At 39.4% G+C, this 130,482-nt stretch overlaps 3 protein-coding genes across 3 annotated transcripts; 2 read left to right on the top strand and 1 right to left on the bottom strand.

Moving 5' to 3' along the window:
* Positions 1–52,300: 52,300 nt before the first annotated feature.
* On the top strand, positions 52,301–73,379 carry APELA (apelin receptor early endogenous ligand). The gene is made up of 3 exons (XM_008542942.2): positions 52,301–52,746; positions 54,133–54,222; positions 71,691–73,379. Exons 1-2 carry the CDS (start codon positions 52,674–52,676, stop codon positions 54,219–54,221), a joined length of 162 nt encoding a protein of 53 aa, XP_008541164.1. The 5' UTR covers positions 52,301–52,673; the 3' UTR covers position 54,222; positions 71,691–73,379.
* A 5,390-nt stretch (positions 73,380–78,769) lies between these two features.
* Positions 78,770–90,219, top strand: TRIM61 (tripartite motif containing 61). The gene is made up of 2 exons (XM_008543181.2): positions 78,770–79,126; positions 86,315–90,219. The coding sequence occupies exon 2, from the start codon at positions 86,656–86,658 to the stop codon at positions 88,072–88,074; it is 1,419 nt and encodes a 472-aa protein (XP_008541403.1). The 5' UTR covers positions 78,770–79,126; positions 86,315–86,655; the 3' UTR covers positions 88,075–90,219.
* A 17,629-nt stretch (positions 90,220–107,848) lies between these two features.
* On the bottom strand, positions 107,849–125,454 carry LOC103567869 (tripartite motif-containing protein 75-like). Its single transcript, XM_070590926.1, has 2 exons — positions 125,353–125,454; positions 107,849–110,029 (listed from the first exon to the last, which is right to left on the bottom strand). The coding sequence occupies exon 2, from the start codon at positions 109,771–109,773 to the stop codon at positions 108,361–108,363; it is 1,413 nt and encodes a 470-aa protein (XP_070447027.1). The 5' UTR covers positions 109,774–110,029; positions 125,353–125,454; the 3' UTR covers positions 107,849–108,360.
* Between the last annotated feature and the right edge of the window lie 5,028 nt (positions 125,455–130,482).

Raw genomic sequence — 130,482 nt, 5'->3', positions numbered from 1 at the left:
AATAGATGAATAAATCTGTTACAGTTAGGTTTGAAGGCAGGGGATATATTAAACACACATAAAATACCTAAAAGGGTAAGGTAAAATTTCCCAATTTAAATTTAAATTAGGTTGAATATTTTCAAAAGAGGAAATGCTGCTTTCAGAAGAATCAGCTCCAGCGTACAGTTAAAACTGATTCCAGGGGCCGGCACCATGGAAGAGTGGTTAAATTTGCTTGCTCCACTTCGGCGGCCCAGGGTTTACCCAGTTCGGATCCTGGGTGGGGACATGGCACCATTCGTCAAACCATGCTGAGGCAGCATCCCACATAGCAGAGCCAAAGGACCTACAACTACAATATACAACCATGTACTGGGGGGCTTTTGGGAGAAGAAAAAAAGAAGATTGGCAACAGATGTTAGCTCAGGTGCCAACCTTTAAAAAAAAAACTGATTCCAGAATGTTATTCACTGATTAATGTACATAAAACCTCAAATTGCTCCCTCAGAACCTAAGAAAACAGGAAAGAACCTGACGCATTTAAAGGCCTAATTTCTGCCCAGAGAAAAACATTACATGGTCTGTGAACTAAAGACACAAAACACTTGTGGGGGCCTGGAATTGGCCACCCCAAGATATGTCTCTTTGGCATGAGGATTGTTTGGGGCTGGTTACTTTTAATAAAAGCAACTCTGAGGAACAGAGTTTGCTTGCCCTTTGTTAGGAGACATTTACCTTGTAAAGGAAATCTCCATCTGTAAAGGTGCCTCCCTCTCTGTACCAGGAAGAAGAGGGGGATGACCTTATCTCTAGAAACTCTTAATCAATGTCAAAGGCAAGGACTTAAATCTGCATTTGTTTACTGTACTTGTGTAGTAATCTCCCTTGTGTGGTAATCTCCCAAGATCGACTCCCCCTCCACCCCCAACATCCTCCTTTGTCTTTAGCTGGATATGATATTTAAGGTGGTGGCTTCAGCCATTTTGGCTAGTCGCTCAGCTTGCCTGAGCCTCTCCCATGTAGACATGTTAGAAAGCTCTGTTTAATTTTCTCCTGCTATTCTGTCTCATGTGAATTTAATTCGTTCTCCAGCGAGACAAACCCAGAGAGGGTAGAGGAAATGTTTTCCTCCCCTACACACTTCTTATAGAAAAGTGTCCATTTCCCTAAATGTGAGGCTGCACAGGAGGCATCAAAGACTGCTTTCTTCTTCTGTGAAATCACCTTCCTTTCCAGAATGTTAATACACTCAAAACTATCTTTTTAATAATATTTTATTATTTAAAATAATTTTTATTATTTTTATAATTTTATATTTTATGCTTATAAATTCATTAACTATTAAAACTTGTATCAGGGCCGGCCCCATGGCCGAGTGGTTAAGTTCACAAGCTCTGCTTTGGTGGCCCAGGGTTTCGCCAGTTCAGATCCTGGGTGCAGACATGGCACTGCTCATCAGGCCATGCTGAGGCGGCGTCCCACATAGAACAACCAGAGGCACTCACAACTAGAATCTACAGCTATGTACTGGGGGTCTTTGGAGAGAAGAATAAAAACAAAAAACAAAAAAAAAACCTTTACTGTCCTTAAGACCATAGACAAGTTATTGAATGTCTCCTAGCCTATCTTTGCTTCATCTTGGGAAAGATGGAGATCTTAATTTGTAGCTAGCTCCTACTAGTGTTCAGACCTGCCATGTATGTAAAAGCTACAACGTATATAAAAGTTTCAGTATTTGTAAAACCCAGCGACTGGCCCATAGGAAAAGATCAGTAAAGGGTAGCTCTTATCAGCATCCATCCTATAAAATATCTTGATCGTTTTTCTATGCCTAATGGTTTAAATTCAGTCTCCACAGCAGTTTCGTGTTATTTAAATTCTTTTTTACTTCTATACAGCAAAAACCAGAAGCATAAAATTCTTTTTTAAAACTATTTCTTCATTCCACTATTGTTCCAATAAAATCCTATAGCCATTTTTGTACATAGTAGACACACAGAGAGACCTCTAGGGTCACTCAGTTGCCAGAGAATTTAAACTCCTTTTCCCATTCCCATACATTGTGAGTAGTGAGGAAAGCTTTTATTTCATTTTTTGTTAAGTAATATTACTTCTAAGACCTGGGAAATGTGAAAGCAGCTGAAAAGCACAATGGAAATAAACCATGCAGGCAACAGCCCTGACCGTCAACATCGTTCAATCAATATCAACAGCGTTCAATCCTGTTTAGTTGGCATAAAAACCAGGCAGAACAGCTGACGAGATGCTTCGACTTATTCGGAATAACTGAGTACTATTCAAAAGACTAAGGTGCTCAAGAAAGCTGTATCATAGATTATATGGCAGGAAGAGAAAGGAGCAATGTGCCTTTTTAACTGGTTTGCAAACCTCCCAGCCCAAACTATAAGATGGTGATTTTATCAGAGCTGTGATCATTCTACTGGAGATAGCCATGGCTGTTTACTTTGACTGTTTTCATGCCTTCCCTGCAGCATTTTTATCATCACGGATGCTCTTATTCACATTAAAAATAACCACCCCTCAAAGTTGAACAAAATTATGCCAAAGGGGTTTAGAAAAAAAGGAAACCAAAAAAAGAACCTACGATACACATTAGCCAGAAAACAGATGAAGCACTCCCTGCTTAAAAGAATCTTACTAATTACATGATGTAACTATTCAATTTCGGTAATCATACTGGACTATGTATACATTCCATATATACAGGAGAAACATTCAGGAATTGTCACAGTCACAAACTGATGAAGAAAACTTCTGGTGATACCCTACAATTATTTTTGGCATCATTCTTTGTTTCTGCAGTCTTTGGTTTGGTAAGAATTGCCCTAACCCCAACATCTCTCTAGGAAGTGATTAGTATGCCTTACCAGCTATGGCCAATGGTTGGGTTGATGGGCCAAAGCATCCTTTTATACTTATTTATACGAGAAATAGATAGTATTAACTTCATCCAGAAAACTACAGCCCTATGAATGTTCTCCTGCTTAATTAAACATCACTCATGGGTGAGTTTTATTGGAAGTCACTCAGCTTGCTAAAGGGTCCTGGGGATGAGACTTCATGGACTGGAACCAAAAGAAAAATCTAAAAAGTTACAAGTGCAAACAAAGAGTGCTTTGGTTATATTCAAGTTTTTTTCAAGTTGTAACTAGCATTTCAGGCCCATATTCCCCCCTCACCCCCAATTTCCCGCCCCGCCCCAATCTATGTACAGCCAAGTCCTAGCATTGCCTGGAAAGGAATACAATTTTAGTGTCAACAAATTTTCTAATTTCTTCAACCTTTCTAGCAATTTCCTGTTATCCACGTTCAACTCAGCCCAGACTTTTTGCTCCCCAAACAATTCAAAGGAGAGAACATAAACTTCTAGCAAAATCTGTTGTTTAGCTTTATGAGATGAAAAATCACATTAATTTCAATATAAAAATAGGAGGAAAATAGGGAGGTCTTAACTTATTGGAACATCTGAGAGATCCTTGTAACACTCCATGAAATTAAGAAATAGTCAATGAAACAATCCTTTTTTCTTCTTCTTTCTACTTCTCTCTTCTTAAAAGAAGACTTTTTATAGTCATAGTCACTTTCATATTTTTGTTCTCTAAAATTTGAGGATTTTTTGGGAAATTTTGCTATAAGCTAAATGTATAACCATGTTCTTTTAAAATAGTCGCCGTGTGCTTCAGGTTGTAACTAAATCAGCTGTGCTCTGCAGCTCTGATATGCAAATGAGGCTCCAATGTATTCCATTCTGTCCCGGTCCCCTTTTCTTTCAGGCCTCTCAGCCAGGCTTACCTCAGATCCTAGATTCTGGCTTTCTTCTTCCTTCTTTTTCACCCCTAAGTGACAGCCCTATCTAAAACTGTCAAATAAATTATCTGAGTTTTTCAAAATAGGCAGAGCAAGTATGAATAGCACAGAACCATTCAGAGCGGGCTAGCCATTTGTTTCTCATTCTGTTCTCTGCTGGTGTTACAATACCTTCCCGGACGTGGGTGGAAGATGGGAGGCGGTGACAACAACCGATCTCAGGGGATTAGCTTACTTTCTTCTATGTCCATCTTTTATTAGCCCTCCTGATGGTTCCTTGATAGATCCTCTCTATTGTACATCTCCACGTACCTTTAAGAACTAATCTGCGTTTTACAAGCCCACTTTGTGTTCAGAGAATAAGTTAAAAGAAGTTTGTTTTTGTGATGTGATTAGCAACTTTTTCATTATAATGAGAAGAGGAATGGAATTTAGTAAGGGTTCAAATTTACATCTCCTTTCACCTTCCCCTCTGTGATCCATTCACTTAAAGAAGGAAAGAACTGAAGTGAGGTATGTCTGAAAAAGCATCTTTTCTCCCCCCAGGAAACATCTAATACTTACTTCTAAAGCTAAAAGATTTCAATCAAGTCTTTCTGTGAACACACGCCCCTACATTAATTGAAAGTAATGACAATATTAATGCCAAATTGCCATAATTCCTTGAAACTAGGACCAGTATTAGAGGGACCCAGCAGGGGAGAGGCTGGATGCCCTATACAGAGGCCAAACCATTTTCCCTCTATTTCTGATTCATTACCAGGTTGGAGAAAAAAAGTAACTACAGTAAGGAACAAATGAAAAGGCTCTTTGTGGGGTTTTTATTGTTGTCTTGGTTTGGGGTGGGTTTGTTTCTTATTCTTTTAAGGATATTGCTTTGGAAATATTCTCACCAATGTGGAAATATATATGTTCCAGAATGTTAACTATATGTTATAACAAAAAATTGGGGGGCCGGCCCAGTGGCGTAGTGGTTAAGTTCTCATGTTCCACTTCAGCGGCCCAGGGTGTGCTGGTTCAGATCCTGGGTGCAGACATGGCATCGCTTGGCAAGCACTGCTGTGGTAGGCATCCCACATACAAAGTAGAGGAAGATGGGCATGGATGTTAGCTCAGGGCCAGTCTTCCTCAGCAAAAAGAGGAGGACTGGTGGGCAGATGTTAGCTCAGGGCTAATCTTCCTCAAAAAAAATGTAAAAAACAAAAATTGGGAACTACACAGTGGTGTACTGGTAAATGGTATGTGTGGGATGGGAGTGCAAAGGGGAGTCCGTGTAGCATTTGTCAAGTTCCATGGTGTAATACTCCTACCATAGCTGATTTTAAGCTACCAACATGATGTCAGTTGTGCACAGAGTTAGGAAGAAATGTGGCAATCAGCTCTTACAAGCTGGTATAAACAACCGCCAGCACATGACTGAGACTACAAGTAATGTCCACTAGACAACCACTGTTTAAATAAACTAAGATACATTTACACAATATTATGCCATGTTATCCACAACATAGCCATGTGTCACTTAACTCAAGATACATTCTGAAAAATGTGTCATTAGGCAATTTTGTCATTGTGGGAACATCATAGAGCATACTTGATGAGGATTTTTAGGCTGCTTAATTTTAAAACGGTTTATGACGAGGATTTTAGGCTGGTTACTTTTAAAACTACAGATGAGAAGCAGACTCCGAGGACTGGAATTTTGCTTGCCCTTTTGAGAGACATTTGCATTTGTGAAGGGAGGAGGGGATGAGCTTGTAGGGACCTGAAATCGGCCACCCCAAGATATGACTCTTTGGCATCCGGATTGTTTTGGGCTGATTGCTTTTGATAAACTGGGACAGGGAAGGAGGCTCTGGGGAATGGAACTTGCCCTTGTTGGGACACATTTACATTTGTAAGGTAAATCTCTATCTGTAAAAGGTGCCTCCCTCTCTGTACCAGGAAGAAGAAGAGAGATGACCTTACCCCTAGAAACTCTTAATGGGGAAGGCAAGAACTTAAGTTGGTTGCTGTCTGGCAATCTCATGTAACTGATTTAGGGTGGTGGCTTCTGACCTTTACTTAATCCGATTTGATTCTTGTCTAAAAGTCATGGGATCACCCAATGACCAGACCCCACCTGCACTGATACCATTTTAACTTTTTTCATGTTCTTTCCTTTGTCTTCGTAAAGAGATGACTCACATACCTATGCCTTAAATTTAGCCCTAACCCTCAACTCGGGGCAGCAGCAGGAGCTCTGACTGCCCATGGGTCCTGTCCCCATGCTATTCTATTCTCTAAATAAAAGAGCACTACTGCCAGATCTTAAGGGTCTAAGAAATCTTTCTTTCAACTCCTCGGCTCACCGACCCCACATCGTACTGAAGGGGAAAAAAATTTGCCATCCCAAAATGTATCTCTTTAACATGAGGATTATTTCAGGCTGATTATTTGTAAGCAACAAAAGACTCAAAGTTTTTCTTGTTACTTCCCCTTTAACTGCCTAAAAGAATTCAGATTAAAAAACCTGTCTCAGGAAGCCAGCTGTCACCTTAGCAAAACATGAACTAAGAGTTAGACAGGGAGGAGCGTAGAAAAGCCTGTTTGTTGGGCTCCTTTCTGTGTTCTTCTGTTTCTGTTTGGCCAAACACTTCTTTCCAAATGTTTGCTCCTTTTCACTTACCGGTAAATTACCTTCCTTGTCTTTGAAATCCAACTCTCCCCACCCCCACCATCTTCTTTTGTCTCTAGCTGAAGTGAGGGTTTCAGCCATTTTGGTGATGGACTTGGTTTTCCTGGATTTCTCCCAGGTTTATATGTTACTAAACTCTTGGTTGTTTTTCTCCTTTTAATCTGTCTTATGTCAGTTTAATTCTTAGACCAGCCAGATGAACCTAGAAGAGTAGAGGAAAATTTCTTCCTCCCCTACAGTACTTATACAAACCTCAATTTGTGTATAGCCCACTACACACCTAGGTATAGCCTACTGCACACCTAGACTATATAGTACTAATCTTATGGGATCAGCATATATGTGGTTTGTTATTGAACAAAATGTTGTTATGCAGTGCATGACTGTATCACAACATCTTGATAATGTAGCCATATTATTATTACTTTAGAAATGAGGAAACAGAGCATCAATTAGTAGTGGTAGAGTCAAAATTTAAGATCGTCAGACTTCAAAGCCCCAGCTCTTAATAAGTCCTCTCTACATGTGCTACTAAATACAAATACTTAGGAGAAAGAAAACTGTAATATGTTTACCGATTGTTTACATTGGTTTGTGAGGAGGAGAGAGAGATTATGGACTAGTTCATGTTCTAAACCAACATTTCTGTAATATTTGAACATTTACTGCATGTGTTATTTATTTAATCAGAAAAAAAGCAGGGGCCAGCCCGGTGGTGTATTGGTTAACTTCATGCACTCCGCTTCGGCGGCCTGGGGTGCACAGGTTTGAATCCCAGGTGCACACCTAGCTCTTCTCATCAAGCCATGCTGTGGAGGCATCCCACATAAAACAGAGGAAGACTGGCAAAGATGTTAGCTCAGCAACAATCTTCCTCAAGTAAAAAGTGGAAGATTGGCAACAGATGTTAGCTCAGGGCCAATCTTCATCACACACACACAAAAAAGTGAACTTGTTAAAATCAGCCATATATTTGCCTCTTGCCAAACAGGAAAAACAGAGACATTTACTTAGTGAAATTAGTGAGATAAAACCAGTACTTGGCTCTATTAGAAGACCAACTACTAATAAATATATTTGTAGCATACACAGACACATACAAATATGAAAGTAACAAATATTCAATATTATTAAAGACAGCAGGCCCAAAGTGGAGTCATTTATGCTAGATTCATGAACCACATTGAGTCTTAATTATAGCTTTGGACCTTCCAGAAATGGAATCTTAGACCAATCAGGAATTGCCTGATCAGCATTACTTATGTAATCTGCCTCATAGACTCCTGCCATTCCAATAAGGAAAGTAACCTTACAATAAACAATACACTTTTTTGTGTACATAACTTCTTTGTTCCTGCTCCCTTCCACCTATAAAATCTCTTGCCTTGGATAGCTTCTCAGAACTCCTTTCTACCACTAAATCAGATGCTGCCTGATACATGAATCACTGAATAAAGCCAAAAGATCTTTAAATTTTACTTGGTTGAATTTTGTTTTTTAACAACATGGTCCTGAAAGAGTTCCTATCTATTGTAAAAGTCTTGTCTTCTGGTTGTGCATTGCATATGAAAAGGTACTGGAATAAACTAAGGCCCCTCAGAATGGCAAAGGAAAAAAACATACAGATCACATCATATAAAGGTTTCCTGAGGAAACTAAAGATGCCTACACTGGAGAAGGGTAGGCTCAGGGAGAGGCATACAGTTTTCCACCAAATATTGAAAGATACTTTTCATAAAATATTATTTTAAAAGAGGAACGAGGGATACCACAGAAATACAAAGGATTATAAGAGAATACAATGGAAAACTATATGGCAACAAATTGGACAATCGAGAAGAAACAGATAAATTCTTAGACTCATACAACCTCCCAAAACTGAATCAAGAAGAAATGGAGAATCTGAATAGACCAATTACAAGTAAAGAGATTGAAACAGTAATCAACAATCCCCCAAAAAATAAAAGTCCAGGACCAGATGGCTTTTCTGGAGAATTCTACCAAACATTCAAGGAAGATTAATACCTACCTTCTCAAACTATTTCAAAAAGTTGAAGAAGATGGAACACTTCCTAACACATTTTATGAGGCCAACGTCACCCTGATCCCAAAGGCAGACAAGGACAACACAAAGAAAGAAAATTACAGGCCAATACTGATGATGGACATAGATGCAAAAATCCTCAACAAAATATTGGCAAACCTAATATAGCAATACACTAAAAGGATCACACACCATGATCAAGTTGGATTTATATCAGGGATGCAAAGATGGTTCAACATCCACAAATCAATCAATATGATACACCACATTAAAAAAATGAGGAATGAAAACCACATGATCATCTCAATAGACACAGAGAAAGCATTTTACAAGATCCAACATCCATTTATGATAAAAAAAAAAGTCTCAATAAACGGGCAAAAAGGAAAGTATCTTAACATAATAAAGGCCATATATGATAAACCCACAGCCAACATCATTCTTAACACGGAAAAACTGAAAGCCATTCCTCTGAGAGCAGAAACAAGACAAGGGTGCCCAATCTCACCACTCTTGTTCAACATATTAGTGGAGGTTTTGGCCAGAGCAATTAGGAAAGAAAAAGAAATGAAAGGAATCCAAACTTGAACAGAAGAAGTGAAACTCTCGCTGTTTACAAATGACATGATCTTACATAGAAAACCCTAAAGAATCCATTGGAAAACTATTAGAAATAATCAACAACTACAACAAAGTCACAGGGTATAAAATCAGCTTACAAAAATCAGTTGCAGGGCTGGCCCCGTGGCCGAGTGGTTAAGTTTATGTGCTCTGCTTGGGTGGCCCAGGGTTTCACCTGTTCGGATCCTGGGTGCAGACATGGCACCCCTCATCAGGCCGTGCTGAGGCGGCATCCCACATGCCACAACTAGAAGGACCCACAACTAAAAATATACAACTATGTACCAGGGGGCTTTGGGAGAAAAAGGAAAAATAAAAAATCTGTAAAAACAAACAAACAAACAAAAATCTTTAAAAAAAATCAGTTGCATCTTTATACTCTAAAAATGAACTAACAGAAAGAGAACTCAAGAATACAATCCCATTTACAATCACAACAAAAATAATGAAATATCTAGGAATAAATTTAACCAAGGAAGTGAAAGACTTATCCAATGAAAACTATAAGACAGTATTGAAAGAAATTAATGATGACATAAAGAAATGGAAAGATATTCCATGCACATAGATTGGAAGGATAAATATAGTTAAAATGTTCATACTACCCGAAGCAATCTACAGATTCAATGCAATCCCAATCAGAATCCAATGACATTCTTCACGGAAACAGAACAAAGAATCTTCAAATTCATATGGGGCAACAAAAGACCCCAAATGGCTAAAGCAATCCTAAGAAAAAAGTGCAAAGCTGAAGGCATCATAATCTCCAGCTTCAAAATATACTACAAAGCTATAGTAATCAAAATAGTACAGTACAGGTACAAAAACAGACACACAGGTTAATGAAACAGAACTGAAAGCCCAGAAATAAAACCACACATCTACAGATGGTTAATCTTCAACAAAGGAGCTAAGAATGTACAATGGAGAAAGCAAAGTCTCTTCAATAAATGGTGTTGAGAAAACTGGACAGCAGCATGCAAAAGAATGAAAGTAGACCATTATCTTTTACCATATACAACAATTAACTCAAATTGGATCAAAGACATGAAGGTAAGAAGTGAAACAATTAAACTCCTAGAATAAAATATAGGCAGTACACTCCTTGACATCAGTCTTAGAAGGATCTTTTCAAAAACCTTGTCTACTGAGGCAAAGGGAACAAAAGAAAAAATAAACAAGTAGGACTTCATCAGACTAAAGAGCTTCTGCAAGGCAAAGGAAACCAGGAACAAAATGAAAAGACAACCACCGACTGGGAGAAAATATTTGCAAATCATATATCCAACAAGGGATTAACCTCCAAAATATATAAAGAACTTACACAACTCAACAACAAACAAACAAACAGCGTGATGAAAAAATGGAAAGAGGATCTTAACAGACATTTTTCCAATGAAGACATACGTATGGCCAATAGGCACATGAAAAGATGTTCAACATCACTAATTATTAGGGAAATATTATTAGGGAAATGCAAATCAAAACTACACTGAGATATCACCTTACACCCATTGGAATGGCTATAACTACCAAGACAAAAAATAATAAATGTTGGAAAGGATGTGGAGAAAAGGGAACCCTCATACACTGCTGGTGAGAGTGCAAACTGGTACAGCCACAATGGAAAATAGTACGGAGATTTCTCAAAAAATTAAAATAGAAATACCATACGACCCACCTATCCCACTAATGGGTATTTATCCAAAGAACTTGAAATCAACAATTCCAAGAGACTTATGCACCCCTATGTTCATTGCAGCATTATTCACCATAACCAAGAAGTGGAGGCAACCCAAGCGCCCATCAACAGATGAATGGATAAAGATGTGGTATATACATACAATGGAATATTTCTCAGCCATAAAAAAAAGACAAAATTGTCCCATTTGCAGCAACATGGGTGGACTTGAGGGTATTATGTTAAGTGAAATAAGACAGACAGAGAAAGACAAACACCTTATGATTTCACTTACTTGTGGAAGGTAAACTAACACATGGACGAAGAGAACAGATTGGTGATTACCAGAGGGGAAGGGGGTTGGGGAGTGGGCATAGGGGTAAAGGGGCACATTTATCTGCTGACTGACAAATAATAATGTACAACTGAAATTTCACGATGTTATAAACTATTATGACCTCAATAAAATAAAAAATAGAGGAACTAGATTTATTCTAGAATGTCACAAAGTTCAGAACTAGAAACAATGGCTAGATATTTCAGAAAGATATAATTCATTATTATCTTAGAAAATAAGTTTATTATAAATTTTAAATTTTTGAAATTAAAAATACGTCTTAAAAATGTAAATCTGTTCAATGGACTTCTTCATGATAAAAATAAATAACAAAAGATAGATAGATAGATAGGTAAATTTCTCATTGGAAGAGTTGAGGGTGACCATCTCTGTAGGATATTGCAAAAGAAATTCTTCCACTGGTGGAAAAGAGACTAATAACTCTAAAGTACCTATAAGCTCTATAATTCTATGAAAAAAAAAGTTGTGGCTTAGATCACATTAGACGTATCATAAAGTTTCAATGACAAGAGAACAGATCCACTGTGACCCGCTACATACCACCACAGCCATTCATTTTCCCATCCAGTCATGAAGTTTATATAATGACTGGGAGAGTCTTAAGGTTGGTTAGGTCCTGATGATACCTAATCTAGGAAACACCTCACCACTCCTGACAAAAAGTATTTTCTAGGATTTCAAACCGACTCCTCAGCTCATGTTAAAATGAACACTCAAGACTTTACTGAGCATCTTACCTAAACCCCAGACTGAACCCAGAATCCATCTATCCCAAGGAACTGAAACTCACACTATATCCTGAATTAAAGGAATTAATTCAAAACCAAAGCAATTTAATGAACACAGAGTCCAGACCCACCGATTTTTACCTCCCTTACAATAAAACTTCAACGTAAGCAAATAGGCTGTCCCATTGTTAAACTGTTACTTAGGCATTGGAAATTGCAGTGATGAAAGTGAAACAATCAGATCTACTATTTACTGATTTTTTTTTTAAGTTTCTATGATCATTCATCCTACACCAATCATTGCCTAGGCCTAGTTTGACAGTCTACATTTCAAGAGTTTTCTCTGAAAACAGATGGAAATCACTATGTAAACCCCGGGCAAAATTTTAGTGACTAGGCTCTTCTCTTCCTCTTGAAAAGATTGTGTCGAGGGCAGATACAGGCAGTATCAAGGTTCTTTTCCACAATTTCAGAATTGAGGGTCATTTGAGAAGTTAAGTTAGAGAAGTGAACAGACTCCATGATGACTGTTTATTTCCTCAGAACCGTAAGTGTGTGTCTTTCTTTTAGTATTTTTTATGTGTAAAACATACTCCATTTAGATCATTCCACTGAGATCCAGATTCTTCTGCCTGAGTAAAATTAGTTTTTCCTTCCCCAAAGAAAATTTCCTGAAAAGACTTCAATAGGAAACTGGTCACCTTCCACAGGCTCTTTGGAGGGTATCTTGTGGTGACAAATCCTTTTGTCTTCCTTTTTATTTTATTTTTGCCATATTAAAGTCTAGGGGTTTTATTTAAAGGTACTGTTGATATTTTCTCAAATCTTCTTTAGCTATTTTTTGGATTAGACTATATATTTAAGGCTTCACAAATAAATTATGACTAATGAGATTTGTTTGAAGATGGAAAATGGAACTGAAAATTTGTTTCCCAAACTAGGTCATTCCATAAGAGTGGTAGGTTTTTGTTTCTGATAATCTATTCCCATCAAAGTCAAGATCAGACAGGTTTCAGGACCACAGTTCTTAGAAGGAACGTCTGAGGCTACTTATAGAGGAAACTTATTCTACTCTATTAGACTTGTATGGGTTTATGGAAAATCTCTAACTCAGGCTCATCACCTACTCACCACAGAATCTTCTTGGCACAGGCATAAGATTTGGAGAAGCACTGCATTCTCATACTCTTTCTTTGTATGGCCCCCCATGACCACCTGTTACCAGTATGAACACTTCTTTTGCCAGCTAGCTAGCTCCCTATAGATTAAACGCTTATAGTTTTGAAAAAACATTGCTTTGTAGCTTTAAAAATATGCAATATTCAAAACTCCACTTCTAGGAATTTATCCTGAAGAAATACAGCACATGAACACAAAGATGCTTTGTAAGGATGATCATTACAGTAATGTTTGTGAGAGTTAAAATTGGAAACATAAAATGTACAAATGTAGAAGATTGTATGAATAAATCACAAGACCTAAACATGATGGCATGCTATAGAGCTTAATAAATGATTATCTGGGGCCGACCCCATGGTGTAGTGGTTAAGTTTGGCACACTCCACTTCAGCAGCCTGTGTTCACAAGTGTGGATCCTGGGCACAGACCTAGACCACTCATCAGCCATGCTGTGGCAGTGACCCACATATAAAGTGGAGGAAGATTGGCACAGATTTTAACTCAGGGCTAATCTTCCCTAACAAAAAAAAAATTATCTAGACCTATAATTTATTTAACAAAAATAGGCACATTCATAAGTTATTAAATAAATAATAGTTCTAAAATAGCATAACCTTATTTTTATAATACATGTTAACCTGTATATCATAAAATCTGGGATAAAATTCACTAAAATGTTAATAGAGATTACACTAAGTAGTAGAATTTCTGTTGATTTTTCTGTTTCCTGTTTTTAACAAATATGCATATTTTTCAATCCAAACGATTGCTTTGCAGAAGAATATATATGTGTGTATTTTACAGAAAGAGAAGAGAAAATGAGAGGAGAGAAATTGGACACAGATCATCAAAAAATATATAAGCAATTCTTTCAAAACGTTTGTTTTAAAGAAAAGGATTGAAATAGGAAGGTAGCTGGAGGCATCTGAGATCTGGAGAGAAATGTTTGGTTTTTTTGTTTTTGAGGAAGATTAGCCCTGAGCTAACATCTGCTGCCAATCCTTCTCTTTTTGCTGAGGAAGCCTGGCCCTGAGCTAACATCCATGCCCATCTTCCTCTACTGTATATGTGGGACGCCTACCACAGCATGGCGTGCCAATCGGTGCCATGTCACACCCAGGATCCAAACTGGTGAACCCTGGGCCACCAAAGCGGAACGTGTGGACTTAACGGCTGTACCACCGGGCCGCCCCTGAGAAATGCTTTTAAGATAGGAGAAAGTGTAGCATTTGCAAATGTTCCAGGAAAGAGGGAAAAAATTAATGACACGGAAGAGATTGTGGGCCAATAGCTGGAGGGATGAGTTTAAGCGACTGAGGGAGGGAGAGGAGTTAGACGCAGGTAGAATAGCAGGAAGTAAGAAGGGGAAAGTCCAGGCCAAGATGGCAGAGACTTTAATGCCTCTAGAGAGTCTGGATTTTACTCAGCAGATTATTAGGGAACTTCAAAGGATTTTAAGAAGAGGAGTGCATTGTTAGATTTGTGCTTTAGATAATATTGGTATGCAAGATGGGATTTAATTTAGAATGTGAATTGTCCTTTACTGTCCAATGTTTGGTATTTCTTATAGTGCACCAAAACCTGCAATGTTCAACTAAGTCCTTTTGGATGGCATTTTACATCTTTTTGGAAATCCTTTGAGCGTCAAGAAGTTTATCTCATGAAAAAATATTAACATTCATGATGTCACTACACAATGGCCAAGATTAAAAAGTGTAACCTTTTTGCTTTGTAATTTAATATATGAAAAACGGTATTTCAGGGCCGGCCCCATAGCCAAGTGGTTAAGTTCAGGCGATCCGATTCGGTGGCCCATGGTTTCGCCAGTTCCAATCCTGGGTGCGGACACAGCATTGCTCACCAAGCCACACTGAGGTGGTGGCCCACATGCCACAACTAGAAGGACCCACAACTAAAAAGATACAACTATGTACCTGGGGGCTTTGAGGAGAAAAAGGAAAAGTAAAATCTTTAAAAAGAATGGTATTTCCTCACTGTTTTCAGTTGCATTTTTTAGCTTCTAATGAGGATAAACACTTCCACACGTATATTCATTTTGCATATTTCTTTTTCACTGCATTGTTAGTAAATTTTATTGGGGTTGAAGGTGAAGCTGCTGTACAATGTGTTTTAATAACTCAAGAAGTCTCCTCAAGGAAAACAAGAACTTATTTCTTGACTGCTTCGATTATCAGCCCATAATTTCCTTCTCAAACAAACCTAAGCTTTCAAATCCATGTGAAATGTTTAGTTTTAACTATCCAGGCCTAGAGTATAAGCTTGAGACACAGTAATCATTAAAAAATACCTCCCCACTTGTGGACAATGTACTCACATCCTATGGGCACATTGTTCCTTGCTGTCCCATTACAAATTACCTCAATACATACCTTCTGTTGGTAGGCTGAAGACAACTTTTTGTGGCTGCCAGATGTAAACATCATTTGTAAGCTTTAATTTTTTGAAGAAAGGAATATACAGACATTAGGCACAGTATTGAGCAAGAAGAGAAAGTAAGAAAAAAATCTATATTTTGGGTTATTTGCAATTTAGGACTAAAGCTTTGGTATAGTCCTCAAAAATATTGAAATCACTGGTTCATATTAAATGGCTACCTAAATGTCTCACACGTCTTGAGAGTGAGAGGGGTGTACAGTGTCATATTGGTGGATGTAATGTGAGGGTGAGCAAACTTTCCATAAAAGGCCAGAGAGTAAATACTTTAAGCTTTGTGAACCGTATGGCTTCTGTTGAACGTATTCAATTCTGCTGTTGTATTGAGAAAGTAGCCATAGATATTACTTAAACGAATGAGCATGGCTGTGTTCTGATAAAACAGTACTAAGAAACACTAAAATTTGAGTTTCCTATCATTTTCACATATCACGAAATACTTTCTTCTCTTAATTTTTTCCAATTAATTAAAAAGATAAAAGCTATTCTTTACTCATAGATTGCACAAAAATAGGCATCAGGCCAGATTTGGACAATGGTCCGCAGTTTGCCTACCTCTGCTGTAAGAGATTAATCATCTATTTTTTAAATGAATCAGGATTTCTGAAAGGCTCTGAAGATAAATAGCCCTTCTGTTCCCCAAATAAAGATATTATCATAAACACTACATAATGACCAACTGCAAAGTACAGATGACCACGTGTGCCTCAAAGTTGAAGGTAGTATTAAATTGGGCCATACAAACAATTCACAATTCATAAGAATCCATTTATTTAAAAGAAAAAAAAAGCTTGCCCACACATTCAAATGCTTGTCTTTAATTACATTAATGTATCTACTTGGCAGCAAGACTGATGGTAATGGACAAAACCCTGGGAAAGGAGTTCACAGCTATGATATGAGCTGGCTGTGTGATTTGGGGCAAATCACATAAACTTTCTTGACGTCAGTTACTTCATCTGTAAAATAAAGCCATTGACTAGATTATATCTCAACTCCCTTCTAGCTCTGAGTTTTTATCAAGTCTATCGAGTTACAGCATAAAATACTCAACCTCTATTCTTGGAATTTACAGGCCTTGAATAGATAGAGCATTTCTAAACCGTGTTTGTCTTTGTTCACCATTGACTCTCACCCAGAATCTACACGAGTGTCTACAAAATAGGAGAAACTTAACAAATGTGTTAAATAAATAAAAAATAAGTTATCTCTTTATAAAACAATATGTAAGAAGAAATTAAAATAATTTACTCATTTAGCAAATATTTTCTGAACAATGACTATGTGTCAGGCACTGAAATTAGACAGACATCAAGAGTAATAAGACAACATACCTGTCCAGGAAATTTCAGTCTGGCGGACCTAAAGGCACAATGAGGCTGGGGCACAAGGGATGGTGGTAAACCTTATTTACTTACCCAATCCCCTCTTCCATCTTCTTTTATGAAATATAAACATTTTTATATTTCTAATATAAACATTTAGTAGAAAGAGTGAAGTCAGAGTAAAAGACTATCTCTTTGTCCCTGACTCCTATCTTTAGAAATGAATAAATATTATTTGTTATCATTTGCTATCTCTCTAGCATAGTCTCTTTTTCACATGTACACACACACAAACACACACACACACACTCACAGATCATCCAATTCATGACCTGTTATTTGTTGCCTCTGAAAAATGTTGATTAGCTTGTCAATAAATGAGATTACTACATAAATGAGAATTCCAGGAGTTGAAAAGAGGTATAAATAGACAAACACAGAAGGTGTCAGCTCTAGATTATGAAGGCTACCATTACGGGCACACAATAATAAGCATCGACAGACTAACTGGCCAGAGTGGAGCAGCAGTGCTGGAGGGTCAGAAAAGCAGAGCACAGGGGGACTGCTGACGGTGTGGGAGGAGACACAGCAGAAATTCTCATCTGATTGCTCCTACTTTAATCAGTGAAATAGTAAATAAACAAGGTCAAAACTAAGAACGACTAGGAGGAAGGCAGAAAGGTGTGGAACGTTGAAGGGGAAAGAAGTGATGAAATAATCACCCAGAACTTTTCTTCCCCGGATACCTTCTACGATAATTTTTTTTTTAAGATTTTTTATTTCTCCTTTTTCTCTCCAAAGCCCCCCGGTGCATAGTTGTATATTTTTAGTTGTGGGTCCTTCTAGTTGTGGCATGTGGGATGCCACCTCAGCATGGCCTGATAAGCGGTGCCATGTCTGCACCCAGGATCTGAACCGGTGAAACCCTGGGTCACCAAAGTGGAGTGGGTGAACTTAACCACTGGGCCACGGGGCTGGCCCCTAAGATAATTTTTTTAAACTATGTCCTTACGCATTTTTAAGTTATTTAAAATTCTTCATTATGAGTTAAAAAAGTTGCTAAGGATGTAATGTCTGGTATATTGTAAATATAGGGATTTTAAATAAAACCTTTATAGTACTTCTAAAAAATATAGACACTGGAATCAGTCAAAATATAATTTACAAAAATTAAAAACATGATTTATAAAAATGTGAAGTGAGCATGTGTCAAAGATTTATTTAAGTCATTAATAAGGAAACCAGCAGGATGGTAAAGTGGGTTCAAACGACTATAGGAAAGAAAGAGTGTTCATAGTCTCTGAAAGGAAATATGATGAAATAAGATTGCTAATTCAGATATGAAACTGGTTAACGTCCTACAGGTCAAGGAAAACGCAACCTTGGGGCTGGCCCAGTGGTGTAGTGGTGAAGTTCGTGCACTCTGCTTTGGCAGCCCGGCATTTGCTTGCCCGGATCCCCGGTGTGGACCTACACACTGCTCATCAAGCCATGCTGTGACAGCATCCCATATACAAAATAAAGGAAGATTGGCATGGATGTTAGCTCAGGGACAATCTTCCCCAAGCAGAAAGAGGAAGATTGGCAACAGATGTTAGCTTAGGGCTAGTCTTCTTCATTTAAAAAAAAAAAAGCAACATTTGAGCTATCTTTCCTACAGAAATCATTCACATCTCTACTGGGCAAAATTCACTTGCAATGCTGTTAGACAAGAATCTTTGCATTGCTATTAGTTTTCTACAATTTAGCATCTACCCTTTAAAAATTATAAAATATTTTGATCAAGAGCAAAGTCAAAAAAGGTATATACCTTAGAAAATTAGGCAATTCATGTTTCAGCCTGTTAAACAATGCTCGAATATGACATTAAAAAGCCATGTGATCATCCTTTTCCTTGTTTACAACTTTCATATATTTTATTTCTTGTCAAAATAACATACTAATCTGATATCCAGGATCATTTATTATAAAAATACATTTTAAGACTCTTCTGTAACAGAATAATTTACATTTTTCTTTTTTCTCCTTGAAATACTATTTCTATTTACCCTCCCCTTAGAATTTATTCTAATTTAATATAATTTTTATATTGAACTATTTGTTATTAATCAATTAATCACTCCATCATTCGCTGCAATGGTAACTAGCATTTAAATCAAATTTTTTCTTGTCATAAGGTTCATAAATGTTAAACAATTATTATTCTGTATTTGGTAACCATTATCACCGATACACAATTTATAAAAACAACTAAGGATTCTGGTCACCAATTACAATGTGTGGAGGAGTTTTTTCCCCATACCAAGCACTTCTCAGACATCTCCTGGGTGTCCTCCAATTCAACTCAATTCTGACACTATGTACCTGGAGATAGCATCAGATCCCACAGGTTAAGGGCTTAGTCCTACAGGACTGCCCCTCCTCTGCACTGTCCTCTTTAGACACCAGTCACAAGTCCAGGTTGTCACTTGTGCCTCTGACCCACCAGCTACAGATTGGAATTTCCAGTGACCCCTCCTCGAGTTTGATTAATTTGCTAAAGTGGCTCACATAACTCAGATAAACATTTTATTTACTAGACCATCAGTTTATTATAAAAGGTTATAACTCAAGAACAGCCAGATGGAAGAGATGCACAGGGCAAGGTATGCAAAGGGAAAAGCTATGTCTGGGGAAAGGGTACTGAGCTTTCATGCTCTCTCTGAGTGCAACACTCCCCAAATCTCCTGGTGTTCACCAACTTGGTAGCTCTCTGAACCCCCTCCTTTTGGGTTTTTATGGAGGCTTCATCATAGAGGCAGGATGGATTAAATCACTGGCCATAGGTGATTGAGTCAACCTCCAGCCCCTCCTGCCTCCTCCGAAATGGGACTGAAAGTTCCACCTTTCTGTTCGTGGTCGCTTCCCCTGACAACCAGCCCCCATCCTTAGGTGCTTTCCAAAAGTCACCTTATTAACATAAACCCAGTTGCGGGGCTTGTTACAAATAACGAGATACACATTTCATCTTTACGGTTCTGAAATGAATTCAGGGACTGAGGACAAGTGACCAAATATTATCTCCCCTTGCTCTTATTGCTCAGGAAATTACAAGAGTTTTGGAAGCTGTGAGCCAAGAACAGTGGATGAAGACCAAATATATATGAGAAATATATGTTGGTCATTTGAATGACTAAATATATATTTCTCATAAATCACAATATCACACAACATAAATATAATTTTAATCAAAATTATGAAAAGTAAAATGTAAAATTTTATTGGAAATTCCTCTCTTAATTAGGAGCTTAATTAGCATTAAAGGATCTTCCCTGACATCACAATTTTAAATTGTCATTTTTGGGGCAGTATAGCAAAGTAAGATTCTAAAAAGGAAAGAGAGATGCCCTTCCTTAGTAAGTGGAAGAAAGATCTTTTTGAAAAAGGAGTAGGGAAAGGAAATTCTCATTCCTCTTGCACAGGAACATTTTGAAGCAGATGAATTTTAGGAAATGCGTATATGGAAATTTAGGATATGGAAATTGATTCCTTTAAAATTACTTGAGCTTTCAAGTCTTAATGGACTGCAGTCCCCTGGTTTGCAGAGTGAGAGAGTCAATGGACTAGAGCCGTGTAACCACGGGCCCCCCAAGATAAGTTCAACTAACCCTGTCTTATCAACAGAGTAATTAAGAAATTGTCTCTCAGGAAATTTGCAAGGTCATGTAGCCAGAGCATGTGCAAAAGAAGAAATCTAGACCTGAAATGACCACAAAACCAAAGCTTCTCCTCCCCATGGAACCAAAGGACCAGGACATGACCAGAACTTAAAAGTTAGACTCTTATCTGAAACAAGGGGGGCTGGCCCAGTGGCGCAGTGGTTAAGTTCGCGTCTCCACTTTGCCAGCCTGGGGTTCGCCGGTTCGGATCCCAGGCATGGACCTAGGCACCACTGTTCAAGCCATGCTGCAGCAGGCATCCCATATATAAAGTAGAGGAAGATGGGCACAGATGTTAGCTCACGGCAAATCTTCCTCAAAAAAAAAAAGGAGGCAAGTGTTCTGTCGTTCAGGAAGATCCAATGTTAAAATTCCTTCCCCGCCTTATCATAAGTGTTTAGAAACTCACCATAAATGTTTAAAACCTTACCATAAATGTTTAGAAGCTCATCATAAATGTTTAGAACCTTACCAGAAAGGTTTAGAAACTTGCCAGAAATGCTTGAAGCCCATCAATCAAAACCTATCCTCCCAGCATTTCCACATACAAGCCTGTCCTCCCTAACCTCTTAAATTTCACCCCAAATCCTGAATTGGGGAGACAGATCTGAGAGCATGCACCCCCTGTCTCCATGCAAGTCGATCTCAGAATAAAGCTGATTTCTCTCCCAAAAGCTCATGCCATAATTAATTGGCTTGTTTAACAAGCCAATGAACTGATAATGGCCATAGTTCTCAAAGTGATCCCTGGACCAGCAGCATCAGCAACACCTGGAAACTTGCTAAAAATGCAAATTCTTAGGCCACACCCTAGACTACTATGGTAGCCAGCCTCCAAGATGGTCCTCAACGATCCCTGCCTCCTGAGAGTCACACCCCTCTGCAGTTCCCTCTCATGTTGTACCAGGATACAATTGTGCTGATTGGTCTATGTGACCAATAGGATAAGACAGAGATAAAAATAAATAGAAATAAAAAGATTGTTGTCTCTGTCTGTCTCTCTATCCCACAACTTGCTCTGTAAGAAACCAGGTGCCATGGAGAGGCTCATATGACAAGGAACTATAGCCCTTTGCTAACAGCCACTTGTATGAGCCAAGGAGTGGGTCCTCCAACCCTTCAGATGACTGCAGCCCCAGCCAACAACTTGACTGCAACTTCACTAGAGATCCTAAGCCAGAACCACAAAGGGAAGCTTCTCCCGGATTCTTGACCCTCAGAAACAATGAGGTTAAAAAAAAAAAGTCTGTTGTAAGGTGCTAAGTTTTGAGGTGATCTGTTCTACAGCAATGAATAGCTAATATGCCTACTGAATCAGAAACTCCAGGCAGGGCCCAGCAATCTGTGTAAAACACAGGTGATTCTGACGCATGTTAAAGTTTGACCGCCACTGGTCTAGGGAAATGTAGGATCGCAGAGCAGCACTAAGAGCAAGTGAGATCACGCGACAAGTTTGTGTTAGTTCCAAAGACATGTAGCTTCCCGAGATAGAGTATACTACAGAGCTGACATTAACCAGAGTTATTGTTTTGCCAGGATTATTTGTCAAAGCAAAAAAGACAAAATACTGAGTGTATGCAAAAGAGTGATTATAATGACTATGGAACTTAAGCTGCATATGAAGGGAAGTAAAATGACAGAGTGACAGACTCTGAAAACTGCCATGGAGCTGGTGGATTGAGAGCAAAGCCATAGAGAATGATTCCATTCACAATCCTAGAGTGATTTGGGAAAATAAGAGAAATAATTTCGAGAGGATTGTAATTTCTTCCTAATGGAAAAAGACTCATTATACCTCAACAAAACAAACTGTGGCTGTCTCTCCCAGTTCTTTGTGAACTTTATGAGAGACTCACATTGAGAAATACATTTCAGAGGAGTGACGTCAGCATCATGACGGAGTCATGGACCTCTTTGGAGAGTCTGTCAAAAGCTACAGAACCTCTCCCCAGAAAACACTCTGGTCCTCACAGTGTCAGGGTTAAGGCTTTACGAAGAGACAGTTTCCGTGTTGGTGCTTCACACCCAATAATCCTATCTTAATTCTGTTGTCAGGCAACTTTTGGGAACTATGGTGGCTGCAGATGTAGCAGGAAAAACGCTGAAGTAGCAGTCAGCACATTTGGGGGACTATTGTGGCTCAGCTGCTAATGAGTCATGGAGACTTAGGAAAGAGAAAAACGAACTTCAGTTTTCTCGCTTGTAAAAGTTGGATGATATTATCTCCTTCATGAGGTTGCTGTGAGGATGAGATGAAATAGATAAGCAAAATGTACCAAAAAAGGAGAAAAGAAACACATTTCACATTGTGGCTATTACAAACACGTATCTATAACTGAAAAAAGTTTCAGCAAACAATACTTACCTTTACTAAACATCATACGCTCTATTTGCTGTTCTAGTCCATTCTGTTCTGCTCTAATTCACCCTATTTAAAAAATAAAAAACAGTTTTTAAAAACCTCACTAAATTGATTTCGGGTTCCCTAGTACGTTCCAACCCACCGTTTAAAAAAGATCTGCCTCCATCAACGCTGTCTAATAGAAATATAATGTGAACCACATGTGCATTTTTAAGTGTTCTAAGTGTTCTAGTAGCCACATTAAAAAATCAAAAAGAAGTAGGTAAAATTAATTTTAATAATATATTTCATATTGTGTAATATATTTCAAATATCACTTCAACATGTAACCAATATGAAAAATATTAATGAGAAAAGAGATATTTTACATTCTTTTTTTCATACGCAATCTTTAAAATCTGGTTTGTATTTTACATTTATGGCACATCTTGACTTGGACTAGTCACGTTTCAAGTGCTCAATAGCCATATGGCGAGCAGCTGCTGTATAAGACAGCACAGGTTTACATAATATTATATCATAGTAGTTAAGAACAAAAGTCAGAAAGATCTGGTTTCCAAACTCAGCTTCACAGTGACTTGACCTTGGTTAATTTGCCTAAGCTTCCCGAGTCATTTTTTCTTCAACTTTATTTATTTATTTATTTATTTTGAGGAAGATTAGCCCTGAGCTAACATCTGCTGCCAATCCTCCTCTTTTTGCTGAGGAAGCCTGGTCCTGAGCTAACATCCATGCCCATCTTCCTCTACTTTATATGTGGGACACCTACCACAGCATGGCATGCCAAGCGGTGCCATGTCTGCACCCGAGATCGGAACCGGTGAACCCCAGGCCACCAAAGCAAAACATGCTCAGTTAACCACTGTGCCACTGGGCCAGCCCCTTTCTTCAACTTTAAAATGTAGATGAAACAGCATCTATCCTTACAGGGTTGAGGATTATGAGATCATGTACATAAAGTGTTTACAGTAGCATTAGCCCATATACAGAGTATAGACAGTAGTGTTCGCTTCTGTTATTACATGCTCTCCAATTCAAATTAATCAAGTCTCTTGATTAAACAAAGCCAAATTAAACTTGCAGTCTGGGGCATTCACTTCGCAAGTATTTATGGAATTCCTAATACTAAAACACCTTCTTTCTATAATGGAACCCTCAACCTAGGGAGAAAAATTTTAAAACTACAAATTGTATTGTAATTCAACTACAATAAGTGTAAAAAACAGGAGTATCAATAAAATGTCATAGACTCATGTTCCCTGAGGGTACACAGGAACTCCTAGGAAAGCAACTGACACTGGAGCTAAAAATTAAACTTTGAGGCAGAGCTGGAGAAAAGAAGTGGGAGAGCCTTATAGGCTATCGGCAAAGCTAGTGCTCAAGCACAAACAGTGAAATAACAGCACAGTGAACATGCATTGTGGGCCTACTGTGTGCTCTATACCAGCATTCACTAGAATTCTTTTAGTGCATGACCCCCTCCAGAGAAGAGAAAGGATTCTGTTTTTTCTAGACTCTCAAAAGCTCACCCTGATGCCAGCCCCAAGGCTAGATGTGAGAAGGTTTTACCATCAGAGGGGAAGTTCAAGGATAAGAAAAATGTAGGGATTTTTTTATGAAGTTACTTTGACTTAATTTTTTAAATGTCCTTTATTCTGCAATCATGATCTTCCTAATTTTGTGGCATTATAATATCATTTCTTGTATTAAATGAATGTGATAGTGATGGTGTTACAGATTTTTTGTTTGAGGAAGATTAGCCCTGAGCTAACATCTTTTGCCAATTCTCCTCTTTTTTTTTTTTTTTTTTTTTTTTGCTGAGGAAGACTGGCCCTGAGCTAACATCCATGCCCATCTTCCTCTACTTTATACGTGGGACACCTACCACAGCATGGCTTGCCAAGCAGTGCCACGTCCGCACCGGGGATCTGAACCGGCAAACCCCAGGCCACCGAAGCAGAACATGCGAAGTCAACCACTGTGCCACTGGGCCGACCCCAGTTTGTTTGTTTTTAATAGCCTAGCTTAGCTCTTTCCTTCAGCAAATATTCAGTGAGTATCTCAGTCAGTTTGGGCTGCTATAACGAAAATGCCTTAGATGGAGTAGAGTAAACAGCAAACATTTATTTCTTGCAGTTCTGGAGGCTGAAAGTCCAAGATCAAGATAGAGGCATGGTTGGGTCCTGGTGAGAACCCTCTTTCTGGTTTGCAGATGGCTACCTTCTTGCTATATCCTCACATGCCACACAGAGAGAGAGAGAGATCATCTTCCTATAAGGGCTCTAATCCCATTCATGAGGTCCCCATCCTCATGACCTAATTACCTCCCAAACACCCTACTTCTAAATACCATCACATGGGGGATTAGGGCTTCAACACAGGAATTTGGGGGGATGTAAATATTCAGTCCATAACAGTGAGATTTTGTTTTTGTGCCAGGTGCAATGACACACACTGGAGATACATCAGTAAACAAGAGTTAAAAAAAAAATGTCCCTCTCCTCTAAGAGCCACATTCTAGTTGGGAGAGACAGATAATAAATAAATAAACTAACAAACCAACCATCAAGATAATTATAGATTGAGATATGAATTATGAATAAATATCATAATGACATGATAGTATTGGTTGACAGCATCAGGAAAAGCTTTTTCAGGAGGAATAAAATTAAACCTGAGAAAGTACATTCTGGGTGAAACACAATACCTGGTGCAGGAGCACTAATAGTCAGTGATTGTTATGCTTGTTGGTTCCCTACTATCTAGAGGCTCAACAGTCAGTTATATTGAACCCACATCTCGAAAGCACTAAGCTGTAGAGGTGTGGTTACATTTCAGCTTTATGAAGATGTATTTGTCAGCGACCAAGAGATTGCACTGGATGGAGTAGTTTAGCACAGAAACAGATGAGGCAACTATCATAATAAACCAAGAAATAGTGAAGACTTGAATAAAGTTAGAGATTGTGATGATTAGGTATTGTGAGACAGAATTAAGGCAAAGCTTTACCTGGAAAGGCAAAGCCAACAGGACTCTCTGATTTGGATATGGGAATTGGATATGGGAAGAGGATAGGTGAGTATCAAGGATAATTCTAAGATCTCTGGCTTTTGTAGGGCAAGATTGTGATGCCATTAACCAAGATGAAGCATCTGAGGATAACATCGCTACGACTTGTTGACCACCTGCTGCATGTAGGGTTAACTACTTCATAAACATAAGCAATTGTATAAGCTGTAGGACACACAAATGCTGGGTTGCATGGAACTATGAAGTAAAACGCAATGTGCTGCCTGCTATAGATTGAACATCTGTGTCCCCCCAGAATTCACACGTTGAAACCTACTCTCCAATGTAGTGATATTTAGAGGTTGGGCCTTTGGGAGGTTATGATGTTATGGGGGTGGAGCCCTCATAAATGGGATTAGTCCTCTTACAAAAGAGACCCCAGAGACCTCCTTCACCCCTCACACCATATGAGGACACAGTGAGAAGATGGCTATCTATGAACCAGGAAGTGAGCCCTCACCAGACACCAAATCTGCCAGAGTCTTGATCTTAGACTTCTCAGCCTCCAGAACTGTGAGAAATAAACATTTGCTGTTTAAGCCACCCAGTCTATGGTATTTTTGTTATAGCAGCCAGAAACACTAAGGTACTCCCTTTATGACCAAGGGCAATTTTATTAAGAAAAATAGTATACAGGGGCTGGCCCGGCGGCATAGTGGTTAAGTTGGCATGTTCCACTTCGGCGTCCTGGGGTTTGCCAGTTTGGATCCCAGGTGTGGACATGGCACTGCTTGGCAAGCCATGCTGTGGCAGGTGTCCCACATATAAAGCAGAGGAAGACGGGCACAGATGTTAGCTCAGGGCCAGTCTTCCTCAGCAAAAAGAGGAGGATTGGCAAAAGATGTTAGCTCAGGGCTAATCTTCCTCAAAAAATAACGATAATAATAATATAAAATTACAAATACAAATTTTTAGGAACCTCCCACAGTCTTGGAAGAGACTTGTGCAAGTGAAGAAACCTGAAGCTTAAGCTTTATTAGCTTTCTAGTAAATCCTCCTTCGCATAGCCCCTAAGATATTAAGTTTGAGATGCTTGCAAGACACCAAGTGATAATGTAATGTGGAGAGTTGAAATTGTGGGTCTGTAGGTTGAGAGAGATGGTCTTGGAGTCATTGGTCATGGTTGAAACGTTGAGAGAAAGTGAAACCTCCAAGCGAGAAAATGTAGAGCAAGTCGCAGAGAGGACTATGTGTGGAGCTCGGGGGTAACCCAGGGGTTTGGGAAAGGATTAATACAGACACAGTCTATTAGCTTCCTATTGCTGCTGTAACAAATTGCCACAGATTTAGCAGCTGAAAATAACACATATTTATTCCTTATAATTCTGCAGGTCAGAAGTCCAAAGTCAGTTTCACTGGACTAAAGTCAAGGTAATGGCTGGGCTAGTTTCTTTTTTTTTTTTTAATAAGATTTTTTTTTCCTTTTTCTCCCCAAAGCCCCCCGGTACATAGTTGTGTACTTTTAGTTGTGGGTCCTTCCTGTTGTGGCATGTGGGACACCAGTTCAGCGTGGCCTGACAAGCAGTGCCATGTCCGTGCCCAGGATCCGAACCAGCAAAACCCTGGGCTGCCAAAGCGGAGCTCAAGAACTTAACCACTGGGCCATGGGGCCGGCCCCAGGGCTAGTTTCTTCTAGAGGTTCTGAAGGAATAGTTTGTTTCCTTGCCTTTCCAGATTCTAGTGGCCACCTATATGCCTCAGCTAGTGGCCCCTTCCTCCATCTTTCGAGCACATCACTCCAATTTCTGCTAGCGTCAGCACGTTGCCTTCTCTTGCCCTAACTCTGCTGCTGCATCCCTGTTATGAGGAACATTGTGACTACATCTGGCCTATGGGTTAATCCAGGATAATCTCCTCATCTCAAGACCTTTGCCTTAATCACATCTGCAAACTCTCTATTGTCATATTCGGTAACATTCACAGGTTCTGGGGATTAGGACATGGATATATTTTGGGGACCATCACCCAACCCATCACACACAGCAACAAAGAAAACTAAAACAAAAGGGCAATAAAAGAGAACCAGAAAAAAATGGGAAATGCAAGGAAAGAGGAAGCTCAGGGGCGTCGTAGTCAACATTCAATTAACTGAATTAAATAGAGGTATAAGTGGAAAAGTACGGGAAAAAGGCATTCACTTTGATGATAAAGAGCATTGCCAGGTTGATTTCAAGTACAAACTAGATCTCAGCAGATTGAAGAACAAATGGAAGAGGAAGACCAAGAGCCAGTACTGATTGACTTAATTATTTCAAGAAGGGAAGGTGAAAGCTTTGTTAAAGGAGACAACGGAATCCAGAGGGGGAAAAAAAATTTTTTAATGGAAGAAAGAGACTTAAGTGTGTTTATACCCTTAAGAGAAAAGCCAGTGGAGAAAAATGGAAGAGAGAAAGAGAGGCATAGCGAGAGGGCTCAGAGCAAGCAATGGGAGCGTAACTACAGCACACCTAGCTGATCTCAGTTTTTCTCTCAGTACCCTGCTTTATGAGTGAGAAAACAGAGCAATGAATGGCCAAGTTGAGGAAAGAATGAAACATCAAGTATGATCACTCATACTGAAGTAAATAACTTCTGGACCACACAGTCTTTAGTTTCCAAGATTACAAGTTTAAATAATTTCCTTAAAAAAAAATTCATCATGAAGAGATATTTGCATTTCCATGTTCATTGTAGCACTTTTCATAACAGCCAAGATATGGGAACCTAGATGTCCATCGACAGATGAATGAATAAATAAATTGTGATATATACACACAATGAAATATTTTCACCCTTAAAAATGAAGGAGGGGCCGGCCCCATGGCAGAGTGGTTAAGTTTGCGCTCTCTGCTTCGCCAGCCCAGGGTTTGGCTGGTTTGGATCCTGGGCGCGGACATGGCACCACTCGTCAGGCCACATTGGGGCGGCGTCCCACATGCCACAACTAGAAGGACCCACAACTAAAATATACAACTATGTACTGGGGGGATTTGGGGAATTGAAAACAAAAAGAAGAAAAAAAAAGAAAGGAAATTCTGCCATATGTGACAAGATGGATGAAATATTTTCAGCCTTAAAAAAGAAGGAAATTCTGCCATGTGTGACAAAATGGATGAACCTTGAGGACATTGTGCTAAGTGAATTAAGTCAGTCACAGAAGGACAAATACTGCATGATTCAACGTATGTAAGGTAACTAACATATTCCAAGAGTCTTGGCTCATGGAAGCAAAGAAGAGAATGGTGATTGCCAGGTGTTCAAAGGAGGTGGAAATAGGGAGCTGCTAATCAGCAGGTATAAAATTTCAGTTATGCAAGATGAGTAAGTTCTAGAGATCTGCTGTACAACATTGTGCCTAGAGATAATAACACTACATTGTACACTTAAAAATCTGTTATGAAGGTAGATCTCATGTTAAGTATTCTTATCACAATAAAAATTTTAAAATTCATCATGACACATATTCACTGTTTTACTGCATATGCTGCATTCAAATTATCTTTATTGTGGGGCTGGCCCCATGGTGTTGTAGTAGAGTTCTGCATGCCCCACTTGGGCAGCCCAGGTTCATGGGTTCAGATCCCCGGCATGGACCTAGTGCTCACTCATCAGCCATGCTGAGGCAGTGACCCACATACAAAATAGAGGAAGACTGGCACAGATGTTAGCTCAGTGACAATCTTCCTCAAGCAAAAAAAGAGGAAGCTTGGCAATAGATGTTAGCTCAGAGTGAATCTTCCTCACCAAAAAGAAAAATACATATCTTTATTGCATAACTAAAATTATGTTTTCATGGGGAAATTTTTAAAGTCACATAAAAACGAGGAGAAAAATCTGTACTCTTACCATTTAAAGATCAAGTATTGCTAAAATTTTGGTATATATTCTTCCAAATATATGCATGTTATATATCTTCTATGTAGTTTCGTTTTTTTCAACAACATGGGATTACACTTTACAGCATGTTTTGCGCCTGCTTTTTTTTCCCCATTTGCAATGTTTTATAAAGATTTTTCTTTTAATAAATATAGACCTATTAATGGCTGCCTAACATCCCATTGCTGATTCATAACTTATTTAGCAGTCCTCTATGGGGCATTTAGCTTTGATTTCTTAATACCTAACCAGTGCTGGATTAATATCTTTGTATAAACATTGTGGCACGTTGTCCTGTTTCCTTAGAAGAATTCCTAGAATTAGAATCACCGGATCAAAGGCTATGCACATTTTTAAGGCATCTGATCCAAACATATTGCCAAATTAGTCCCCAGAAAGATGGTCAAAGTGGTTTCTATTAACACACCAGCTGTGAATGTCTACCCTTATCAGTACCAGATACCATACAGCATATTATGAAGACAGCATGTTCTAGAAAGGGATGGTCTTCGTACGAATCTTAACTCCAATGCTTACTAATGTTTCCCCACTGTAGTCCAGGGCAAGGAATTTAACCTCTGTGGTTTTAGTTCCCACTTCTGTAAAATGGAAACAATAATAGTTTCCACATCATAGGACTCTTGCCAGAGTTAAATGTGAAAGGACAGAGAAAACACTTGAATAATGCCTGAATTAGAGTAACCGTCTGATAGTTATTATAATTCTTTTAGATAATTATTTTATATATATTTATATAATTCTTTTGGTAATGCTTTAAATTGCATTTTTATTGATAGTGAGATCAATATATAATTGTATAAATACCCAGTTTTCTGTTTATTTATTGCCCATTTCTGTGTTTCCATTTGTGACTTGATTGTTCATTTTCTTTGCCTTTTTTTTATATTGGAGTGTTCAATTTTGTTCTTATTGATTCATAGGTGATTTTTATTTTAAGGATAATAATCCTATATATGACATATATTTTGCAAATATTTTTCAAGTTTGTCGGTTGAGTCTTAACAGCATTTTGTGATTATCAACAGAAGATTGTTTTTCAACTTTTTATTATAAAAATTTACAAATACAAAAAAGTTGGAAGAACAGTATATGAAAAACATTTATGAAACAATTAGATTCAACATTTTAACAATTTGCCACATTTCTTTTATCTATCTCTCTTTTTTTTTGCTGAAACATTTCAGCAAATACATTGCAGACATCATAACACTCACCTCTACATGCTTTAGCATGCATCTCCTAAGAATTGAGACACTCTCATATATATCCACAAACATCACCACCATTTCAAATATCATATATTCCTCCTTTAGAGAAGCCTTTAGTTGTCTCATTAAAATTTTAGAAATAAATTAATAAGTAAATAAGCCTGTTAGTCCTCAAAATCAAAGGAGATCTTTCAGTGACAAAGTTCTTCATTTCTGTAAAATTTCTGGGGAGCCTATAAGAATCTGTAGAAATCACAAGTGAAAATCACAAAATTTCACTTTTTTTTTTTTAAAGATTTTATTTTTTCTTTTTCTCCCCAAAGCCCCCCAGTACATAGTTGTATATTTTTAGTTGTGGGTCCTTCTAGCTGTGGCATGTGGGACGCTGCCTCAGCGTGGCCTGATAAGTGGCGCTCAGGATCCGAACCGGCAAAACCCTGGGCCGCCGCAGCAGAGCCCGCAAACTTAACCACTCGGCCACGGGGCCAGCCCCACAAGATTTCACTTTTGCCTCCAGCGATCTTCACACCACAGCTACAGTGAGGAACAGTAGAATCCAGAATCCTCCTTAGGTTGTGAAAAGCGCAAGCTACCCTTGATCACCGCACTCTCTCTCTTTTCTAAATATTCCTCATAAAGTAATTCAAATGAGCCCGACAACTAAACAGAAGACACCTGGGAACTACTGCCTGAAAGGCAGTTGTGGAAGTTGTTAGCCTCATATAAACATGAGTAAACAGACCAAACAGCTTGAATATTTAGTTTAACCCTCCTTGAGTCCACCGGATGTGCGAGTCATTTGTCTGGTGATTACCTCCCATCTCCTCAGCACAAATTTACCTGCTCCAAACGTTCCCTAGCAGAGCAGCCTTCCTTTCAATACATCTTGGTGCAGGCAGGGTGTTCCCAGAATTTTTATGCAACACAGATGCAATAAAGGCAAATTTGTATTTTTTTCCAACCATTTATCTCTACTCAATATTCCACCAGAAAGGGAGAATTTTGTCATTGAAATCTAAAACAAATGATGCAGAATAGGGATTATAAAATGTGCACTCATTTGAACTCTCTCTCTAACATGACTATTGAACTTTGGGAGGAATTCAAATGTTTTACTTTTTTTTTTTTTTTTGAGGAAGGTTAGCCCTGAGCTAACGTCTGCCACCAATCCTCCTCTTTTTGCTGAGGAAGACTGGCCCTGAGCTCACATCTGTGCCCATCTTCCTCCACTTTATATGTGGCAGGCCTACCAAGGCATGGCTTGTCAAGCGGTGCCATGTCTGCACCTGGGATCGGAACCAGCGAATCCCAGGCCGCCGAAGCAGAAAGTGCGAACTTAACTGCTGTGCTACCAGGCTTGCCCCACAAATATTTTACTTTTACATATGACTTAGCAGAGGCTGGAAGGCATTAAAGACTGCAGAGCTCAGCACCTGTTCAGTGACATTTAATGAAAAGCAGAAGCATCTCTCTTTAGCCATGAATTCAAACAATTTTAAATTATTACCGGTAATGGGCATGAAACCCATTATGAAAAATATGGTTTTCTGTGCCCTGGAATTTATAACATCAGCAACTCCTTGGAACCAGGAACTTTGGCTGTGTCAGCAGAGAGGGAAGCAGGCGTCTGCAATTACCTTGCATGCAACTAGGCACTCATAAGAGCCCCGGCCCGCCCACCCTGCACGCTTAAAGCACAATAGGAGGTGTAGGTGGGCGTTTCCTCCTATTCTCAGCCACACTCCTTCCTTGCATCAAAGACTCAAATTCTATTCCAACATACAGATGTTGCTTCTCCACATCTTACTGATTCGTCAAAACAAAAGCACCCAATAATAAAAGCACTAGCTAATATTTGTGTTTACTTACAGCTTTGAGATCTTTTTGTATAGACGGTCTTAATACATGACATGTAATAGACATGCAACAGAGGTCTGTTAAAGCAATTTTCTCATTTTTCAGTATTTCACAGTGATCCTTCAAAAGACTGTGAATAAGTAATATATCCATTTAACAGGTAATAAAGTGGGGCTTAAAGACATTTCACAACTTTCTCAAGGTCGTACATGAAAACGATGCTGGGTCTGTCTCCACGAGTAAGTGACAGAATTGAGACTATTACCAAAATTTTCTGTTAATCTGGTGTGTGTGCCACCATGCTTCCTCAGGTGCCTGAGCATTTTAATTCTTGCTTTTCACAATCGGCAAGAATCTGGGTATTTCTACCCTGGGCACCATCCACCTCTAGGGAAGACAATCTGAAAGAGAGGGGCTGACACAAGTGTAGAAACTGACATGCTGTTTGCTGTGGTTGACTAAAATCCCTGCTAAATAGAGAAGGCAGACATCAACATCCATCACTATGGGAAGGCGCGGGAGAGCCTGTGTGTTTCAGGGAGCAGAGGATTGAGGAAACGAAAGTCACACTGCTGGGTTTCAAAGAGACATCACTACGCTCCCATACACTGCATTTCTGAGAGAGGGCTGAAGTCATTTCTCTGGAAAGGGAATCATTGGATATTTGCAATCAAAACACTAAGATGCCTCAGGAATCACGAACAGCTTAATGTTATCCAATTCAGCGTGAGATGCCAAGTCTCCCTAGCTTCCACCACCAGATAAAAATGCCTCTGTTTTGTTCCTTCCTCTTGCTGTCAAATCTTCTGTTCCTCCTCACACACCCTATACACCAGAACAGGTGAAGCAGGCAGCAGGAAATGGGATTAATGGGTCATGTTATCAAGAACAAAGGAATTGAGCGTCCTGCAAGATTGCGCTCCAATGAATATGTCATTCACCCGCCATTGTTGTCTCAACCTGAATGTAATTTAAAATGTAGTGGGACTGCCATTCACGATGAAAGCTAGCATTTAACTCACTCAGCCCTGCCCTGAGTGCTCTGTCTGAGCCCTCATTTATTCCTCATCCCTCTCCTATTAGACTTTATTCTTCTTTGCAGGGAAAAAACTCGAGAACACACTGTTAACACGTGGTGGGGCTAAAATTTGCACCCAATCATTCTGATTCCGGATTATAGGGCTCTTAATGACTGAATTATACTGGCTCTATCAAAATAAAGTAGGATAATTAAAAATAAATGAAGAGATAGGGGAATAAAAAAGAAAGAAATACATGAGGCAATGTTATCCACATTCTTTTAAAAAGGAAAATTTCATTCCCATGTGGAATGTGCTGATGATGTTTCCCGTCACACACACAAGATGCTGCCGTAAATGACCGCAATGAAACATTTTCTACACTACATGCATACACACCCCAGCAGCTGGGTGAATGTGGTGTCCAACTGGGACCACTGCCGCAGATGCTTGGGAGGACATGAAGACTCTTTTGTGCTCTCCTCTGACTTGATTCCCACTGGAAAACAAATATCTGCTTTCTCACTGTGAATTGCAATGTTTTCATCTTCCTGATTTAGTAGCAAGAGTCAAAATATGTAACACATTCCCAAGCTGAAAAGTGCTGCTTTTTGAAGAACATTTATGGGGCATGCAAATCTTCCTTGACCAGGATAGTTTGATTTGATGGTAGAGATGGTCAGAAGACTTTATTGTCTGCCAAAGCAAAGATTGCTTTGTTTCTATTCTTTAGTTTAACCACGACTGTTGGGTAAGTAGGTACTTCTAAACTGATAGCTAAAGCTCGTTTGATCAACTGGAAAAGTGTTGGAAATAAAACCACAGATGGCTAAATTTGTTTGGATAATTCTAAATCATGAAATGCTAATGGCTTTAAGAGTTGAGCTTCTTGAACGTACCTGATGCCAAAATAGTAGAGGTAGCCTTAATAAGCATTTTAGGTGGTTAAGAGAGATACAAAGTTATTTGCTGTGTCGTTTTGTTTTGTTTTTGGTGAGGAAGATTGGCCCTGAGCTAACATCTGTGCCACTCTTCCTCTGTTTTGTATGTGGGATGCTACTACAGCATGGCTTGACGAGTGGTGAGTAGGTCCATACCCAGGATCCGAACCTGCAAACCCTGGGCCACCGAAGCAGAGCATGTGAACCCAACCACTATACCACTGGGTCAGCCCATGTTGTGTTGTTTTTTAAATTTAATGTTTGTTGACTATTTTCGGACAATACTCAAGCCTATTTCAAAATGCTTTACTTCGTTACATTTACTGGAAGAGCCTTTTTTTTTTTTTTAGGAAGATCAGCCCTGAGCTAACCTCTGCTGCCAATCCTCCTCTTTTTGCTGAGGAAGACCGGCCCTGAGCTAACATCGGTGCCCGTCTTCCTCTACTTTATATGTGGGACTCCCGCCACAGCATGTTTGATGAGTGGTGCCATGTCCGCACCCAGGATCCGAACCAGCGGAGCCCAGGCCGCCAAAGCAGAACGTGTGAAGTTAACCACTGTGCCACTGGGCTGGTCCCTGGAACAGCCTTTTAAAAGATAAATTATAGATCTATATGTTTAAGTACAACCCATGAAAACACTGAAAAAGTAATAAAGGCATCAATATGAAAACACTTTGTAAGCTGGATCTTGGGCTGATATGAAACTTCAACATTCCCCAGGGTAACGAGTTGCCAGGGGAGGTTAAAAAAAAAAACCTCCGGGGCCAGCCAGTGGCCCAGCAGTTAACTTGGCACATTCCACTTCGGCGGCCATGGGTTCGCCAGTTCAGATCCCAGGTGCAGACATGGCACTGCTTGGCAAGCACTGCTGTGGTGGCCTCCCACATATAAAGTAGAGGAAGATGGGCATGGATGTTAGCTCAGGGCTGATCTTCCTCAAAAAAAAAAAAACTTCCCTTCTGCATAAAGGTCTTGAATACGCCTCCTCTCTGTCCCCTAAGATAATAGAAATAATATTGGCTCTTTTTCTTCTTGCATCTCTAGAGATCTATATTATTCTTAAAAAATGATAAGCACTCTATAATTTTAAAATTCTCTAAGTTACAAATTAACTTTTCACATGTAAATTCCAAAGAGGGAAATGGTTGGGAAGAGTGATGGTCAAAGAAGGAGTCCTGCCATTCAGTTAAGTCTGAATTTGTCCCTCCCGTACTCATCCACACACACACACACACATCCACACACACACATCCACACACACTCATCCACACACACACACTGCCTAAGTGCTCTTGACTTATCCATCATCGCCACATAGTCAACATATTCTGATAAGATAAAGGTAAAAGTTTTTCTTTTAATTAGGATGAAACTAACACCAACTATACTGAAAGGCACTTACATTTATTTAGAGTATGCTAGGACAAAGGAAAACAGAAACAGCTTTGCAATTGAGCAATGTCTATGGAGTTAAATAAAACCAGTCTGGTAGACTTCTGTTCTGTGATTTAAGGTTTGATTCACAACTTTATTTTTTATCCACAAATGAAAACTAGTGAGAAGTTGAAAGCTGGTCTTCTATGAGTCTGAGCATGAATTTTAATTAGCTGGAAGTTATTGACAGTCTTTTCCTAATTCCTTCACTGTATATTTTACTCAAAACCTGGATTCCTTCCCAAAGAACTCCATCAATTGGGGGGGAATCTTTCCTAAGTTTGTGTTTCTCTCTCTAGAAATGAATATCACATATTCCCCTAATTTGGAATAATGCAGTTTATAGCTGAATATTTATTTTCTCTACAAATTCTTTTTTATTTATTTATAAATTATTCTGAGCTATCATTTTTAAAAAAGGAAAACATGTAAAAACTAGATGCAATATTTTTTAAGGCTATTCATTACAGGACAAAATTTAGCCAGGCTAGCACTTTCGTGCTGAAGGACAAAATGATAGAACAAGTCCATCATCGAATGTGTACAGTGACATTTTCATTAGAGTTTAGGGCAACATGAGAATGAGAGAATAAGGGGGAAATATTTTTAAAGAAAGGAAGGAATACTCCAAAATATTAATAGCAACTGCCTCTAAGTGGCAGGATTATGAGTCATTTTCTCTTCTTCCTCACACTTTTTTTTACACCCTACAAGCCTCGTTAAATTTGGAGTGACTGCAGAAAGATTTATGGTTCAAAATTCCAAAATCGAAAAGAAGGCTCAGATGTCATTGGTAGGGAGTCGTAGTGCCAAACTAGTAAGGTAAGTCCTGTCGTACATCCCATATTCGACTCTTCTGTTGGTGCAGGCAACTTTCATGCAGAAGAAGACAGTTTTGCCAACACGATTTAAAAAAAATTGAATTAAAATACTTCTTCGTGCTTAAACCTTAAGATTTCAGAGGACGTAAAAGTAATATGTAAGCGTCTTTTGAATACCCCTTATGTAGTTTATTATCTGAAAATCTGGACACAATTTTTAAGCCAATGTAATTGATTTCTTCAGTCCAAAGTGTTTCAGTTTCTCAGTGTTTACAAAATCCCTGAAATGGGTACTATTAATCTAATTTGTAAAGCATAGAGATTAAAGCTTTATACTTTTGCATAAATTAAACCTACCAGTTATTATTCCAGAGGTGACCTTTGTCAGTTGACAGTTGTTTTCCAATTCTCAGGACATAAAGGCAGTAGACCAGTATATTTGAATGGCTCCCTCTGTGTGGCATTTTGTGACTCATCAGACAGGTCTTGAACATACATGAGTCAGCCCTGGGTTGTGTGGACAGTGACAGAGTACTCTTGTGGGGTTTAACCCTTACCTTTGTCTGGAGGCCGTGCAAATCAGATGCTTTCACAAAGTAAGAAAAATAACTTCCCAACTACCTTACAATATAAACATTTTCCCCTGAACTTAATGTGGTTGAGTCATAAATGTGGTTTGTAGCATGGGTGGTCAGAATACAGAAGCATACACAAGGAAGATGGAATTCATTCTGGAAAATATCATTGCCCGGTATGGTAAAAGCCCTCAAAAGTTAGCTGTTTATTGCAGAAATGTTAAGTTATATTCTGTTTATTCTTTGCCCTTTAATCTTTTTTTTTTTTTGCCTTTGATACTTGAAATAAATTAGTTCCCTCATTTGTCTATATAACTTTTTTATATTTTGTTACTTGGAGGTAGGCTTTTGGGACTAACAAGGGTTAGTATTTATGAACACAAGTTAAGGTATTATTATAGCAAAAGTTGAGGGGTTTCCTGCAGTGACAACACAGTCTTCAAATCCCTCTTCCCCATACCCAGGATGCCCTCTGGAGTTCTTGAGGCAAAGCTTGGGTGTTCAAGGCTGAGTGAAAGTGTGACTAAAGAGCAGCAGATGGCAGAGCTCATGCAGAGACTGTCTTTGCATTCATTCATCAAGGATTTACTGAGCGCCTGCTATGTATCAGGCACTGTTCTAGGGTCCCTGGGTAGAATGAGGAGCACAAGAGACGAGACTCCCACTTTCAAAGAGTTTATATCCTGGTGGGGAGAGACTCACTAAACAAATATATTTAAAAAATTGGGGGCTAGCCCCGTGGCAGAGTGGTTAAGTTCGAGCGCTCTACTTCGGCGGCCCAGGGATCGCTGGTTCAGATCCTGGGCGCAGACATGGCACCTCTCATCAGGCCATGCTGAGGTGGCATCCCACATGCCACAACTAGAGGGACCCACAACTAAAACTATACAACTATGTACCAGTGGGCTTTGGGAAGAAAAAGGAAAAAATAAAATCTTTAAAAAAAAAAAATTTAAGATTGCATTAAATGACACAAAGATAAGAAAACAGGACAATGTGGGAGAATATAACTGGATGGAGTGGCTGAGACCAGGAGGAAAAGGTATTGTAGGAAAGGAAAAATTTTTCCTCAACTCTATTAGGACCCCTGGCTGGGTATGAAAATTATACTGACAGAGTAACTGGAGAAAAGCACAGAAATTTATTTAATATAAGTTGAACATGACATGGAGCCTTCTGAAAGAAATGCAGACACATGGAGCTGGCCCGGTGGCGCAGCAGTTAAGTTCGCATGTTCTGCTTCTTGGAGGCCCCAGGTTCACAAGTTCGGATCCCGGGTCCAGACATGGCACTGCTTAGCAATAAGCCATGCTGTGGCAGGCGTCCCACGTATAAAGTAGAGGAAGATGGGCATAGATGTTAGCTCAGGGCCAGTCTTCCTCAGCAAAAAGAGGATGATTGGCAGTAGTTAGCTCAGGGCTAATCTTCCTCCAAAAAAAAAAAAAGAAAGAAAGAAAGAAAGAAAGACACAAACAGGCCTGAGCACTTTTATGCTAGGTTTGATGAAGAGTTGGCAGTCGTGTAGGAATATGAGAGGTTAGAGAGTGTGAGCTAAGTGTAGTAAACTGGGAGAAACTTAGCAAGGGTTGTTTGTTAGACATCTTCTTGGTGTCCCTTTGTCTTTGGAGATAAGGATGCTCTTGTCCCCCTGGTATAGGGAGGTCACCTCTCACATGAAGACACTATGACCTGTTTCATGGGAGAAGGAAGGAAGGAAGGTCGGAGTGAACTTCCTGCTTCCACCATTTTCTCAAACTCCTTTAGCTTAAAATGTTCAATAACCAAGGTGCTCTATTTTGGGGTAGCATGTCCTGAACCTCATGGCTATCCATGTGAAGTTTTCAGGAAAAGAATTCCATGGAGGGGTAACAGAAGGTGCAAAGACCCTGTGGCAGGAAACTGTGAGGGTTTTATAAGCAATGGAACACAGTAAAGGAAGAGGAGTAAGGAAGTGAGGTGAGGTAAGTATAAGGACAGTGAGGAAGAGGTAAGGACAGACAGGCCACTCTACAAAGGACTTGGAAGTAATTGGTTCCATATTTTCCATATTTTATTTTCTTGGGAAATCTACCCAAAATTCCTCTTAACCATTTATGACTTTTCTTCTGAGACTAATGTAATCTTTGCTCAAGAAGAACATCTTTTTTAAAGCATATTACAGGCTATTCCTTTGGTCACACTTATTCTCAACAAGCCCCAGCAGCCATTTGGAGTTTTAGTCTGTGTTTCAAGTTATTTTTATTTTCTAAAATTATTTCTAAACTCTCTATTACAGAAATTTTAGACATAAACAAAAGAAAGAGTAGTATAACAAACCCCAAGTTTCAACAATGATTAACTAATTATTTTTAATTGTACGAGCAATACATGCCTTCAGTAAATAATACAAAAAAACTCAAAGAAGAAAAGGCACTTACAATCCCACTGTGTATAGATAACCAGTGGCAAGTATAATAAAGTGCTACATCTCCTTCCATTTTATTTTTTTTTTATGTAACCATACATAGAGTGGGGGGTTTTTGGTATTTTGTTTCTTGTTTTTGTTGTCAAGATGAGCTCATGCTGTAAATGCTACTTTGGAAGCTTAGGCAACATTTAAGCCATTTCTTCTACTCTCTCCTCATCTTTTCCACGGAATTCTTCATTTTACTAGAGCTCATGACACATTTATTTTGACATTCCTAATGTTAATTCATCCTTTGTACACGTCCAGCATCGCAGGAGCATGTCACATTGAGAATAATTTCCGTACAGGTGAACAATCTGCATGGTTGGACACTGCAGGTTAGCGCAGTGGTTAGGAATACAGGCTCCGGATTCTAATCCTAACTCTGCCTCTCAGCCATCCGGAGACAGGCAAGTTATTAACCTCTGTGCTCAATTTCACTGCTAGCAAAATGGAGAAATAATTGTTTCTACTGCTTAGTGTTGTTACAGATAATGTAGAATAGCATATGCATTCGCGGTGCTTGTCACATGACATGAGCTCAGTAAATGGTTGCTATTTTTATTACTGAAACATTTGTTACTGGCAAACTAAACATCTCACCAAATGATAAAATATCAAAGATATTGATTTAACTTCCCAAACAGCTGTATGTAGTACCTGTGGTAAGTCACTGTCTTATAACTATGCATCTCAGAAAACACACTTGCTTGTTAAGTCGTTAGTTGAAGTTAAATCGTGATATGTTGTCATTCTTTTCTTTCTTTTTTTTGGTGAGGAAGATTGGCCCTGAGCTAACATCTGTTGCTAATCTTCCTCTTTTTGCCTGAGGAAGATGGTCCCTGAGCCAACATCCATGCCAATCTTCCTCTACTTTTTATAAGGGATGCCACCACAGCATGGCTTGATGAGCAGTGTGTAGGTCTGCACTCAGGATCTGAACCTACGAACCCCAGGCCGCCAAAGCAGAGCACACGAACTTAACTGATACACCACCAGGCCAGCCCCAACATTCTTATTTATCCATCAGTATTTCCTATGTAAAATGTATGCTACTTGAATAGCGGTGTTTAATAATGCTATATTTATGTTGAAAATATTAGGTCTTACTCTCTGTTCAAGAGGGGCTGGCTTGTATTTGGTCAACTCTCACTCCCAGGTGGGAGAAGGAAAAACCATTGTTGAGGGAATAAAAAACATACTACCATTCATTAATCAACAGTAGTGGGCATATGAAAGCAAGGTGAATCTTGCTAACACTGACCTTTGTGACAATTTGAGGGATAGTTGATCTGGGCTACACCTCACAATTATCTGTGCTTCATTCCTAACCTGTAGGTAGAATTGAAAAATCATTATAAGTAAAGCAATATGGTCTCCAAAAGGCTAGAGGAGAAAGCCATCACCTCAGTAATTCTGCCTTGAGACTTTCCTTCCACCCCAAATAGCAAAATAGCTGGTTAAATCCTCCTGCATTAGATGTGAAAAAAAAGAAAGAGACTGAAAAGGAATCAGAACAACAGAGCAGAGATTCAGAAGAAAACTTAAAGTGAAGAGGTCGATCGCCTTTGTCAATTTTATTTTTAAGGTGAGATTTTAAGGAAAATAGCATTCCGTTGTCCTCTGCTACAATCACGAGGAAACATTGATATGTTAACTACTCTCTTTGCCTCTCAGGCTGAGGTGTGATTAGACAACTAGCAAAGTAGTTTCAAAATTTAAAGTTGCTTCCGTGAGATTGTAATTCCAGCTCTGGAACTTCTTTAAATTCACTTAACTTGCCATGGCTTTAATGTTACATTTTACCAGGAGCAATCATGTTGTGTGGTAATTAAATTTGCAAGACAGATTTTCCTAAAAGTAAACAAAGAAAGATTCCATTGAAATTCCTTAACACCCAAGCTCTCTTTTTTTAGCTTTCCCTTTGTCTTGCTCCCTCCACTTCTTTCTCTCATCTGCCTATTTTCTCCTTTTACTTTGCACTTTATTCTTTTCCTTCTCAAATGATTAGATTACCATAAACATGTTTTCCTTCAAATACAGTCCGTGCATCACTCACCCAACTGCATCTGCTACTGATTCGCTTCTTCCAAAAAGGACAAAGGGTCAGACAGACAAGCCACCCTTCAGTTTGCATGCAGATATCTGGCAGACTGGCTGAAATTGGTAGAAGTTAACTGTCATTGCAACTCTGCAGACAATTAAGTAATTGGATCCATATGTGCTGTAGGATTTTAAAAAGAAGTTAACTTCAATGTGGAATTCCGATTTTCGTGAGAAAGCGTGCAGAAAGGACACACCCATAATTATTCATCTAGCTTACTTCTTGACAAGTTAGTATACCAATCTTTTATGGAGACTTTTGGGCTTGTGTTATAGAGTAATTGGGTGTTTTAAAGCTATTCACAAGAAAGTAGCAGCCTAACCTAAATAAGCAAGTTTCTTTAAGTACATATGTATACACCTACATATTCTATAACTCTATAACCATTGTATTTCTGAAAAATAACATTCGACCAGGAGTCCAGCAGAGTCAGAAATCCAACACAATTTGTTCATTTGAAGACAAGAGCATGAATAAAACTTAAAATTCAAATAAAGCTTCATTAAAAATACAAATCATTTTCCTTGTAAGTATTAAAGGGAGACTTCGGAGAGCTTGCCATACGGTAAGCACTGTTTTATTCCTGCAGCTGTGGAGACGTGGCTAGCAACTCAGAATAGGAACTCTGGGGTCTCACTGGGTTCACGTGCCAGATCTGTTGTTTCCTAGCTATGTAACCTGGGAAACTATTTCTCTATACTACCTAAATTGCCTAATTTGTAAAGCAGGCATAAGAGGGTTGTTATGAGGATTAAATTAGTCAATTCAGGGGCCAGCCTCGTGGCGCAGCAGTTAAGTGCGCACATTCCACTTTGGTGGCCTGGGCTTCGCCGGTTCCTCTTTTTGCTTGAGGAAGACTGTCACTGAGCTAACATCTGTGCCGATCCTCCTCCACTGTATGTGGGATGCCGCCACAGCGAGGCTTGATGAGTGGTGCTAGATCCACGCCCCGGATCCCAGCCTGCGATCAGGCGGCTGAAGCAGAGTGCATGAACTTAACCACTAAGCCACCAGACTGGCCCCTGGATTTTATTTCTAACATTCCTCCTAGATATGTGTATTTCTAGGACCTTTACTGGAATTCAAAAGCACACAAACTACTTTAAATATTGTTCTGTGTGATATGGGCTCAGTAAATTTTAAAAGGTCATAGTAATTGAATAATTGATCACAAACATTTCTAGTTCAGGTGCCAATTTGGGGGAATGCACAGGTAGCAATATAATAATAAATAATAATAAAATACCCCTTCCAGCCAGGTCAAAAGATGTGACAGAGAACTGTATCCAACATTCTTATCAAATAGCCCGTGTGGGCACTCCCTGTAGAAGGGAGAAAGTTGGAAATTGTTCTTGACTAGTCATCAGGAAGAAAATCAGGCAAAGTGTGGCAGTGGTAGGCAACTGGGCAGAGCATCCTGGGATAACATTAATTGGACTGGATTCTCTGGGAAAGAGAAATGATATTTTGCAGGATATTACTAGGGAGTGAGATAAGGGTCAGGGTTGAAAGGATAAAACGCTTCGAAATTGAAAGTTTTCTGTGCTTTGTCAACTGCACTCATCAATTAGTATGTTACCACCCTAATGTTCTACTTGAGACCTGGATGCTTTGGGCTTATACTTTTTTTTCTCATAAAATGCAACAAAGTCCTCGCATATACTAAGTGCTCATTTTGTGTTTATTAAATGAGTTAATGAACCCTCTTAAATTTTCAGCCAAAGAAAATTAAAGTAGAGCCAAAATTTTGGCTTTCAGAGAACTTAAGAATCTATACATTTAAAGACTAAATACCTCACATTTTAAATGAAAGATCTGATACAATAACTTGACTAAAGCTATATGACTTAGTGGCAAGAGTCAGGACTAAAAATTCAAGTTGCCTGACTCCTAATGTCATGCCATTTCCATTCCACCAAACTGCCTTCACTTTTGGTAATGAACAAAATAATCACAAACCAAAATTCTGTTCTAATAAGTTTAACGTTAAACTCTAAATGATTCAACCTCTGTGGTTCAAAAAAGATGCAACATTTCATGAATCTCGAAGTCTTAAATATGCCCTTAAAGAATTCCAACACGAGGTTTATTAGCAGTTTTATATCATATATAATCCATCCAATAAACAATAATTGTTGCTTAGAAGTCACTTGGATTTATTATGAAAATTCCTGAGACTGTTTTTGAAAAAAAATAAGCATATAAACAAGGTTAAAAGTAGAGGAAGAGAAGATAAACTCAAAATGTCTCGCTTCTTTTTTTTTTAAAGAGAGAAATATTAAGTGAGATCTCTTCTATGTCAATTGAATGATTTTTACCCAATGAGTTCTTCGATAGAAGAATATATAAAGATTACCAATATCCCTTTTAATATATTACAATAACAAAAGTCTTCCTGATGCTGTTTAGTCAATCACTTTAACGCAGTAGCTTGAATAAGAATTGCCATAACACAGGGGGCGTCTGAATGTTCCACGTATGTTGCCACCCCTATTATTTTTGCGCGTGATATAATTGAGTTTACTACCCCCATGACCAAGTTACTTTTTTTCAGGTTTGCCAGGCATATGAGGGCTTAGAAGATATCCATACTCTCAAAAGTGTGTGCCTTTTTTAGAGTTATGGTTTCTTGTGAAAATATATATTTTGGCTCAGGTATTAGCTTGATGCAGCATTTATGATCAGTAATGTTTTTTCAACCAGCACATGTGCCCAAGAAGATCCTGGGAAAATTTTGAAGTGAGCATTATACTGAATAAATATTTACCACACTCGGTATTCTAATTTTATACATTTGATATCTCCAACATGTCTAATTCACCATTTCCTCAAAGCAAGGAAAATGCCAATTTTGGTCACACATGTTTTCAAAACCAATGATTTTTTTATTTACTGTGATCCTATTTTCTATAACTTTGGTTTTTAGTCTCCTCTTGAGTGTTAACTTGGGACCCAAGAATGACAGTAGATAATTAAGGGAGGCCTACGAGAGCTAATGTGGGTAATAAAAACTAAAATACACGGGATTGCTCTCGAGCCAGAAGTGGTCTAAATGGAACAAAGGATCAAAAGAAAATGTATACCATAACCAGAGGTCAATTAACATATTGGCATAAGATCCAGAGAGAGTCAAGAAGCAAAGAAATGGAAGAAAGGAAAGTCAGAGGAAATAAGTCCTCAGGCAGACAACTGAAGCCAAAGCAAGGTATTGGGAAGAGGTACTCCACACCACCCAAGGATCAGGTATCAAATAGGAAACACTCTTGGGAAGATAGACTCTAAGTAAAGGCACGGTCTGTCTCCACCAGGATTAGTTTTAAATGTTTCCATCTGTGGGCAGGAGCTAATCCCACTACAAAGAGAGACAGGTGGTTAACCAAGGCTCAAGAGCAGATCCTGATAACATTAAGATCTACTTTACCATACTAGGATACTTCGAGTGGGATTTTACTAATTTATTTATTCAACAGTGAGACAATGAGTCTAATAGCAATGACGAAAACAGATCATATTCCTACCCTCATGGAGTTTACATGCTATAGAGGCAGTTATATCACAGATTACAGAACATAGCTTTTCAGCCTTTAAAGGCAACAGTTTCTATCCTTATCTAGATCCAGCTCCACAAACTGCCCACCTAGTATTTGCTCTAATTAATTCCTAAACTTGTGTCATTTTTTTTCTTTTTCAACTTTTCTAGGTAAATATTTTTCACATATTGCCTTTCTTTAAGATTTAAGCTCTCAATACTCACTTTTTAATATTTTATGATTTCCATATTCAATTCAGTTGAACATGAATTCAATATTTCTAGGCTCTGGAGAATACATCAAAAGGTGAAAGAACAAGCCTCTCCATTCAAGGCGTTTTTCTTTCTCCAGGAGTCCGTATGTCCTCAAGAATCTGTCAGACCAGAATGAATGAACTATGGCCCCCAAGGGAGGCATGAAGTGCTGCAGTGGGGGAAAGGCTATGATAACAGGAAATTTTCCAGATCCCCAGAACAGAATTAAAATCACTTTCAGTTGGCAGGAATCAGGAAATGCCTATGGAGGATACCTAATGAATTTATTCTACAAACTAATTAAATTACATAAAATTTATTTAAATTAGATAAAATTTAATGAGTCAACATTAATTCAAGAATAGGGACTATGTCTGATTCCTCATTTCATCCCTAGCACCTAGAATCAGAGCCTGGAACATAGTAGTAATTTAAGCACTCAACAAATATTTGCTGACCTGACCTTAAATAATTGAATTAGACCCTAAGAACTAGAAAGACTTCAATGAAGTAAAATTGGGATAAACAGAGGAGATCGTTCCGAAGAAAAGAAACAGACGGTATGAGCAAAGACAAGAAAAGAGGAAAATGTGAGCAAAGAGTAGCCTAACTGGATGGATTGAAGATTTCACAGAAAAGGCCCTATTTGGAAGTTTACTGATTGTATGTGAGACGCACCATTATCAGTAACATGGTAAAAGCTGCAGTCCAAAATCAAGGAGATGTACCCTAAGAAGGCGGTGAGCGAGTAGAACAATCAAGGTGGACCCTATTTCAGACTTCTGGCTGAACGGAGGCTGAATGAAAATGGGCAAAGGGTGAGAATTTTTACATCAGAGAAAGTACATTCACAGGGAGAGAGAGAGAGAAGGAAAGATAAATATATGAGTGGCACTTGGGGCCAGCCGGGTGAAACAGAGGTTAAGGTCACACGTTCTACTTCTGGGCGGCCCAGTGTTCAACAGTTTGGATCCCGGGTGCGGACATGGCACCACTTGGCAAAAGCCATGCTGTGGTAGGCATCCTACGTATAAAGTAGAGGAAGATGGGCATGGATGTTAGCTCAGGGCCTGTCTTCCTCAGCATAAACAGGAGGATTGGCAGCAGTTAGCTCAGGGCTAATCTTCCTCAAAAAAAAAAAAAAAAGATATGAGTAGGACAGAAGCCAAGGATGGGACAGGATCTCTTGGGACAAATGATGGCATAGGATCAAAATCAAAGGCGTAAGAGGTCCAAAATAGACACAGGCCACAACTTGGCTTTACTATTAACGATTTAGTTTAATTTTGGGCAAATGCCTTAATTCTCTGAGTTTGTTCTCTCCTCTGTAAAATTGAGATGAAATTTACATCATAAGATTATGATGTCTAAATGAAATAACTTTTATTATTAAATACCTGGCATATACAGTGTACCACTTTAAAAATAAGTATATCTTTATAAAATTATATAGAGACTATATCTCCATATGGAATATATGAATACATAGAAGTGTATTGGTTTCCTACAGCTGCTGTAACGAAGGACCACAAACCAGACTGCTTAAAACAACAGGAATTGATTCTTTCCCCGTTCAGGAGGCTGGAAGTCTGAAACCAAAGTGTTAGCACGTTTGATTCCTGCATGCGGGCTCAGAGGAAGAATATGTTCTATGCCTCTCTCCTAACTTCTGGTGGTTGCTGGCAATCTTTGCCATTTCTTGACTTGTAGGAGCATAAATCCAATCTCTGCCTCTGTTGCAACACAGCACTTTCCCTATGTGTCCTGTATGTCTCTGTGTCTCTTCTCTTTTTTCTTATGAGGACATCCATCAAATTGGAGTTCGAGCTCACCCTACTTCAGTATGACCTCGATCTTTAATTACATCTGCAAAGACCCTGTTTCTAAACAAGGTCACATTCTGAGTTTCCGGGTTGACGTGAGTTTTCGGGGGACACTACACAAGCCAGTACAAGAAGTCTATTCCTAACTTATCCTTATTTTTATAAAAGCTTCGATAGGCTATTATTATAAGAACTAAGATTTGGAGCTTCGAGGGGAGGACAGCAAAATGGTTGGGAGCTTAGTTCATGGAATTTGAATTCCATCTACTCCCCTTCCCAGTTGTGTAGCCTTTGAGGCTACACTCTCTTTAGCTGTGTTTCTCTCAGCTGATAAACAAGGAGGGTTTTGCGGAAGATTGAGCGAAGTAATGTACTTAGCATGGTACCTAGCCCAAAGGGACAGTGCTTGACTCACTCAAAGGAGGCTGGCCCGTGCCGTAGGTAGGGCAGAAGTGGGGTTTCTGTTCATATAAACAAAGACAATTCATCATTTTCATCTAGTTGCAGGCTAAAAGCACTGTTTGCAGAGTCACTTGCAGAGCCATCATTTTGACTCACTATTTTCCTACCAAGATTTCTCCATGCCTGACTGTTCAATACTAACATGAATGATTTACCACCATTGCTGGCCCACATTCCTTAGAAACGCTGGATTATTTGTCACTGTCCTTCAACGTCTAGCATTTCAGTTTGCCTATCAACTTTTTTTTTTTTAGTTTAAATGCATTTTATTTTTAGACAACCTACATGACATGTTTTTTCCTTAAAAATAACGCTTCGACTCCAAATAAATCAAGGTCAAAATAGGTGAAGAGCTCAAGATGATAGCAGTCCCATTTGTCTAAGTCCTGGTGTTGTGTGGATGAAAAGCAGCAGCCAGTTATGACAGGTGTAGATCCAAATTAAAAGCCAAATTTGTTAACATTTTTCCACTTCTAAACCATCCTTAAAGAAAATCATCTATGGGGTCACCTATCCTCACAGTAGTCCAGCAGAACAACCATGCCATCTGGATTCATGTTTTCACCAATAAAGAATTGGTTGTTTTTGAAATTAGAAAGGATGTGCTTAATTTGTTCTGCAGCCCCTGTCATAAAAGGTTTTACTCTTTCTGGTCTCTGTTCTTCAAGTTTGGCTTTGATTGATTTCATGTAATCTTTGACGTACTTTTTTTTTTTTTTTTTTGAGGAAGATTAGCCCTGAGCTAACATCTGCTGCCAATCCTCCTCTTTTTGCTGAGGAAGACTGGCCCTGAGCTAACATCTGTGCCCATCTTCCTTTGCTTTATATGTGGGACCCCTAGCACAGCATGGCTTGCCAAGCTGTGCCACGTCTGTACCCGGGATCAGAGCCGGCGAAACCCAGGCCGCGGAAGCAGAACGTGCACGCTTAACCGCTGCGCCAGCAGGCTGGGCCCCTGATAGATTTCTTGTAGGCTTCTTTTGTGAAGCTGGTTTCCTGCAATTGATGGCTCAGACAATATCAACACCAGTGATTACTGTGCTTTCCAGACCTTCGCCCTCGGGGCCTTCAGTGGCGGCATTTCCACCAAGGAGCGAGTCATCAATGTTACCCTGTGTCCTACTGATCATCTTCCCCTCCACCTCCAGGCACAGCCCGTCCTGGATCTCCTGGATCTTGTAGATGTCAGAGAACATCTCATCATGGCTGATGAGGTCCGGGTAGATGATCTCAGTGATGGCTGGAGCGAGACGACGATGATGCCTGTGTCACTTAACAGGAGCCTGGAGCTCTGAGCGAGCAAGGTGCTGCTGGAGCCTCCCTAGGGAAGGGCGGGGGCAGGGGGGAGCCGGCGGAAAAGGCCCACCTATCAACTTTGTGACACTCTATTACTGTACTCCAAAAAGCATCTGCTTAAATATAATCATCTTTCTTAAGTTGTTTTTGAAAAGAATAATTTAAAAACATATAAATAAGTAATGTCTTGTTTCATAAGTGTAATATATTATCTTGATAAACCTTTATAACTCAGATGGAAAGCCAGGTATTTTATCTCAGTTTTTAAAAATGAGAAAATTGGGGGCTGGCCCCGTGGCGGAGTGGTTAAGTTCGCGCGCTCCGCTGCAGGCGGCCCAGTGTTTCGTTGGTTCGAATCCTGGGCGCGGACATGGCACTACTCATCAGACCACGCTGAGGCGGCATCCCACATGCCACAACTAGAAGGACCCACAACGAAGAATATACAACTATGTACCAGGGGGCTTTAGGGAGAAAAAAAAGGAAAAAAATAAAATCTTTAAAAAAAAAAAAAGAGAAAATTGATATTGAGTGGTTACGTGACAAATACAGCACTTTGTTGTCTCCTGATCCGTGGAGATGTCATTTGACTACAGTAGTCCCCCCTTATCTGAGGTTTCACTTTCACAGTTTCAGTTACCTGCAGTTAACTGGGGTCTGAAAATATTTAATGGAAAATTCCAGAAACAAACAATTCATAAGTTTTAAATTGCAAGCTGTTCTGAGTAGCATGATGAAATCTCTTGCTGTCCCACTCCATCTGCCCAGGAAGTGAATCACCCCTTTGTCCAGTGTAACCCCACTGTATCCCCTACCTGCCTTAGTCACTTAGCAGCCATCTCCGTTATCAGATTGACTGTCCTGGTATTAGAGTACTTGTGTCCACTAACTCTTGTTTTGCTTGCTAATGGCCTCAAAGTGATGCTGGCAGTTTGGATATGCCAAAGAGAAGCCACGAAGTGCTTCCTTTAAGTGAAAAGGTGAAAGTTCCAGACTTAATAAGGAAAGAAAAAGATCATTTGCTGAGAACTATGGTAACTTTATTACACTATGTTGTTATAATAGTTCTATTTTATTATTAGTTATTGTTGTTAAAATCTCTTACTGTGCCTAATTTATAAGTTGAACTTTATCATAGGTACGTATGTATAGGAAAAAACATAGTGTATGTAGGGTTTGGTTCTCTCCGAGGTTTCAGGCATCCTCTGGGGATCTTGGAACACATGCCCGGAGGACAAGGGGGAGCCACTGTATACCTTCCACAGTACTTGCTTATATTGGCCGTATTCTAGGAGTTCATTATTGATCATCTGGTAATAAAATATAAAAATTGTAATCAATACATGCAGTCCATGGTAGTTATCTTTTTATCCATAAAGAAAACTCACTAATATACTTTTGAATAAACTTAAAACTTGGGCTGAGGTTATAGTGTCAAAGTCTATATTGGTTTCCTCTTGGTTTGCTCGATTTAACACTCAACTTTGTCAGCTTGCTGTTTTGCAGTGTGCTACACTCAGAAGCATGCAGGGGAAGTAACAATCTGAACAAACCCTTTGCCATTCATGAAGCACTTTTATATCGTGAGTCCGAACTCTTGCATTCAGTTGATTTTATGGAGCGATATACAAAGAGCGCAGTAAGGTATTACTCTTTAACACTATGCTTTCAGTCTCTAAATGAGCAAATCGTCTTTGGATCTTAAGAAAGTGATCTTAGGAATTTCAGTATGCTATTGTCTGCTATAAAGTGCATGCGTAACTAGGCAAGCAGGGAATTTTACAGACTGACTTGTAAACTATGCATTAATTTCAGACCTCAGGAAGCCCAATGTCGTGCACTTACTACCTGAATTTAGAGAAGCCAAATGCAACAAAATTCCCGGCAGTTCAGAGTAAGTTGTGCATGTTTTAGATTTGGTATTTTGGCTGTGCTTGTATTTCAGAGTGTATCTACGCTATCCTTTTGGTTAACTTTATGGTAAGTATAGTAGTTTCCATTTAGAGCAGCTACATACGACAAACAAACAAGGAAGCACTTAAAAAGAGATCTTAGTGTATGTGTGCAAAAGACAACGCTAGATGGTTTTTGCATCTTCTGCGTTCACTGGGTGATGAACTGGGAAGTTCTTTCTCCATCTCTAATTTGTGTGTCTGCAATATGTTAGCCTGATATTCCACCACACATACATTTTTTTTTAACAGAACACAGATTTCATGAGTTTGTGGCTTGCCTGAACTTCCCTTTTTAAACTCCTGGAAGTATTGCAAATGAAATTGATCTCCATTACTTTTTAAATTGCAATTTTCAAAATAAAAATATAAACATTTTTCAGATTTATTTCAGAACGTTCTAAACCCCAGGAACGTTTATTGACATAAACCCACATAGATTAAGCAATTTAGAGATTTAGGGTAAATACACACTATTTGGTAGTAGGTTTGGTAAAGAAAAAGCATTTCAGCACATGTTCTGCCACAAAGCATTTGGGAGTCTTAAGTTAGAGTTTCAGAATTCCTTCTGAAAAGGACAAAAGAGAGACTTCCTGTCATTTCCATTGGTTTCTGCATGTGGGACCAATATGGGCAATGCAAAGTTTAAACAGATGCAAATTGCGAGGGGAGGAGGCAATGCCTTGCCTTGTTTTACATATTTCTCCAAATCCAGATTGAATTTAAGTGAGCCTCTCATCGGAGCTTCCAGAGTAGACTTCCACTGAAGTTACGGCATGCTTGAATGGTTTATTTCACCAATATTTGCTTATGGAAATAAAGGGGAGTAACGGGGGGGGGGGAGGAGAGGAGTGGAGGAGGGGTTTGAGGCCGGGGGAGGCTCTGACCACAGCACAGCGCACCAGTAACCTTGTCTGATGTGATCATTAACCTTTCTGGAAAACGCAGCTGGCAGTTCTCTGAGGTTTGTCATTAGAATGTGAGGAGAGCCACACAGATACCGCATAGACCATTCAAAGATTGTTTGGTTTCCTTTCAGAGCTACTGCTCCACCTTAGTGCGGCAGAAAAATGAGATTTCAACAATTCTTTTACGTATTTTTAATTTTTGTGATGAGCCTTCTTATCAACGGTCAGAGACCAGGTAGGACTTTGATTCATTTGTACCAAGTAACTTGTTTTTACGCCTCTTTGTGTCCATAGGCCTCTGAGTGTGATTGTGTTTTTGTGTTGAAAATCACTTAGGTGTGCTTAGGGGTATTCGGAGTAAGTGTGTAGGATTTTGGAAGTATGCTATCTATCTTGTTAGGTCTATTTTTTGGATATTTTAAAAAATAGCTGGATTTTTAAATGATGATAAATATCTTACCACTATTTTTCTAAGTTCAAAGAAAATTGATCCCTAGGCTATTGTAGATATGTTGTCCCCATAAGTAAAAAGAAATGGAAATGTTTGGTCTGTTCATTACAGAGCTAAACAAACTTACAGATTTTTAGATAAAATGCAAAATCTAAAGCAGTTTATTAAAAGAACATGTTGCTTACTGAAGTAGGGCAATGTTAACTGAATTAACAACATAAAAATCATAATGTGACAAATGCAGATGAAAACTTAAAACAGGTCAATAGCTGTTACTTCTAGTTATATAATTAGATGTGTCACTTAAAACAAAGAAAGTGCCAATTTTAGTATTATTGTGCTTACAGAGCGAAAATAATGTCAAAAATACATATGGTCAAGATAATTAATATTAATTCACTTGACACATTTTTCAAGGATGATATCAGTTGTGTTGTTCTTAACTAACAAAAATTTAGTAAGCAGACTTATTCTAACGTGCTTTTACTTCAAAACCTAATATTTAAGATTTCAAAGCACTGGCAAGTAAAAATTTAGAAAGTTTTCTGACTCAGGAAAAAGCACACCCAAATTGAAGTAGAAAGGTGATAATATTATATCTAAATATGTTTAATTATTCACTTGGTAATATACTTCTTCATTTAGAACAGAAAGTGGTGCATAACTGGTTAAAAATTCACTCTCTGCTTATTAGTTAATCAGAAGTTTGATCACCAAGGTTATCGCAAATGATGTCCCCTGGTCTGCCCTGTCGCATAAATAAGGAAAAAGTTTTGAATCAGTGACACAGAAAGCAGCTGATCCCTTCTTATCGCTTATAGCAATTGCTGTTTGAATCATTTCTACTTTTCTGAAATACAGAACACTTTGGACAATGTTCTTGTAAAATATTTGTGATTAATTCACTACATAAAATTAAAGGTCTAGGAGCATTTAAAAAGGAATCATGTAGAAGGAGGAGGATTTTACTATTAGATCCTGCTAATAACGTGAACTGTTAGGAATACATCTCGTGGATTTGCATCACGTTAATTTTTTATGTCACCATCACATCTGAACAAGTAGCAAATAATCACCGTATAATTTGTATCCAAAATATTCCCTTACATTCTCCAGATTAAACAATTAATTTTCTGAAAAATGCTCCTAATATTTCCCTTTTTTCCTCAGCTAATTTGGCAATGAGAAGAAAATTGCACAGACACAACTGCCTTCAGAGGAGATGTATGCCTCTCCACTCACGAGTGCCCTTCCCCTGAGGTATTTTTGATAGAAAGTAGTTTTCCTACATTTAGCCAGCATTCCAGATTAGATCTACCAAAGAATGTTTGTTCATATTTTGTAATACGTGATAAGGGCTGTACTGTGATGTCAGTTTCGGGATGCTATTTGCAAAACAGAACCATGAAATGACATGATGTTTGGGAATTGCTTTAATAGTTTAATGGGATAGATGAGTAAAATGTAGGAGAATCTTGATAAATGATGAATCTGAGTGATAGTTATATGGGGATTAATACTATTGTGTGTTTGACAATTATCATAATTAAAAAAATCAGCAGGAGAGTATCATTATGAAAGTATCTTTAAACATGTATCTTGAAAAACACTGAGTAGCTCCCCACGTTATTCAGAACAAGCACATTTCCCATTAAGACCACTGTGTCCTTGAAAGCATTTGGACATATTTGCCCAACAAGGCCAAATGAATGATGTCCTAGCCTCAATACTTCATAGTTTATTTTCCCTAAAAATATTTCTCAATATATAAAATTATCTTAATATTAATGGCACAACAGCTTTGCAGCCTCACTCTTAGAACTGGTCTTGATGGTTGAATCTTTTAAGGATAAATTCTGAATAGAATTTTGCTCTTTCCTTTTTTTTTTTACTATCACTGAAAGGCCAATGATTTACACCACTGCTGTCACCAGTAATACTGCGTGTATCAGTTAACTTCAAACACTGCCCAAGTTTAAGTTCCTTCATACTGAAAAATAGCTTGGCATTCTATTGTAATTATTTTAAGCTCTTTAATTCAGATAAAATACATCTCCCTAAAAAAAATGCCATAGAAATATCCCTCAGCTGGTTAACATATACAGGCAATTGCTAAATTAGCTTATTCAGTCGGCCTATAGATTGTAGCATTTATGGCACTATTCATTCAGAAGAAAGAATGGTTGCTATGCCTATTGTTTAGTGCATGCTTTTCAAAGTCGGTGAAAGCCCTGTTTGTAGTAAGACACTAAATGAAGGAAGAGCAATTCAGTATAATAAGCATTTATCAAGAGGGGTAAGACAAAAAAAAACAAGTTCTCCACTCCTGTATCTGTAACAAATTACTCTTTGCTATCAAAATATGAAAAATAAATTTGGTGGAGGAATCCAGAAAGATACAATAAGAAGTTCTTGAGAAGCCAATTAATAGGTACTAACTCATGCTTTAAAAGGATTTTATGTGTTAAAAAGTCCTTTGGTGTGTGTTGATCATTCATTTCAGCCTCACATACAAATAATGATAAAATCTGAGCTTAGGAGGAGTGAAGAAGTTCCAGATTTTCCCAGCACTCCTCCACAAATAACAAAGGAGAGGAGGCATTTCACGCTAGCAGGGGAATGCCTACATATACAGAGAAAGATACCTTGCATAACATGAATAAAAGCCCTTAGTTAGCCACAAATTATATCGACTTTTTCCACAAACCACCTGCCATAAAAACCAGGTTCCAAGTAAACAAGATAGAGTAGTGAAATCCGAATTGTCTAAGTTAAGGGAAATTTTGACCCATAAACCAAATTGTAAACCAAAGGAAAATTTAAATAAAAGCCAAATAGGGGCTGGCCAGGTTGTATAGTGGTTAGGTCCAGGCTCCACTTTGGCAGCCCAGGGTTCATGGGTTCAGATTCCAGGCACAGACCTCTGGCCACTCATCAAGCCATGCTGTGATGGTGTCCCACATAGAAAATAGAGGAAGATTGGCACACATGTTAGCTCAGGGGCAATCTTGCTCACCAAAAAAAAAAACGCCATATAAACGATTGAATGATAGCAGTCCTTTACAAAATTTGGCTGATCAACTTTAAAAAACTGCTCAGGTTACAGTATCCACTTTCTCAGTGTTTAGACTAGTCCTACATTCCAGCCTCAGTTCTTTGAAGAACGTGTAAAAGTTACATTCTGGAATCTAGCAATATTATAAAAGCCAATGCAAGATAAACGTTAAGATAATTTCCTCGGGCCGGCCCTGTGGCCAAGTGGTTAAGTTTGCCCACTCCGTTTCCGTGGCCCAGGGTTTCACCGGTTTGGATCCTGGGTGCGGACATGGCACCACTCATCAAGCCACACTGAGGCGGCATCCCACATGCCACAACTAGAAGGACCCACAACTAAAAAATATGCAACTATGTACCAGGGGGCTTTGGGGAGAAAAAGGAAAAATAAAATCTTTAAAAAAAAAAAGATAATTTCCTAAGATCTTGCTCAACCAGTGTTATAACAAGTGCTACCTTCAAATTTGATAGCATAATTCTCATTGTCCTAAATACTTGGACATTTTTTATATGTCTTGCACCAGGGGTACTTTGACAACTGGTTAAAGGCACTACAGACCTAGGGAGTGGAGCTTTAAAGCAGAAGCTCCCTTTCATTTATCCCTCACTTTTCTACATGCTTTAGATAAAATCACAAGTCTCTATTTGATTCAGTTAGGGTCAAATAAGACTGTAAGCAGATAGGTAAGGTAAACAGTTGACTTTGGAAGTTTTCCAGGTTAAGCCCTTGGAGTGTTTAGACTTGGCTCACTTACTAGGAATGCCCTCTTATCTTTCCTCTGTCCATTTTTCTCACTCCTCGAGTCCTCATCAGTCATGCTCAGTGAGATTTCCTAACCTGTCAATTGAGTTAAACAGAAAATCTACGCTGTATAAAATTCATTTTCTTGACTTTTTTTTTTTCTCACAAATATTTTGGCATCACCTTCAGCATTAGGTGAGTTAGAGTGGAGGAAAGCAAGAGAAAGGCATGTCAGGAAATCCAAGCCTACAGGTTAATGTGAGAGCGGTCAAGTGGAAAATGAGGTAGGACTTTAGATTCTAATGATCTCCCCTTCCAATAGTAAAATCTCACTACGTTAATGATTTTATTTATAAATAGGTTCTCCAGATAACTACATACCCTATTAATACATACTCATCTAGCTTTTTAATAATAATTAAGACGTGATACATGTTCGTGGCATAAAATTTTTTTTCTAACGGTATGGAACAATGTAAAGTGAAAAGTGAGAGTCTTCCACCCTGCCCAGTTGCCCATTTTCACTTCCCAGAGGTAATGGCTATGGAAAGATTTTTGGCGAAGGTACCTTTTAATACTTTATTTTAAGCTGAGACCAGCTAATTTCCTCGTCACCCTTGATTACCATTCAAAATGCAAGTGCTTCTAGTTCTGTATTTTCTGCCTTATTCTTACCCCTTCAAAGTCAAGTCTTCTGACCCCCCTGACCAAACCTCTGCCATGCCTCCCAGGTTTTTGCACATCTCCTGTTTTCTTGGCCCTTCTCACTCCATTCTGCCTCTTTGGCTAAATGAAAGCCAACTGTCTTCAGCACGGAATCTGCACTTTAGTGGAGCGCTCCATCTCCAACTTCAGCACGGTTTTCTAGGAACAACTCTTCTTACTTTTAGGCACCTCTGACTCCCATTCAGCTACATTTCAAACGTTTAATGACCTCTAGTTTCTTTAAACTTCTTAACCTCCTTTTCCAACTCATAGCAAGGGTTCACTCCTCAGAGAACAACAAACCACAACTGCCCTCAAACTACAAACATCTGTAGCTGCAGCACTTCTGTTTCCTCTTCCTAGTCTTTCACGAAGAGAGAGTCCTGTCTTGGATATGGCTAATCTCTCTACGTCTCAGGAACCTTGATCCAGCAATTTCTCCCTTTCTTCCCCAGAATGTCAAATACGTCAAAACTGATCTATTTCATCCTTATCAAAGAAAAAATTGTGCACCATTGACTCCACAGTGCTCTCTAGTGACCAGCCCATCTTCTCTACACAGCCAAATTTCCTGAAAAGGTGGCAGTTTCCTTTTCTCCCATCTGTTTTCAACACACTGCACCCCAATGCATTCTGGGAAAGGTCTCTAATGCCTTTCTTTTTCTTCATCCAGTGATTACATTTTGGTCCTGATCTCAGTTATCCTACTGTAGGTCAAATGGTAGAATGGATTTTCCTTGGTTTCAGTGACACCGTGCTCCCTTCTGACTATTTACCTCTGGAACAATTCACTCTTCCTTTCAGGACCTGTACGGGGTGTCTAATTGTCTACTTGGAATCACCTTAGCTACAGACTTCCAGCTCATGTCTATGTTGCATATACAGATCTCCACCATGGCTTCTACATAGCTTAGACTTGTAACTCAGTTCTTTGTTCTAATATCATAGATGTCATTAGGAAGAACTTCCCTGATGATCCTCTATATCAAAAAGCAATACCAAAATAAAGTCTTTAAAAAAGAAAGCAGTACCTCTGTCTACCCTAGATCCTCCTATTTCCCTTTTCCTGGTTTGTTTTTCTCCATAACACCTAATGCCATCTGACATGACATATATGTACTTTGTTATTCGTTTAGCATTCGCCTCTTTTCCTTAGAATGTAAGTTCCATGAGAACAGGGACTTTGCTTTGATCACAGCTGTGTGCCCAGTGACTATACTATGCTCCCCAGAAATATTTGATGAATGAATACCTAAAAGTAAACTCTTCAAGTCCTCCCACTCAGATCTTTCTCCTGTGTTTTCAAAATGTAGAGAATAATTATAAAGCTACCATATATTAGACGTTTACTATGCATCATGCACTCTCCTATGAAGTATGCATGTTACTGTTTCAATATCAATTTCTGAGCACAGTGCCCTAATATTCAGTTCTAGTTCATTTCCCCACCTGTCATTTCTACCTTGAAATATTTTTTTAAATCAGCTCCCTCCTTTTCATCTCTACTACCACCATCTCAGTGCCTCTTATATCTCTCCACCATGGCTTAACACCTTAACTGATCACTCCTGTCTTCAGTTCTGGATGTGGAAAGTTCATTTTTTGTTTTATCATCTAATCTTTCTAAACTGTAAATCCAATCATGCCACACCTTGATTAAAGCTCTCAGCTGTCCCTGTAGCCTTCAGGACAGTGAAAGCACCCATAATTTAACAAACAACACCTTATAAAATGTCCCTCTCCAGCATCGCCTGCCACCTCTTCTCCCCTTACCTCTCCCAGAGGCGATAAGAAAGAATTAAGACTGTCTGGACTGCATGGATGGAGCTCTGGCCACATAACTCACTCACTGGTGATCATTGGTAAGTCACTTACCCTCTTGAACCCTCCCTCTACTTCCGACCTATAAAATGGAGCTAGTAATGGTATGTACCTTATCATAATCATACCAAGCACATACTAAGTGCTAAATAGATAGTAGCTAGAGTTATTATTACTCTTACTTTTTTTTTTTCCTTTTTCTCCCCAAAGCCCCCCAGTACATAGTTGTATATTCTTAGTTGTGGGTCCTTCTAGTTGTGGCATGTGGGGTGCTGCCTCAGCGTGGCTTGATGAGCGGTGCCATGCCCGCACCCAGGATTCGAACCGATGAAACACTGGGCTGCCTGCAGCGGATCGCGCACGAACTTAACCACTGGGCCCCAGGCCCCTATTACTCTTACTTTAAAGTCAGTCCATTCTTCACCTCTTGCTGTTCCACAGCTACATTTCTGCCTGCATTGTCCTTTCTTGACCAAAGCCTGTATCATGTGTCAGCCACATGGGAGCCAGTCCTGTGGCACGCCTGCATCACGTGTGAGCCATGGCTGAGCTATGCCTGAACCACGTGTGAAAGTGTCCTCAACCATATGTGACCCAGACGAGTCGTGTGAGATCCACGCTTGAATTACACCCGAACCATGTGTGAGCCATGCAGGAACCACATGTGAGACACCCTTGAACCACATCTGAACCACCTGTGAAACACACATGTTTGATGCTTGAACCACACATGAACCACAGGGGAGCCACACATGAAACATACAGGCTTTGGTCAAGCATGGCTCACACATGGTTCAGGTGTGGCTCATGCATGTCTGTGGTGTTACTCAGGCGTGGTTCACATTTGTTTGTGGCATGGGTGGCACATACTCTTTCCCTGTCAGTTCATCCTTTGAGAAACCATTCCTCATTTTGATACCCCTACCAGTTGTATTAGATGCCCACTTTTTGCTCTCAGAGCGTTTGCATACTTCTGCAAAAGTACTTCACTCACCACATTGTAATAATGTGTTAAGCAACACAACCAGAAGGACCCACAACTAGAATATACCATTATGTACTGGGGGCTCTGGAGAGAAGAAGAAAAAAAAAAGACTAGCAACAGATGTTAGCTCAGGTGCCAATCTTTTTAAAAAAATAAATAATAACAATAATGTGTTAACTGACTATACTCCTCCCCTCCTCCCTCAGCATGCTGTAAATTCCCCATAGGCAGAGCGAGGGTGTTCTGACTCTGTTAAATTAACATTTGTTAAGTGGAGCTCAGAGTACGGAATGGTGAGCCAAGGTGAGCCTTAGTTCCACAGCTGACTACAAGGTAAATTGAAATAGAGAAGTTTATCACTCATGAGTCCTGGAAGAAGTACACTGCATGCCTGGAGGGGCCACATGGGGAGTTCAAGGCAGAATGAAGGCAGAGGCACTGGGGCACATGCCTTTATTAGGGTCTGTAGGTGGAATGCTTTGGGGTCCAGCGCTAGGGTCAGATCAATCAATTCAAACCAAGAGAGTGGGGTTTTGATAAGCCCCACGAGGAGTCGTTTCTAAGGGGCCCATAAGGATACAGGCCCAGGGAGACTACTGGTCATAGGGCTGTTGGGGAAGTCACATCAGGATCTTAATTGTTTGTGACTCTACAGCTGGTATCCAGGACAGGAACTTGCATGAGGAGCTAGTGTCAGTTTAAAGTCCTTGCAGGACAGTTGGCCAAGCAAAATGGATGCGGAGGCAACAATCCCATGGAATAGCTTAGCTAAACTCTCAACAGTGGGTTGTACTTATCTTTGTATCTTCAGCGAAAAAGAGTGCCCAGAATACAGAAGGCACTCCATTCATGTTTCTAAAAGAAATGAACCAAACTTTTATGTATTATCTTAGAATTTAGGACTTACTATCATTAGACTCTAACACACATTTTCAGCTTTATTTCCTAATATTAACTGCCAAATTGAACTCTGATTGCTCTCTCTTTGCTAGAAGTGTTTTCTCTTCCAGGAATTGCTTCCCTTATCTCAAGTTCAAACCTTTCCCATCCCCCCAGGATTCTCTTTAAATTCCATTTTTTTATGAGGCCCACCCTGATCCAATTAACTTAAAATAATATTCCACTCTGTCAACAATCACGGTATTTTTATCAGGAGGTTTTTAAAGCCATTTAGCACATTCTACTTTATTTCATCAGTTTTTTATCAGTATTGGAATGTGAATTCCTTGAAGGCAAGATTTGGCTTGGAAAGCTTAGAGTGTAAACGTTTATAGTGTGTGAATGGCCTGGGTATAGGAGATTCCTGCGTGGACTGTAATATCTATAAAACGCGAAAATGTAGAAAATTATTGTTTTCTCAATTAATCATAGTCCAACGTCCAGAGAGCATGCTCAGAAAATTCCTAATGCTCCTAATTTACTGATGAAATAAAACTTATATAAAGATCACAATGCCTTAATATTATATATATTACATATTAAATATATAAATATATATAGTTATGTTATATATTATGTGTTATTATAATGAAATCTACATTCCTCTATGCAAAATATGTATATGATGCACTAAAGCCTAATTTCAGAGTTTTCCTCACTTTGGAAACTGATTCCTCATATGAAGTATATAATTTCTCTGTAGATATTTACTTAAAGTGGCTACTCTTTATCAGGTTCAGGAATCTAAAATTTCTTTGTAGCATAAATCTTTTATCTTTAGTTCTCGGTTTTGTGTTCAATTAATGACCTAGTGATATTAATTAAGGTTATTATTACATAGCTGTAAGGTATTTGAAAAATATATTATTCTGGGGGCTGGTCCAGTGGCGCAGCTGTTAAGTTCGCATGTTCTGCTTCTCGGTGGCCCGGGGTTCGCCAGTTTGGATCCCGGGTGCGGACATGGCACTGCTTGGCAAAAGCCATGCTGTGGTAGGCGTCCCACGTATAAAGTAGAGGAAGATGGGCATGGATGTTAACTCAGTGCCAGTCTTCCTCAGCAAAAAGAGGAAGATTGGCAGTAGTTAGCTCAGGGCTAATCTTCCTCAAAAAAAAAAAGAAAAGAAAAATATATTATTCTTAGATAATCGAAAGAAAATATTTATTGGTTTTTAGGGTGACTTGAGAAAAATGAAATGACTTATTAACTATTTCAATACATTTCACTCTTGGATGTCCTTTTAAAAAATGGTGGTGTATGTAAGGGGCTGACCCCATGGCCGAGTGGTAAAGTTTGCGCGCTCCGCTGCAGGCGGCCCAGTGTTTCGTCGGTTCGAATCCTGGGCACGGACATGGCACTGCTCATCAAACCACGCTGAGGCAGCGGCCCACATGCCACAACTAGAAGGACCCACAACAAAGAATATACAACTATGTACTGGGGGGCTTTGGGGAGCAAAAGGAAAAAAATAAAATCTTAAAAAAAAAAATGGTGGTGTATGGTACTGAACGCCACAATTCTTTCAACACTGTCAGTAATATCAAATGTATAGATGAATTCTAAACTTCCTGATCTTAATAAAATGATAAGCAGTTATCACCAGAGACCTTCAAATTCTTGTCAGATTATCTATAATCGCTCAGAATATTGCAAATTTATAATTAAATCCTTGATAGTTTATCTGTTACCACTGAGAATATTTATAAATGTTTATAAATAAAATAATTAATAATGCGATGGTCTAGAGGTTAAGATCTGATGCTCTCACCACCAAGGCCCGTGTCCTTTCTTGGCAAGGGCACCATACCACCAGTCTGTTGGTTGTCGTACTAGAGCAGTTGCATGTTGCTGTGATGCTGAGAGCTATGCCACTGGTATCTAAATACCAGCAAGGTCACCCGTAGTGAACAGGTTTCAGCGGAGCTTCCAGACTGAGACACTAGGAAGAAGGAGCTGGCCACCCACTTCTGAAAAAACTGGCCTTGAAAACCCTGTGAATAGCAGCAGGGCATTGTCTGATACAGTGCCAGATGGTGAGAGGATGGCACAAAAAGACCAGGCAGAGTTCCACTCCACTGTACACAGGGTTATTAGGACTTGGAATCAACTTGACGGAACTAACAAATTAACAATGCAAACCACATGTCTTCTGCTTTGTTAAAATTTTATTAGAGAGGAAAAATAGGCATAATACACAGGCTTTCCCAAGACCTCATTCACTAGGTCTCAGCCATGCACACCCATTTGTGCCAGGAGCTTGGTCAACCCTGCCACTATTCCAACCACATCAGGCCTTCCAGAGTATTGGCCATCCTTCTCCAGGCCCATTGGCCCCCTCTAGTCTTCCTTTTCTCTAGCTAAGATTCTCTAATTCTTTTCTTTCTTTTTTTTTTGTTTTAGGATGATTAGCCCTAAACTAACTGCTGCCAATCTTCCTCTTTTTGCTGAGGAAGACTGGCCCTGAGCTAACATCCGTGCCCATCTTCCTCTACTTTATATGTCGGACACCTACCACAGCATGGCGTGCCAAGCGGTGCTACGTCCCAACCCGGGATCCAAACCGGCGAACCCCAGGCCACTGATGCGGAACATGCGCACATAACCGCTGCACCACCCGGCTGGCCCCAGATTCTCTAATTCTTTATTTCCATAATTGCTGTCAACATTACAGATTTCCTTGCTTCTCTGTCTTCATCTCATTGTTCTGGAAGAATCCTGAAGTCTTCATCCAGGCACATTATTGTTCCTGGCCAACACGCAAGAAGTCAGATTGGAACCACTTTTAAATTTATTACCTCCAATCTCAGTTAGCCCTTCACTGTCCAGCAAACCTGCTACATTTCCGTGGTCAGCTTGCTGCACTGCATTCCACAATAACTGTTTCTAACATTTTCTACTCACCTTAAATTTCAGACCCTTATCTTCATTTTTGGCAGATGGCTTGTCTCTTGCATCACAGAGAAAAGAGAAGTCATCAGATGGTCCATCACTCACCTCCAGGACCAAATTAGAATCCCTTCTAATCTTCCTCCCACCTTGCCTACCTCCATCCTCCTCGTCCTTCTTGGTGCCATGGAAGGCATGACCCTTTCTCCATCTGTGTTGTGGATCCCTTCCCTACCCACTTTCTCAGGAATCTGAAACCACCACTTAACACATTTTCTTCATTCTCTTTGCCCTCTGAATCATCTTGTCAACATCTCAATCCACTCTATTCTGTCTTACACCTATTTTAAAATTGACATCAATCATCTTCATGTTTCTAAACTGACATTTTTTAGTCTTCTTCCTGATTTCTCAGCAGAATTTCTCAGTTAGTAGCAACTGACTAGTTGGTCTGCCAAAATCTCTTCCCTTAAATTCTGGAACCATGCTTATACTTTTCTGTTAAATTCTCAGCTGATCCTCTGGCTCCTAGGCAGGCTTAATCTTACCTACCAAGACTTGCAAGGTGAAGTTCTCTCTACTCTCTCCTGCTCTGCTTCAGCCATTCCTTTGGCTTCAATTACCTCTTTACAATGCCTGATAATACTCTGGGGGTGATGGCAGGAGCAGGGGGATGCGGGGAAGAAGACTATCCAAATGAGCAGAAGCAAAGCCTATTTATTCAGAGCTTGCTATAGCAAGGGAGTCAGCCACCATCACTTGTGTTTGGCAGAGGACCAAATATAGGCAGGGGAGTGAGAAAGCTTTATAGTGAAAAAAGGGGAAGGCTTCAGGTATGCTCTGATGGCGGTTGTTGCTATGGGAAAGTTGGAGGCAGGCTGCCTAGAAGTGGGGCTTCCTATGTGATTGGTTTGGGGAGCGTTTATGGCTTTCTCTGGTTAGTCCTGAATTGGAATTGGAGGAAGGAGGGGCACATATTAGGGAAACTAGCAATTATGACAAAATCACCACTTGGGGCCAATTGCTGCAGAGGTTGTGGTTTGGTTTCCTGGACTGGTTGTTGCACAGTTTGTTGGTCAGAGTTCTGGTTTTTTTGTTTTTTGGGTTGTTTTTTTTTTCTCATAAAAGGACAAAAGTGTTTTATTTAAAGCAACTGCACCACATAATATCTTCATTTCTCCCTTTTGTTGCCATTTAAAATTGTAATAGCTCCACAGATATTACAGTGAAACATATAATATGGTATGCAATGTAGAGGAACTTATGCCTGAATTATCCCAAACAACTCAAGCTCCTTACATAACAAAGATTAAGGTGACTTTTTTTGTGTGTGTGAGATGTAGGTTTTTGTGTGTGTGTGTGTGAAATTACAGTTGTACATCATTATTAGTCATGTTGTAGGTACACCACTTCACCCCTAGTGCCCTCCCCCCACCCCCCTGTGTTTTGGGTTTTTTTTGAGGAAGATTAGCCCTGAGCTAACATCTGCTGCCAATCCTCCTCTTTTGTTTTTTTTTTGCTGAGGAAGACTAGCCCTGAGCTAACATCTTCCTCTGTGCCCATCTTCCTCTACTTTATATATGGGACGCCTACCACAGCATGGCTTTCCAAGCGGTGCCATGTCCGCACCCGGGATCCGAACAGGTGAACCCCTGGCTGCCAGAGTGGAACGTGGGCACTTAACTGCTGGGCCACCGGGCTGGCCCCATCCAACTCTCTAATCTTAAGACTGCTACTAACCTGCTTTCTGTTTCTATAGACTTACCTATTCTAGACATTTCATATAAATAGATTCTCCTAATTTTTTTTTTTTTGTGATTGGCTTCTTTAACTCAGCTTAATGTTTTCATGGCTCAGCTATGTAGTAGCATGAATCAGTACTTCATTCTTTTTTAATGGCTGAATAAAAGTCCATTGTATAGAAAAATCACATTTTGTTTATCCAGTCATCTGTTGTTTTCACTATTGGGCCATTGGGAATGATTCTGCCCTAAACAAGTTTTTGCTTGAACATATTTTTTCAGTTCTCTTGGGTATATACCTAAGAGTGAAATTGCTGGGTTATATGGTTAGTGTATGTTTAATTCATTGAGGAACTGCCAAACTGCTTTCCATGGTGGTTGCAGCATTTTACGTTCCTACCAGCAGTATATAAGGATTCCAGTTTCTCCACATTCTCATCAATGCTTGCTATTATAGCCCTCCCAGTAGGTGTGAAGCGGTATCTCATGATTTTGATTTGCATTTACTTAGTGACTAAGGATGTTGAGCATCCTTTTATGTACCTATTGGCCATTTGTCTATCTTATTTGGAGAAATATCTATTAAATCCTTTGACTATTTTTCAGTGGGCTTATTTGTCTTTTTGTTGTTGAGTTGTAGGAGTTCTTTACATATTTTGAATACAGGACCCTTATCAGATGTGTGATTTGTAAATACTTTCTTCCATTCTAGGGGTTGTCTTTTCACTTTCTTGGTGGTGTCCTTTGAGCACAAAAGGTTTTGTTTTGTTTGTTTTTCTGAGGAAGACTCACCCTGAGCTAATATCTGTGCCAATGTTCCTCTATTTTGTATGTGGGTTACTGCCACAGCATGGCTTGACAAGGTCTACACCTGGGATCCAAACCCATGAACCTGGGCTGCCAGCTGCCCAAGAGGAGTGAGAGGAACTTTAATCACTCAGCCACGGGGCCAGCCCTGAGCACAAAAGATTTTAGTTGTGTTAAAGTCCAATTTGTCTATGTTTTCTTTGGTTGCTTGTGTTTTAGGTGTCATATTAGGAAACCATTGACTAATTCAGGGTCAAAAATATTTACACCTATGTTTTCTTCTAAGAGTTTTGTAGTTTTATCACTTAGGTTTATTCTATGATCCATTTTGAGGTAAATTTCATATATGTTGTGAGGAAGGGCCCCAACTCCTTTTGCATTTGAATATCCAGTTGTTCTAGCACCATTTGTTGAAGATACTGTTCTTTTTCCCATTGAACTATGTTGGCACTGTTGTTGAAAATCAATTGACCATAAATGTAAGGGTTTATTTCTGGACTCTCAGTTCTATTTCATTGATCTATATGTCAACCCTTGTGCTAATACTATATGGTCTTGATTATTGTAATATTGTAGCAAGTTTCTAAATTGGGACATGTGAGTCCTCCAACTTTGTAGTTCTTCAAGATTGTTTTGGTAATTCTGGTTTCCTTGAATTTCCATATGAATTTTAAGATCAGCTTGTCAATTTCTGTCAAGATCCAGCTGGAATTTGCCTAGAGATTGTGTTGAATCTGTAGATCAACGTATGAAGTACTGCCTTTTTTACAATTAAATTTTCCAATCCATTTGATGTATTTCCATTTACTCAGATTTATTTTAACTTCTTTCAACAATGTTTTAGTTTTTAGAATAAAAGTTTTATACTTCTTTTGTTTAACTTATTCCTAAGTATTTTATTCTTTTGATGCTATTAAAAATGGAATTTTCTTAATTTCATTTTTTGAATTGTTCATTGCTAATGTTTACAAATAGAACTGCTTTTTGTTTATTGATCTTGTATCCTGTAACTTTAGTGAAATTGTTGATTTGTTCTCATAGTTTTAGTAGGTTCCTTAGGATTTGCTATGTAAAAGCTCATGACATCTTAAAATAGAGATAGTTTTACTTCTTTATTTCTAGTCTGGGTGTTTTTTATTTCCTTTTCTTGTCTAATTGTCCTAACTAGAACCTCCAGTACAGTGTTGAATAGAAGTGGTGAGAAGAGACATCCTTGTCTTATTCCTAATCTTAGATGGAAAGCATTCTGTCTTTCACCAAGAAGTATGATGTTAGCTGTGGGTCTTTGTGGATGTTCTTTATCAGGTTGAAGAAGATTCCCTCTATTCCTAGTTTGCTGAAAGCTTTTATCATGAAAGAAGTGTTGGGTTTTGACAAAACCAAACAAAAACAAAACTGTTTTTTCTGTTTCTATTGAAATCATTGTGCATTTTTGTCCTTTATTCTATTGAAATCATGTATTACACTAAGTGATTTCTGGATGTTAAACAAATCTTGCGTTCCTGGGATAAATCCCATTAGGTATGAAGTAGTATCATTTTTATATATGGGTGGATTCAGTGTGCTGGTATGTTGTTAAAGATTTTTCTATCTACATTTACAAGAGATTTTAGTCTGTAGTTTTCTTTTCTTGTGATAGCTTTTTCTGGTTTTGGTATCAGGGTAACACTGATCTTATAGAATGAGTTGGGAAGTGTTTCTTCCTCTTCTATATGTGGGAAGTGTTTGTGAAGGACTGAGACTGATTATTTAAATTTTTGGTGGAATTCACCAGTGAATTTATCTGGCTTAGGGCGTTTCTTTGTGGGAAGTTTTTAAAATTGGTAGCTCAATTTTTTTTTATTTGTTATACACCCATTCAGATTTTCTATTTCTTCTCAAGTCAGTTTTGGTAGTTTGTGTCTTTCCAGGAATTTGTTCATTACATCTAAGTTATCTAATTTTTTCGCATACAGTTGTTTAGAATATTTCCATATAATCCTTTTTTTTTTTACTTTTCTAAGATCAGTAGTGATATTTTCTCTTTCATTCCTCCGTTTAGTTATTTTAGTTTTTTCTTTTTATTCTTGATCAGCCTAGGTAAGCTTCACCAATTTTGTTAATCTTTTCAAAGGACCAACTTTCAGTTTGGTTGATTTTCTCTATAGTTTTTCCATTCTCTATTTCATTCACTTCTGCTCTAATCCTTATTGTTTTCTTCCTTCGGCTTGCGTTAGGTTTTGTTTGCTCTTCTGTTTCTAGTATCTAAAGGTGGAATGTTAGTTTATTGAATGAGATCTTTCTTCTCTCTTAATATATATGTTTAGAGTTATAAATTTCTCTCTAAGCACTACTTTGCATCCTATAACTTTTCATGTTCACCTCAGAATATTTTCTTCTTTCTCTTTTAAGATTTTATTTTTCCTTTTTCTCCCCAAAGCCCCCCAGTACATAGTTGTGTATTTTTAGTTGTGGGTCCTTCTAGTTGTGCTATGTGGGACGCTACCTCAGCATGTCTCAATGAGCAGTGCCATGTCCGTGCCCAGGATCTGAACTGGTGAAACCCTGGGCGGCTGAAGCGGAGCGTGTGAACTTAACCACTTGGCCATGAGGCAGGCCCCTCAGAGTATTTTCTTATTTCCCTTGTGATTTCTTCTTTGACCTATTAGTTGTTTAGGAGTGTGGTGCTAATTTCCGCACATTTGTAAATTTCCCAAATTTATTTGCTATTGATTTCTAACTTCATCTTATTGTTGAATCATCTATTTCTCCTTTTGATTCTGTCAGTTTTTGCTTCACATATTTTGGGGCTCTATTTTTAGGTTCGTGTATCTTCAGAATTCTTATATATTCTTCAACCAACCCTTTTATCATTATAAAATGTCTTTCTTTGTCCCTAATAACAATTTTTGTCTTAGAATTTATTTTTCCTGTTATTAATATATCTACTTCAGCTCTCTTATGCTTGCTGTTTGCATGATATCTTTTTCTATTCTTTTACTTTCAACCTATTTTTGACTTTGAATCTAAAGCGTAACTCTTATAGAGAACATATAGTTGGATCATGGTTTTTTTACACTCAGCCTGACAACATCTACATTTTGAATGGATTGTTTAGTAGATTCACATTTAATGTCATTATTGATCTGTATCTTATTATTGATACCTATATGTCTCATGTCTTTTTTGTTTCTTTGTTCCTCTATTTCACCTTTATTGCTTTCTTTTGCATTAAATGAATATTTTCTAGTGCAATATTTTAATGATTTTTTTCACTATTTTTTTCACACTGTTATTTTCTTAGTGGTTGCTCTAGGACTTAAACAATATATGTCTGAACTAATCAGAATCTACTTCTATTGGAAGTCCAGTGAGTATAGGAATACCTATATAGCTCTATTCTCTCTTCCTCTTTTAATTCTATTATAGTTATGCATATTACTTCTATACATAAATCCAACTATGTTATTATTACTTTATATAACTTTAGATCCTTTAAAGCTGAGAGAAGGAGAGGAAATATATATATATATATATTTATAGAGAGTTGATAATTAGCCTTCTTGTTTACCATTTCTGGTTCTTGTTATTAGTACATTTTTCTGATGTCTTAGTCTGTTCAGGTTGTTAACAAAGTGCCATAGATTAGGTGACTTATAAACAACAGAAATTTATTTCTCACAGTTCTGGAGGCTGGAAAGTCCAAGAACAAGGTGCCAGTGGATTTGATTTCTGGTGTGAGTCCATTTCTTGGTTCACAGATGGCTGTCTTCTTGTGTCCTCACATGGTGGAAGGGGCAAGGGAGCTCTCTGGGTTTTACTTTATCAGGGCACTAATGTTAATCATGAGGTCTCCACCCTCATTACTTAATCATCTCCCAAAGGCCCGACTTCCAAATACCATCACAATGGGGATTAGGTTTAAACACAGGAATTTTAGGGGGACACAAACATTCAATCTATAGCACTTGAATAAATGTTTCTCCATTTGCTCTATTCCCTTAGGATAATTTCTAGAGACTTTAAATACTCTTTCCTTTTTTCAAATAATTTTCACCAGCTATGGTTGTTTCACTGGGAAGAGGGTCCACAGAGCTCCTTATACCATCATTCTTTAAGTACCCCAGGTTATACATATTTTAAATATTGATACCTAGTGGTAAATTGTTCTCTAGAAAAGCTACACCACTTTACATTTCCAATAGCAAGTCATGAGAATGCTTATTTCCCACACTCTTGCCAACTGTGGATGTTATCAATACTTTTAATCTTTGCCAATCTGAGAAAGAAAAATAACTATCTCATTTTTATATTCAAATTTTAGGCAGTCTGAGTTGAGAGATACTTCCTAGAAAAGACATACCTCTCTCCGTTTACTGCTAAATTAGTTATAGTTACCCCACTATGACTGTCAAGAAAATGAAATGTGAAGGAGGTGGAAGCTTCCAAAAATGAAGCAAGGGGCTGCCTTCATGTTTTCCAGAGGGGGCCAAAACAAATGCCTAGGAAAACCTTGGCACCAGGAATTCTCCTGTTACAAGAGACTCATTTTTGTCTTTAAAAAATTAGTTATATTTTCACCTACCTTATATTTAAAACTTATTGCGGAGTACTAATTATTAGTTTCATAGCATTAAAAGATTCCTAGGGACCATTTTATCTCTTAAATAAAATACTCCAAATTAAGATTTTGATTCTGATATCTTTCTGTTGATCTGCTCTAAGTAACTGTCTTAGCCGGTATAAATATCAGGAATCAAAATCCAAAATACTAAGAAAAATTGTTGAGACTGCTAATGCAGACCACTGAGCAAATAAAGATTATTAGGTGATAAATAATTTAATGAAAAAAATCTCTTCAATAGCATAAATTCAGACTTTTGAAGAAATATAGGTGTTGTATTTATTTTGAAAGGTAAGGAAGTATGAAGTTGCTTTCAGCACTGAAAAACTCTGACAAATTTTCATAACTCATTGTCTATTTAAAAAACTGAAGCATGGGTAAATTGGTCTGCTGGATAGCATTTCTTATTAAGATATATTTCTTTCTCCTTTGCCTTCCAAATATAGATCTTCTCTAGTGAAATTCACCTGGTCTACCAGAAGAAGAAAAGAAGTGAATCCATCCACATAATAGTGTGATTGCTTAGAAGTTCCTGTAAGAAAGGAATTGTTTGAAAGCACCTGGGATGGTTTATTAGTTTCACAAGATTCTCTTCCTCTTGGTTTCTCTTTAGAGGGAAAATATCATAAATTCAAAAGCAATTCTAGTCTGAAGCACAATTACTTGCAACAAAAATCTCTCATCTTTTTCTGCACATTATTATTCTTACATGGTTTAAAAAGAAAAATACTTTTTAATATCTTAGAACTCTCTAATTGTAAAAAGTACAAGAACTGAAAATTTTTTTCATATTCTTATAATTCTCCAAAACTATTAAATAACTTTTTATATGTTTGAGTGATTTTTTTGAAAAAATGCTAAACCTGAAATCAAATGCATTGACCATCTGGCTTTGTAAAATAAGGAGAAAATAATTGGTTCATGGATTATTTATGTAGAGAGACTAAGAAAGAAGTTATTGTTACCAATTTTATATGATAGACTTTAATGTTTATAAAAGTATTTTTTTATTTTGAATAATACCCACTTAAAGTTGTAAAAGAACATTTGAAATACTAATTGTAGTTCCTTTTATTTTACAGCTGAAATGTTCATTTCTGAATCTATTTCTCATGATGTAGTTATAAGAAGCCAAGGTTTGATTTCCTTTGAAGTTCTATGTCCTTGATTCATTTGTACAGATAGTTTCTTAGAAAGGCCCACTTAAAGTTGACATTTAAAATCCACTTATGCCAATGAGCTCCCAAGCAGGGCAATATCTCTTTTCTAACGTATGAGTGCTCACCATTCTGCTGGGCTTTGTTTTGGTGCTGATTTGGTGCTGTGGTGGTGAGACGTGTAAATGAAAAAATCATAGGAGACTCAGGGATGTGATTACCAAAAGGAAACTATCCCATCTAAATCGGAACTGTATTGATAATTAGGTGTTCCCAAGTTGTTAAATATGATCTTAATTTGTATTTATTGAAAGACTGTTATCTCAGTGCCATAATGTTTTTATTATTTTACTATAACTTAATTCCAGATATAAAATTTACAAATTCATATCAGCACTGGAAACTTTATTTTGTAAACATTATAGAATGGGAGAAGCCATAACCATTTAACCCTTACTTTGCTAAAATGAAAGGTTGGGATCACCATATAAAGAATTTGAAATAGAAATTCTGACATCATGGTATTTGTCTCCCTTTTATAGCTTATTAATGGTGTCTTTTATAATGGAAGGTGCTTATATAAAGAAATATAATTAAATTTACACACAAACAAAAAGTGTTTTATGAAATGTGTTACCTCATTATTTAAATTGGATATTTTGGGGAAATTCTGAATGATTTTCTGGATAAATTATAATTCCTTTACACAAGTACATTTCAGTAGAAATATAAGCTATTGTCAATTATATTTATGTTTAAAACATGTACTCACTTATATATTTTGGACAAAAAGAGAAAATTAATATTTTATACAGTTCAGATGAATCTCCTTTAATACAAGCCTACACTTTTTCAAATACAGATTCTCACAGTCACAGAAGTTAAAAACCAGTCATACCATTGGAAGGTAATTAAATGGTTACAGATTTCTGCTCATCGACTTCAATAATTGTTCAATAAAATATTCAGTGATTTGAGTGTCTACTTGTCGTTACTTGATTAAGAAATGTTCAGAGTGTTGAGTACAGCGTGGTGGAAATGTTCCTGATACATGTCCCTATTTCCATTGTTTGTTCCATTTAATTCCAGCATTTAAGACTGAACAGCTTTAATATATGTCCTGCCACTGCGGATCTTTTACTTAATTCAAGATTATCAAAATCTATAAGAACTCAGCAACCAGTGGCATAGATGCCACAAGTAGCATACTAGGACAAGTCCATGACAATGGAGACATATTTTATTTGCTGGGGAGGTGGCAGGGGAGACCAGAGGATTGTCAAAATATGTGTACTTTAAATTTAACTTTCTCTATGATTTGGTGTTTTCTTATTTTTCTATTAAATGTTCTTTGTAATTTCTAATATTTTCAGAACACAAAGGAAAATAGATTTTATATAGTCTAATCAAGATGGTTAAAGGGATCAGAAGTAATGGGACCATCCCAATTTGGGGCAATGCGGTGAGTCAGTCAAGTGGAGCGGATGGAGAGCAGTGGATCAAAGAACAGCTGTAAATGTTGATTCTTTCTTTCTTGGCCCAGTTCCTTCCAAACTCTGAAATCAGTGAGGTCTTTGGTCCCATTCCTGCAGCATTTTACCCTCCTTCACAGGGCCAGGACTAGATTAATTGGGAACAAAGTTTAAGGCTGAGCCAAAAACCTCAGCAATCAAGGTGAGTAATGTTTTAACATCATTTTTGAAAAAAAAAAAATCCCTCAAAACATGCATGGTGAACAAAATAATCAAATTTTCAGATAAAGACAGGATTGGCTGGGCCATATTGGAGCCTAGGGAAAAGGAAAAACTTAGCAATTCAAATCCCTTGTTTTGGTATCTTAAAGCCTGAGGTCCAGCCCTTTGTTTCTTCCCTTTGTTCTCACTTCTCATAGTGACCTTACTCCCTAAACTCTAGATCAACATCCCATTTTCCATTCTTGGCTTCCATATGGCCAGAGTATTGATGGAAAAAACATTGGATCGTAGCCCTGACTTCTTTTTACATCTAAGTTCATCCCACTATAAAATCATCTAATTGGATTCCAATGCATCTTGGTAAGAGGTAGTGAAGTTGATGATTTCAAGCTCTAGCCCCTGTCAATTGCTATGCAGAAAAGTCCTATCAGCCTCATTTGGAAGTTTGTCATCTGACTCTACACTATGAATCCGCAGGAACTACCTACAGCATCTCCTGACTCTACACTTCTAGGATTATTACAATACTCTCTTTTTGCAAGTTCTCGTAATACCTGATATCAACTGTTTTGTGGCACTCTATTTAAATGGCCAAACAATATTCCTCAAAGATTTTAACTTGGTAATGGGCAAGAGCAAAGAATATTTTGATATGTAGCCAATTCTCAGTTTTTCTACTTTCTTTTTTTTTTTAAGATTTTATTTTTCCTTTTTCTCCCCAAAGCCCCCCAATATATAGTTGTATATTTTTAGTTGTGGCTCCTTCTAGTTGTGGCATGTGGGATGCCGCCTCAGCATGGCCTGATGAGTGGTGCCACGTCCGTGCCCAGGATCCGAACCGGCAAAACCCCGGGCTGCTGAAGTGGAGTTCGCAAACTTAACCACTCGGCCACGGGGCCAGCCCCTCAGTTCTTCTATTTTTAATGTAACATTTCCTGGGAGGATGTGTTAGTATGTCATTCTCCATACTGTTTACTTCTCTTCTGGTGAGTTGTAGGCAAAGCTTTTGTGTTTCATAACTCAAAATAGTTATGCTTAACTAAATATGACTTGTATACACTGAGGCACAAGTATCATGAAAAGTTCACATACTACAAGTAAACCAAAAGAAAAACATTTCCAATTCTTCAGCATTTGGTAAAATCTTACTAATACTAGTTTTGAAAAATGAAAAAGTTTTAAACTTGGAATTTGACCAAAAAAAACAAGGTATTTTCTGTGAAGATACTCTTCCCTCTGATGAGATTGTAGATGATTGTTATTGTCCATATTGTGATTTTTAGAGTTCTGTTTACAGTGTCTAAGCCGCTTTTATTATTATTATTTAGGTTTCTGGGTTGTTTAATTAAAGTGCACTTGTTGGAAAGGATGGGAGAGAGGGAGAGAGGAAGGAAAGGAGCTGAGCTTCTGCAAAGTTGTTTCCCAATAACGCTATGGGATTATTATTTTGCCCATTTTTATCTATTTTTAAATTTATTTTAATTAATTAATTATTTTGCTGAGGAAAGATTCACCCTGAGCTAACACCCATTGCTAATCTTCATCATTTTGCTTGAGGATTTGCCCTCAGCTAACACCTGTGCCAGTCTTCCTCTATGTTGTATGTGGGTCCCTGCCACAGCATGACTGCTGATGAGTGGTGTAGGTCTGCACCCAGGAACTGAACCTGGGCCACTGAAGCTGAGCACGCTGAATTTAACCACAAGGCCATGGGGCCGGCCCCTATTTTGCCCATTTTTAGATGAGGAAACAGTAACTTAGAAAATGAGAGTAACCTAAAATCACACAGCTAGTAAACTGCTACAGTTGGAATACAAATCCAAGTGCCTTCCAAAATGTGCTCTCAAGCACTAGGATCTAAGAGGAGTTTTAAGCTATTTATGAAAGCCACAGATTTTGTAACAGAATAACAAGTAGTTTCCTGACCTGCAACTGAAAAATGAGGAACATTCTCTGGTCCTCTGGTTTATGCTTCCTCATGGAGGCAGATCAGTAGCCATCACCACATCAGCCGACTTAAGCCAGAGACCTGTGTATCTTTCTGTATATATAACTCATATTTAATTCAACAAAATCTGGATTCATTCCCTCCCAACTTTCCTTCTTTCTCCTTTCAAGGGAACTTGAAAATTAATTCTGTTTGTTTTAACTATTTTTTAAAAAGAAAAAAGTACCTGCATAAATAAAATTCTTCCTTTTATCATATTTAAGCAGAATATTTCAAACTATTCTAAAAATAAAAGTAGCAAAGAGACTGGCTTTTTCTCCTTTAAAAATTATTTTCAAATGGCAAAGAAAATACATAGGTTTTAGCGTTATTTTTTCTTTTTTAAAAAAATGCTTTACAAATGATATAAAACAAAATGGGACACTTATACCTGCTTCCTCTAAATGTCACTTCTGCTCTCAGAGGGAAACAGAAATAGGAAGTTTTAGATAAATTTATAGATAATGTATATGTGCTATAAATGTATTTTTTTTTACGCTTACCTTTACCATGCTAGACACTGTTCTGCGTGATTTAACTCATGAAAGCTCATTTAGTAGTCACAGCTCTATGAAGTAAGTTGTACTATTGTCCTCCCTCTTTTTTTTGAACCAGAGGAGAAAATATGCAAATAAATAAATAAATAAATAACCCGCCAAAGGGCACACAAAGTAGAAGGCAGAGCTTGGATTTGAATGAAGCCAGATACCTGAGGGGTACTGTAGATGTTAAACCAATTTGCTGTTTTCCTCTTTAACTTGAGGATTGACTCAGGGGTCTAGAGGATTTATGAGCTTGTTCTGCAGAAGAAAGAGAATGCCTCCAGGGAGGTCCCGATCACTGGGTGGCCGACCCTCAGCAGCAGTTAAAGCCCAGAAGTCAGATTGCCCAGGGGCTTCTCGGGAGTGACCCCTTTGTTTTCCAAAGCTCCTCTTGTGAAGCCCCTTAGCTCCATAAAACCCCTCTGCTTTCTGTTCTTGGGGAGGTGGATTTGAGCAAACCCGGGCTCCCACCCATCTGTTTTGGCCAATTTGAATAAATCTTACTCCATCTCCAAACACTGATGTCTCAGAGTTTGGCTTGCTGTGCGTCGGGCACAGGAACTTGAGATTAAGAGGTTCCATATCACTACTACTCTTGAGCTTCTTCTATACACGCAGAAGCACATAGAAATATGTGTCTGGCCATATATATACATATACATATATACATACTACATATGTGTTTCAAACATACATATATATGTTTCAATACACTAAAAGTTTGTCATGTGACCTTTCATGACTTTACATATGCGGATGAAGGGCAGGGCAAGGGAGAACAATTTGCTAAAACAAGATTGAGCAGCCAGAGACCAAGATTACAAAGCATCTCAGAGAGTAGCAGGCATGAAAAATATTCCTTGGCTGAGAAACTAGATCACTGATAAACTTAGAACAGTTTCAGTTCTTACACAGGAGAAGGGTGAAAGCCAGATTGCTTCTGAACTAGTCTTGTTGAGGAGAAAATGCTGAGGAGTAATTCTTGAAAGCGATGGGTCCAGAGGAAGAATCCAATATCTAACAATCAACTCTTTAGGTTACTTAGCATCTAGCAGGTGGGCTGGCCCCACAATGTTGAACTACGCTTTATCCTACAAAGCATGACCAGCCTTTCCTGATGCTGTGTCATATGATGGGGTTCCTGTCTTAAGTAAGTTTTCATGTCATGAACTGTGATAGGGAACGACTTATATTTTGTATGTTATAGTATTTAACTTAAAACCATATACTCACCCCACAGTAAAAGAACAAGCAAAAAGAGAGGAAGCTGCTGCCACCAGCAATTCAAAAGCTTTAGGAACCACAACTTTTTTTTTTTTAAATGGTAGCAATCATGTTTTAAAGATTTTTTCCCCCTTTTTCTCCCCAAAGCCCCCCGGTACATAGTTGTATATTCTTCGTTGTGGGTCCTTCTAGTTGAGGAACCACAACTTTAGCAACATCTGTTGAGGATTCTCTAATTCACCTCTGTATTTAACTGCCTACCATGCACCAGTTCTTGGATCTCTTAAAGGCACTAAAAGATCTGCTTCCCGAATTGTAGCTAGTTATCCTGTCAAAATTCAAATTTTTTAAATATCATGGTAACGGTTTAAAATGCTTCGCCGGCTTTCCTTTGCACTTGATAAAGACCAAAATACTCAACTTTGCTTGAAGGTTTTGCAGCAGCGGTTCTTACCCATCTCGTCAGCCTCATAAAAGCCACTTTTCACCTTTTCTACTTCCTCCTCCCTAGTTCCCCTTGAGATGCCAGCCAAACCAACCTCTTTCTGTCCTTTCTGTACCAAGTTCTTTAGAGCGAAAAGCCTTCTCATTGGCTCTTCCTTAAGCCTTGAAGACTTTTACCCTCGAATTTGTTCAATAACTCAAATTCATTCCTCGAATTTCACCTTAAATGTCACTTCCTCAGGAGAGACCTCAGGGAGCCTGAGCTGAGGTGGGGCACAATTTTACCGGGTGGGACAGACCCACCCACTCACCCATAGAGATGCAAATTGATCCACAGAGGCGACTGTTCCTCTTTCAAGGTTTTTCTACATCCTCACCCACAACCCCAGACTAAGGGAACCAGGTCCGCCGCAAAGCTCTCCCTTCCTAGTGTTTGAGAGGAGGAAGGTGTGGTGGTGACGCTTTTAAAACCAGCCTGCCCCCTTACTTTGATCCTCCAGTTGCTCACAGGAATAAAAATGGTAAGAATCTGAAAAGGAGCCACTGAGAATTAAATGCTTAGTCGAAGCCAACAATGGCCTGATCACTGACGGAAGCGCCCCAGGCTATGCTCAGGATCTCTTTCGGTTTTCCTCCTCCATCGGGATCATCGGGCACGTGCAGACCATTACCTGCTCACTTCCGGGGGAACAGCCAATCACCGTGCGGGCTGAGTGTGCTCCTCTAACGAGGAACCCGCCCACCCCAGGCTTGTTGGAGTCTCGGTCCCACGCTGCACCGGCTCTGAGGGTTCTGCAGTCTCAGGTCTGAGAGGGGCTGAGCGGTCTGTTCCAGGTAAGCTGGGAGGGTTGCAGAAGCGGGCCAGGCGCGGCTGTCGTGCGGGTTAGCTGAGCAGGGGCTTCCTGAGCTGAACGCTGTGCGCCAGACCTCGGGTCGCAGCTTGAACTCGAGTGGATCGCCTCACCCTCAGTCTCTCTCTGGCGAAGATCCTGTGAAAACCACAGCTTCCGGGTCCCAGACCTGGGGGTTCAGTATGGGGATGGGGAGCCTGCGTTAATTGAATTATTAAGATTTTTATCTGAAGGAGAATTTGGGAATTGCTACATTCGTTGTCCCCGGAGAATTACTGTGTTTGGTGAGGGAAAGGAGCGGGGGAGGGAGGTGGGAAATGAAGGGAGTGGAGCGGTAGCCACCATTTGAGAACCCACCATCCTACAGAGCCTACACCTGCTGGTCGGTTTAAGCATCCTTTGATCTTCACAAAGATCTTAGAGTGAGGAATTATCACTTCAACTTTACAGGTGAGCCAGGTTAGTCTCACGTGTGTTAAGAATCATCCATTATGACAATGGTTGAAACTGAGAGCTAGGAATCTACCATAGGTTCTGTTTATTCATGAAGTACTGTTTGAGCACCCACTATCTGCCCAGGACAAGAATAAACTAGAGGCGCATAACCACCAAGAAGTTTACCGTCTAGCGGGAAAGTGGGACACATTAGCTAAGGAATTGCAAAGATCATTGTAAAATCAAATCACAACTGTGATATATGATTTGATGAGGAACTGGGCGAAGATGCTAGTTGGATCTTGACGGTCTTTTAAGCTTAGTTTTCCTTAAAGCAGTGGTTCGCAAAGTATGGTCCCCCAGCTAGCAGTCACCTGGGAACTTAGAAATACAACACACCAGCTGAATCAGAAAGGAGGGATGTGACCCACCCATCTTTTGTCAAGACCTACAGGTAATTATGATGCAAGCTAAGGTTTGAAAACTACTTTGTTTAATAAAGAACCAATGGAATGTTTTAAGTTGGAAGATAAAAGGACTATTTGTATTTGAAAAGATCAGTTTAGCTACAGAGTTAGGGAAATGATGGGAGGCCCCATTGTGCTTTGGAGTAGAAAGAGGGCTCATACACTATTGCAGAGGAGAGATTTGAGTAGCTGGAACTAGGGTGGTAGGCAGTGCCCACAAAGCTGGTTCTGTTCACTTCATGATCTGTTTACTTAATGGCTTGATTCTGGAATGCAAGGAAAACTGATTTGTGTTGTATGCTTGGGAGGAGGGAGGCACAGTGATACCTGGTGAGTATCTGTTAGGTTCTTTGAACCATACTAGAGTCCTTTTTTTGTACAGACGTTCTTGAAGGTATATTTTTTTCTTCTGATTTTAGTTTCTTCTGATTTAGTTAAATTCCTCTGCAATTTTCTAGCTGTGTGACATTGAGCAAGATTCTTAAAACTTCATTCAGCCTCAGTTTTCTAATCCCTGGCCACTTGATGCAGTGTTACCTCCAGTCCCATGCACTCCCCTCTTTCTTTCTTTCTTTTTTTTTTTTTGAGAAAGATTATCCCTGACCTAACATCTGCCACCAATCTTCTTCTTTTCACTGAGGAAGACTGGCCCTGAGCTAACATCCGTGCCCTTCTTCCTCTGCTTTATATATGGGACGCCTACCACAGCATGGCTTGCCAAGTGGTGCCAAGTCCGCACCCAGGATCCAAACCAGCGAATCCTGGGCCGCTGAAGCGGAACGTGCGCACTTAACTACTGCACCACTGGGCCGGCCCCTGTTGCTTCAGTTTACTACAAGTTGAATGTATTTTAACATAAAATTAAAGGTGTATTTGAAAATTCTGAAGCTTCACTCCTGCACCTCTAAAATTAGTGTAGGAAAATTTCCTGCAGGATACTGTTACAGTGAGCTTCATGGAAATTAATGCCTTTACTAGTCATCAGAGATTTAGTGACTGTACAAGACATAGCAGTTTTGGGGTTAAAAATCAGTGCTTTTTACATGTAAGTAAGTATGCACGTATATGGAATGTATAATGTAATAAAGTGTAATGTGGTATAAAATAAACGTGGATTCAGCTAGATTTCTAAGAGCTTTTATGAGATAGTCCTACAGAACTTTCCATTGTACATGTGTGAAACACCAGTCACTGTGACATGTGCCTTACATTCTTTTCTTATTTACTGATTACAGTGTCACATAGTATTATTTCTCACTTAGTGCAAAGAAAACTGAAGCTCAGAGAAGTTAATTTGGTCAAGGTCATATAGCTAGTTAAGTGGCAGAGTTGGATGAAAACCCAGTTTTCTCAGGTATTGCTACCTCTCAATTTGCGTTATATCTGTTTTCACTGTTATAGTACTGGAATCAGTAAATCTGTTTTTTTCCTCAAAAATTTTTGGAATATGTCATCAAACATGAATAAATGCAAACATATCAAATAGGAAAAATAGAAGGTGCTTTGAGTTAGATACAGAGGGATGCATAGGATGCTGTGGTAGTATGAAGAAGGGCTGGTACAGCTTAGTGACGTGTCATGCCTGTGGTTATCCCATGTAATGTAGTGTTGTATAAGTGTATTCAAATTATTGCAGACTCATCTTTTTACAGCTCCAATTGAAGATAATAGCTTCTAACTTACAGGGTTGTTGTGAGCTTAATTGAATCAGTGACTGTATGAAAGACCCTTAGCTTAGTGCCTGACACATAATAAACCATCCTAGAAAACATTTCTCTTTGGCTGAATCTCTCAAAGGAGCAAACCTTAGTCCTAGGAAAGAAGTGAGGAAAGGGTAATCTAAGCAGGGAGTGGTTTGTGCAGAGGAAGGAGAGCATGACACCTCCGGTGGAAAAAAAAAAATAAAGGCCAAGTGCTTTGGGGGACCATGGCCAGATGAAGATAATGAGATATGAAGGGCTCTGAATGGTACAGGTGGAGTATTTTGTCCTGACTTATGGTGGGATATTGACAGGTTTAAATGAGAGGAAAGATTTAATCAGCTTAGAAAGTGAAGGCTTGGGGCCGGCCCTGTGGCTGAGTGGTTAAGTCTGAGTGCTCCTCTTCTGCGGCCCAGGGTTTCACTGGTTTGGATCCTGGGTGCAGACACAGCACTGCTCATTAGGCCATGTTGAGGTGGCGTCCCACATGCCACAACTAAAAAAATATATACAACTATATACTGGGGGGATTTCAGGGGAAAAAGCAGGGGAAAAGAAAGAAGACTGGCAACAGTTGTTAGCTTAGGTGCCAATCTTTAAAAAAAAAGAGACGAAGAAAAGCCAAGATAGGCTGAAAGCTAGGCGTCTTGTGCCAAACAGCCAAGTTGTGAATGCAAAGGAAAAGTTCTTGAAGGAAATTAAAAGTGCTACTCCCTTGAACATACAAATGATAAGAAAGCCAAACAGCCTTATTGCTGATATGGAGAAAGTTTTAGTGGTCTAGATAGAAGATCAGACCAGCCACAACATTCCCTTAAGCCAAAACTTAATCCAGAGCAAGGCCCTAACTCCCTTCAGTTCTGTGAAGGCTGAGAGAAGTGAGGAAGCTGCAGAAGAAAAGTTTGAAGGTAGCAGAGGTTGGTTCATGAGGTTTAAGGAAAGAAGCCATCTCTATAACATAAAAGTACAAGTTAAAGCGGCAGGTGTTGGTGTAGAAGCTGCAGCAAGTTATCTAGAAGATCTAGCTAAGATCATTAATGAAGGTGACTACACTAAACAACAGATTTTCAGTGTAGGTGAAACAGCCTTCTATTGGAAGAAGATGCCTTCTAGGACTTTCATAGCTAAAGAGGAGAAGTCAATGCTTGGCTTCAAAGTACAGGCTGACTCTCTTGTTAGGGGCTAATGCAGCTAGTGACTTTAAGTTGAAGCCAGTGTTCACTTACTATTCCAAAGATCCTAGAGCTCTTAAGAATTATGCTAAATTTACTCTGCCTGTGCTCTAGAAATGAAACAACAGAGCCTGGGTGACAGCACATCTGTTTACAACATGGTTTACTGAATGTTTTAAGCCCACTGTTGAGATCTACTGCTCAGAATAAAAGATTCTTTTCAAGATATTACTGCTTATTGACAATGCACTTGGTAATAGCCCTGATGGAGATGTGCAATGAGATTAATGTTGTTTTTATGCCTGCTAACACAACATCCATTCTGTAGCCCTTGGATCAAGGACTAATTTCAACTTTCAAGTTTTATTATTTAAGAAATGCAGGGCTGGCCTGGTGGCTCAGCGGTTAAGTGCGCGCATTCCACTTCAGTGGCCCGGGGTTCGCCAGTTTGGATCCCAGGTGTGGACCTGGCACTGCTTGGCAAGCCATACTGTGGTAGGTGTCCCACATATAAAGTAGAAGAAGATGGGCATGGATGTTAGCTCAGGGCTAGCCTTCCTCAGCAAAAAGAGAAGGATTGGCAGTGGATGTTAGCTCAGGGATAATCTTCCTCAAAAAACAAAAACAAAAAAGAAATACATATCGTAAGGCTATAGCTGCCATAGATAGTGATTTCTCTGATGAATCTGAGCAAAATAAACTGAAAACCTGGAAGGGTTTCACCATTGTACATGCCATTAAGAACATTTGTGATTCATGGAAAGAGGTCAAAATAACATTAACAAGAGTTTGGAAGAAGTTGATTCCAACCCTTATGGATGACTTTGAGAGGTTCAAGACTTCAGTGGAGGAAGTAACTGCAGATGTGATGAAAATAGCAAGAGAACTGGAATTAGAAGTGATGCCTGAAGATGTCACTGAATTGCTTAATTGCATAAAACTTGAATGGATGAGGAATTGTTTCTTGTGGATGAGCCAACAAAGTGGTTTCTTGAGATGGAGTCTACTCCTGGTGAAGATGCTGTGAAGACTGTTGAAATGACAACAAAGTATTTAGAATATTGCATAAACTTAGTTGGTAAAGCAGCAGCAAGGTTTGAGAGGATTGACTCCAGTTATTAAAGTAGTTCTGTGAATAAAAGGCAGTCAAACAGCGCTGCATGCTATGGAGAAATTGTTTGTGAAAGGAAGAGTCAATCGATGTAGCAAACCTCACTGTTGTCTTATGTTAAGAAATTGCCACAGCCATCCCAGCCTTTGGCAATCCCCACCCTGATTGGTCAGCAGCCATCATCATTGAGGCACGACCCTCCACCAGCAAAAAGACTGATTCACTGAAGGCTCAGATGATGGTTAGCATTTTTTAGCAATAAAATATTTTTTAATTAAGGCATGCACTTTTTTTTAGACATAATACTATTGCATACTTAATAGATGATAGTATAGTGTAAACCTAACTTTTATATGCACTTGGAAAGCCAAAAATTTCTGTGACTCACTTTATTGCAATATTTGCTTTATTGCAGTGTTCTGGAACAGAACCTGCAATATCTCCAAGGTATGCCTGCAGGCATACCTCGTTTTATTACACTTCGCAGATACTGCATTTTTTACAAGACCCTCTACCAGTAAACAGATTATGACTTGCTGAAGGTTCAGGTGATGGTTAGCATTTTTTAGCAATAAAGTATTTTTTTTAATTAAAGTATGTACGTTGTTTTTTTAGACATAATGCTATTGCACACTTAATAGACTACAGTATAATGTAAACATAACTTTTATACACACTGGGAAACCAAAAAATTGGTGTGAATCGCTTTATTGTGATAACTTGCGTTATAGTGGTGGTCTGGAACTGAACATACCTCTGAGATACGCCTGTACTGCATCTTTCCTATTCTGCTAGGAGGAAGAGAAATTCTGGGTGGTAAAAGAACTTGCTAGGTCACCACAGCAAAGCCACTTTCAAATGTCAAAACCATGCTCATATTATTTTCCCTGTCTTTGGTTATGAGGAAGGGGAGTGGAAGAGAGAGAATACTGTTGATGGTTAGGTGGCTCACAAGCTTGGAGGAATTTGATTTGCTTAAAATTGGATGTAGGTGGGCATCTTGAACACAAGCCAGGAAATTTTCCCCCTAACTTTTTATTTTGAAAATTCCAAATGTACAAAAAAATTGAAAGGATATGCAGTAAACAGAGATATACCTTATGCCTGGATTCACCAATTGTTAACCTTTTGCTATATTGTTGCTTTTTCTCTGTTTATATATACATTTTTAAATTATTGAACCTTCTGAAAGTAAGTTGCAGCCATCAAGATGGTTCCCTCCCATGCTTCAGTATCTCTCCTAAGAACAAGGACATTTTAATTTTTTTTTTTTTCTCGCTTGAGGAAGGTTAGCCGTGAGTTAACATGTGTGCGTCTTCCTTCTATTTTGTATGTGGGATACCTCCACAGCATGGCTGGTGAGTGGAGTAGGTCTGTGCCTGGGATCCAAACCTGCAAACCCAGGACACTGAAGCAGAGCATACAGAACTTGAACCACTTAGCCACAGGGCTGGCCTCATACTTTTTTTTTTTTTTTGAGGAAGATTAGCTCTGAGCTAACATCTGCTGCCAATCCTCCTCTTTTTGCTGAGCAAGACTGGCCCTGAGTTAACATCTGTGCCCATCTTCCTCTACTTTATATGTGGGACACCTACCACAGCATGGCTTGCCAAGCGGTGCCATGTCCACACCTGGGATCCGAACCGGTGAACCCCAGGCCACTGAAGCGGAACATGCGAACTTAATCACTGTGCCACCAGGCCAACCGCCATACTTTTACTTACAAATTAAACACAAATAAATTAAATAATACTGATACAACGTTATATGATACACAATCCTATTAAAATTCTCACATTTTCCCCCAAAATGTTCTTTTAGTTTTTCTTTGAAGATCCCAGATTCAGTTTGAGATCACATGTTGCATTTGTTTGTCATATTTCTTTAGTCTTAATCTAGACATTTTTTTTTGGCTTTTCGTGACATTTACATTTTGAAGAATTCATACCAGTTTTCTTGTAGAATTCCCCACAGTCTAAGTTAGATTCATCATTTTCTCCTGATTAGATTGAGATGGAATATTTTTGGTGAAAATACTTTATAGGCAATGTGTGCTTACTATGTGCATCATATCAGGAAGTACATAAAGTCAGTTTGTCCCATATTTTTGTTGTTTTGATTAATAAGAAATGTGTGAGGTGAATCTCTACAAGTGCGAATTCTTATTTTTTCCAAGAATTTCCACCTAATGATTTTAGCATTCATTGATAATTCTTGTGTAAATGTTTTAATATATTGATGATTGTGCAATTATATTTTTAACTTAATATCTTTTCTCACCCATAGGAAGGATTCCTTGTCTTGGACCTAAGGCCACTTTTTTGAACCATAAACCCATTAAGCTTGACTTCACGTCATTGAGTGGGAAGAGCAGCAGGCCAGCTCGTGTGTTCTCATATGCAATAGACTGCAGCCTGTGGCGTGTTTTTGTCACTAGACCCTGAAGCTAAGGGGCAGAGGGATAAACAAGTTTGTAGAGGCTGCCATCAATATACCAAGCCAGTGAAACAGAGCTGTTCAGTTTGCAAGGTCTGGAGGAGGATATCCACTGCTGACTCTTGAGCACTAGAGAGCCAGGTCTCAGTAAAGGACGTGTTACCTTACCCATCGCCTTTGTTCACGGCTCAATGGAGTTTGTGACAGCCCTGGCAGACCTCCAAGCAGGGGCTAGCTGTCCCATCTGTTTGGACTACTTGAAAGACCCAGTGACCATCAGCTGTGGGCATAACTTCTGTCTCTCCTGCATCAATATGTTCTGGAAGGATCTAAATGATACCTTCCCCTGCCCTTTTTGCCGATTTTGTTGTCCAGAAAGGAAATTCACAAGCAATCTCCAACTAGGCAATTTGACTGAAATTGCTAAGTTACTCCAGATAAGAAGAAGCAAGAGGAAGAGGCAGGAAGAGAATCTTGTATGTGAAAAGCACAATCAGCTTTTGGCCTTTTTCTGTCAGAAGGATCTAGAGGTTTTATGTGCACAATGCAGTTTCTCCACTGACCACCGGAATCACTATGTTTGGCCCATAGAGAAGGCTGCCGCCTATCATAGGAAAAGGTTGGAGCATTACATTGAGCCGTGGAAGGAGAGAGTGGAACGGGTTGAAAAAGTGATAACTATGCAAACCAGAAAATCATTGGAACTGAAGAAGAAGGTAGAATATAGGAGAGAGGAAATAAAGTCTGAATTTGAGCAACTTACATTGTTTCTTCAAAATGAGCAAGAGACTGTTCTTCTGCAATTAGAAGATGAAGAAATGGATATTTTATCAAAACTAAATGAAAACCTAACAAAATTTTCAGATCATGTTTCCACATTAAAATGTCTGTTAAAGGAGATACAGAGCAAATATGTGAAGTCAGAACTGGAACTTCTGACAGATGTTAAAAGTATGTACCATAGATATAAAACCTTAAAGGCCCCTGAACCTTTTTCATTCCAATTAAAAGAATACGGTTACTGTCTTCCTCCACAATATTCTGGCCTAAACAAAATTAAGCGATTTCAAGTGGATGTCATTCTAGATCCTGAAACAGCACATCGTAAACTTATTGTCTCAGAAGATAGAAAAACTGTGGAATATAGAAATACACTGCAAAACTTACCTCATAACCCAAGGAGATTTTATCTGTGCACAGCTGTTCTGGGTTCTGAGGGGTATGATTCTGGCAGGCAGTATTGGGAGGTGGAAGTGAAAGACAAGCCTGAATGGATCCTGGGTGTCTGTAAAGACTCTCTTCCCAGGAGGAGGAGGAATCAGAATCAACTGATGTTAGCACGGGACGGATTATGGGGTATTGGGCGATGTAGTGAGAGTAATTATATTGCATTGGGTCCTAAAAAAATTAATCTTTTGCCAGCAGTAATACCTAGTAAGATTGGCATTTTTTTGGATTGTGATTTGGGTGAAGTTTCCTTTTACAATTTGAATGATAGATCTCTTCTCTATATGTTTAATGATTCTTTTACAGAAGCATGTTGGCCTTATTTCTATGCTGGAACTGATTCAAAACCTCTTAAAATCTGTACAATAACAGATTCTGAATGATGAACTATTGTCAGACTCTTGTTTCTTTTTCTTTTCAGTTAGTGGACAAAACTAAGCCAGTGAATCTAGTCTGAACAATATCCGTTTTTAGTTTTCCCTTTAAACAATCAGAATGGTTTTTATCTCAGTTTCAGCAGCTCCTAAAAAATGCGGTTATAATGCCTACTTTACAGATAAATTGTGAGATCCAATTGGAAAGAGCTTTACAGATTCTAAGATTAGAAAGATATGCTTAAAAAAGAATAAACCTTTATGAAAGGCATAGATGAACCCCTCCAGGACCACCTGCTCTGTAAAGGTAGCCGCTTTCAACTTTCATCTGTTTATCTCAATATTTCTCAGTAACATGTTTTGTTCTTTTACTCTGTGTGTGCATCTTTGTCAATCTTGACTTAGTACTATGGAAAATGAGATAGTGCACCCACCATATGCACACATCGTGTACTTATGTATATACACACAATCAACAGGTAATCTTCCCTCTGTTCCCATGTGGACAACAGTCCCTCTAGCTCTCTTTAGCTGCCATCCTTCACCTCATGTTGGGAACTGACCTCAGAATCCCTGTTGATTCAGTTGTGTTTTCCTCCTTAGAATTACTCTATTTGGGCAATCACATCTTTCAGGAGATCACAGAAATGTAACATTTAGAAGAATTTAGATCAATGAAAAAGACTGCTGAGCTTTTCCTTGGGATTGTGGTGAATCTTTAGATCAGTTTGGTGAGAACTGACATCTTGACAATATTCAGGCATCTAATCCATGAACTCATTTGTTTGGGTCTTTAACTTCTCTCCAATATTTTGATGTTTTTAGTATACATGTCTTCAGCATCTGTTGTCAGATTTATCCCTAAGTACAGTCCATTGGCTTTTCTGCAGAGATGATCATGTAATAGGCAAATAAAAATGTTTTTACTTCTTTTACAATCTAGGTCCTTTTTCTTACTTGATTGCATTTACTAGGACCTCCAGCACAATACTAATTCTTAACATATTATATAATTGGTTTTACCCCTCATTTGACTGCTCACATTTCCTCTCTGAATTTCTCTACTTTTATTACCTAACTTTGATATCCCTCAGTCTTCACGCGAAATAATTTCTATTTAATACTGTCAATTTAATATTATCTAATCATTTCCCCACTGATGTTTATTTAGGTCAGATCTAACTTTTGCAAATAATGTACAATGAATGCATATTTATACTTTTAATGAAATATTCAGTAAAAACGTAGAGCATAATGGAGAAGAAAACACCCATGTGTTTTCAATTACGCTCAATTTAATAGAGCATTAATATAACCTTTGAAGATTCTTTGTGTTCCTCACTCCAGCCTCTTCACTTCCTGGTCCTATCTAGTTCCGTCCACTATTCATAGTTTGATATTCCATTGTTTTCCTAGCCTTTTGCCATGGATGGTTGTATCCCTAAACAATATGTTGTTTAGTTCCACGTGTTTTTAAATTTTACATAAAGTCATTACCGAATTATTCTGTCTTAGATTTTTTCATTCAACAATATGAGTTTCATCATGATTTGCTTAAGGTCTACTTTGTTTTTATTCTACTTCTGATGGATACTCAGTTTGAGACTTTTACAAACAGCTGCTATGAAAACTATACGTCTGGTTTCTTTAGAGAGTAGGTTGCTGGACCTTCACGTTTATTGGATAATGTCAGAGTATTTTCCAAAGTGCTGTGCCAAATTACATGCCCACCCAAAGAGTATAAATGTTCTTACTGCTCTGCATCAACAGGACTTGATTTTTTTAAATGTTTAGTAGTTCACAAGATATTAAATGTTACCTCTGGTTTTAATTATTTCTGTGATTTCTAATAGAGTATATTTTCAAAGGTTTAATAATCATTTCTGTTTCTCTTCTGTAAAATACCTGTTCTTATTTGTTTCCCCCTGTTTTTCGCTTAGTCTGTCTCATTGGTTTATAAGAGTTCTTTATATTTTCTGGATTTTAGTCCTATAGCAGTTATATTCACTGCAGGTATCTTCTCCGAGTTTATCTTACTGTTACTATGGTGTCTTGAGCAGAAGTTCTTAAATTTGATATAGTTGGTTTCAGTCTTTTGAGGTTTTTAAGAAATCCTACACTACACCAAGGCTGTTAAAATGTTCTAGATGTGCTTCTAAACGTTTTAATCATTTACTTGGAGTTGATTCTGTGTTTGGGAATAGAATGGGGCCTGCCTATGTATTTGATTATGTACAATGTATAAATAACCAATGGTTACACCACCATTTATTCAGAGGTCTGTCATTTCTCCAACTGATTTTCAGTGCCACCAGGATCTGACATCTCATCTGTTCTGCTGCTCTACTGGTCTATCCTTGAGCCAATACCATACTCAAATATTAATGCTTTCTCATTCTTGATATCTGGTGACAATTTCATCATATATTCTTCAGATGAGAAGACAACCTTGGCCTATTCCATATAACTTTTAGAATCAGCTTGCAAATTAAACATAACTATAGAGACTTTATTTGAAATTATATTCAAGCAATAAATCAAATTGGAGAAAATTGATACATTTATTGAGTTGCCCAATCTATGAACATAGTATGCCCTTTACATCTATTTAAGTCTCCTTTAATAACATATAACAGCCACCAGTGGGCCACCTTATGTACAACTAGACATTCTAACTCACGTGACTTTCATAGGTAACACTTGACATCAAGATTACTCAGAAGGGGCTGGCCCCGTGGCCGAGTGGTTAAGTTCGCACGCTCCGCTGCAGGCTGCCCAGTGTTTCGTTGGTTCGAATCCTGGGCGCGGACATGGCACTGCTCATCAAACCACGCTGAGGCGGCATCCCACATGCCACAACTAAAAGGACCCACAACGAAGAATATACAACTATGTACCGGGGGGCTTTGGGGAGAAAAAGGAAAAAATAAAATCTTTAAAAAAAAAAAAAAAAAAAAAAAAGATTACTCAGAAGGATATTGGACAGTAAGCAGGCTGCCAGCAGGTAGCTTCAGGCATTTCTGTGGGAATTCTTACTGTTGTCTACATAGCTGTCCGGGAGTCCTTCTATTGGGCTTCCTATGAGATAGCTCAGGTAGGACATTGAGCAGGTGAAGAAGATGTGCTGACTTTAAACTTCATATCCCAGGAGGCCACTAGATCTTATAACTTCCCTGACAGGTGAGTGGACTCCATGAACTGGAAGGGACCTTCCAGAATTACACAGAAGAGTTGATATGTGGTCTCTGGAGGAAGCACAAATACTAGATAACAGCAAAAGTTTTGCAGTATTTTGAACTTTATAGGTTTTGGAACCAGTTTCCTTATCTTTAAAATGGAAAAATAATCTACCTCATAGAGTTGAATAAAGACTAGATGCTCCAACTGCCACCCTCAATATTCTATGAAGTATTCAGGCCTGCTCTCCCCTTCCTCGTTTCAGTTAAACTGAATGCAGCTAAACATTTTATACTTTTAAGAATAACTCATGATTTCCTCTAGGGAGGGGAATTTGACTCAAATTTATTTTTAATCTAGTTTTAATGTTTGAATTATTCATGTTCGTTGTTGACAAGATTTATTAGAATCACCAACCGTTGCTTTACAACCACTATTGCCAGCTTCTCAGAGGCAACCACTTTCAAGTCCTTCACTCTGGGTGTTTACTTTTATAGTCACAAAATAACAAGCTAATAGTGACACTTCTGGATTTTTCAGTTTCTGGTATTATCACTTGATGTCCTACTTTGGAAGATGAGAATTTAGAGCAGCTTTCACTCTATGGGCCTCTCCTAATAGAATTATGCATTTTTGTATGGAATGTTTTCTGATGTTTGCATTATTTTGGCTGTATCAATGCCATTCACTTCTGAGCCGCATATTATGCAATGATCGCTTTTTTATTTTTCCACAACTTTGTTTTCTTGTAGCTAATAGTTGTCTTATATTTCTTATTTGCTTTGTTTTCCTGTCCTTATCCTTAATTCAGCCCCAAACTGTCCCTGTAGTTGTCTGAATCTCAATTGAAACACATTTATCTTTCTACCCCATTGATTTTGCAGATTACTCAAGGAGCCCTCTGACGTGCTCCAGTGCGGGCAGGTTGTTCACTAAGCCAGCTGCCCAGATTTCATCTTGGGAATGCCCTTAGCATCTCTTGACTTGTTTTTCCTGTTTCCTTATGTTTTTCCATTTGGAAGTTGGTCTCTTGTTTTGTTGGAGAATGTCCTTCAGTAGCTTCCTAAATAGGGTGCATGGGAAGTTCATTTTTTTCCCACACTTTTTTTCAGTTGTACATTAGTAGTCATTATATGAGTGCACTCCTTCACCCCTGTGCCCCTTCCAACCCCCTACCCCTGGTAACCATGAAACTGTTCTCGTTGTGTGTTTCTCTTCCATATATGAGTGAAATCATATGGTGTTTGTCTTTCTCTGGCTTATTTCACTTAACATAATACTCTCAAGATCCATCCATGTTGTTGCGAATGGGATGATTTTGTCTTTTTTTTATGGCTGAGTAGTATTCCATTGTGTATATATATCACGTCTTTATCCAATCATTAGTTGATGGGCACTTGGGTTGCTTCCACATCTTGGCTATGGTGAATAATGCTGCAGTGAGCATAGGGGTGCATAAGTCTCTTTGAATTGTTGATGTCAAGTCCTTTGAGTAAATACCAAGTACTGGGATAACTGGGTCATGTGGTATTTCCATTTTTAAATTTTGAGAAATTTCCATACTGTTTTCCATAGTGGTTTCACCAGTTTGCATTCCCACCAGCAGAGTATGAGGGTTCCCTTTTCTCCACATCCTCTCCAACATTTGTTATTCTTTGTCTTGGTAGTTGTAGCCATTCTAATGGGTGTAAGGTGATAGTGTAATTTTGATTTGCATTTCCCTAATAATTAGTGATATTGAACATCTCTTCATGTGCCTATTGGCCATCTGTATATATTTGGAAAAATGTTCATATCCTCTGCCCACTTTTTGATAGAGTTGTTTGTTTTTTTCCTTCAGTTGTGTGAGTTCTTTATATATTATGGAGATTAACCCCTTGTTGGATATATGATTTGCAAATATTTTCTCCCAGTGGGTGGGTTGTCTTTTTGTTTCATTCCTTGTTTCCTTTGCCTTGCAGAAACTCCTTAGTCTGATGAATTCCCACTTATTTATTTTTTCTTTTGTTTCCCTTGTCCAAGTAGACTTGGTATTTGAAAAGATCCTTTTAAGACTGATGTCAAAGAGTGTATTGCCTGTATTTTCTTCTAGGAGTTTTATGGTTTCACGTCTTACCTTCAAGTCTTTGATCCATTTTGAGTTTATTTTTGTGTATGGCAAAAGATAATGGTCTACTTTCACTCTTTTGCATGTGGCTCTCCAGTTTTCCCAACACCATTTATTGAAGAAACTTTCCTTTCTCCACTGTATGTTCTTAGTTCCTTTGTTGAAGATCAGCTGTCTGTAGATGTGTGGTTTTATTTCTCAGCTTTCAGTTAAGTTCCATTGATCTGTGTCTCTGTTTTTGTAACAGTACCATACTGTTTTTATTACTGTAGTTTTGTAGTATATTTTGAAGTCAGGGATTGTGATGTCTCCAGCTTTGTTCTTTTTTTCACAGGATTGCTTTAGCTATTCAGGGTCTTTGGTTGCCCCATATGAAGTTTAGGAGTCTTTGTTCTATTTCTATGAAGAATGTCATTGGGATTCTGATTGGGATTGCATTGAATCTGTGAATTGCTTTAAGTGGTATGGATATTTTAAGTATATTTATTCTTCCAATCCATGGAATATCTTTCTGTTTCTTTATGTCATCATCAGTTTCTTTCAATGATGTCTTATAGTTTTCATCATATCGATCTTTCACCTCCTTGGTTAAATTTATTCCTAGATATTTTATTCTTTTTGTTGTGATTGTAAATGGGATTGTATTCGTCAGTTCTCTTTTTCTTAGTTCATTATTAGAGTATAGAAATGCAACTGAATTTTTGTAAGTTGATTTTGTACCTTGCAACTTTGCTGTAGTTGTTTCTAATAGTTTTCCAATAGATTCTTTAGGGTTCTTTATATATAAAATTGTGTTGTCTGCAAACAGTGAGTTTCACTTCTTTGTTGCCTACTTGGACCTCTTTTATTTCTTTTTCTTCCCTAATTGCTCTGGCCAAAACCTCCAGTACTATGTTGAATAAGAGTGGTGAAAGTGGGTGCCCTTGTCTTGTTCCTGTTCTCAGAGGGATGGCTTTCAGGTTTTTTCCTGTTGAGTATGATGTTGGCTGTGGATTAGTCATATATGGCCTTTATTGTTAAAGGTACTTTGCTTCTATGCCTGTTTTATTGAGGCTTTTTATCATAAATGGATGTTGGATCCTGTCAGATGCTTTCTCTGCATCTATTGAAATGATCCTGTAGTTTTTATTTTTTCTTTTGTTAATATGATGTATCACATTGATTGATTTGCAGATATTGAAACATCCCTGCATCCTTGGTATAAGTCCTACTTGATCATGGTGTATGATCTTTTTAATGTATTGCTGTGTTCAGTTTGCCAATATTTTGTTGGGAATTTCTGCATCTATGTTCATCAGCAATATTGGCCTGTAACTTTCCCTCTTTGTGTTGTCCTTATCTGGCTTTGGTATCAGGGTGATGTTGGCTTCATAGAATATGTTAGGAAGTGTTCTGTCTCCCTCAATTTGTTGGAATACTTTGAGAAGGACAGGTATTAAATCTTTGAATGTTTGGTAGAATTCTCCAGAGAAGCCATCTGGTCCTTGACTTTTGTTTTTTGGAGGTTTTTGAATACTGTTTCAATCTCTCGTGATTGGTCTATTCAGATTCTATATGTCTTCTTGGTTCAGTTTTAGAAGGTTGTAAGAGTCTTAAGAATTTATCCATTTCCTCTAGATTGTCCAAATTGTTGGCATATAGTTTTTGATAGTATTCTCTTATAATCCTTTGTATTTCTGTGGTATCTGTTGTAATTTCTCCTCTTTAAAGAAATTAGGCAATTTCAATTGCAGTAGAAAAATTTGTGTATCAGAGGAAATATAATCATAGTACCTAGGTGGCTCAGCTATGAACAATTATGTAGTCATATGAATGTATGAATCCAATTATTATATAAATGTATTTAGGCACTTCCAAGGAAAGAAAGAGTATGTGCCTGAGTGGTATGAGAGACCTAAATTCTCAGTTTACTTAATAGAATGTTAATTAAAAAAAAAAAAAACGGTCTAACATTAAACATTACAACATAGTTATAGAGAAATAGTAAGGTAAAACACTATTACTTAGAAAAATATATCATGCCTCTATGAAACAGGAATTTGGGATATGATGGCATGGGCCAGCACACTTTTCTTTTTATTGTAAACCTCGTAGTATTGTTGGACTTAAAAAGATATATATCAGAGTGCAAACTGGTGCAGCCACTGTGGAAAATAGTATGGAGAATCTTCAAAATATTAAAAATAGATCTACCATATGATCCAGCTATTCCACTGCTGGGTATTTATACAAAGAATTTGAAAACATGAATGCATAAAGATACATACACCACTATGTTCATTGCAGCATATTGGCAATAGCCAAGACTTGGAAGCAAGCTAGGGTGCCCATCAAAATATGAATCAATAAAGAAGATGTGGCATATATACACAATGGAATACTACTTAGCTATAAGAAATGACTAAATCCAGCCATTTGTGACAACATGGATGGAGCTTGAGGGTATTATGCTAAGTGAAATAAGTCAGAGGGAGAAAGTCAAATATTGTATGATCTCACTCATAGTAGAAGATAAAAATGACAAGAAACACATAGCAACAGAGATTGGATTGGTGGTTACCAGAGGGGAAGAGGGAAGAGGGAAGGGAAGAGGGCAAAAGGGGTAATTCGACATGTGTGGTGATGGACTATAATTAGTCTTTGGATGGTAAACATCATGTAATCTACACAGAAAATGCAGTATATAACAATGTACACCTGAAAGTTATATAATGTTATAAAACAAGGTTCCTGCAATAAGAAAAAAAGAAAAAGAGATATATATACATCATTTCAGTAAAGTTTTAATGTGTAAAGCATTCAATTATTTGCCGTGTAAGCTGGGACCTGGTAAGAACATAATTCTTTCATCTTTGCGTATCAAAAGCACTTTACAATTCTCATTACATCCTTAGGGAGTAGGTATTTTTAATACTATTTTATTGATAGTTTATAAAATAGAGGAAGAAAAAACAAATTTCTTCTGCTTACAAGTGATGAAGACAGAAGTCAGAATTGTAGAGACTATATCCAGAGGCACCCCGAAGCCTTGGCCAGTCACCCCAGCCACCCCATCCTCTGGTCGGTTCTGGATTCCACAGATCTGACACCAGTTGGAGTAGCAGCCACAGCAGAGTAGCTGGCGCGGGTTTGAGGCACAGAGTCCTCCTGTGGGCCATTAGTCTGCATTCTCAAGGAACCCAGGATGGTTGGTTGGTTCATTTTCTGCCACCCACTCCCATCCCCCTGGGCTGAGTGCCCTCTTTCAGCCTTCCAGCCCAGCACAGATTTCTGGCCCCACCCTTAAGTCTCATTCCACCACCACAGTGGACCCTGCCTCCACTCAGCAGACCCCTCCAGTCCCCTGTCTTCTCGCACTTCCCAAGTTACCCAAACTGAGGTTGAGGAAAGAGGTTTTGAGTGAGACGCTGCAAGTATGAGATTTCAGGCTCCACCATGTAGAATCAGTCTAACCCAGCACAGGTTCCTCACCTTCCCAGACTGCCAGTGATACCAGTGAATAATGGTAATACTGCCTTTGGGTTCCTTCTTCTGTCTTGTGAACATGCAGCATGAACCTAATTACAGTATTTGGCACGTTTTATCCTTGGATAACTAGAATATCTTAAGCCAGTAAATGTAAGATGTTTCAAAATTGATGCGTAATTTCCATAATTGCTCTTTTGATTTTAAGCTACTGACTGTATTAAACACTGTTAGGAACTAATCTGTGTAGGAGATAACTTGGAGGTTAATTCTGACTTCTGGTATCTCGTAATTCTCATATACAATATTAAATTCTACCTTAAAAGTTTAAGCATAAAAATAGACTAATGGTATTTCAGGAGATCTTAAATATATATTTAATCTTTGAGGAAGGTGGTTTTTATATATGCTCTTAAACCCCAAAGTCATAAAATACTGCCAAAAATTTGAATGTAAATGAAAGTGCCAAGAATATTTGCATTGTAGAATGAATGTTTCCATTACAGATTATGATTCATAATCTATAAAGAGTTTCAGCAACATGGGAAAGAGATAAGAAAACCAATAATACGTGACTCAAGATGGTTAAAGGACACAAAAGCAAGATAAATTGGCCAACAGTATTGTAAATAATGTTGAAACATGCTAATAAAATATCAGATTGGAGGGCCCGGCCCCGTGGCCGAGTCGTTAAGTTCGTGTGCTCTGCTGCGGCAGCCCAGGGTTTCGCTAGTTCGGATCCTGGGCGCGGACATGACTCGGCTCATCAGGCCATGCTGAGGCAGCGTCCCAAACGCCACAACTAGAAGGATCCACAACTAAAAATATACAACTATGTACCAGGGGGCTTTGGGGAAAAAAAAGAAAAATAAAATCTTAAAAAAAAAATCAGATTGGAAATTCATAAACAGATTTGTAGAACTTGAAAATACTCCTTGCTTAGGAATGGGAAGCATGGCAGATGGCATTCTTGTCGGTAAGCAGGTGATCTGGTATAACACTTTGGAAGCAAACAAGCTATATTTTTCCAAATTTAAATTGGATTCTGTCGTTGTACCAGTAACAACACTTACAAGAAATTATATCTACGAATACTACTAGAAATCAAAACGATGTGTATCGAATTTCTGTTTTCCTTTCTAAACACCAGAAAACACCAGAAAAGGCTAAAAGACTATCATCAGGGGCATATTTGAATAAATTACAGTACATACATACAATGGGCTATCATGCAGCTGTTTAAGGGAAATGTAGCAACAAATATATTGATTGGAAAAAATCAAAATAATTCTGTGGAGAAAATAAAATAGTATAATATGAGATTACTGCTCAAAATTCATGAGACCTTTCATGATCAGCCTGTGTAAATGTATCACGTTCTGTCACTATGTCCTACCCTGACTATTCTTTTATAGATCATTCATCATTATCTGACATATTACACATTTACTTTTCATCTGTATTTATGTGTGTCTGCTTAGGTTTGTTCATCATAATTTCCCCAACATTGAGAACAATGCCTGACAATTAGGAGGCACCCATTAAACATTTGTCTTCTAAATAGCTATGTTAAAAATGTGAGCGTACAATAGGAAAGTCTGAAAATAGTATTGTGTTATTTCTGGGTCATTGGTACATTTTCACTTTGTCCTTTATTTCACAGCCAATATACATTTTTTCAATAAACATATTTCCAGTTTAGGTAAGGATTTTTATGATATTAAAGAATACCATGGTAGCAGTGTCCCCACAAAATTCATGTCTACCCAGTACCTCAGAAGGTGACTATTTGGAAATAAGATGTTTGCCAATGTAATTAGTTAAGAAGAGATCATACTGTATTGGGATAGGCCCTAAATCCAATGACTGGTGTCCTTTTAAGAAAAGGAGAGGACACAGACAGACACATGGAGGAGAACAGCATGTGAAGACAAGAGTAGAGATTGCAGGGATGCAGCCACGAGCCAAGGAGCGCCAAGGATTGCAGGAGCCTCTAGAAGCTGGAAGAGGCAAGGAAGGATTCTTAGAGCCTTCAGAGGGTGCATGGTCCCATTGACACCTTGATTTGGGGCTTCTAGCCTCCAAAACTGAAAGAATAAATTTCTGTTGAGTTAAGCCACACAGTTTGTGGTAATTTCCTACAGCAGCCCTTGAAAACTAATGCAACCACGTTATATATTAAGTGGGGGCATAGAGCAGGCTAACAGTAAGAAAAAGGAGACCATTTTTGCTAAATGACACCTCAGGCACTCAAAAATACATCAATAGACACAATTGTCTGAAAGTAGGCAATTGAATTTTGTATCCTGCTTGTATCTAGGTGGTGGGATTAAGGGTGATTTTCTGCTCTCTTTGGTATTTTTCTGTGTTTTCAAATATTTTTCAAATGGTTAAATAATAAGAACATTGGGGAGAATATATGGTGACCACAGCAAGGTTTTGGTGGTGACTGTCAACTCCCCAGTTTGTTGCTCCTCAGTAGAGCCACCGAAACAGCAAACACCATTAGAGCAGGCAAGGTGAGTTCAGTTTTAAATGTATTAGGTGCTTGGTACATTTGAGATTCAAAATTAATTTACTGATTTGAAGTCTAGGAGTGGCCTAAGCTAAAAATGCAGACTTGGAACTCTTTAGAAGAAGTAAGGTAATTAGAGTTATTCAAATGGATGACACTGCCCATGGTGTCTATATCAGAGTTCAGCCAGAGAAGCCAAACCAGTAAGGTGCATGTGCATGTGCATGCACGCGTGTGTATAGAGATTTATTACAAGGAAACTGCTCATGCGGTTGTGGGAGCTGGGATCCCAAGGGCAAGGGTAGAAGCTGCTATCTACGGGCAGTCAGGAAGAGAAGATCCAGGAGAGGGAGCCATTGTAGAACCATCTGCAGTGTGGGGTCCTTTTGCCAGAAAAAGCCCAGTCCCCTTTAAGGGCTCACCTTATTAGGTTAAACAAGGGTAATCTCCCTAGTTTAAAGTCAGCTGATCAGGAACTTTAATTACATCCGCCAAATTCCTTCAGAGCAGCACCTAGGTTAGGGTTTGAATGACAGGAGAAGATGTATATATGCTACAAAATTGCTGATGCCCTTCTTTCCATCTCTACAGTTTAGCCAAGTTGACACATCAAAAAACCATCACATTGTCAAATGAGAAGGTCCTTTGAATTTTCTGATTAGTCTTTACTTTCTTGTTCATCATCCTGAAAAATAAATCAGTTTTAAAATATTCAGTATGCAGAGTTGTTGGGGGTTTTTTTGCCCCTCTATCAGTGTTCATCTCATTGGGAAAACAAAACAAATGGGTTTTCTCCTAACCCAAGAACCCTCTTCTATTTTGCATTTAATCCCTGTAAGTATATTCATCTCCTTTGTTTTAGGGGGCATAATCCAGATAGAATCATCTAGGAGAACTGGGGACAGAATTGTTCTTTTGGTTGCATCTTCTCCACACCGATTCCATGGAAGAAGAATAATTTCATTTTCTTCACACTTTTCTCTCTCATTCAGCTGAAACTATCCTTAGTCATTTCGTCATGATTCGGTTTCAAGTCCTCTGAAGGGTTCTTGTCCCTCTTTTGCTAGTCCTCAGTCTGTTTTTCAGATTCTTCTTTCTCTGTCTGCCTCTTGGATGTGGGTGTTTTCCAGGGTTCTGTTCTGGCTGTCTCGATTTCCACCAATGGTACTCAGCTTATTTTCTCACTCCTCAAGTTCCCCCTGCAGCTGAGCACAGTCCTGGAAATAAGCTCTCCTTTCTCTGTTGTGATTCTGAACTGCGCTTTGGGATAGGGTGATGGATAGGAGGGTGTGGAGGCAGGCTTCTTTGGAGGGGCGAGGGGTGTAAAAGAATTCGAAGCTTATGGAACCTGGACCTGTGGTTTTTAACAGCCATTCAGATTTGAATATGTCGAGAATCCCTCTGTAACGTCATCATGGCCCATGTCTTCACCTAACACCTACATGCTGATGGTCGATCCCAGATCTCCCTCCTTATCAAAGAAAAGTAAGCAATGATATTTGCATTGAAAAATCATGGAGGGGCTGGCCCCGTGGCCGAGTGGTTAAGTTTGCGCGCTCCGCTGCAGGCGGCCCAGTGTTTCGTTGGTTCGAATCCTGGGCGCGGACATGACACTGCTCATCAGACCATGCTGAGGCAGCGTCCCACATGCCACAACTAGAAGAACCCACAGCGAAGAATACACAACTATGTACCAGGGGGCTTTGGGGAGAAAAAGGAAAAAATAAAATCTTTAAAAAAAAAAGAAAGAAATGGAGCAGGGCAAGTAAGGAGCTTGTCCTAAAAAAAAAAAAAAAAAGGAAAAAAAAGAAAAATCATGGATATGGTGAAAGATGACAAAAACAAGTTGTCAAGAGAAATTTTTGTTACAACTTGATGAAAGAATACTGAAAGAAAGTGAAGCTTCATGCTGACATATGTAAAGTTTGTAAAGAATGAAGAACCAAATTAGTTTTTAGAATTATTAGCCATGAATATAAAGTCATCATCAATATTTAAAACAATGATTTAATAGAAAATGCATTCTCTGGGGCTGGCCCCGTGGCCGAGCGGTTACATTCGTGCTCTCCGCTGCAGGCGGCCCAGTGTTTCGTTGGTTCGAATCCTGGGTGCGGACATGGCACTGCTCATCAAACCACGCTGAGGCAGCGTCCCACATGCCACAATTAGAAGAACCCACAACTAAGAATATACAACTATGTACGAGGGGCTTTTGGGAGAAAAAGGAAAAAATTAAAATCTTTAAAAAAAATAAAAGAAAGAAAATGCATTCTCTTTTCCAGTGCCATTTGCTTTGCATCTGATAGAGCACCACTTATGGTTGTTAGACAAAGTGATTTTTAGCCAACTTTTAAAAAGTAGGAGCAGTGCTTCAGCAATTCATTGCGTTATTTATCAAGAACACAGTGGACAAGAATCTTCTGTCAAAGAGACACAAATAAACTATTGTTGCCCTCAGAGCTATTAATGTAATTAAAAGGAACTTCTGAAATGAAAGATCTCAAAATTAAATTATGTTAAAAGAGTTTGTGTGGTATTTGCTACCATTGTTAAATTTCTCTGAAATCAATGAAAAATTCAAACTCAAAATTTAAATATTGTAAAATTATGTGACTCTTATTTTAAATATATTTCAAGAGTTAAATAACTTCTCCCTTGAGCGGCAAGGAAATTAGATAACTCTTACCAAAATGAAAGAAATTGTCTTGGAAAGTATCACAAAATTACATTATTTAAAAATAAGCTTGCTAGCTTAAAACTTTCACAGTTTTATTCTTTGAAGCAATTAAATGAGGATAAGTTCAAAGACAAGGATTTAGAAATATACTAATCTTTTATGGATGCTAATTTAAAAATAGATGATGATTGAACTTAAGTACCTGTAGATTGAAAAATATCAGCTGGCTGGTTAATCCATTTGAAGTGGATGTGTAACATGAGAGCTAATATTTATAGAAAAATAAATTAAGCTAAAAATCTATGCTGAACCCAAGGCCTGGTTAAATAAAATTATGAGAATTTTCAGATCCAGGTAACATTTGGAAAGTGTTTCAGAAGCACTTTTTAGAATGAGTCCCTCTCTTTAGAAAGAGAGACTTGCTTTTTTTTCATTGCACTTGCTTAAAGTACAGTATCTGGGCTATTGATTAAAAGGTAATTTTTATACTCTCTCCCGGATGAACGGCCATTTATATAAAGGCAGGCCAAAATTACAGATATCCTCATTCTTTCCCCTCTACACTGTCAGCTACCTCGTGGCAGAGAATGTCACGTTAGCTTTGTATTCCTGGCTTGTAGTACAATAGCTCATAGTCAGTACTCAATAAAAGCTTATTGAATTAATGATTGAATGAACCCATTTATGTGTTCATTTTCATTTAAAAAACTATACATAATATAATTTATGCTGAGACCCAATAAAAAAGGCTTTGGATAATGAAACTGTGAGTGATTTAATTTTCTTTGTGTGTAATTTGTATATTTTAAAGTGTTTCCCTATTGATCATGGAACAAAATGTTTGTTATACTCTTATCAAATATTTGAGTATTTAAGAAACACTTCAGGGGCCGATCCCATGGCTGAGTGGTTAAGTTCCTGCGCTCTGCACCAGCAGCCTGGGGTTTTGCTTGTTCGGATCCTGGACGAGGACATGGCGCCACTCGTCAGGCTACACTGAGGCGGCATCCCACATAGCAGAAGCAGAGGCACTCACAACTAAGATGTGCAACTATGTACTGGGGGGCTTTGGGGAGAAGGGAAAAAAAGAAAAAGAAAGAAAAAGAAGATTGGCAACAGATGTTAGCTCAGGTGCCAACCTTTAAAAAAAAAAAACGAAATACTTTAATTGCATTCTTAGTTAAATGTTGTTATTGCCCATGTTACAGATCAAGCTAATATTTAAAGAGATCGGTTTTCCAGTGTTGCTGAGCTAATAAATGAAATTTTTGGGGGCTTCACTCATTAAACAAAAGTTACATCCACAAATTTCTTCAAAATAAGCTCTTCTCTTTGTTAGGGTTCTGTTGCAACAATTGAGGCTTCTTTTATGTCCTATTGTCTGACTAGCAGTTCTCTGAGGCACATTCTTAGATCTTTCTGACAATTTAACAAAGGATTTTTGAGCCAGACCCTCAGAAGCATTTTTAGAACATACTCTCGTGACAGTGCCCTGGTTTTGACCCTTGCCCAAAAGTCATTTCTTAATCTTAGAATCACTTGCCTAGGAATTTTCAAAACCAGCAAGTCCCAGCTTTGTTAGCTTATCTATCTCCTCTCCCATTTTGCTACAGGCAGCAAGAAGAAATTAGGCAGTGCCTTCTTTGAATAGGGCTGACTTGTGTAAACAATAAGACCTTTTGGGGAGTAATGACGGTGAGAGATTTCCGAAACTGTCATTGCAGCTTCCATCTTGGTTTCTATTGAATGCTTTAAAGTTATCCCATTGCTACTTTTCTAATACCTTTATCATTCCTGGGTCAGGCTGCTTGTTTAAAAAATGTAGCATTCCATTTGTCCTTATTTTTCTCCCTTGCCAAAAAGATTTTCCAGTACTGCTTGTACCAGCCAGGGAAATGCTCCAAAACACTGTTCAGATCTCTTGCACTGTGGAACTTATTTGTTTCCCCTGTGATTGACTCCTGGCTTCCATCAGCCAAGCTTGCCTTGGTGTGGTTTGGATTCGATCGCTAATTAGTTCTGTGCTGGTTGCAAAGAATTCATATTGAGATGATTTTTTAAATTCAGATTGTCTTCCTTTATATCTGTTTTATGTTGTATAAGCCTCTTTGTCCAATATATGATAGTTCTGCTGATGCCTTATTGTTTATTGGTGAACATATCTTCATTAAGAGTTTTTGGAAAACTGATCAAACTCAACGAATAAATTTTCTTCATAATCCATTTGAAATTATTTCTAATAAAATGATAGGGGGCCGGCCCCGTGGCCAAGTGGTTAAGTTTGCCCGCTCCACTTTGGTGGCCCAGGGTTTCACCAGTTCGAATCCTGGGCGCGGACATGGCACTGCTCATCAGGCCACCCTGAGGCGGCATCCCACATGCCACAACTAGAAGGACCCACAATTAAAAGATACACAACTATGTACTGGGGGACTTTGGGAGAAAAAGGAAAAAAATAAGATGTTAAAAAAAGTTTAAAAAGTTTTTTTTAAATTATAAAACATGTTAAAAAAAAAAAAAAAGCCAGCCACCATGTCGTGAGTCAGGAATTAGAGAGTGACTTAGCTGGTTGGTTCTGGCTCTGCGTCTCTCGTGATGTTGCAGTCAAGATGTTGGCTGGGGCTGCTGGCGTCTGAAGGCTGACTGGTACTGAAGGATTCATTTCCAGGGTGGCTCACTCACACGCCTGGCAAGCTGGTGCTAGTTGTTGTCGAGAGGCCTCAGGTCCCCCAAACATGGGACTCTCCACAGGCTGCCTTCTTCTTTCCTGTCTTCTTTCTTTCTCCTTCTTTCACAAGATGTGCCTCCAGAACCCAAAAAGGCCTAAAAGATGTTGGGCTTGTTTTCACATTGTGGATTTTGTTTTTTATTGTGGTCATAATAGCTTATAACATAGTGAGATTTCAGTTGTACATTATTATTTGTCATACACCATGTAAGTATGCCCCTTCACCCCTTGTGCCCTCCACTCCTTGTCCCCAGGTAACCACTAATTTGTTCTCTTTGTCCATAAGTTTGTTTATCTTCCACATATCAGTGAAATCATATGGTGTTTGTCTTTCTCTGTCTGGCTTATTTCGCTTAACATGATGCCCCAAGGTTCATCCATGTGGTGGTGAGTGGGATGATTTTGCCTTTTTTATGGCTGAGTAGTATTCCATTGTATATATATAGCACATCTTCTTTATCCAAGTATCAGTCAATGGGCACTTGGGTTGCTTCCACTCCTTGGCTATGGTGAATAATGCTGCAATGAACATAGGGGTGCATAAGTCTCTTTGACTTGTTCATGTCAAGTCATTTGGATAAATACCCAGTAGTGGGATAGTTGAGTCATGTGGTATTTCCATTTTTAACTTTTTGAGAAATCTCCATACTGTTTTTCACAGTGGCTGCACCAGTTTGCATTCCCACCAGCAGTGGATGAAGGTTCCCTTTTCTCTGAAACCTCTCCAACATTTGCTGTTTTTTGTCTTGGTGATTACAGCCTTTCTAATGGGTGTAAGATGATATCTAAGTGTAGTTTTGATTTGCCTTTCCCTGATGATTAGTGATGTTGGCCATCTTTTCATGTGCCTATTGGCCACCTATACATCTTCTTTGGAAAAATGTCTGTTCATATCTTCTACCCACTTTTTGATTGGGTTGTTTATTTTTTTGTAGTTAATTTGTGTGAGTTCTTTATATATTATGGAGATTAACCTCATTGGATATATGATTTGCAAATAGTTTCTCCCAGTTGGTGGGTTGTTTTTTCATTTTGATCTTGGTTTCCTTTGCCTTCCAGAAGCTCTTTACTCTGAGGAAGTCCCACTTGTTTATTTTTTCTTTCGTTTCCCTTGTCTGAGTAGACACGGTATTTGAGAAGATCCTTTTAAGTCTGATGTCAAAGGCTGTACTGTCTATATTCTCTTCCAGAAGTTTTATGGTTTCAGGTCTCACCTTCAAGTCTTTGGTCCATTTTGAGTCTACTTTTGTGCATGGGGAAAGATAATGGTCTACATTCATTCTTTTGCATGTGGCTGTCCAGTTTTCCCAGCAACATTTATTGAAGAGGCTTTCCTTTCTCCATTGTATGTTCTTGGCTCCTTTGTTAAAGATTAACTGTCCATAGATGCATGGTTTTATTTCTGGGCTTTCAATTCTGTTCTATTGATGTGTGTGTCTGTTTTTGTACCAGTACCATGCTGTTTTGATTACTATAGATTTGTAATATATTTTGAAGTCAGGGAATGTTGTGGATCTTGAAAGTGTCAATAACCATTTCTTGACAGTGTCAAAGATAGAGATGACCTTGGTTTCCCAAGTAATTTTCAGGAAATTAACCAAAGTTGAGTGTTCAAATGAATCTCTAGAGGAGGATGTCATAATTGTAAATCATAATGGTACTCCTAGAGAAAGTTGGATGCAATAAAAATCTTGCCATCAAAGATGGTGTGCCAAGACAAAGCCATTGAGGCACCCAGGATTTCTGGGTAGAATGTATGAGATCCTTTTGGAGGTGAAGGAAAATTATGGCTGGAAGCTGTTGGGGCTGTTAAAATAAGCCCTAAACAGAACATATTGGCCAAATCTATAATAGACAGATATTTACCTATTGCTGATTGGATGGAATTAGTAATTATGACAACATTGGGCAGGACCACAGCTTAAGGTTGTAGTAATTCATTGTGAGATGCCATCCATTCTTTTCAAGTTAAAGAACAGGCAAAATTTGGGTTAAACAGAGAAGCAGTGGGGATAATAACTCTACTCTGAATAGATCTTGCATAAGGGGTTTCAATTCTTGAATGCCCTGTTGTAATTAACGATTAGTCATATTATCTATTTTAACTAGGGGTGGGGGCATCCATAGGGTCTCATTTTGTGAAGCCAATTTGTAAGTGCCAATGACTTGATTTTAATTAATTACTCACTGGGTCAGATCATCATGCCTTCTCTTGGACATTTTAGGACAATGTGTGCTATGACCATGGAGAATTTAGGCAAGGCGACAGTTCTGATGATTAAGATGAGGCATACATCTTTGATGTCTGTTTTATTTCAGTAACATCACTAACATTATAGGGAGTACCATGTTTGAATTTAGTGGGATCCCACTAAGTCAGCATCTAGGTTATGGAGGCACAAAGGAGAACCTCATTTTTAAAAAAAAGATTTTATTTTACCTTTTTCGCTCCAAAGCCCCCGGTACGTAGTCAGATATTTTTAGTTGTGTCCTTCTAGTTGTGGCATGTGCGATGCCACCTCAGCATGGCTTGATGAGTGGTGCTATGTCCATGCCCAGGATCCGAACCGGCAAAACCCTGGGCCACTGAAGCGGAGTGCGCAAACTTAACCACTTGGCCACCGGGCCAGCCCCCAAGAGTCTCATCGTTTTACCTTTTTTGTTCTATAGATAATTTAGTAAATTTTGGATTTCCAATTAGGTCAAATTGTGGATCTCTGTTCTAGTTCTTTGCTTCCTCCTCCTGAATCCAGTTTCCTTCCTTCCTACCTTCCTCCCCCACTCCCTTTCTTCCTTCCTCCCTTCTTCCCTCCCTGCCTGCCTCCTCACCTCCATTCCTCTCTTCCTCCCTTCCTTCCTTTGTCTTAGAGACTATTCTTGGAGGGGACCCCATTAAAGGTGGGCTGATTTGCAAGTAAGAGCATAAATGCTGAAAGTGTACACTTGCCTTGGTCAGCAGAGCCAAAGAAAGAGGAGAAAGTCCCTGAAGAGGGTAGTCAACATCTCCATGACCCTGCTCAGAATGTCAAGTGCGAAGACTAGGTTGTAAGGCCAGGCTGGATCACCACTCAAAATTTGGTTCAGTGTCAGGACGGCTGATGCCACACACACCAGAAGGATATGAAAATGTTTATTGCTCATATAATGAGGTTTATGGGGAAAGCAGGGCGGTTACCCAAGAAGGTCCAAAATGACTTGAGGGCCCAGGGAGGGGAGACTAGCCTGAAGTGTTTATGGTGGTTACTGGGTGGGGCTGTTGGGAGGGTCTGGCACGACTAGGGTCTTGTTTGGTTTGAACTTCTCACCTGCACCAAAGGCTGGAGCACCCATGCTTTCTCATCAGCTTTTCCCAGGTGTGGGGAAAAAGAGAAGAGAGAAGCGTGAGTCCTGAAAGTCTGGATGGAGATGCCATCTCTATCTTTGAAGGTGTTTCCCATAAAAACATCCTTGAAAATATAGTGTGGAGCAGTGAGTACCTTACTCCTGATACATGCAGAAACATTACTCATGTGCTCAAGTCATAGAAGTGATTTTTAAAAATTTTTGGTGCTAGATTCACTGACAGTTGTATAATATTCTACCTACTGTACATAAACTACAGGAAGAAAAGGAAGCAGAGTCACTGTTCATCCTTCATAATCTCTCGCTGCACAGACCATCACAGGTTGAGAGTCACGTCCGATACAGAAGTAAGGCTTTAGCACTTCAGAAAATGTATCCGTGAAAGAATGGACGTGAGACCTGTCATTCAAACTGTAAAATGAAATGTTACCCAACTCACAGTCCAGATAAATGCCAACCCCTCTGGGCTTTTCCTTCAGCACAAGAGGGACAGGAACAGCGCCTTGTGCCACATAGTCACCATTCTGCAGCTGAATTGTCCAGCGTCTGCTGTGTCCTGAAGGGGGCCGCTTTCCCTTTCTGGAAAGGGAATCTGTACAAACCCCCACGGCCCACGCAGGCTTGTCATCCACCTGGACCTCCCAGTAATGTCGGCCACAGTCGAACCCTTCAGAACCCAGGACGACTGGATCCACTGTAAATCTCTTTGGATTGCGAGGAACTCTTTGCTTTTTCCTCACAAATGTCACAGCCTTTTTGTCCTCAGAGACAAGCAGATTAGGATGTGCTGTTTCAGGATCCAGAGTAACTTCTTCTTTAAATTTCTGAATAATTTTCCGCAGAGCCGAATACTGCGGAGGGAGGCTGCACCCCTCTTTCCTTAACTGGATCGAGTAGGGAGCTGGGGGGTCCAGGCGCTCGCACCTGTGGAGGATGCTCCTGATGTCAGTCAGCAGTCTCACCTCAGACATCGCGCACCTCTCTGCCACCTCCTTCAGTAGGCCTCTGAGGGTGGAAATGTGGTCTGAACATGCGGTAATGTTTGCACTGAGTTTCCGGTGAATGTCCCTCTCTTCCTCAGCCAGCCTTGCCAGAACCGCCTCTTGCTCACGTGCTATAGACCGGTTCAGGTGCTCAAACTCAGAGGCTAATTTCCGTCTCTGATTTTGCACCTTCTCTCTCAGTTCCAAGGGCTTTTTGCTTTGAATGCTTATTAATTTCTGAACATCTGCCACCTGCTTCTTCAGGGGCTCGATGTAACTGCTGAGTCTCTGCCTGTGATGAGAGGCAGCCTCCTCCAGGGGCCTCACCTGGTGGCCCTGGTGGTCAGGGGGCTGAGTGCACAGGGCACACAACACCTCCAGGTCCTCCTCACAGAAGAGGGTCAGGACCTGGTTGTGCTTCTCGCACAAGCGCCTCTCTTCCTGCCTCTTCTTCTTGTTCCTGGTGATGTGGAGGAGCTTGGTGACGTCGATCATCCTTCCCAGCTGGGCGTTGCTCCTGAAGTGCCTCTGTTGGCACGGGTGACGGCAGACGGGGCAAAGGAACATGTCCCAGCGGTCTTCCCAGGACTGTTGGATGCAAGATCGACAGAAGTTGTGGCCACATTCGATTGTGACAGGGTCTCTCAGATAATCCAGACAGATGGGACAGTTGGCTTCTGCCTGGAGTCCTGCCAGGGCTGCTTCGACCGCCATTGCGCTGTGAATGAAGGACTGGACCGAGGTGGGTTTTCTTCAGGAGGTTGGGCTCTGCAGCATTTCTCCATGGAACAGACCCACCCTCAGATCTCACCGTGCTTCCTGTCCTGAATGTCTTGTTCCTGTGAGGCCACTGGCCTCGGGTGCACAGGTAGGTGTCCAGAGGAGCTCCTTGATCACAGAGTAGTTGAATCCGAGCTCAGCACTGCTCTTGGTCAGAAAGCAGACATGACCCTAAAGGGCCTATTCTTTCCTGAGGATGAGAAAATACTGTTTCATGTAAACAAGGCTACCATTCCTCTTGTGGCCCTGCTCACTGCCATGTTTGAGGGAAAACCAATTCTTCTCTCCACCCCCGGGATTCCACCTATACCCATAACTATGGAGGGGCACCATGGGACTATGGAAAGATATGGGCACCGGGACTTGAGAGCCTGGCCCTGGGTGAGATTCCCCCTCAGTCATCTACTATCAGGGGCACCTGGGGAAAGTTGCATAACATCCTCGTCTCTAAGAGAATTAGGTAAATGAGCATAAAAATTACGACCTCAATCATTTTAATCTTGTCAAAAATCTGATAAAATAATATTCAATTAAAGATACTTTGGCTTAAGCCCCACAGATATTTCTTAAAGCACAGCACTGAATTCATAATATATCAAAATACTTTTCACTTAAACTTCTCAACTGCAGGGTATATCCAGTTATGTACATAAGCGGATGGGATTTGGACTAAATGAGATTTACTCTGAGGACCCTGCCAAGTTGGAAAACTGTGATTTTCACATGATGCACAGAATGAAATGGGAGATCAGGAATTCAATGTGAGCTGAAGCTGAGAAACACACACACATGGATACAACTACCCACTGAAGTCAATGGTGAGCTACCAACTGGAGAGGATTGGTGGGGACAAGATCCCAAGAGGAGGGCATGGAATTTTCCCTTATAAGCAGTTACTGATTCCAAAATTGAGACTGAGAGGCAAACTCTCAGGATGAAGAGAACACACTTGGAGTTCAGAGCACCTCATAGAGAATGTGTCCTGGTAAAATACTCCAAAGTTTAAATTGGGTTCAGTGAAGTGCTACGTACTAGAAGAATCATGAATGGACTACCCCTTAAAGAGTCCATTGATTTAATCAGCTCAAACCCTGATAGTTTAAGACAATCTCTGTCTGATTGCTAGAGACCCCAAAATGAGTTTCAAAGTGTTAAGATATAAAGTCTTGCTGATGTGCTGTCTCAGGAACATTCACACACAGCTGGTGAGAATGCAAGTTGGTACAACCACTTTTCATATTTTGCAAAGATGCATACATATTTATTTATTATTTTGTGCGTGTGTGTGAGGAAGATTGACCCTGAGCTAACATCTGTGCCAACCTTCCTCTATTTTGTGTGAGATGCCACCACCGTGTGGCTTGATGAGCGGTGCTAGGTCCGCACCCAGGGTCCGAAACTGTGAACCCCAGGCCTCTGAAGCAGAGGGCAAGAATTTAACCACTATGCCACCAGGCCAGCTCCCAATGCACACATATTTAAAATAGCTTATCAAGTACAATAGTGTGAATTCCTGGGTGGGAGAGAATGGGAGTAGAGAATGAGGATTAAGGGGGAAACTAAAAGTTAAGAGATTAGCCTTGCATGAATAATGACAATATACAATGAACTGCTAAGGTCCTCAAAATGACCAAACAACAATGAAACAAGCAAGAAAATTCAATGAGTCTGAATAACTTCCCTCTGAGTAGCAAAAAACCACAGAAATAATACACTATACATGCTGAGTGGTAAGTGAATTTGTTAACCTAATATCTTTTGAAAAAATTATTAATTAAGCTCAAAATGAACAATGCATATTTTAAAAGATCTAATGATACAGAAACGTATAGGATCAAGTTTTCCTCTACCTTCTCCCTCCCTGACTCCACTAACCCACTAACCCATCCCTTAAACACAATTGCATCACCTTCCCAATGTTAGTTCCTGTAACCTTTCCATGTATGTTTCTGAATCATTTTTTATTTTATATATTTAGAGACACATGTAACTCTTTTCCAAATTATATATATATATATATATAAATGCAATGGATTCATCCTATACATATTATTTCATAGCTTGCTTTTTTTACAATTTAAATTAGTTTTGTGCTTTTTAATTTTCACTTTTTTAAATTGAGATATAATTGGCATATAACATTGTATTAGTTTTAGCATACAACATAATGATTTGATATATGTATATATTGTGAAATGATTACCACAATAAGTTTGGCTAACAATTCATCAGTACACAGTTATAAATTTTTTGTGTGTGATGAGAACTTTTAAGATCTATTCTCTTAGCAACTTTCAAATATACAATACAATGTTGTTAGCTATAGTCTCTATGTTGTACATTACATCCCCAGCATTTGTTTATCCTATAACTGGAAGTTTGTACCTGTTGACTACCTTCACCCATTTCATCCACCCCACTACCCACCTGCCTCTGACAACCACTAATCTGTTTTCTATATCTATGAGTTTGGTTTTTTTTTTTATTTAGTTTTTTTTAAATTAGATTCCACATATGAGTGAGATCATACAGTGTTTGTCTTTCTCTGTCTGACTTATTTCACTTAGCGTAATTCAAAACCTCAAGAACCATCATGTCTCAAATAGCAGGATCTCCTTTTTTATGGCTGAATAATATTCCATTGAATATATACACATCACATTTTCTTTATCCATTCATCCATTGATGGATACTTAGGCATTTCCATATCTTGTCTATTGTAATAATGCTGCAGTGAACATATGGGTGCAGGTATCTCTTCAAGTTAGCACTTTTGTTTTCTTCAGATAAATATCCAGCAGTGCAATTGCTAGATCATATGGTAGTTCTATTTTAATTTGGAGGGGACCCTCCATACTGTTTTCCATAGTGGCTGCACCACTTTACATTCCTACCACTGTGGACAAGTGTTCCTTATTCTTCGCATCCTCACCAACACTAATTTCTTGTCTTTCTGATAATAGCCATTCTAACAGGTGTGAGGTGATATGTCACTGTGGTTTTGATTTGCATTTCCCTGATGATTAGTGATGTTGAACACCTTTTCATGTACCTGTTGGCCATTTGGATGTCTTCTTTGGAAAAATGTCTATTCAATTCCTCTGCCCATTTTTAAATCAGATTGGTTTTTTCCTATTGAGTTGTATGAGTTCTTTATATATTTTATTTTTGAACTCCTTATCGGATATATGATTTCCAAATATTTTCTCCTGTTCGGCAGGTTGCCTTTTGATTTTGTTGATGGTTTCCTTTGCTGTGCAGAAGCTTTTTCAGTTTGATGTAGTCCCACTTGTTTATTTTTGCTTTTATTTTACCCTTTTTAAAGTGTTACAATATTATGCATGCTTTCTTATGATATTCATGCATAATTGGCACAGCTAAAAACGATTTCACTGCAATTTTCTAAATAGTTTCCCATTTTGCACATCAATAGAATATTCAAAAGTATAAGCAAGAAATGGAAAATCATCACTTTTAGGTACTATGGAAACCAAGCTGTTTCTTATCATTAAAACAGAAATCTGAATATGCACACAAAAGAAATAAGATGCTTTGCATGTTGTTTTGGAAAAAGATATCTAGCAATGTGCAGATATTATATATTCCACAATGCTAATTCCTAGTATCATAACTGTTCTTTACAATTGTCCTTAAAGACAGAATATTTCCCATGTTAAAGGAAAGAGTGGGATTTTTTTCTCTCCTTAAAATCTTTTCATCTTGCATGATTTCGACCCACAGAAATGTTATAAGAAGAGTATAGTGGGCATAGGGTACTCTTCATCTAGAATCACTTGTTTTTATTTTGCCTCATTTCTTTATCTCTCTCTGCTAATACATAGCTTTATTTTTCTCTTCTGAACCATTTTAGAGGATAAATGCTAGAATAGATATCCCATAAGAATAAGGGCTTGCAGCTCAACAACAAAAAAATCAAACAACCCGATCAAAAAATGGGCAGGGGACATGAACAGTCATTTCTCCAAAGAAAATATATGGATGGCCAATAGACACATGAAAACATGCTCATCATCACTAATCCTCAGGGAAATGCAAATAAAAACTACACTAATATATCACCTTACACCTGTTAGAATGGCAAAAATATCCAAAACCAAGAGTGACAAATGTTAGAGAGGTTGTGGAGAAAAAGGAACCCTCATACACTGTTGGTGGGAATGCAAACTGGTGCAGCCACTATGGAAAACAGTATGGAGATTTCTCAAAAAGTTAAAAATAGAAATACCTTATGACCCTGCCATCCCACTACTGGGTATCTATCCTAAGAACCTGAAGTCAGCAATTCCAAAAGTCCCATGCATTCCTATGTTCATCGCAGCATTATTCACAATAGCCAAGACATGGAACCAACCTAAGTGCCCAGCAACTGATGATTGGATAAAGAAGATAATGGTATATATATACAATGGAATACTACTCAGTTATAAAAAAGGACAAAGTCGTCCCATTCACAACAACATGGATGGACCTTGAGGGTATTATGTTAAGTGAAATAAGCCAGACAGAGAAAGACGAACTCTGTATGACTCCACTCATAGGTGGAAGTTAACATATAGACAAACAGAACTGATCAGTGGTTACCAGGGGAAAGGGGGGGTGGGGGAGGGCACAAAGGGTGAAGTGGTGTACATACAACATGACTAACAATAATGTACAACTGAAATTTCACAAGGTTGTTAACTATCATAATCTTAATAAAAAAAAGAATAAGGGCTTGCTCCTGCATAACCACAATGCAGTTACCACATCAGGAAATTTAGCATTGGTACAATACTGTTATGTTATCATGAATGTAGAGTCCTATTCAAATTTCCCCAGTTATCCCGGTAATGCCCTTTATAGATTTCTTTTCCTGATCTAAGATCCAATCAAGGATCTCAAACTACTATTAGTTGCTCTGTCTTTTTAGTCTCCTTTAATCTAGAAGAGTCCTCAGCCTCACTTTATTTTTCCTAAAGTCGACATTTTTGAAGAGTCTAAGCTACTTGTTATGCAAACTTCCCATGATAGGGATTGTCTGATTATTTCCTTTTTCGATTCAGGTTAAGCATTTTAGGAAGGAGTACTGTATGTGTGATGTCACATCCTCCTCAGTGCATCACATGGGGTTTACATATTGTTCCTAAGAAGCATGTTTTTTTATTGGATCATAAATACCATTTTTTTTGTCACATAGGACACATTCTCCTTTGCACAAATTAAGGTCTACATTGGAGATGGGTGGTGGCATTGATCGAGAGAGAAGTGATGATTTTACTATTTCTTTGTTGTAATGACAGCTGAGAGCTGAGTCAACCCTTACAGGAAAGAAGAGAGAATGTTGGCCATCTAAGGGCACCGAGAAGACAAAGTTAATTAGCAAGGTGTGCAATGGGCCATGGTTTTGACCTATGAGATTTTTTATTCTTGAATGAATTAATTAGTTAATTAAAACCACAAATATTTATTGAGCACCTATTAATAACCAGGCACCATTAGAGGAGCTGAAAGACAGGAATGAACAATAGTCATTCCCCACACCTCCTTGGCTCCAAGCCATTCACACTCCGTTCTGCCTCAGGGTTTTTCAAATTATTGTCCCTCTAACACATAAAAAATATTTCTTGATTTGCCTCCAACCTTCTCTGCTACTTCAGAAAATTACTTATCTCCTAGGTTCCACATCTAACTAATGGATCCATCATTTGCCCAACTGCAAATGCAGAAATTCTTGGAAGCATCTTTGAATTCTCTCATTCCTTAACCTCAACAGCAAGTCCTGAGGGCATTACTTTGAAATTATGTCCCTGCATTCCCACACCCATTCCCTATGGGGCTGTCTCTTTCTCTAAAGCTACAGAATTATAATCGGAAAAGTCCCTGTTGGCGTGAGTCCTGGCAAGCAGAAAACTGGTATAGAATCACAGCTGATTCCTGTTAATCTCATTGTCAAGAACAGTCAATAAACAAAGAGAAGTAAATAAAGGCTGAATGGTATTCAAGTGACTTTACTGCTAGATCTCTTATGAAATTACTGAAAACAGTGTCAACTGAGTGATAAGGTCCCAGGTGTCAGATTGATTTTAGTTAAAGTGTGAAGAGGAGGCAAAGATATCAATTCTTTAAATCACCTATTCTAGGAGATTCAATCAATGTGGAACAATTGTCTCTTAAAGTCAATTTCGTCAGGATTCTGTGTTCCCCTACAGTGTAATTCTGTATTCTAATCCATATTACAGACAATGGGATTAGCCAGCCCAACAGCAAGCCCATGACAAGTAAGTTTAGCCTTTGAGAATACACATATTGTCATAAGGAGAATTTTGGCAGGAACATGAAGTTAAAGGGCCTTTGGTGAGGGCTCAGAAGATAAGGAACATGTTATTTGAAACTGGAGGAAAGGTGATTCTTGTCATGTGGTGGGAGAACACGTAACTGAATTGTGTCCTCCCATTGTGTGGAAAGCAGAACTTGTAAGTGATGAACTTGGATATTTAGCTGAGGACAGTATCCTCTGTGGCTGGAGACTTCACCCTCTGGGTCCCTATAGTTTGTACTTTATAGAATTACTGACAGTTAATATACCATGGTTAATTGAAATTTGAACCACTGGGGGACTTGGGTTAATTTAACTAACCATGGTAACTGAATTTTGTGCATGTCAGAATCATATAAAGTATGAACTCTGCGGTGTGTGTGTGTGTGTGTGTGTGTGTGTGTGTGTCTGTGTTTCTGGTCTACCTCACCGCCACCACTGGTCTCCAGCATGTCACTCCAGTCATTTAAGTAGCTCCTAGGCTCCTTATCCAGAGAAGCCTTTCCCAATAAAGAGATTTTTTTGCTTTCATTCCATTGTGTTTAAATGAATTTTTTCAGATGAATCACCAAAATTTCATAATAATGAGAATAGATACAAAGAATAGATTGGTGGTGATCAGAGGGGAAGGGGTGGGGGGAGGGGAAAAAGGGTAACGGGGTACACATGCACAGTGACAGATAACTAGATTTTTGGTGGTGGACACAAATATAGTTTATATAAAAGGCAAAATATAATGATGTAAACCTGAAATTTATATGTTATAAACAACGTTATCTCAATAAAAAAATTAATTAAAAAAAATGAAAGAAAATTTCTTAAAATGCCCCCCAAATTATAACACTTTATAATTCTCCTAATGAAGAATGTTTTAAGGTTTATTTTACTAAAAGAAATTTCTCCTATGTGGGAGAAGTTATTAAACAACCGCCATCACATTGACCCAAAATTATCAATTTCTAGCTGAATCTATTTATAGTTCTAATTGGAGAATTTTATTTCTGGCACTCACTATTAATGTAAATCTCACAAATATCTAGTTGGATTCGAGATTTGTGGTAAACAGTAGGGGTTTGTGTTTTTTTTTTACCTCATATTACGTATATCTTTACAGCCCCCTTGCGATTAGTGGGGCCTTGCAATTAGCTTTAGAGAATGGAGGAAGAGAAAATGTGTGTCACTTCCTGGTATTGGATTTTGAGGCTTGTGTGCCATTTTAATGCTCTTTTTTTCGAGTCGCAGTGACCCTGTGCTGAGATAGCACAGGACTGAGGGAGTGTCAGATTTCTGGGTGAGGTCATGGAGCAGTGCCTGCTGACCCTCCCTGCACTTTGCAAGAATAAGTACTAAAGGGTTTTGTCTTCCTAATAAGCAACTGAGATTACCACAGCATACCATGCTACCCTGATAAATGTAGGGGTTACTCTTAACCTCAAAGAAATGCATTCTAGAAAGCTCTCCTGAGCACCTTTCTCACATTATAGAGATAAACAAAAATTACAGATATACAAAATAAAACTCTATTGCCAGGAATTGTAAACAATACACAACAGGCTTCCAAATAGAAGCATTTTCTAAAATGCTGGCAGTTGAACATAATGTAATGCAACACAGGTATGTGGTATTTTGAAGTTATGTATGGACATGGCTTTTAAAAATGCAAGACAAAAGCAAAACAAATAGAATTCTGAAAAGAATTTGTATAAAAAAAGACGAAACGAAAAGTTGAATGTCATACTTTTTGTACCCTAGAGTATTATAAATTGGCTGACGTGTAACCCTGGCCGCTGCTTCACAGGGCAGGTCCGTATACTGGCAGGATTAGCCTCCACCAACCTTTCAAGTGTCCTACAGGTTAAGCCAAGTTGCCCACTTCTGTTGTGGTTAATCGTGGGACAGGTGTTGATTGCCCTTGCGGGAGGATCTGAGCCATCATCACCACGTCACTGGTCACATTCCTTTCATGTGTCCTTCCCTCCTCATCTCCTCCAAACCCCTGAACCACTGGTTTCTCCAATAGTAGTCTAAACACTTTCTGGTATTAAATGGGCTTCTCTGTCTCCAACATTAGAGAAGGTAAAAGGCCCTTTTCCTTAATACGTTAGAGAGCATGGAATTAACATCTAATAAATGTGAATTTCTAGAAATGGAGAATATATAGGAAAATTATAAATGCTGTGAGTGCATTTATGAAAATTTGAAAAGACAATATAAGAAAAGAAACTGTCATGTTTTGTATTTTATTTTGGAATTACAAAAGCCCTTGGCACTTGTTTCCTGCAGCATTTCTGTGAAATAGGCCAGCTCAGGAATATGTTATAGTTAGAGAGACAGGGGGACAGACGATGACTGTGTCCTAAGTGTTAATAAACGAAATGCTGCACTATCTTTGCAATTTTCTGTAAATATGTGATTACTTTAAAAGTTAAAAAATACACACAAACAAAGCCCAAAACACCGTAATCCTCGAGATCAGAACATCCAACAACTGGTAATTATATAACATTCCAGGTAGCACTCATGAACAATATCAACATGCCGAGGTCTCCCAGGTCGTTCTTCATTCTGGGCTACTATACGGATTGTAAGAAGGTCTCAAGTAGGTCTGATGTAGAAATAAGCCCTATGTTTTTCTCTAAATGTATCAGTCTAAGTGTAGATATGAGACCTGTTATTCAAATTACAAAATGAAACCTCTTCCAATTCATAGCCCAGAAACATGCCAATCTGCCTGGATTTTTTTGTATCCAGTGCAACACAGTGTAAGACCAGAGCTGGATTCACCAGCATGCGTCTTTTGGGGATGGTGAAGTCACAGCATTTCTGGGAAAAGATCCCTCACAGATCCCTGTGGCCCATTCACCGCGGCCTCTTACTTCCGCCTGCCGGTAATGCCTGCCAGAGACCACCTCTGAAGACTCAGGATGGCTGGCAAAATGGAAAGCTGTTGAGATGTAAGGGAAGTTTGCTTTCATCTTTCCCAACGTCACATTTTTTCTGTCTTCTGAGATAAGATTGGGGTGCGTGGTTTCAATATCTAGCGTCAAATTGTCCTTAAACAGGTTGATCATTTTCTGTAGCTTAAAATATTGTTCATAAGGCCCAATACATTTTTTCTTGAATTCATATGAAAAGAAGGCTGGGGTTTAGGTTTCATATGTGCTGTAGATCCTTTCAACATCTGTGAGCACATCCAGGTCTGACTCACACACCTTTCTGCTGTTTCATCAGAAGCATTTTTAGTGTGGACGCATGCTCTCAGAATTTTACTTCGTCTTCATTCAGTTTTTCTTGAACAGCATTCTCTTCCATCTGTAATTTGAAAAGAATTATTCCTTTTCTTTTCTAAGGAAACTTTTTTTCCTTTTTTTAAAGATTGGCACCTGAGCTAACAACTGTTGTCAATCTTTTTTTTTTCTTTCTGCTTTTTCTCCCCAAATCCCCCCAGTACATAGTTGTATGTTTTAGCTGTGGGTCCTTCTAGTTGTGGCACGTGAGACGCCGCCTCAGCGACCCGAACCAAAGCCCTGGGCTGCTGCAGCAGAGCACATGAACTTAACCACCCGGCCACGGGGCTGCCCCAGGAAACTCTTAAATTGTTTAAAATCAGAGTAGAATTTCCCCTGCTGAATCTTCACCTTTCCCCGCAATTCAAATGGTTTTGAAATGTGGATTTCTAACCTCTTCTCCGCATCCTCACCCTGCTCCCTCAGGGGCTCACTGTAGCTTACTAGCGGCAGCTTGCTCAGTGGGTGTCACCAGGTGATCCCGGTGGTCAGAGGACACTCCGCACTGGGGACACAACAGCTCCAGCTCCTCCTCGCAGAACAGGCCCAGAACCTGATTGTGCTTCTCGCACAGGGCGTCTCTTCCTGCCCTTTCCTCTTGCTCCTCGTGGTAGGCAGCTGCTTAACAATTTCAGTCAGGTAACGTAACTGGGAGTTCTTCAAGTTCCTGTCAGGGCAGTGGTGGAGGCACACAGGACAGGGGAAGATGACCTGTAGGTCTTCCCAGCGCTGGTGGATGCAGGACAGACAGAAGTTGTGCCCACAGTGAATGGTCACTGGGTCTCTCAGGTAATTGAGGCAGATGGGACAGCTGGCCTCTGCCTGGAGCTTGGCCAGGGAGACTGCAAAGGCCATTTTGTAGTCAGGGTTTCTATCATAGGATTCTCCCTTGGAAAGGTCTGGTTCTCCTAGAACTTGTGAAATGAGAAGCCAATGGCTCTCAGTGTTCACTCTCCTTCCTGGCAGACAGCACCCAGGAAGCCACAGCCCCTACAGGTACTTCTGCCTCATTCCCTTCCGTCCCAGAGGAAGGTTCCATAAGGAGCCACAGTACACACCAAACAGAGATGTCCCTGCACATTCTCCTCTGGTCTCATGCCCAGACAAATTGAAGGACAGTTATGGAATCCAGCTGTTGGGACAGAGTCATAATCCACGTCACCAAGTCATTCCTGTGGGCAAGAAGTTACTCTTATCCGAAACTGAAGTTCAGTTGAGCACCAACGCTAGCCTTCTAGCACAGACTCTACTGTAACTAAAATGTTGATGAGGGGAAATTTCTCTTCACAGATGTATTCCGGCTAAGAAACAGAGTAGGAAGTAGAGAAGTATGTATTGACCCTATTTGGATTTTGTTTTAAAAGAATATATTGTAAAACCAAACCCTATCAACAGCAAAAGAAACAACCACAACTAAAAACAACCTAAATGGCCAAGAAATGGTGACTGGATCAAGAGATAGCGGTACATCCTCACAATGGAATAATATTTAGCAATAAAAAGGAATGAACTAATGAGCTCAAAATAATTATGCTGAGTGAAAGGTGCCTCACCCTCCTCCGCCCTCAAAAAAAAAAGTATATATATAATATCTTGTACTATTTCATTTACATAAAATTTTAGAAAATGCCAACTAATCTATAGCAATAGAGTACAGGTGGGTGGTTGGCTGGGGATGGGGTGGGGAGGTTGTGTAGTGGACAGAAGCATTACTAAGGGGCACGAGCAAACATTGAGGTTGATGTATGTATTCATTATCTTGAATGTGGTGAGGAACTTATGGATGTATACATTTGTCAAACTGACCGAATTTTACACTATAAGAACCTGTAGTTAGTTTTATGTCAATTATACCTCAAGCAGCTATGTTTTTTAAAAGGTAATGAACCCTTTCCTGTTTTGCACACATATTTGACCTTCAGTTAACTTCCCAGCTGTTCCTCCAGCAATCTCATAAGGTGGCCTGTCACCTGTGTTGCTAGGCAACATTGTGTATGGCAGAAATGACCCGTAATAGGTAAATTGCATTTGGACTTGGAGGAACTAAAAATATGCTGTAAATACTTGATGGGGATACCATAGCTTTGGCCTTTGTTGAGTAAGGTGACCTGGTAATTAGATATGTCCCTTAAAGGGACCATGGAAACTAGACATGAGGCTCTTCAGCTAGGGTGATTCCCCCACTTGTGGATCTGGTCTCCCTGAGCCTGATCTGTCACCTAGTGAGGGAGTGGAGTAAGGAGGAAGGACTCCCACAGAAGGATTTATTTCATGCTGACCTGCTGGCAAGCTTTGCTTCTTGTTCCATATCCTTCTAATATGATAATAAGTATGCCCTACAATATCTTATGAATCAAAATGTTTCATTAATCAAAATTGCCCGGGGCAACAAGAAAATCACGCAAATATGAGAGCTGACTGAATATGTGATTAAAATAAAGAATTGCAGTTAATTGTGTATTGTGTGTGTGAGAGAAGATGATGTAATTTTTTTTAAAAAAGACAGCCCCTATCCTTTAAAGATGCAAGCTCAAGCATGTACATATGAAGTGACATGTGTGGAATGTTATCTAGAATTTGCTTCAATATAATTAGGTGCAGAGGAAAGAGGGTGTGGTATAGATGACAGAAGATGGTCCAAGAGTTGGTAATTATTGAAGCTAGACAATGGGTATGTGGGGATTCATTTTACTAATCATCTGTCTACTTTGAACATGTTTGAAACTTTCTGGTCAAACTCCTCCCTTGAGAATAAGTATGAAAGTGGATAGAATATGCAATGCAACTGATGGAAGGCATGGAAGAGCAAACAAGGCTGTCAGCACCTGAGAAGCCAAAGTCTTGGAGTGAAGAGAAGCCCTACATTGGCCTCCTTTTGTATGTCTCGTGGAACGGAGGCATTCTCCGCATGGGGAGTACATTCCTATTTTCATCTATAGTGTGTATACACAGTATATAAAACATTTGCATCTGTGCATCCCCTCCCTATTCACCCACATATCTTGAGTCATTCCCCTTCCTCCTGCATCAATTTTGCTTCTCTATCAATAGTATACAAATGAGATGTCATTGCCCCCATCTCAAAAGAGAATCCTCTCTAGATTTAACACCTCCTGCCCGACTGCCACCTCATTTCAGGCTTCACAGCAAAACTCCTTGACAGAGTTTTCTCTACTGCCCATTTCTCTCTTCCCATTCTCTCCTGAACCCACTAGAAAGTGTTGTCATAGTCCCAATTTCATGAATACCTCTTTCCTTAAATTTATCAATGGTATCTAGTTAGCCAAATTCAGTGGTCATTTTCTGTCCTGAACACCCTTGATCTATCATTGGCATTTGGTATAGCTGATAACTCTCTTCTCCAGAGACTCTTTCTTATCCTGGCTTTCCAACCACCAACTCAGGGTTTCCCCTTCCTTTCCGGCCATTTCTTTGAATCTCTTTCACTAGACATCCCAATCTCCACTACCTCTAAAGGATGCCACAACTAGGATTGTTGGATTTAGCAAACAAAACTGCAGGATAACCAGTTACATTTGAAATATTACATGGAACATACGTATCCTATATGGTCCTTTGTTGTTTATCTGAAATTCAAATGTCAGTGGGCATCCTGTAGTCTATCAGGCATCCCTAGCCCGAACTCAGTCTTGGCCTTGTTATCTCTTTTATCTACATGGCTCCCTAGGTGAGCTCTTCTACAGTCAAGGTTTTGGATACAATTTGTATGCGGATAACTCCCAAATTTTATCTCCAGCTTGGAGTTCTTCCCTAAACTCTAGATCTATGTATCCGACCTCTACTTGACATTCCACTCATATGTCAAATAAGTGTCACCACCTGAATATGTTCGGCACAGAGGTCCTGATAGCCCTGAGCAGTCCATCTCCTGCTGTCGTCCTGTCCATTTCTGCTAATGCTTACTCCATTTTAGCAGTTACTCAGGCTAAACATATTCATGCCATCCATGATTCTTCCTTTACTCTCACACTTCATGTCAGGATCATCAAGTCCTATAGGCTTTATTGTCAAAGCGAACCCAGAAATCAATTACTTCTCATCACTCCCACTGCCATCACCCTGCTCTGAGCCATCATCATTTCTTGCCTAGATTATTGCAATAACTTCCTAATGCTTCCCCTGCTTCCTCCACTTCTCTATTTTCCACACAATAACTTCCTAATGCTTCCCCTGCTTCCTCCACTTCTCTATTTTCCACACAGTAGCCAATGTTCCTGGTAAAATATAAATTAAGCATGTCATTCCTCCATTCTAAACCCTCCACTGGCTTTCCACTTGACTCAGGAAAGTAGCCCAAGTCCTTAGCATGACCTATGAGACTCAACATGTACTCCCCTCCTCAGTTTTCTGACTTCACCTCCTAATCTCTCTATCTCTGGTTCTCTCTGCTCCTGCACACTGACCACCTTGCTGTTTCCTGAAAACTCTTCATGCATTCTCATCAAATACTTAATTCACTGAATCTCAATAAACATTGAGATTTCACTATATGCTACCCATCTGAGAGAAGAAATGATTTCAAAAATAGTGCTACTATTGCCTCCATTGTAGAGAAGGGAAAACAAGATTCCAGGAGGTTATAATTAGCTCAGGGTCTCCCAACATGATTAGAATACTGTAAAAAAAATTTTAAAAAGATGTTTACATAATAATATATTTATATCTATAGCTATATTCAGGTAAAATATTTAGCAAAAACAAAAAAGAGCCCAAAGTAGGGGGTCACTCAGGAGCAGCTCACAGTAACCCCCTTCCCCAGCTCCCCTTCACTCCTAGTCCAGATCCAGCAGGGGACACAGAGATGTTGAGTCATGTCCACACCCACAGCTAGAGCACTCTCTCTCCTGCTGTCCCAGAGCTGCATCCCCTTCTGGATTAGACTAACGTATCCAGCCTTCCAGCCAGGTGGTTTTTTAATGGTGAATCCAATCAACTCACCCTCCCAAACCACCCCCACTTGCCCCTGAAGCCTCCCAGCTTCCCCTGATTGAGTCGCTTCCTACATAGCAGGCTGTCATAGCCCCCAAGGGCCCCCTTCCTAGAACGGACCCAGCGGAATGAGGCATTTCCATCTGAGTCTTTGGTTAAAGTCTGGAACCCGGCAACCCCAACTCGCAGGGTGGGGCCAAGTCAAGCCTGGCCTGACCCTATGAGCGCACAGTGCGTGTGTGGCTCCTCCAGGGAGGAATCCCAGATCCAGGTGGTGAGCGTGGCGCGAGGCAGCTTCTTCGCACCCATGACCTGCGTTCCCTGTTTCACCGGTGACTCTAAGGACCTCTCCACAACACCCCGAGACCATGGTTAAGGGCCCTCGACAAGTCACCACACTTCCAGCCCAGGCTGGCTGGCTGCCCCAGCTGGGGTTATGGAGAGGCCGCCGCCCCTTCCCGAGTCCCCGCTCACCTATGACCCCAAGCACTCACCCGCCTGCCACACGTGCTTGGGTTGCGGCTCTGCGCTGGGTGGGAAGCAGCCCTTACATTCCTGCAGCCCGGGTGCTGCTGCCACGACCACCCACCCAGGATTAGGGGCCCCTCCCTTCCCTGCAGCGCAGACTTGCCTTCTCATCCAGGTCAGAAGACGCATCACATCCAACCTCGCGGCCACTGCTAGGGTCTGAACCCGGCCCAGTTCCCCTTCAAAACCGGTAGGGGGTTTCCTTTCCTGGGGTCTTTTCGAGGGTCAGGGGAAGGAGGACGCCCTGGCAGGGCACGGAAAGGACAGAGTGGAAGCCTACTTGTTTAGGGGGATGTATACACATTTTGGATTTGGGGGAGCACAGTGTGTAGTTTTCAAAACATCCTGATGTGTTAAGAGATCTTAGGTAACCTCAGACACAAACTACTCTTTTCAGTTGATAGCTAAGTGGTAACCGCTGCTGAATCTGACCTTCAGCCCTGTGCTTTGACTCCATCTTCTCAATGCCTGTCATCTCCTTATCAGCACCTTCATTAAGTTCTCCACTCAACAAACTTTACTTGTGCAGTTAATAACTTAGTAGAATTCTAGAACCCAGAGACAATAGCCACTGTCCAGGTGTGGCATCTGGCCATCCAGGGAGAAGCGACATAAAAAAGGCATTGCCAGGGGCTGGCCCCGTGGCCGAGTGGTTAGGTTCGCGCGCTCCGCTGCAGGCGGCCCAGTGTTTCATTGGTTCGAATCCTGGGCGCGGACATGGCACTGCTCATCAGACCACGCTGAGGCAGCGTCCCACATGCCACAACTAGAAGAACCCACAACGAAGAATACACAACTATGTACCGGGGGGCTTTGGGGAGAAAAAGGAAAAAATAAAATCTTTAAAAAAAAAAAAAGGCATTGCCATGTTTGCTCTGTTTCACCGTGGATGACCATCCGTTCAGGAGAGGAGATAAGGCTTTTCTTTCCGTCCAGAACACGTGTTTCGGTCCGCCAGACCTGGGCACTGAGTGTGTCTAGCGCCATCTGCTGGAAAACTTGTGAACAATCAAAATGACATTACATGGTTATAAAACTTCACACAGATGAAAAGTCATGCAGGAATATTCAGTCCTCTGGCGGCCACCGCAGCACGGGTCCAAGTGCATAGAGCTGTAATGTTTCCGGCTCTCCGTCCATCCTGGAAGTGCTCTGCGCACACGTAGGCAGAGGTCCATTCCTGATTCTAAACTGCAAATGAGAGGACACGCATTCTACAACTTCCCCTCGCTCCTTCTGTTCACTTAACATATGGTCTTAGAAATTTTCCCATATCAGCACAAATATTTCGCTTTTTTGGGTCAACTTTGAGCAAAACTCTGAATGGAAAATGTTGTATTCGTGGTGGAAAAAGAATGTCTTTAAAGAACCAGCAGGATACTCTTTCCACCAGATCGGTGTTTCCTGCAGTATTTTTTACCATCTCATTTTCAAGTAAAAGCTACCGTTCACTGAGTCCTTTACTGTATCAGAGACTCTGTGCTCTATGCTTTACTCAAACCGCCCACAGAAACTTCAAATTCTGTATTGTAGAAAGAGTGCACAGGGACACTTCAAATGGCAACTGACTCGGGGCCACAGGGATGGAACATCCTTCTCTGTGCTCCACAGCAGCCTAGCGCTTTCAAAATGCGTAGAGCTCTATACTTTTTATTACCCCTTGCCATGGCAATTCCCGTTTGAGAATACTCTCCCAAAAAATAGTCAAAGAAGAGGAAAGTTGTGATTTATAAGATCTTCACGCAAGCAGTATTTATCAAATGGGAAGATGAGAAACGGCCATGAACAGGGGAAATAGAACGAGCTCAAGCTTCAGTGTGATCTCGGCTCTCTTATTTACTAGCGAGGTGTCCAGGAAAGGTTATTTAATTCCTCTGAACGTCACTTTCATTTTTTGCAAAATTAATGTAAGACAAAAGCGGCAGTGATGTTGTTAATAATAAAAGAGGATCAGTTGGGCCAGTGGTGTCTGCAAATGTCTCTGTGATAAAGCTCCCTTTCCCTTCATGAATAAAACTCCTTTGTGGAGGGGATACCCTGTTCCTGACAACATTTTCTCCAAGGGCCTTAACAACCAGTGGTGATTCTTGCTTGAGTCAGCGGTCACATTGTGGGTAGCAGATGGTCATTCTCAGATTCTTCATCCTCTCTGCATTACTGGCATCTTCTCTAAAGAAGAGCTTTCCCTCCCAACTCCTTCTCCTGCCTCCTTCAAGTCACCCTTTGGACTCATGAATTGTTTTTTTATCCAGTGCGTTCTAACCCATTACTTTTCTCATTGAGGATCAAAGTGTTCAACGTTTCACCAGATGAACCCCTTTACCTGACTCTCTGTCCTTATGACAAGTCCTCACTAGTCTTTGAGCCCCTTCCTGCTCTCTGACATATGGGGTCTCAGTCTCATCTTGTCCTTTCCAGATATCAGACCTAGAAACCTTTCTCCTTTTTCAAACCTTTCTCCATGACACCGTGACTCCTTTGATTGGTGAAGGATATTTAAAAATCAAGATCTGGGAGAATAAACCCTTTTAAATGCTTGATACACATGTTAAGAACTATGAAGGATCTGAGATTTTACCTTATTTTTGAGCTAACAAGTTAGCCTGTCCCTGTTTCATGGATGCTGGTGAGGGACAGGATGACCTCGGATCAGACACAAAGCACATTCTTACTCATGGCACAGCATGACATAAACTTTATCTTAGCATTAGTTCCCCAAGTCCCCCATCCCGTGGGGTGGGCCTAGATGGATGCTGTCCACACAGTGGGTTTGCATCGCAGTCCAGGAGCCTCAACTTCAGGATATCTCAATCTTCCCTAACGGGCTCCAAGCATGCTTGCCCAATCTTCGCCTCACAGGGAGGCATCCCCTTTATTACACTGTGCAGCAATCATGCCTCCCTCTGCTCTGGAGGGTGATTCTCTCTCTATCTTCCTAGGCAGTTCCTCATGCCAACATCCTTGAAAGGATAGTCCAGAACCAAAAGGCAGTCAGTGCCTCTGCTCACAAGATGTGCAGAAACCCAAGAGACCCATGGAGGAGTGTCTCCTAACATTAAACAGACCAAGAGGAAGCAGTAAAACAGAGACGGAGACTATTCTGTGGGCTTGGCAACCTGCATCTTTGATGACATTATTAAGAACGATTTTAGTGGAGTGGGAGATGAAGGTGTGAGGAAGATGCAGTGAGGATACTGGCAGGGAGGGGAAATTCCCCCCTTCTACCCTTCTTGTGTCTTCATAGCTGGACTGATGATAAAATTGACACAAGACCAGATTACCAGGAGAAAAACCCAGCTTAACATGTACCTATTGGAGATCATAGAGAAATGATGCTCAGAGGATGAACAAAGCAGGCAATATATATATCTTTTACACCAAGAAACAATGAATTTTGTGAAGAATGACAGGACGAAGAAACTTAGGTTTGAGGTACATAATTAGTGAGAAATTTAAGCAGAGTTTAGCCCTAAGGTAGTAAATTAGCAAGGCTTTTTTCCCCCAGTAATTTTATTGAGATCATAATGGTTTATAACATTGTGTAACTTCGGGTGTACAGCAAAGTTTGTTATACAGACTTCTCGGCCTGAATTCCCAGCTCTGGAGGTGAGGGTGCAGCGGGAGCACCTTTCACACGGGAGATTTATTTCCTGCTTTCAGGGGAACAGAGACAGGAGGATCAGAAAGCCCTTTTTGCTTCTCAAGTAGCTTTGATTCAAAATAATCATTATGCCATTGTGGGGTATTTTGGAGTGGCCTGCCCTGGGTCCGAACACTACTTATTCCAAGCAGTGGTCTGCAACGTGGTTCTCAAAGTGTGCTGTGTAGACCAGGAGCATCAGGACCACGTAGGAATGTATTAAAAATGTAAATCCTTGAGCCCCACCTCAAATCTACTGAATCAGAAACTGGGGGTGGGGGTGGGGGAGCACAGCAATCAATGTGTGTTATTAAAAGCCCACCAGGTGGTTCTGGTGCACCCTAAAGTTTGAGGACCATGCATCTGCAAGTTGCATTTGAAGGAAAGTAGAATGTCACCCCAAAATAGGCCTCTTTGACGTAAAAATTATTTTGAGCTGAAGGCAATTAAGAGGCAGCAAACCCAGAAAAGCTCCCCTTTTCTGTCTAAAGCTGGGATATAACTTCTCCTTTCACTGGACACGGAGGTCCATCAGCCCAGAGAGGGCACCTGAGGAATCTGCAAACGAACCTTACTCCATGAATTCCCTCCCATATGTTTAACTTCCCACATTTTGCAACCCTGGAAAGCCTAAAACTGCTTTCCTTTGTCCTCTCATTTCTCTATAAATTTATTGTTCTTGTTGAAGACTCTGTATAATCTGGAATTCTGAGCCACCAGTTTGGTTACTTTTCTCTTAGGTCTCTCAGCTAGAGGGGCACTGCTTCTTTAATAAGCTATTTTTCTCTTGCTAATCTCGTTTTTTGTTAATACTCCCCGAAGAAAACCCAGTTGTGTATGGGATAAGTTTTGCCTTGCCTACACATTCAAAGCCAACAACCCTTTCCCCACCCTGCTGGGTAATTCCATCTGAACAACGCCCCATACAATGACAAAGGAAATGTTAAGTCACATACGATGGAGGAGAATCCTGTGTTAAAAGAGAACTAAGTTTGGGGACTTTGTCTGACAAGATGAACACCGAAAGGGAAAACTCTGTGACTGAAAACTGAATATTTTAAAACTGAGTTATTTTTTAGAGTTAAAACGAGGAAATCAGAGAACTCAAAGGCCTTATGCTTGATTGAGTGTCAAATGTCAGCCACTCTAATCACTTCAACTACCTTGTTTGTCTCTTTCAAAGAGTCTCAAGTCAGGGTTTTTAGCTTAAAACTCTGTCCTAAATGTCAAATCAGTAAATCCAACTGCAAGCTGGACATTTCGGTTTCTTAACAGCACCAAACTCTCAGCGTTCAAAACTGAACCTGCCTTCCCATCCAATCCCGCTCTCGCCCAGCGGTTGTTATTTCAGTGCCTGGAGCTCTGCCCCTCCCTCCATGTCCCACCATTTACTAATTCCTTTATGTCCTCTTCGAATCTCATTCCGCCACCCCGCCTCAGGGTACCATAATTTCCAGCAGAAGCCTCCTGACAGTCCAATCTGGCCGCTGAATCTTACCCCACCTCGTCCACTCAGCCCCCACGGTTGAGCTCTAAGATGCCCCAGGGAGATCTCTTCAAAAGCACCTGCTGCTCCTGCTGTCCCTCTGCTTAGAAGCTGCCGGCCAGTTCCCACTGCTCCCAGGGCCAAACCACAGATTCTTCACATGGCTCCGTGCCCGCTGTCCCTTGCTTCCCTCACTTGCTTCATGGCAGCTAGTTCTCTGTGCCCCATTCCAGGAAGAAATGCCACCAATAACTACTCAGTTTGCCAAAGCACATGGACCATTTGAGGGTAGACCTCTGACCTCTGAGTTTACTTCCAGCTGCACTCTGGGCCCCACACAGAGAGGAAGTTTTCAGGGGCCCCCAGGCAGTTGGACTTCTTAGTTAAGCTACCTGCCCCACGCTCCTGGTTTATTTTACTTTGGGTGTCCTGCGTG

This window comes from Equus przewalskii, chromosome 2 (genome assembly GCF_037783145.1).
Source record: "Equus przewalskii isolate Varuska chromosome 2, EquPr2, whole genome shotgun sequence".
Taxonomy (NCBI): domain Eukaryota; kingdom Metazoa; phylum Chordata; class Mammalia; order Perissodactyla; family Equidae; genus Equus; species Equus przewalskii.
Note: the sequence above shows the minus strand (reverse complement) of the source record. Positions and strands in the feature narration are given on the sequence as shown.

Bases quoted from the DNA above. Each gene is read 5' to 3' on its own strand.
- APELA (XM_008542942.2), top strand. From the start codon at position 52,674: ATGAGATTTCAACAATTCTTTTACGTATTTTTAATTTTTGTGATGAGC. The intron at 52,747-54,132 runs GTAGGACTTTGA...TTTTTTCCTCAG, and splicing joins TATCAACGGTCAGAGACCAG to CTAATTTGGCAATGAGAAGA.
- TRIM61 (XM_008543181.2), top strand. From the start codon at position 86,656: ATGGAGTTTGTGACAGCCCTGGCAGACCTCCAAGCAGGGGCTAGCTGT.
- LOC103567869 (XM_070590926.1), bottom strand. From the start codon at position 109,773: ATGGCGGTCGAAGCAGCCCTGGCAGGACTCCAGGCAGAAGCCAACTGT.